This window comes from Capricornis sumatraensis, chromosome 23, assembly GCF_032405125.1.
Source record: "Capricornis sumatraensis isolate serow.1 chromosome 23, serow.2, whole genome shotgun sequence".
Lineage (NCBI taxonomy): Eukaryota > Metazoa > Chordata > Mammalia > Artiodactyla > Bovidae > Capricornis > Capricornis sumatraensis.
The window spans coordinates 6,696,465-6,840,643 of NC_091091.1; positions in this window are offsets into that span (position 1 = coordinate 6,696,465).

Consider the following 144,179-nt stretch of genomic DNA (forward strand, 5'->3'; position numbering starts at 1 on the left):
TCCTTAAAACATATAATTTATTTTTCAATCCTGTTCTCTTATATTAAAATTATTCTGTTTATGACTCCTAAAAAGGCATTATTCCATGGGTTGATCATCATTATTATTACTATTCCACAAAGAGACTCAGTTGAATGCAGCTTCAAGTCTTGTTACAACTAGTTTAATGTTCTTGAACCATTTCCTCAGAGACCTTCTGGGTATTCACTGTTTGGCATTTATATCATTTGTTTATGAAATTATGACATAAGATTATGTTTCCAATGAAGTGTGAAACTAAAAGTAAAAAACAGTTCCTTCCTTAGGAAATGTCTTTTGTTGAATTGAAATGTAACTTTTAACCACTGGTTCAACTCTTGTTATGGGAATAGCACAGTAGAGAACCATTTTTTTTTTTTTTTTTTACATGTCAGTTATGCATGTATTCGGGTCTCCTTGATGGCTCAGATGGTAAAGAATCTGCCTGCAATGCTGGAGACCTGGGTTCATTTCCTGGGTTGGGAAGATCCCCTGAAGAAGGGAAGGACTACCAACTCCAGTACTCTGGCATGGAGAATTCAATGGACAGAGGAGACTGAAATGTATTTAATTACTCTTCTGCTTTCCTTGAGATGTCTTTACAAGAACTGACTTCAGGAATCTTCCTTTCTTTGGTCCACATATTTTGGAGTTATCTTTGTTGATTTTCTTTTTTATTTTTTTATAGTGTATCTTAGATGATAAAGATATTCCCTGGTAACTCAGCTTGAAAAGAAGCCACCTGCAATGCAGGAGACCCAGTTCAATTCCTGGATTGGGAAGATCCTGTGGAGAAGGGATAGGCTACTCACTCCAGTATTCCTGAGCTTCCCTGGTGGCTCAGATGGTAAAGAATCTGCCTTCAGTATGGGAGATCTGGATTCGATCCCTGGCTTTAGAAGATCCCCTAGAGAAGGAAATGGCAACCCAGTCCAGCACTCTTGCCTGGAAAATCCCATGGACAGAGGAGTCTGGTAGGCTACCGTCCATGGGGTTGCAAAGGGTCGGACACAACTGAGAAACTGTACTTTACTTTACTAAAGAAGGAAACAACTACCCACACTAGTAATCTTGCCTGGAGAGTTCCATAGACAGTGGAACCTGGCAGGCTACAGTGCATTGAGTTATGAAGAATTGCACACAATGGAGTGACTTTCATTTCATTTCTTAGATGATAAAAGATTGGCAAAAATAATGCTAGAATTAGAATTTTAATATGAATCACAATCTTATGAATGCCTTCTGAGGCAATTTTCATCATTTTAAAGTGGTTTGAAATGGCAATCCACTCCGGTACTCTTGCCTGGAAAATCCCATGGACGCAGAAGCCTGGTAGGCTACAGTCCATGTGGTCACAAAGGGTTGAACACTACTGAGAGACTTCACTTTTCTTTCATGCTGCTGACTAATATTAAATTATGGCAAAAAGCCATACTTTTTTTCCCATATTAGAAATTATCAAGTACTTCCCTGGCAGTCCAGTGATTGAGAATCTGCCTGCCAACGAAGGGGACAAGAGTTTGATCCTGGTCTGGGAAGATCTTATATGGCTCAGGGCAACTAAGCCTGCATACCGCAACTACTGAAGCCCATGTGCCACAACTGCTGAAGCCCATGAACCCTACAGCCTGTGCTCTGCAACAAGAGAAGCTACTTCAATATGAAACCCGTGCACCACAACAAGAGAGTAGTCCCTACTTGCTGCAAAAAAGAGAAAGCCCTGCTGCAGCAAAGAAGATTCAGCTCAGCCAAGATGAATAAATTACCCAAATAATTCATTAAATTAAAAAGTAATTATCAATTAATGGTACCTTTTTCATTTACTTGAACACTTTTCAGCCTAATTTTAAGTTTTTGTGTCAAGCAAGCGACTAGTGTTGATCACAACTGCTGAGCAATGAGAATTTACTATTGTAGAAATAAAATGATATTGTGATTAAACACTCGCACTCTGATGCCAGACTTCTTGGGTTGAACCCTTAGTCTGCCACCAGGAAGTAGTGGAAGTGTTGGGGAATTACTTATATGTGTCTTATATGTGTTCAATGAGAATGATAATAGCTGCCTCTTGGTATTGTTGCAAAGTTTACATTTTTTAAAAGCAGTTTGTCATCATCTTTTATCTTAAAAAAGGTCATGGGATTGGTTCCCATCCAAGTGAGCTTAAGAAAGAAATATATCAAATGCAGACTGTCAAATGTAAAGTATATTTGATATTTGGCCTTAAAAATACTAGCCATCATTATCTGTTGCTCTCATTGTTTCTCGCTCAACTCACCTTACAAAATAGCTAGTAATTACTTAATTTATGTTAATAGTAGACACTACTGAATGTTCTATATGTGTTACTTACTTTAAAATTCAATCTTGTAAGAAAATCATTATTCCCATTTTCTAGATAAGGACATTCAAACTTAAAAAAAAATTAAATCACCTTAAAGATGAGTTTTAAGGGACAGTTCAACAAACTCAGCATAATTTGTAAATTGTCTAGATTATCCAGAAGATCAGCTACTGATAACCTGAGACTCAGCTTGAAGATAATGAAAATTTAGCCCAGAACTGCTGGGAAAGTCAGAGAAAGCCTGTTCCAGTTTATGCTAGGGACCCTCCCAGCTCTTGATCTGGAATCTCTGTATATTGTAGGTAAATCTAGAGTGGTTAAAAAAATCTTTTTTCTATTTATCTTCAGTGATATCACTTGAAAATACTTGGGGTGAAGAAGCAGAATAAATTTTGAAAGAAATTAAAAAAAAATAAATAAAAGGAAATCTTCTTGAAAAATGCAGGTCAGATTATCCAGATAATCTTGTTGAAAAAAAAAAAGTACACATCAATAAGAAACTTTCAGATTAAAATATTATTAGGTTGTGTATCTGAATGATGGACTACTGTGGTTACTTACTATTCTCAGAGAGACCACTTGCTTTTTATTTATAGAAACTTGGCCGTCATCCCCTTTTGGAATTTACTGAATTCATTCCCCCTTCGAGTGTCAGCCTGCATCCAGTAATTGATCCATGTGGGAATACAAATTCTTGACTCTTTTCCCAATTTGAGACAGCTTTGAAGGGTTATTCCATCTTAACAATTATCCATCCGTAGCGTTAGTTCAGACTTTCCACAGGTACCTTCTCACTGCTTTACTTCATCCTCTGCCCACTCTTTCCTTCATTTCCTTTCTGCAGATGTTAATCATAAGACATTGCTAATAGATCTTTGGCACGCTAATCTTCATCTCAGAATTCATTTCCCAGGGACCCCAAGCTGACTAGAGCAAGTTTATTAGCAAAGTATATATTCTCTCTAAGCAAACCTTTCACCAAACAAGTTTTATTATCAAATATTTTACAGGCCATGAGCTAAGTGGTATAGATTTGGAGCAGTACTTCACTGAAATACTTTATTTTTGTTGTTTCATTTTGATTTTCAGTTTTTTTTTTTTTTTTTAATATATCAAACTGGCTTAATTGACTTAGAGCATTAGACTTAAAGGAGTATAATGCTCCTTTAACTTCTTGGTACACTGAAGGCTGTTTCTGCTTCTAATTTTTGCAAATTCCAGATAATCTTTATTCCTAAATTGTTTCCTTGATAATTTAGAGATTTGGAAAGACAATATTTACTATAGAAAATTTAGATATTACAAATCCAATTTAGTTTATATTTCTTTTTATTTGTAATTTCAATTATATATAAATCTAAGCCTTTTGGCAGAGGCTAAAATTCATTTCTTGCTTTTGAATTTATGTTTAGCTTTAAAAAATCCATTGTGATCTGATCTTTCCTAATTCTTAACAACTTATTCCCACTATTAAAAATATCAAGCCTCCATAAGAAGAAGAATTTGCTTTTTGCTCATTTTTTTAAAATTTCATGTTAAGAAGAAACAGAATTGGATTTTAATGACTCAACATAAGCAGAAGGCAAAGGCACAATCTTCTAATCTTCTAATATGAAGGCTAATTATGTGGAAGGTGATGGCCAGATGTCCCCTCTTCCCTTTAGGCACAGAACAAGGATAAGTAAGCTAAAGCCTAACATGAGGGAATCAAAAAATCACACTCAGAAAATCATTAAGCATCCAGGCTATTCTTAGAGATGACTGCACTGAAACTTCAGAGAAAGGAAAAAAAAAAAAAACAACAACAATCTTTTGCTGCAAACCCTTATTCAAATGAAATCCTACATTCAAGGCATGACAAATGAAAAAGAATTGGTGTATAGGAAAATGTGTGTGGGTTGCTGAGTAAAAGGGCTACTGAATTTTTCCAAGTATTGTTTATAATATATTACATTGGTTCAAATTTGAATGAATCATGTTTGTTGCATTACTATTTATTCAATTTTATACTAGGGAAAGGAATAGAAGTACTTCGGATTTTTCTGACACTGTAATGTAATGTTCAATTTCAGCGCTTATTTGAAAATCAAATAATGGAGCCTAAATTATCTTCTGTATATAAGGCAAAAGAGACTATTTTCTAGAAACTGTTTGAGAGGGCTTCCCTGGTTGCCCAGTGTTTAAGAATCCACCTTGCAATGCAAGGGACACCGATTCTATCCCTGGTCCGGGAAGATCCAGCAGGGAGTTGACCAACTAAGTCCATACTCCACACTACTGAGATGTAGCTCTAGAGCCCACGAGCTGCAATTACTGAGTCCACATGGTGCAGTGACTGAAACCCTGCACCTAGAGCCTGTGGCCTACAAGAGAAGCCACTACAATAAGAAAACCACAATGAAAAGTAGCCCCTGCTTGCCGCAACTAGAGAAAGCCTATGTGCAGTAATGAAAACCCACTACAGTCAAATAATAAAATAAATAAGTCTTCTAAAAAAGAAACCATATGAAAAAATATTGCCAGAAATGATGATTAAAGGAAATATATAACACCTAAAGGGCTAAAATCAATGATAAGCAATGAGTTTGTTTCAATATATAATCAATACAAAATACTCAGTAGAAAAATTGGCAATAAAAAAGGTAAATTACTTGAAAGATTGGTAAATTTCTAGGTAATATTAAAATGTACTTGGGAGAAAATATTTGCAAACAAAGTGACCAATGAGGGATTGCTGTTGTTCAGTCACTAAGTCATGTCTGACTCTTTGCAACCCCATGGACTGCAGCATACCATGCTCCTCTGTCCTTTACTATTTCCTGGAGTTTGCTCAAATCCATGCCCATTGAGTCCGTGATGCCATATACCTGTCTGATCCTCTGCTGTCCTTTTGCCTTTGTACTTACTCCTTTTGCCTTCAATATTTACCAACATCGGGGTTTTTTGAATGAGTCAACTCTTTTCATTAGGTGGCCAAAGTATTGGCGCTTCAGAATCAGTCCTTCCAATGAATATTCAGAGTCAATTTCCTTTAGGATTGACTGGTTTGATCTCCTTGCTGTCCAAGGGGCTTTCAAGGGTCTTCTCCAGCAGCACAATTTGAAAGCATCAATTCTTCAGTGTCCAGCCTTCTTTATGGTCCTAGTCTCATATCCATCTTTGACTATATGAACCTTTGTCAGAAAAGCAATCTTTCTGTTGACAAAGGTTTAGTCTCCAAGATATTCAAGCAGCTCAATATCAAGAAAAAAAACAACCAAATCAAAGAATAGGTTAAGACCTAAATAGACATTTCTCCAAAGAAGATGGACAAAAAGCAAAAAATACATGAAAATATGTTCAGCATCATTAATATTGTTGTTGTTCTTTAGTCACCAAGTTATGTCTGACTCAAGACCCCATGGACTGCAGCATGCCAGGCTTCCTCGTCCCCCTCCATCTCCTGGAGTTTGCCAAAGTTCATGTCTATTGAGTCAATGATGGCATCCAACCATCTGAACTTCTGTTGCCCTCTTCTTCAGCCTTCAAACTTTCCCAGCACCAGGGTATTTTCTAATGAGTCAGCTCTTCACATCAGGTGGCCAAAGTATTGGAGCTTCAACTCCAGCATTAGTCCTTCCAACGAGTATTCAGAGTTCATTTCTTTTAGGATTGACTGGTTTGATATCCTTGCAGTCCAAAGGACTCTCAAGAGTCTTCTTCAACACTACAGATCAAAAACAACAATTCTTCAAAGTTCTGCCTTGTTTATTATGTCACATCTGTGCATGACTACTGCAAAGATCATAGCCTTAATTATATGGACCTTTGTTTGGAAATGTGATGTCTTTGATTTTTAACACACTGTCTAGGTTTGTCAAGCTTTTCTGTCAAGAAGCAACTGTCTCCTAATTTCAACCCTGCAGTTGCCATCCACAGTGATTTTAGACACCAAGAAGAGGAAATTTGTCACTGCTTCCACCTTTTCCTCTTCCACTTGCCATGAAGTGATAGGACCAGATGCCATGATCTTATTTTTTTTAATATTGAGTTCTAAGCTGGCTTTTTCACTCTCCTCCTTCATTTTCATCAAGAGGCTCTTCAGTTCCTCTTTGTATTCTGCTATAAGGGGAATATCCAATGTTATTGGTATTTCTCCCAGCAATCTTGATTCCAGCTTGTAATTCATCCAGCCTGACATTTCTCATGATATACTCAGTATATAAATTAATAAACATGATGACAACATATGGCCCTGACATACTGCAGCAAGGAGACCAAACCTGTCGATCAGTCCTGAATATACATTGGAAAGACTGATGCTGAATCTGAAGCTCCAATACTTTGGCCACCTGATTCAAATAACTGACTCATTGGAAAAGACCCTGATGCTGGGAAAGATTAAAGGCAGGAGGAGAAGAGAACGATAGAGGATGAGATGGTTGGATGGCATCACTGACTCAATGGACATGAATTTGAGCAAGCTCTAGGAGTTGGTGATGGGCAGGGAAGCCTGGCATGCTTCCGTCCATTGGGTCTGAAAGAGTCAGATACTACTGAGCAACTGAACCGAACTGATCTTAAAACGTGTGGCTTCAATGGTCATTTTCAGCTGAGAAAAATAAGAAGGGGGTGTGGAGATTTGGGGCACAAGATATTTATATAGTCCAAGCTTAGAGATGGTGTATCTTCCTATTATATCAAAGTGTGTCTATGATGCAGCAGCAGTAACTGCACCTGAGGGTTTGCATAAATTCAATTGTAAAAGCGTCGATCTAGAACTACTGAATCAAAGTCTGCATTTTAATATGATCCCAATAACAGAAGCACGCCAGCTGCGACAGACAGTGCAGAAGCATGGCCAAGACGAGCTACCCCACATCAGAAGTCAGGGGTGGCAGCCAAGAGTGCCAGGCTGCAACAGCTCAGGAGTGGCGAAGAAGAGCTATGCCACATCTGAGATCAGGAGCAGCGGACGGGAGGAGCTACCCTACGTCTGAGGCCAGGGGTAGTGGCCGAGATGAGCAACCCCACGTCCAAGAAGCGGTGGCTACGCGGGTGCAGGAGGGCTGAGAGGAGCTACTCCACATTCAAGGTCAGGAGTGGCGGCTGTGAGGAGATACCCCTTGTCCAAGGCAAGGAGCAGCAGCTGCACTTTGCTAGAGCAGCCGGGAAGAAATACCCCACGTCCAAGGTAAGAGAAACCCAAGTAAGATGGTAGGTGTTGTGAGAGGGCATCAGAGGGCAGAAACACTGAAACCATACTCACAGAAAACTAACCAATCTAATCACACAGACCACAGCCTTGTCTAACTCAATGAAACTAAGCTATGCCCTGTGGGGCCACCCAATAAGAGCAGGTCATGGTGGAGTGGTCTAACAGAATGTGGTCCACTGGAGAAGGGAATGGCAAACCACTTCAGTATTCTTGCCTTGAGAACCCCATGAACAGTAGGAAAAGGCAAAATGATAGGATACTGAAAGAGGAACTCCCCAGATCAGTAGATACCCAATATGCTACTGGAGATCATTGGAGAAATAAGTCCAGAAAGAATGAAGGGATGGAGCCAAGGCAAAAACAATACACAGCTATGGATGTGACTGGTGATATAGGCAAGGTCTGATGCTGTAAAGAACAATATTGCATAGAAACCTGGAATATTAAGTCCATGAATCAAGGCAAATTGCAAGTGGTCAAACAGGAGATGGCAAGAGTGAACATCGATATTCTAGGAATCAGTGAACTAAAATGGACTGGAATGGGTGAATTTAACTCAGATGGCCATTATATCTACTTCTGTGGGCAGGAATCACTTATAAGAAATTGAGTAACCTCATGGTCAACAAAAGAGTCTGAAATGCAGTACTTGGATGTAATCTCAAAATGACAGACTAATCTCTCTTTGTTTCCAAGGCAAACCATTCAATATCACAGTAATTCAAGTCTATGCCGCAAATAGTAATGCCGAAAGAGGCAGAAATTGAATGGTTCTATGAAGACCTCCAACAACTTTTAGAACTAACACCCAAAAAAGATGTCCTTTTCATTATAGGGGACTGGAATGCAAAAGTAGGAAGTCAAGAAACACCTCGAGTAACAGGAAAATTTGGCCTTGGAATACAGAATGAGGCAGGGCAAAGGCTAGAGTTGTACCAAGAGAACTCACTGGTCATAGCAAACACCTTCTTCCAACAACACAAGAGAAGACTCTACACATGGACATCACCAGATGGTCAATACCGAAATCAGATTAATTATATTATTTGCAGCCAAAGATGGAGAAGCTCTATACAGTCAGCAAAAACAAGACTGGGAGCTGACTGTGGCTCAGATCATGAACTCCTTATTGCCAAATTCAGACTCAATTGAAGAAAGTAGGGAAAACTGCTAGACCATTCAGTTATGACCTAAATCAAATCCCTTATGATTATACAGAGAAAGTGAAAAATAGATTTCAGGGACTAGACCTGATAGATCAGAGAAGGCAATGACAACCCACTCCAGTACTCTTGCCTGGAAAACCCCATGGACAGAGGAACCTGGTAGGCTGCAGTCCATGGGGTCGCTAAGTCGGACATGACTGAGAAACTTCACTTTCACTTTTCACTTTCATGCATTGGAGAAGAAAATGGCAACCCACTTCAGTGTTCTTGCCTGGAGAATCCCAGGGATGGGGGAGCCTGGTGGGCTGCCATCTATGGGGTCGCACAGAGTCGGACACGACTGAAGTGACTTAGCAGCAGCAGCAGCACATCTGATAGACAGAGTGCCTGAAGAACTATGGACTGAGGTTCGTGACATGGTACAGGAGACAGGGATCAAGACCATCCCCATGGAAAAGAAATGCAAAAAAGCAAAATGGCTGTCTGGGGAAGCCTTACAAAAAGCTGTGAAAAGGAGAGGAGCGGAAAGCAAAGGAGAAAAAGAAAGATATAAGCATCTGAATGCAGAGTTCCAAAGAATAGCAAGGCTTCCTCAGCGATCAATGCAAAGAAATAGAGGAAAACAACAGAATGGGAAAGACTAGAGATCTCTTCAAGAAAATTAGAGATACCAAGGGAATATTTCATGCAAAGATGGGATCAATAAAGGACAGAAATGGTATGGACCTAACAGAAGCAGAAGATATTAAGAAGAGGTGGCAAGAATACACAGAAGAACTGTACAAAAAAGATCTTCATGACCAAGATAGTCACGATGGCGTGATCACTCACCTAGAGCCAGACATCCTGGAATGTGAAGTCAAGTGGGCCTTAGGTAGCATCACTACGAACAAAGCTAGTGGAGGTGATGGAATTCCAGTTGAGCTATTTCAAATCCTGAAAGATGATGCTGTGAAAGTGCTGCACTCAATATGCCAGCAAATGTGGAAAACTCAGCAGTGGCCACAGGACTGGAAAAGGTCAGTTTCATTCCAATTCCAAAGAAAAGCAATGCCAAAGAATGCTCAAACTACCACAAATTGAATTCATCTCACATGCTGGTAAAGTAATGCTCAAAATTCTCCAAGCCAGGCTTCAGCAATACATGAACCGTGAAATTCCTGATGTTCAAGCTGGTTTTAGAAAAGGCACAGGAATCAGAGATCAAATTCCCAACATTCGCTGGATCACCAAAAGAGCAAGAGAGTTCCAGAAAAACATCTATTTCTGCTTTACTGAATATGCCAAAGCCTTTGACTGTGTGGATCACAATAAACTGTGGAAAATTCTGAAAGAGATAGGAATACCAGACCACCTGACCTGCCTCTTGAGAAACCTATATGCAGGCCAGGAAGCAACAGTTAGAACTGGACATGAAATGACAGACTGGTTCCGAATAGGAAAAGGAGTACATCAAGGCTGTATATTGTCACCCTGCTTATTTAACTTCTATGCAGAGTACATCATGAGAAACGCTGGACTGGAAGAATCACAAGCTGGAATCAAGATAGCTGGGAGAAATATCAATAACCTCAGATATGCAGATGACACCACCCTTATGAGAGAAAGTGAAGAGGAACTAATAAACCTCTTGATGAAAGTAAAAGAGGAGAGTGAAAAACTTGGCTTAAAGCTCACCATTCATAAAACTAACATATGGCATCTGGTCCCATCACTTCATGAGAAATAAATGAGGAAACAATGGAAACAGTGTCAGACTTTTTTTTTTTTTTTTGTAGGACTCCAAAATCACTGCAGATGGTGATCGCAGCCATGAAATTAAAAGACCCTTACTCCTTGGAAGAGACGTTATGACCAGCTTAGATAACATTTTCAAAAGCAGAGACATTACTTTGCCAACAAAGATCCATCTAATCAAGGCTATGGTTTTTGTCATGGTTATGTATGGATGTGAGAGTTGGACTTTAAAGAAGGCTGAGCACTGAAGAATTGATGCCTTTGAACTGTGGTGTTGGAGAAGACTCTTGAGAGTCCCTTGGACTGCAAGGAGATCTAACTAGTCCATTTAAAGGAGATCAGTCCTGGGTGTTCTTTGGAAGAAATGATGGTAAAGCTGAAACTCCAATATTTTGGACACCTGATGTGAAGAGTTGACTTATTGGAAAAGACTCTGATGTTGGGAGGGATTGGGGGCAGGAGAAGAAGAGAATGACAGAGGAGGAGATGGATGGATGGCATCACGGACTCAATGGACATGAGTTTGAGAGAATTCTGGGAGTTGGTGATGGACAGGGAGGCCTGGAGTGCTGCAATTCATGGGGTCGCAAAGAGTCAGTCACGACTGAGCAACTGAACTGAACTGAACTGAACTGGAGAGTAAATTTGCTTATATGACCTCTTTAAAAGTTATGAATGTGTTGACAAATTAATGTATTCATCTTTAAATTGAACATATACACACAGATATTTTTATATATATCTTATTTTCCTATAGTTCATGGAAGTTTTGAATATCATATTTTTCCAAAGATGACCTTAGTGAAGATGGTTGATGTTTCACTATAATGATGGTTGATAAAATACCATTATGGCTGTTTGAACCAGTACATTCTTTTTGATAATGCTATCATATCTGAAGCCTTATCACATTTAAATATTAATTTTCACAACCAAATTAATAAAATGGACGTGTTTCCTAAATCCATAGGGAACAGACATAAAGCAAGACAGTATTAGACCTTCCCCTGCTGTCACGTGGCAGCTGCAGCTAATATTCATGGTCCAATAAAATTTTACAGAACCAAACAGTTGAACTCCAAGATTAATACCTGGAATAATAGTAGTCTTCTATACTTTGATTTTTAAAAATCTCCCACTTTTAGCATGTCATATATATTTTGTTGGGGTTTCCCAGGTGGCACTAGAGGTAAAGAACCCAATTGCCAATACAGGAGATATATGAAACATGGGTTTGATCCCTGGGTTGGGAAGAACCCTCCCTCCTCCCACCCCCCCACCTCCCCACCCCCACCCACCCCCCCCACCCCCCGCAAGAGAAAGGCATGGCAACACACTCTAGTATTCTTGCCTGGAGAATCCCATAGACAGAGGAAACTGGAGGGCATCAGTCCAAAGGGTTGCAAAGAGTCAGACATGACTTAAAGTGACTTAGTACACACACATGCATATATATATTTGATTAATTTTTAAAAAACATTAAATAAGGAGTATTTAAAAAAAATTACAAAGAAAAGGAAAATATTAAGCAGCTATTTTTCTAAAGTGCTTATTATTATTATCATTTTCTTTAAGTAGGACTTTTATTCCCCCTGGAAAGAATGCTTGAGAATATTTCCTGTCAAGTAGACTCCTAGGCGCTCATATCTGAAAGAGACCTGGTAGTTTAACTTTTTTAAGATCTTATTCCCATGGAAAAATCAAAGAAGAAAGCACATTCTAAAGTTAATATGGACACTTTGTAACAGAATCTGGATTAGCATCCTGGTTGATGTCCAGCCCATGGGTTGTGTTCCATTGTTGCACACTCCCTTTCCATTATTTATTAGAATGTTTAATTGGTTTGACTTAAAGTTTGCAAGCTGGAATCAAGATTGCTGGGAAAAATATCAATTACCTCAGATATGCAGATGACAGCACCCTTATGACAGAAAGTGAAGAGGAACTAAAAAGCCTCTTGATGAAAGTGAAAGAGGAGAGTGAAAAAGTTGGCTTAAAGCTCAACATTCAGAAAACTAAGATCATGGCATCTGGTCCCATCACTTCATGGGAAATAGATGGGGAAGCAGTGGAAATAGATGGGGAAACAGTGGAAACAGTGTCAGACTTTATTTTGGGGGGCTCCAAAATCACTGCAGATGGTGATTGCAGACATGAAATTAAAAGACGCTTACTCCTTGGAAGAAAAGTTATGACCAATCTAGAGAGCATATTCAAAAGCAGAGACATTACTTTGCCAACAAAGGGATGTCTAGTCAAGGCTATGGTTTTTCCAGTAGTCATGTATGGATGTGAGAGTTGGACTGTGAAAAAAGCTGAGCACTGAAGAATTGATGTTTTTGAACTGTGGTATTGGAGAAGATTCTTGAGAGTCCCTTGAACTGCAAGGAGATCCAACCAGTCCACTCTAAAGATCAGTCCTGGGTGTTCTTTGGAAGGAATGATGCTAAACCTGAAACTCCAGTACTTTGACCACTTCATGTGAAGAGTTGACTCATTGGAAAAAACTCTGATGCTAGGAGGTATTGGGAGCAGGAGGAAAAGGGTACAACAGAGCATGAGATGGCTGGATGGCATCACCAACTAGATGGACGTGAGTTTGGGTGAACTCCGGGAGTTGGTGATAGACAGGGAGGCCTGGCGTGCTGCAATTCATAGGATCGCAAAGAGTAGGACATGACTGAGCGACTGAACTGAACTGAACTGAAAGTTTGCTTACTTTTAACATTTAAAGAAAACTATTGTAACAATCATGACTCATTTATTATTTAACATACTCATATATTGTGGATATTCTTACTCAAAGGCTGGGATAATTCTACTTTTGAATATAAATCCCGTGAACCATTGTTTGCATAATAAAATTTAGTGAATTGATTTTTGGTCAAACTAAATATTTTACATAACTGCCTGGCTATTTTTGTAAGTGGTTATCCCACCAACTTGGCCATGTGTAAGAAAAAACAATGATCAATAAGTTTAGAAAATTCATACTATAAGGACTGCTCTATTTCAGTGCCCCACTTCACCCACAATTTTCTAAGGAATTCAGCTTCAAATTAGAATTGCCATCAATTTCTAAAATAATTTTAGTTGCATATGTTGACATCTGAAAAATATCTTATAAAAAATAAGTAAAAGTGATTTCCCGTAGGGAAAAAGATGAACACCATTCTTTTCTGGTCCATTTTAAATGTTTCACCATTTCTTGGAAATAATAAGGTAGTAAAACTTTACTACAGTAAGAGACTAAAGGGTATGCTATCAAAGACTTTTCACCCTCTGCCTTTGTATTGTGGTAGTTATTTGGAATCATTAGGAAAGACTCATTTTAGGATAAAGAGCATATATGTGTATATGAATCAGTCAGTAAGTGCTTTTTATTGTAAATATCCTTTCCTTATCCCAGGTTTTATGACAACATAAGGCAGTAGACTTGTAAACATAAATATTCAATTCTATCATGATATCTGGGTCTCTGAAAAGTTTTCTTTATAATAGAGGATCTATTTCAGTGGCAAAGCTTGTATGTTTACAAAGCATTTCATTAGCAATGTCAGGAAAATGGAATAGAAACTTTCTAGATGAAACTTGCATATTAAGAGTGTGATTGCATTCAAAATGATGAAGCTGACACTGTATAAGAAGCTATTCACCAACAATGAAATTATATTATCTATCAGCAAAGAAGAGAAACTGACATATCTGAAATGATTTGATGCATAATTCTTGGCCTCCTAGGAAAACACAAGTTACCTGAGAAAAAACACTAACCATGTATTTAACTCAATATTAAATAATGGAATGAAAACTTGTGTAAAGAGACTGTATTTTTTGTTCAAGAGAATCAGTTCTACTAAAGCAGGTTAGACACACAAAGAAAACTGAGGCAGTCACATTCTTTAAAAAAGAGCAAGAAGCCATTGAAAATATGCAGAAAATGACCCTAACCAAGTCTGTCAGTTGTATAAATGAAGTCGCTCAATCATGTCTGATTCTTTGCAAGACTATGGTCCGTAGCCTACCAGACTCCTCCGTCCATGGAATTTTCCAAGCAAGAGTACTGGAGTGGGTTGCCATTTCCTTCTCCAGGAGATCTTGCCAACCCAGGAACTGAACCCAGGTCTCCTGCCTTGCAGACAGACACTTTACCATCTGAGCCACCAGGGACGCCCTCAGTTATTTAATATAGAGAAAATCAAAATAGAGGACTTGCGGGATATGTTCTATGGGAAAATGTTAAAAAAAAAAAAAAAGCCAAGAATATACATCTAGAAAAATTAATTTTTAAAATTTAAATTTACTTTGAAAGATAAACCATGCATACTCTTCTTAGAGTAGCTTTCCCAGGGCTAAGACTTGTTTTTCAGTGAACTCAGGAGAAGTAAGCAAAAGAGATTCAAGCAGCTGAGAATCTTGTCTCAAGCTTCAGTTGTAATGAAGGTTTCTTGAGTCAGGATGTGTGTGTGTGTGTGTGTGTGTGTGTGTGTGTGTGTTAGTGGCTCAGTTGTGCCCAAATCTTTGGGACCCCATAAACTGCAGCTCACCAGGCTCCTTTCTACAGCGCCTTTGTTTGAGCATACTGATTAGAAGGTTATCTAGTGAAAGAAGACATTTAGAAAAGGCTGTTTTGCCAATGTTTCCAGAGTAATAAAGAGATCAAAGTGGTACAGATCTCATTGGAGATTCTATTCACTTACAACTGCTATTCTGATTTATATCTTGTCCTTAAGGGCAGAGGGGTCAAGTGAGTTTCTGAAAATTTGGTACTTAACTAAAGGTGTAAACTTATGCTAAAGCCTATTTTTTCCTTTGGATAATTAAATCTCCCTTTTCATTCCAGGGGTTTTTATCTCTGATACGGTCAAGGATGATAATTTTTATTAAAAAGTTAATCTAGAAAATCACAACTCTCAATACATAAATACATATTTTATTTTAAATTTAAACAAACATAGATATACTTAAGTACAAAAATACTATTTGATGTAATGCTAAGGCCATTACTTTGCCAACAAAGTTCCGTCTAGTCAAGGCTATGGTTTTTCCTGTGGTCATGTATGGATGTGAGAGTTGGACTGTGAAGAAGGCTGAGTGCCGAAGAATTGATGCTTCTGAACTGTGGTGTTGGAGAATATTCTTAAGAATCCTTTGGACTGCAAGGAGATCCAACCAGTCCATTCTAAAGGAGTTCAGACTTGGGTGTTTTTTGGAAGGAATGATGCTAAAGCTGAAAGTCCAGTACTTTGGCCACCTCATGCAACGAGCTGACTCATTGGAAAAGACTTTGATGCTGGGAGGGATTGGGGGCAGGAGGAGAAGGGGACGACAGAGGATGAGATGGCTGGATTTCATCACTGACTCGATGGACGTGAGTCTGAGTGAACTCCAGGAGTTGGTGATGGACAGGGAGGCCTGGCATTCTGTGGTTCACGGGTTTGTGAAGAGTCAGACATGACTGAGTGACTGAACTGAACTTAACTGAACTGAAATGAAGGCCATTCTAGGGCTGTTAAATCCCCATTTGGAATGCTACATGATTTTACATTAACTAGTGTCACTCATCATTTATAAATTAATTTTTTTAAAATGGAATGAGAAACAAAAGATTATTGCAAAGCAATCTGAGGGGAAAAAAATCATCTAAAATTTTGTTTCTTTGTCTCCAGCCTCTAATATTTTACAACAAAATCAGCCATACTTCAGTCAACAGATTTTTTTTTTCTATTTGTCTTTATTGAGTAAGCTCAAAACATTGCATTGTTTTCATAAAACAACTCTTTCCAGTGTTACATGTGTTTGATTTGCACAACAAAATCAAATTACATAATTTCAAATAGTTTGTATAACTGGCTTAGTGACCAAGATAGTTTGAATATTTATTAGTGAACATTATCTTACCTTTCCCTCCTACTGTGAGCATAGTCTGCTTCTATATTCCAGTGAGGCTGGGCTTGGCTATAGGACTGATTTGGTCAATGAGATGTTAGTGGGTGTGATTTCAGTATAGGCTTGACATATGCTGGCTCTCTTGTCCTTCTGTCATCACATCGAGAATAACATGCCTTGTGTATCTTCTGCCAAAAAAAAATGAGAAAAGATTTGAGTAGAGCCAACCTTACAAAGCCACAAATGCATAAAGAGTATAAGAAATACTACTGCTGTATACCACTGAGTTTTGAGGAGTTTGTCAGCACTAGTAGATGAAAAGTAGAGAAATAAACTCAAATGACTATAAGGAAGCATTCAATTCAGCTTGTTAAAGTATATATATATATATAAATTTGGACTTCCCACTGGCTCAGACAGTGAAAAATCTGCCTGCAATGCAAAAGGCCTCCGTCCAATCCCTGGGTCTGGAAGATCCCCTGGAGAAGGGAATGGCTACCCACCCCAGTGTTCTTGCCTGGAGAATTACATGGACAGAGAAGCCTGGAGGGCTTCAGTCCACGGAGTTGCAAAACGTCAGAAAAAAACTGAGAAATTAAGCATACATGCAAGCATGTCATGGAATTAAAAAGAAAAAAACTAAGAGAAATTATATTTCTATTTGTCTCAGGCCTTTGTGTCCTTTGCTTGCATTGTTCTTCTAATTAAAAGTAATTTGGCCAGAAGTGTTTAGTGGGTCTTTAGATTGGGTCTAAATTGTGGCTCAGCTGATAAAGAATCCGCCTGCAATGCTGGAGACCTGGGTTCGATCCCTGGGTTGTGAAGATCCCCTGGAGAAGGGAATGGCTAACCACTCCAGTATTCTGGCCTGGAGAATTCCATGGACTGTCTAGTCCATGGGGTCACAAAGAATCGTACATGACTTCAAGACTTTCACTTTCACTTTCAAAAATACAGGACACACATATGATGATATAATGTTATTTGAAAATTAATGAAAAAAACACACTTTAATTTTTTTTTTTTTTTTTTTTTGCTATGGCCATTATTGGTAAAGCCTGTCACTGGAGTTGCCTTTTCAAAATCCTAGGGAGCTTGGGATCTTTGCTGAAAATAACCCCATAATCTTTCTCTGTAAAATTTTTATAAAAGTATGTGTGAAGTGATGCAACAACTCAGATATTGTAGAAAATTATTTTAGCCTTGAGACAACACAGCATATCCATAAAGTCACAGTTTTTTTTTTCTATAGTTCATACAATGTGATATTAAGACACCATTGTACATTTTGCTTTTTCTATGGATAAGTACTAGAAAGATATAATTATTTATTATGACCAAATATTAACATTCATTGAATATGCTTATGATTCATATTAAAGTAATGTATTCATTTACTTATGGCTCTTTTGTTCAGTTTAAAGACTATTTTTTTAACTTTTTATTTTTACTTTATTTTACTTTATAATACTGTATTGGTTTTGCCATACATTGACATGAATCCACCACAGGTGTACATGCAATCCCAAACATGAACCCCCCCTCCCACCTCCCTCACCACAACATCCCTCTGGGTCATCCCTGTGCACCAGCCCCAAGCATGCTGTATCCTGCATTGGACATAGACTGGCGATTCGATTCTTACTTGATAGTATACATGTTTCAATGCCATTCTCCCAAATCATCCCACCCTCTCCCTCTCCCTCTGAGTCCAAAAGTCCGCTATACACATCTGTGTCTTTTTTGCTGTCTTGCATACAGGGTCATCATTGCCATCTTTCTAAATTCCATATATATGTGTTAGTATACTGTATTGGTGTTTTTCTTTCTGGCTTACTTCACTCTGTATAATCGGCTCCAGTTTCATCCATCTCATCAGAACTGATTCAAATGTATTCTTTTTAACGGCTGAGTAATACTCCATTGTGTATATGTACCACTGCTTTCTTATCCATTCATCTGATGGACATCTGGGTTGTTTCCATTTCCTGGCTATTATAAACAGTGCTGTGATGAACATTGGGGTACATGTGTCTCTTTCAATTCTGGTTTCCTTGGTGTGTATGCCCAGCAGTGGGATTGCTGGGTCATATGGCAGTTCTATTTGCAATTTTTTTAGGAATCTCCACACTGTTTTCCATAGTGGTTGTACTAGTTTGCATTCCCACCAACAGTGTAGGAGGGTTCCCTTTTCTCCACACCCTCTCCAGCATTTATTGCTTGCAGATTTTTGGATCACAGCCATTCTGACTGGTGTGAAGTGGTACCTCATTGTGGTTTTGATTTGCATTTCTCTAATAATGAGTGATGTTGAGCATCTTTTCATGTGTTTATTAGCCATCCGTATGTCTTCTTTGGAGAAATGTCTATTTAGTTCTTTGGCCCATTTTTTGATTGGGTCGTTTATTTTTCTGGAATTGAGGTGCATAAGTTGCTTGTATATTTTTGAGATTAGTTGTTTGTCAGTTGCTTCATTTGCTATTATTTTCTCCCATTCAGAAGGCTGTCTTTTCACCTTGCTTATATTTTCCTTTGTTGTGCAGAAGCTTTTAATTTTAATTAGATCCCATTTGTTTATTTTTGCTTTTATTTCCAGAATTCTGGGAGGTGGATCATAGAGGATCCTGCTGTGATTTATGTCGGAGAGTGTATTGCCTATGTTCTCCTCTAGGAGTTTTATAGTTTCTGGTCTTACATTTAGATCTTTAATCCATTCTGAGTTTATTTTCGTGTGCAGTGTTAGAAAGTGGTCTAGTTTCATTCTTTTACAGTGGTTGACCAGTTTTCCCAGCACCACTTGTTAAAGAGATTGTCTTTACTCCATTGTATATTCTTGCCTCCTTTGTCAAAGATAAGGTGTCCATATGTGTGTGGATTTATCTCTGGGCTTTCTATTTTGTTCCATTGATCTATATTTCTGTCTTTGTGCCAGTACCGTATTGTCTTGATGACTGTGGCTTTGTAGTAGAGCCTGAAATCAGGCAAGTTGATTCCTCCAGTTCCATTCTTCTTTCTCAAGATTGCTTTGGCTATTCGAGGTTTTTTGTATTTCCATACAAATCTTGAAATTATTTGTTCTAGTTCTGTGAAAAATATCGCTGATAGCTTGATAGGGATTGCATTGAATTTGTAAATTGCTTTGGGTAGTGTACTCATTTTCACTATATTGATTCTTCCAATCCATGAACATGGTATATTTCTCCATCTATTAGTGTCCTCTTTGATTTCTTTCATCAGTGTTTTATAATTTTCTATATATAGGTCTTTCATTTCTTTAGGTAGATATATTCCTAAGTATTTTATTATTTTCATTGCAATGGTGAATGGAATTGTTTCCTTAATTTCTTTTTCTACTTTCTCATTATTAGTGTATAGGAATGCAAGAGATTTCTGTGTGTGTGTTGATTTTATATCCTGCAACTTTACTATATTCATTGATTAGCTCTAGTAATTTTCTGGTGAAGTCTTTACGGTTTTCTATGTAGAGGATCATGTCATCTGCAAACAGTGAGAGCTTTACTTCTTCTTTTCCAATTTGGATTCCTTTTATTTCTTTTTCTGCTCTGATTGCTGTGGCCAAAACTTCCAGAAGTATGTTGAAGAGTAGCAGTGAAAGTGGGCACCCTTGTCTTGTTCCTGACTTTAGGGGAAATGCTTTCAATTTTTCACCATTGAGGATAATGTTTGCTGTGGGTTTGTCATATATAGCTTTTATTATGTTGAGGTATGTTCCTTCTATTCCTGCTTTCTGGAGAGTTTTTATCATAAATGGATGTTGAATTTTGTCAAAGGCCTTCTCTGCATCTATTGAGATAATCATATGGCTTTTATTTTTCAATTTGTTAATGTGGTGAATTACATTGATTGATTTGCAGATATTGAAGAATCCTTGCATCCCTGGGATAAAGCCCACTTGGTCATGGTGTATGATCTTTTTAATGTGTTGTTGGATTCTGATAGCTAGAATTTTATTGAGGATTTTTGCATCTATGTTCATCAGTGATATTGGCCTGTAGTTTTCTTTTTTTGTGGCGTCTTTGTCAGGTTTTGGTATTAGGGTGATGGTGGCCTCAAAGAATGAGTTTGGAAGTTGACCTTCCTCTGCAATTTTCTGGAAGAGTTTGAGTAGGATAGGTGTTAGCTCTTCTCGAAATTTTTGGTAGAATTCAGCTGTGAAGCCGTCTGGACCTGAGCTTTTGTTTGCTGGAAGATTTCTGATTACAGTTTCAATTTCTGTGCTTGTGATGGGTCTGTTAAGATTTTCTATTTCTTCCTGGTTCAGTTTTGGAAAATTGTACTTTTCTAAGAATTTGTCCATTTCTTCCAAGCTGTCCATTTTATTGGCATATAATTGCTGATAATAGTCTCTTATGATCCTTTGTATTTCTGTGTTGTCTGTTGTGATCTCTCCATTTTCATTTCTAATTTTATTGATTTGATTTTTCTCTCTTTGCTTCTTGATGAGTCTGGCTAATTGTTTGTCAATTTTATTTATCCTTTCAAAGAACCAGCTTTTGGCTTTGTTGATTTTTGCTATGGTCTATTTTGTTTCTTTTGCATTTATTTCTGCCCTAATTTTTAAGATTTCTTTCCTTCTACTAACCCTGGGGTTCTCCAATTCTTCCTTTTCTAGTTGCTTTAGGTGTAGAGTTAGGTTATTTATTAGACTTTTTTCTTGTTTTGAGGTATGCCTGTATTGCTATGAACTTTCCTCTTAGCACTGTTTTTATAGTGTCCCACAGGTTTTGGGTTGTTGTGTTTTCATTTTCATTAGTTTCTATGCATATTTTGATTTCTTTTTTGATTTCTTCTGTGATTTGTTGGTTATTCAGAAGTGTGTTGTTCAACCTCCATATGTTGGAATTTTTAATAGTTTTTCTCCTGTAATTGAGATCTAATCTTAATGCATTATGGTCAGAAAAGATGCTTGGAATGATTTCAATTTTTTTAAATTTATCAAGGTTAGGTTTATGGCCAAGGATGTGATCTATCCTGGAGTAGGTTCCATGAGCACTTGAGAAAAAGGTGAAATTCATTGTTTTGGGGTGAAATGTCCTATAGATATCAATTAGGTCTAACTGATCTAATGTATCATTTAAAGTTTGTGTTTCTTTGTTAATTTTCTGTTTAGTTGATCTGTCCATAGGTGTGAGTGGGGTATTAAACTCTCCCACTATTATTGTGTTGTTGTTAATTTCCCCTTTCATACTTGTTAGCTTTTGTCTTACATATGCAGTGCTCCTATATTGGGTGCTTATATATTTATAATTGTTATATCTTCTTCTTGGGTTGATCCTTTGACCATTATGTAGTGGCCTTCTTTATCTCTTTTCACAGCTTTTGTTTTAAAGTCTATTTTATCAGATATGAGTATTGCCACTCATGCTTTCTTTTGGTCTCTATTTGCGTGGAATATCTTTTTCCAGCCCTTCACTTTCAGTCTGTATGCGTCCCTTGTTTTGAGGTGGGTCTCTTGTAAGCAGCATATAGAGGGGTCTTGTTTTTGTATCCATTTGGCCAATCTTTTTCTTTTGGTTGGCCGCATTCAACCCATTTATGTTTAAGGTAATTATTGATAAGTATGATCCTGTTACCATTTACTTTATTGTTTTTGTGCTTCCTGTCTAGAGAATATCCTTTAGAATTTGTTGGAGAGCTGGTTTGGTGGTGCTGAATTCTCTCAGCTTTTGCTTGTCTGTAAAGCTTTTGATTTCTCCTTCGTATTTGAATGAGATCCTTGCTGGGTACAGTAATCTGGGCTGTGGGTTATTTTCTTTCATCACTTTAAGTATGTCTTGCCATTCCCTCCTGGCCTGAAGAGTTTCTATTGAAAGATCAGCTGTTATCCTTATGGGAATCCCCTGGTGTGTTATTTGTTGTTTTTCCCTTGCTGCTTTTAATATTTGTTCTTTGCGTTTGATCCTTGTTAATTTGATTAATATGTGTCTTGGGGTGTTTCGCCTTGGGTTTATCCTATTTGGAACTCTCTGTGTTTCTTGGACTTGGGTGATTATTTCCTTCCCCATTTTAGGGAAGTTTTCAACTATTATCTCCTCAAGGATTTTCTCATGGTATTTCTTTTTGTCTTCTTCTTCTGGGACTCCTATAATTTGAATGTTGGAGCGTTTCATGTTGTCCTGGAGGTCTCTGAGATTGTCCTAATTTCTTTTAATTCGTTTTTCTTGTTTCCTCTCTGATTCATTTATTTCTACCATTCTATCTTCTATTTCACTAATCCTATCTTCTGCCTCCGTTATTCTACTATTTGTTGCTTCCAGAGTGTTTCTGATCTCATTTATTGCATTATTCATTATATATTGACTCTTTTTTATTTCTTCTAGGTCCTTGTTAAACCTTTCTTGCATCTTCTCAATCCTTGTCTCTAGGCTATTTATCTGTGATTCCCTTTTGATTTCAAGATTTTGGATCATTTTCACTATCAATATTCTGAATTCTTTCTTAGGTAGATTCCCTACTTCTTCCTCTTTTGTTTGGTTTGGTGGCCATTTCTCCTGTTCCTTAACCTGCTGAGTAATCCTCTGTCTCTTCATCTTGGTTATATTGCTGCGTTTGGGGTGGCCTTTCTATATTATGGGAATTTGTGGAGTTCTCTTTATTACGGAGCTTTCTCACTGTGGGTGTGGTTGTATCTGTGGCTTGTCAAGGTTTCCTGGTTAGGGAGGCTTGTGTTGGAGTTCTGGTGGGTGGAGCTGGGTTTCTTCTCTCTGGAGTGCAGTGGAGTGACCAGTAATGGGTTATGAGATGTCAATGGTTTTGGGGTAACTTTGAGTTGCCTGTATATTGAAGCTCAGGAGTGTGTTCCTGTGTTGCTGGAGAATTTGCGTGGTATGTCTTGCTCTGGAACTTGTTGGCCTTTGGGTGGAGCTTGGTTTCACTGTAGGTATGGAGGCGTTTGATGAGCTCCTATTGCTTAATGTTCCCTGAATTCAGGAGTTCTCTGATGTTCTCAGGCTTTGAACTTAAGTCTCCTGCTTCCAGTTTTCAGTTTTATTTTTACAGTAGCCTCTAGATTTCTCCATCTATACAGCACCGATGATAAAACATCTAGGTTAAAGATGAAAAGTTTCTCCACACTGAGGGACACCCAGAGAGGTTCACTGAGTTACATGGAGAAGAGAAGAGGGAGGGGGTACTTAGAGGTGACTGGAATGAGATGCGGTGAGATCAAAAGAGGAGAAAGTAAGCTAGCCAGTAGTCACTTCCTTATGTGTGCTCCATAGTCTGGACCGCTCAGAGGTATTTACGGAGTTATACAGGGAAGAGGAGAGGGAGGAAGTAGACAGAGGTGGCCAGGAGGATAAGAGAGAGGAATGAGAAGGAGAGAGACAAATCCTGCCAGTAACCAGTTCCTTAGGTGTTCTCCACCATCTGGAACACACAGAGATTCACAGAGTTGGATAGAGAAAAGATGGGGGAGGAAAGAGACAGAGGCCACCTGGTGGAGAGAAAGGAGAGTCCAAAGGAGGAGAGAGTGGTCAAGCCAGTAATCTTGCTCTCAGGTAAAATTGGGTAGTGAAGTTTGGGTTTTTAAATGTACAAAATTGACAACAAAAACCAAAGAGCAAAGATTAAAAATCTAGAGTAGAGGTTGGATTTTCAAAAATACAATATTAAAGAAAAGAAGCAGAAGGAAAAAAGAAAAAAGAAAAAAAAAGCCACAAGAGTTATTAAAAAACCCCAACAACAACCACATAAAGACTATATATGGTGTTTGCCTTAAAAAAAATAGAGTCTTTTTTTTGAAAAGTAATAGTAGGTTATAGAAATAAAAATTAGAGGAGAAATAGAAGGCTTAACAATTAAAAAAAAAGAAAAGAAAAAATCAAGGAAAAAAAGAAAAAAAAAGAGGGGGAAAAAAAGAAAAAAAAAAAGGAATGATTATAAAAATAGTAAAGATATATCTGGCCCTTCTCTGATGTTGTGGGCAGTGTGGGGTCACTTCCAAGGCGGTTCCCTCTGTTTAACTTCTTCTGTTTACTGGTTTTTTAGGCTCAGTAGTTCAGTCGTGCTGTGGGGAGGAGGGGGGATGCTGCAAACAAATAGCACTGTCGTGTGCACACAGTGCCTCAGCCCCGCTGGACCTGTGTCTTCTCGTGGCGCACAAACCGCTCCGGTTCTACGATGCTCAGCCGGGAACCGTCTGAGGCCAGCCCAAGGCTGCGTGTACCTCCCCGGTCTAAGCTGCTCAGGTTCGGCGCTCAGGTAGCCCTCAGAGGCTCAGATTCGGTTGGGACTGCATTTTGTGCCCTTCCCAGGTCCGAGTAGCTCAGGAGTTTGGCGAGCGCGGTCGCTGCGAGTTGTCGCCTTTTCTGTCTGTGCTGCTCAGTTTTCTGGGTGTACCGCTGGTGCCCCTTGTGAGGCAGATGGTGACTGTCCAGCACCCCCAGAAGTGTTAGCAGAGAAGCCTGCTTGCAGTTTGGTAGGTAGAGTCTCTCCGGGGCTGCAATTGCCCCTTTCCACCCCTTACGTCTCTGGCTGCCTGTCCCCGGCGGGGGATGGTCTGCAGCCGGCTATTTCCGTTCTGCCCTTTGTTCTGTGCACAGTCCTGGCGGTGTCTTATGTTCGAGCTTTTTGCGTGGTAGCTATCCCACAGTCTGGTTTGCTAGCCCAAGTTAGATCATTCTGGCTACACGTGGCTCATTCCTGCCTGATTCTTACAAATCTCTGCAGCCTGCGCCTCCCGCACTTCCCTGCCGTGCCCCCACTTGCTAGTGGCGGATACAGGCATCTGTGCTGCTTTTCCACTGGGGGAGTTACTGTTGGGCTTGTAATCTGTTGGTTTTAATTATTTATTTATTTTTCCTTCCTGTTATGTTGCCCTCTGTGTTTCCAAGGCTCACCACAGACTCGGCAGGGAGAGTGTTTCCTGGTGTTTGGAAACCTCTCTTCTTAAAATTCCCTTCCCAGGACAGGCTTCCCTCCCCGGGACGGAGCTCCCTCCCCACCTCCTTTGTCTCTCTTTTCATCTTTTATATTTTTCCCTAACTGTTTCGAAGACAATGGTCTGCTTTTCTGGTTGCCTGATGTCCTCTGCCAGCATTCAGAAGTTTTTTTTGTGGAGTTTGCTCAGCATTGAAATGTTCTTTTGAGGAATTTTTGAGGGAGAAAGTGGTCTTCCCATCCTATTCCTCCGCCATCTTCCACAGCCCTCTAAAGACAATTTTAAAAGAACAATATTTTGAGGAAAATTGGAAGTCTTCATGTTTTTCTGTCTCAAATATAAATGTTAAATATATAAGAAAATACAAAATTCAGAATATTGACCTGAAACCAACTGCCAAATATTTCTCTAGAAATGACAGGTTTACTTTGGATCGAATTGCAATTTGGGGTCTGCAACCATGATGAGGCACATGCAAGTTCTCAAATAGAATGGTAAAGGAAGTTAAGAGAGACATAGCAAAGACAGAGTCCATGCCTTTTTGTTGGATGAATCCTTGCCAGGAAAGGACTGTCTTTTTCCTACTGAGCACTGTGATCCTCACAGGGCATAAGATCTCCTTCTTCTTGTCTCTCAGTTATATTTAATTGGGGTTTCTGTTTATTACATTACATTTCCACTTTTTGATCAAGATCTTTCTATGAAGTGTCACTGGTCAACAGGAATGTCAATGTCAGGAAAGATCTTTCCTGAATGTAGTGTCTCACATAGGAAGGAAATCTATTAAGTCCACATTTGAAAAATAAGGAGAGGTAAGAGGGAAACGAAGATTATGGCATCCAGTCCCATCACTTCATGGCAAATAGATGGGGAAACAGTGGAAACAGTGTCAGACTTTATTTTTGGGGGGCTCCAAAATCACTGCAGATGGTGATTGCAGCCATGAAATTAAAAGACGCATACTCCTTGGAAGAAAAATTATGACCAACCTAGATAGCATATTCATAAGCAGAGACATTACTTTGTCAACTAAGGTCCATCTAGTCAAGACTATGATTTTTCCAGTAGTCATGTATGGATGTGAGAGTTGGACTGTGAAGAAAGCTGAGTGCCGAAGAATTGATGCTTTTGAACTGTGGTGCTGGAGAAGACTCTTGAGAGTCCCTTCGACTGCAAGGAGTTCCAACTAGTCCATTCTGAAGGAGATCAGCCCTGGGATTTCTTTGGAGGAAATGATGCTGAAGCTGAAACTCCAGTACTTTGGCCACCTCATGTGAAGACATGACTCATTGGAAAAGACTGATGCTGGGAGGGATTGGAGACAGGAGGAGAAGGGGACAACAGAGGATGAGATGGCTGGATGGCATCACTGACTCGATGGACATGAGTCTGAGTGAACTCGGAGATGGTGATGGACAGGGAGGCCTGGTGTGCTGTGATTCATGGGGTCGCAAAGAGTCGGACACGACTGAGCGACTGAACTGAAGAGGGAAAACTCTCAGGTCCCTTTTATCTAAAGTTCATCTGTTATTAAGATCCTAGACACTAGAGACAGTCTGAATTGTTGTGGTATCATCAAAGTTTTGGTGACAAACTTCCAACACCCTATTTGGGATATATTGGGAGAGTTGTCTCATCAAATGTCATCTGCTTCAACTCTGGGAAATCTTTACTTTTCGGTCACTGGATAATGGACAAGTCCAGTCAGGGTTTTGTGCTTTCTTCATGTGTGTCATATAAATACAAGAGTCTATCCCTTGGAGTTTAATGTCACAAGGATTGATTAGCAGTACCCAAGAGGAGCATTTCTAGTGAGGTTAAAGAGAGTTCCTCTGGAGGGTTTTGTTTTGTTTTGTTTTGTTTTGTTTCCGCTAGAAAAAATTCTCCAAGTTGCAAACTCTGATGATTAAGGTCTTCATCTCTTGAGAGCATACAACACCAAGATTACTCTATGAAAGTAAAGTTATTTTTAATAGAAGCAATTAGACTTTTGCAATATTGGAGTATCTCACCTTTATCACCTGTGGGTCAAAAGAAGCAGGAACCAAATGCATTGGACATCCTGTGATTATCTTAAAGAGTGAAAGTTCATGAGTTCCAAAAAGGGTGGATCTGAGATTAAGAAGGATCAGGAGCAATAATTTTGGTCAAGGTATTCTGGGGACTTCTACACATTTTGCCAGGCTTCCTTGGTGGCTCATCAGTAAAGAATCCACCTGCAATGCACAAGACATGAGTTTGACCCTTGAGTCAGGAAGATCCCCTAGGGAAGGAAATTGCAGCTCACTCCAGTATTCTTGCCTGGAAAATCCCATGAACAGAGGATCCCCAAGGCCTATAGTCCATGGGGTCACAAAAGAGTAAGACACAACTAAACAACAGCACATTTTGCCAACTGAGTGTTAATAACTGAGACCTAATGATTGAGTCTTAGTGTGTCTGAGTAAATCAGAGGATTGAGGTTGGTAAACACAATGAAAGTATTGTAAAATGGCAAGACTTCTCAGTAAAACAGGATCCTCAATCACTATACAGTTTGAGAAGATTTCCCCAGTTAGAGATAATTTTTTTCCAAAACAACTTTAGCTACAATGATACAGTAGCCTGGCTACAAAGGAAGGCTTCAGTCCAGTGTGAAAATGTACAGACCACGACTAAAATATATTTATATGCTTAGATGCAGGAAGTTGTAAGGAATTTATTTGCTAGACCTTGAAATGTTCATTAGGCAAGTATCTTGTTAGAGCTTTTTAGCAACTAATCCATTTTCATCTTCAATTTCATCATATTCTTTCAACTTCATTAAGAGTGTTTTATCAATTGAATATACAACATTGGTTTATTCTACCTTATATTGGGAATATTTTCCTTAGGCAACTTATTTTTCTTTCTTTAAAAGCACAGGTATCATTGCACATGAAATGGCAAGTGGTATCCTAACAATATTTCATTGTTGTTTGTTTTCTGACAGATGAACTAAAACTATATCTTTGCGGAGAATAACTCGTCAATATTCAATAGAATTATGTACAAAGATGTGAAAGCTCAGATTGCAGTTCTAGCTAAAAAAACTTCATGCTGGCTTGTCACAGAACATCCTACCAAGTTCTATCATTTTCCCTGGATTCTGTATAAACCCAGCAACAAAACAAGGCAAAATATGCAAATAAACAAAACCTCTGGAACTGGAATCCATCAATGAAGAAAAAATTTCAATTTCAGAGGAGGGATAATTAGTTAAATAAATTCATTGAGATCTAAGTTTTAATTCCTCTTTCCAAATCTCCAACACTTCATTTTGATATGTTTCATATCTTTCAGAGTAGAAGTTTTATAGTTATTTTGTTGACTTTTAAAAAACTAATTTAGTGTAATATCAACATACATCAAGCATCTCTTGAACTTGATTACAAATGTAATTTGCAATCAATACCAATTCAAATAGCCATCTCGCCTGTAATTTTACCAATATTGAGTTAAATGTTAAGAGAGAGCAGCTATTTTGTTTCATTCACCTATTGATTGCTAATACTGAATCAGTGATGCTCTCCGTGCTCTATTCACTACGTAAAAGCTGAGAATTACTAATCATTGTAACATGACATTTTACTTTTCCTAAAGTTGAAAATCAAGCAGTTATTGTTAAGTGTTCATTCCTTTGCATAAATACAAAAATAACCCTAGTGTAGAATTTTTGTAAAATTTAAACTATTTAACAGACTGAAATATAAATGGTAACTCTGTAGTCTATTTCCAATAACCACACACACTCTTACACAGCCCTCCTGCTATCCTTCTTACAGAATCTCTTTCCTGTACTCTAGATGATGGGTGGGTAAATGTGAGAAGCTGGGTATTTGAGAGCATTTACTTTACCTACACTGAATAATTGTATCACTCAGAAATAACAGCATGTATAACTCTCAAGAAGTTTTTCCCAGGACTTCCCTGGTGATCCAGTGGTTAAACCTCTGTGTTCGGAATGCAGGGGACATGGATGCAGTCCAAGGCTGGTAAACTAAATCCTGCATGCCCCCTAGCATGGTTGAAAGAAAAGAAACAAACAAACAAAAGTGAAAAGAAAAAGTTTTCCACACTGGAGTTCAGAACAATCTCTTTTATTGACAATGCAAGTTCTTCATTCATGATCTCATTTTTTTGTCAAATTTTTTTTCAGAAAATTTCTCAGCTTTTCTACCAGGTAAAGCTACATAAGTTAGACAAGTCTATTTTCAAACCCAAAATACCACTGGAATATAGCTTTTCTCATTCTAACATTAACATTTGGAAGAGGATGTATTACCATGACTCCATGTGACCAAACACCCAGTTGACACATGAATATTTGTTTTCTTCCAGATCATACTGGCTTTCTATTTTTCAACCAGCTGGAGAAAAGTTTCCATTTTATGAGATTAGAATATATCTGAGCTTCCCTTGTGGCTCAGCTGGTAAAGAATCTGCCTGCAATGTGGGAGACCTGGGTTTGATCCATGGATTGGGCAGATCCCTTGGAGAAGGGAAAGGCTACCCACTCCAGGATTATGGCCTGGAGAATTCCATGGACTGTATAGTCCATGGAGTCGCAAAGAGTTGTACATGACTGAGTGACTTTCACTCACTTCACTTGACAGAATATATCTAGATAACCTCCCTATTTTATGGTTGTAGCATATAATCTGGGAAAGATTGAAGGTAAAAGGAGCAAGAGCCAGCAGAAGATGAAGAGGTTAGATAGCATTACTGGCTCAATGGATATGAATTTGAACAAACTCTGGGAGATAGTGGAGGTTAGAGAAGCCTGGCATACAGCAGACTATGGGGCTGCAAAGAGTAGGACACAGCTTCACGACTGAACAACAAAAAGTACTGTATAACATAGTATAACGATGGGAGTAAAATCAACATCTCTACAGACCCAGGTGTTATAAGGTACATATAATCAGGAGGAGAGAAACTTTGAGGGGCAGCCTTCAAATTCTGCATAACACAGGAATATTCACAATTAAATGATGTTATCATATGGAAATGCCTAGAAATCTTATTAAAGCAAGTACATTTCTTTGCCTTTTTGTCAAAAGTCTCCCAAACAAGCTATGATTCAGTGTTTCTAAACACAGATAATTCATTTCTTTCCAGTTTTGCAATAAACTCACTTTTTGCCATTTTCATTATCTAGAATAGTTTTCTTGCCTTTTGCTAAACTTCTGATGCTTATACACCTTAAATGGACAAACTCAGATTATGAAGCATAGAATTATGTGTCAAGTATGAGTGCAAGGGTCTTTTGGTATAGTGCATATTCCTTCAATATGTATGACTGATGAATTTTTAGTGCATTATATCTAATGACACCAGTTTTGTTTACTTGTAGTCATTAGTTATTTGCTTTGCTGTATTATATAATATTGTGGGAGAATGTCTATATATATGATTCATTGCTATTCTATTATACACATTAAATTTTGTATTCTGGAATGTTTCTGACAATGGAGTTGTGATTCCTTTTGTCTCTTAAAGCTATCAAGTTTGAAACCATAGAAAACATAGAAATATTGTGTGCTTGGGATTTGTAAAAAAATTAATAAAGGATAGATATTCCCATAGAAAGCCAGAATGATAGGTGTTAAAGAACCCATATCTTGGAATCAACAGATCTGATTTTCAGTCTTAGATCCACTACTGATTAACAGAGAGACTGGGGAAGATATTTCATGTCTTTGAATAACTTCCTTTCTGTGAAGTGGTAATGAAAATAACTCAACTCCTTTTTATGATAATTACATAATAGTATAAAACAGTGTAAAAATAACTGTGAATTCTGAAGACTTTTTTTGGTTAAATGATTGGTTAAATGTTCTACAAAATAAACATTTTTCAACATAATCCACAACAGTGCACTCCTGTATCTTTGAGAGGATAACTCATTACTTATCTCTTTATATTACCTACTTTTCTTTTGTGAAAATTTTGATTTCTCAAAGTTGTTTTTCAATTAGAATCACAGACTTGTGGCTTGCATTTATTGAATGTCTTGCATCCCATGATTAAAGTGAGCACTAGAGAGTGACAAGCACAGAAAATCTGCTCCTTATGTCGGCTCTATGTTCTGGCAGTTTACAGCACCAATGGGTGATCTCTTAGTCCTGCTTAGAAACTACTATTCATAATCCTTATCAGTTGAAGTGTTAAAAGGATCAGTATTTGTAAAACATTTTTAAAATCTCAGTCTAAAGCTATTTTATGAGTATCAACAACATAATTGCACAAGTTTAATTTGCAATTTCACTGGAAAGGATATACAAGGACTCTTTAATATTAATAAAAGTGTTAGATGATCCAGCTTAGCTTGATCTTCAGTGCCTACTGATTAATGTGAATTTCATTCTCATAATGTTTATTGATGGAGGCTTTTGCACTACACAGTGCACAGACAGAACTGGGATAATAAAACTGGACATTGAACCAGAGTGTTCAAAGCAGTGATAGACAAAGTGTTCTATAAGGATTTCTGTGAGAAATTGCAAACAGAAGTCCATTAATCCTAAAGTTAACCTTTAAAAGGGAAGTTATACCATAGCACGAGTTTATCTAGTCTTGAGACTTGAATAAAATTTCAAATGTACATACACTTGTAATGCTATATTCCCTATCATTCACACAAAGTTTTGTTCTTTTTTTTTAATTTCAATGTGATAAGCAAATACAAATCATTTTAGATGGAAAACAAAGAAGTAAATAACGGAGTAAATGAAAAGAGTAAGTGAATTGAGACGGGAGATAATATTGCAGATGTACTAAAAAGAGTGATTTTTATTTATAAAAACCAAGACTTATTTTAAATAAATCATGAAAATGAAAACTGTAGAAACACTAATTAGGCTAGAAGAGAATTTCACTATGAGCACTACAAGCCATGTGAAGTGATCAAAACCATCTCATACAGTTGGTGGTTGGAAATAAAAATTAAATTTTATGTGAAGATATTATGTAAATCGGATCAGTTCAGTTCAGTCGGTCAGTCGTGTCTGACTCTTTGCGACCCAATGAATCGTAGCACACCAGGTCACCCTGTCCATCACCAACTCCCGGAGTTCACACAGACTCACATCCATCGAGTCAGTGATGCCATCCAGCCATCTCATCCTCTGTCGTCCTCTTCTGCTCCTGCACCCAATCCCTCCCAGCATCAGAGTCTTTTCCAATGAGTCAACTCTTTGCACGAGGTGGCCAAAGTACTGGAATTTCAGCTTTAGCATTATTCCCTCCAAAGAAATCCCAGGGTTGATCTCCTTCAGAATGGACTGGTTGGATCTCCTTGTAGTCCAAGGGACTCTCAGGAGTCTTCTCCAACACCACAGTTCAAAAGCATCAATTCTTCGGTGCTCAGCTTTCTTCAAAGTCCAACTCTCACATCCATACATGACTATTGGAAAAACCATAGCCTTTGTTTGCAAAGTAATATCTCCCTTTGAATATGGTATCTAGGTTGGTCATAATTTTTCTTCCAAGGAGTAAGCGTCTTTTAATTTCATGGCTGCAGTCACCATCTGCAGTGATTTTGGAGCCCCCCAAATAAAGTCGGACACTGTTTCCACTGTTTCCCCATCTATTTCCCATGAAGTGATGGGACCAGATACCATGATCTTTGTTTTCTGAATGTTGACCTTTAAGCCAACTTTTTCACTCTCCTCTTTCACTTTCATCAAAGAGGCTTTTTAGTTCCTCTTCACTTTCTGCCATAAGGGTGGTGTCATCTGCATATCTCAGGTTATTGATATTTCTCCCAGCAATCTTGATTCCAGCTTGTGTTTCTTCCAGCCCAGCGTTTCTCATGATGTACTCTGCATAGAAGTTAAATAAGCAGGGTGACAATATACAGCCTTGATATATTCCTTTTCCTATTTGGAACCAGTCTGTTGTTCCATGTCCAGTTCTAACTGTTGCTTCCTGACCTGCATATAGGTTTTTCAAGAGGCAGGTCAGGTGATCTGGTATTTCCATCTCTTTCAGATTTTTCCACAGTTTATTGTGATCCACACAGTCAAAGGTTTTGGCATAGTCAATAAAGCAGAAATAGATGTTTTTCTGGAACTCTTGCTTTTTCGATGATCCAGCGGATGTTGGCAATTTGATCTGTGGTTCCTCTGCCTTTTCTAAAACCAGCTTGAACATCAGGAATTTCATGGTTCACATATTGCTGAAGCCTGGCTTGGAGAATTTTGAGCATTACTTTACTAGCATGTGATATGAGTGCAATTGTGCAGTAGTTTGAACATTCTTTGGCATTGCCTTTCTTTGTGATTGGAATGAAGACTGACCTTTTCCAGTCCTGTGGCCACTGCTGAGTTTTCCACATTTGCTGGCATATTGAGTGCAGCACTTTCACAGCATCATCTTTCAGGATTTGAAACAGCTCAACTGGAATTCCATCACCTCCACTAGCTTTGTACAGTGATGCTTTCTAAGGCCCACTTGACTTCACATTCCAGGATGTCTGGCTCTGGGTGGGTAATCATACCATCGTGATTACCTTGGTCATGAATATCTTTTTTGTATAGTTCTTCTGTGTATTCTTGCCACCTCTTCTTAATATCTTCTGCTTCTGTTAGGTCCGTACCATTTCTTTCCTTTATCAAGCCCATGTTTGCATGAAATATTTCCTTGGTTTCTCTAATTTTCTCAAAGAGATCTCTAGTCTTTCTCATTCTGTTGTTTTTCTCTATTTCTTTGCATTGATCACTGAAGAAGCCTTTCTTATCTCTTCTTGCTATTCTTTTGAACTCTGCAATCAGATGCTTGTATCTTTCCTTTTCTCCTTTGCTTTTCACTTCTCTTCTTTTTACAGCTATTTGTAAGGCCTCATCAGGCAGCCGTTTTGCTTTTTTTGCATTTCTTTTCCATCAGGATGGTCTTGATCCTTGTCTCCTGTACCATGTCATGAATCTCTGTTCATAGTTCATCAGGCACTCTGTCTATCAGATCTAGTCCCTTAAATCTATTTCTCATGTAAATAAGAGATAGTAAACATTATGTGAAAATATAGTCAATTTTATATTACAAAGAAGAAATTTAAAAAAAAGAATACACTGAAAAACATAAAATGTACAGTATAAAAGCAGAAGTCCCACACCGCATCCCATTACTCCTCAATCTTATCCAATGATTTACTAGATTTTGAGTGCATTATTTTGATTAAAAAATTAATTTAAAATTAAGAGACCTTAACCATTACTGCATCATGAATTTAATTCCAAGTGACCTCATGGAAAAGCATATATTTTCAGGCAAGGACAAATATGCAAAATAAACAACATAATAAAAATACCTCAGAAACAGGTGAATATAGTGAGTATTTAACTGAAAATCCATAGCTTTTTATTTAGATTCATATCTACTCATATTTTAGTGATATTTATTTTTTATTATTATTTTCTGTTTTTTGGCTTCAAAATCACTGCAGATGTTGACTGCAGCCATGAAATTAAAAGACGCTTACTTCTTGGAAGGAAAGTTATGAGCAACCTAGATAACAATTCAATACCAGAGTCATTACTTTGCCAACAAAGGTCTGTCTAGTCAAGGCTATGGTTTTTCCAGTAGTCATGTATGGATGTGAGATTTGGACTGTGAAGAAAGCTGAGGGCTGAAGAATTAATGCTTTTGAACTGTGGTGTTGGAGAAGACTCTTGAGAGTCCCTTGGACTGAAAGGAGATCCAACCAGTCCATTCTAAAGGAGATCAGTCCTGGATGTTCTTTGGAGGGAAAAATGCTAAAGCTGAAACTCCTGTACTGTGGCCACCTCATGTGAAGAGTTGACTCATTGGAAAAGATTCTGATGTTGGAAGGGATTGGGGGCAGGAGAAGAAGACGACAGAGGATGAGATGGCTGGATGGTATCACCAACTCGATGGACATGAGTTTGAGTGAAGTCCAGGAGTTGGTGATGGACAGGGAGGCCTGTCGTGCTGCAGTTCATGGGGTTGCAAAGAGTTAGATATGACTGAGCGACTGAGCTGAACTGAACTGAACTGAACTGAGACTGTTCTTTAATAGTTCAACCTCAGACTCTTTGTAGATAAAATATAAATGATAATTGCTGTATTATCTGATTAGCAGGATTTATGTGAGAATGAAATAAAATAATAGGTGGGAAATTACTTTGTAAAGAAAATAATAGATAATATTTACATGATCTAGATAAGGCTACATGATAAATTCTGTGTAGAATACATGGGAACTCTGTAGTATCTTTGTAACTTTTCTATAATTCTACATGGGTTTCTGATCATTAGATTCCATTTTATACTCAATTGATTTAGGCAGGAATTTTAGGCCAAAGAAAATATTTGAGAAATATGTTTCCTACACCCTACATGCAAACTCTTGGAAACTTTGTGGTTACTTTGTCTCTTTCTTTTCGTTTACCTGCAGGGGATTTTGTAATTTTATCCTATCAGTACATACCAACCTTTTCAATTGACTTTTTTTTTTTTTTTAATTAGGGGCAAATATAGGTCCAAGCTATTTCTCAATAGCCTCTTATTCCTATCAATCAGAGGGCAGATAAAATGAACACCAAAATAGAGAAAATTAACCAAACTAATCACATGGACCACAGCCTTGTCTAACTCAATGAAACTATGAGTCATGCCATGTAGGGCCACCCAAGATGGAAGGGTCATGGTGGAGAGTTCTGATATAACCTGTTCCAGTAGAAAAAGGAATGGCAAATCACTTCAGTATTCTTGCCTTGAAAACCCTGTGAACAGTATGAAAAGCAAAAAAGATAGGATAGTCAAACATGAACTCCCAAGGTCAGTTCAGTTCAGTTCAGTTCAGTCACTCAGTCTTGTCTGACTCTTTGCGACCCAATGAATTGCAGCACGCCAGGCCTCCCTGTCCATCACCATCTCCCGGAGTTCACTCAGAGTCACGTCCATTGAGTCAGTGATGCCATCCAGCCATCTCATCCAGGGTCGTCCCCTTCTCCTGCTGCCCCCAATCCCTCCCAGCATCAGAGTTTTCTCCAATGAGTCAACTCTTCGCATGAGGTGGCCAAAGTACTGAAGTTTCAGCTTTAGCATCATTCCTTCCAAAAAATCTCCAGGTTGATGTCCTTCAGAATGTACTGGTCGGATCTCCTTTCAGTCCAAGGGACTCTCAAGAGTCTTCTTCAACACCACACATCAAAAGCATCAATTCTTCGGCACTCAGCTTTCTTCACAGTCCAACTCTCACATCCATACATGACTACTGGAAAAACCATAGCCTTGACTAGACGGACCTTAGTCAGCAAAGTAATGTCTCTCCTTATGAATATGCTGTCTAGATTGGTCATAACTTTCCTTCCAAGGAGTAAATGTCTTTTAATTTCATGGCTGCAATCGCCATCTTCAGTGATTTTGGAGCCCGCAAAATATAAAGTCGGACACTGTTTCCACTGTTTCTCCATCTATTTCCCATGGAGTGATGGGACCGGATGCCATGATCTTTGTTTTCTGAATGTTGAGCTTTAAGCCAACTTTTTCACTCTCCTCTTTTACTTTCATCAAGAGGCTTTTTAGTTCCTCTTCACTTTCTGCCATAAGGGTGGTGTCATCTGCATATCTGAGGTTATTGATATTTCTCCTGGGAATCTTGATTGCAACTTGTGTTTCTTCCAGTCCAGCATTTCTCATGCTGTACTCTGCATATAAGCTAAATAAGCAGGGTGACAATATACAGCCTTGACATACTCCTTTTCCTATTTGGAACCAGTCTGTTGTTCCATGTGCAGTTCTAACTGTTGCTTCCTGACCTGCATACAGATTTCTCAAGAGGCAGATCAGGTGATCTGGTAGTCCCATCTCTTTCAGAATTTTCCACAGTTTATTGTGATCCACACAGTCAAAGGTTTTGGCATAGTCAATAAAGCAGAAATAGATGTTTTTCTGGAACTCTTGCTTTTTCGATGATCCAGCGGATGTTGGCAATTTGATCTGTGGTTCCTCTGCCTTTTCTAAAACCAGCTTGAACATCAGGAATTTCATGGTTCACGTATTGCTGAAGCCTGGCTTGGAGAATTTTGAGCATTACTTTACTAGCATGTGATATGAGTGCAATTGTGCAGTAGTTTGAACATTCTTTGGCATTGCCTTTCTTTGGGATTGGAATGAAAATGGAACTTTTCCAGTCCTGTGGCCACTGCTGAGTTTTCCACATTTGCTGGCATATTGAGTGCAGCACTTTCACAGCATCATCTTTCAGGATCTGAAATAGCTCAACTGGAATTCCATCACCTCCACTAGCTTGTTCATAGTGGTGTTTTCTAAGGCCCACTTGACTTCACATTCCAAGATGTCTGACTCTAGATGAGTGATCACACTGTCGTGATTATCCAGGTCATGAAGATCCTGTCTGTACAGTTCTTCTGTGTATTCTTCCCATCTCTTCTTAATATCTTCTGCTTCTGTTAGGTCCATACCATTTCTGTCCTTTATCAAGCCCATCAATGCCCAATATGCTACCAGAGATAAGTGCAGAAATAACTTCAGAACAAATGAAGAGACAGAGCCAAAACAACAACAACACCCAGTTGTGGATGTGACTGTTGATGGAAGTAAAGTCTGATGCTATAAACAGAAATATTGCATAGTAATCTGGAATGTTAGGTCCATGAATCAAGGCAAATTGGAAGTGATCAAAAAGGAGATGGCAGGAGTTCCTCAACATTTAAGGAATCAGTGAACCAAAATGGACCAGAATGGGGGATTTAATTCAGATGACCATTATATCTACTACTGTGAGAAAGAATCCCTTAGAAGAAATGGAGTAGTCATCATAGTCAACAAGAGAGTCCAAAATGCAATACTTGGATGCAATCTCTCAGAATGATCTCTGTTCCTTTCCAAGGCAAACCATTCAATATCACAGTAATCCAAGGTTATGCCCTGACCGGTAATGCTGAATAAGATGAAGTTCATTGGATCCATGAAGACCTACAAGATCTAGAACTAACACCAAAGATGTCCTTTCCATTATAGTGGACTGGAATGAAAAAGTAGAAGTCAAGAAAAACCTGGAGTAACAGGCAAATTTGGTCTTGGACAACAAAACAAGCTGGTCAAAGGCTAACAGAGTTTTGACAAGAGAACACACTGGTCATAGAGAATACTAATTTCCAACAACACAAGAGAAGACTCTACATAAGGACATCACCATATGGCCAATACTGAAATAAGATTGATTACATTCTTTGCAGCCAAAGATGGAGAAGCTCTATACAGTCAGCAAAAACAAGACTAGAAGCTGACTGTGGCTCAGATCATGAACTCCTTATTGCCAAATTCACTGAAACTGAAGAAAGTAGGGAAAACCACCAGACCATTCAGGCATGACCTAAATCAAATCCCTAAAGATTATACAGTGGAAGTGACAAATAGATTCAAGGCATTAGATCTGATAGACAGAGTGCCTAAAGAACTATGGTCGGAGGTTCGGAACTTTGCATAGGAGGCAGTATCAATATCATCCCCAGGAGAAAGAATAGAAGAGAAAAGAAAAGAAGCTAAGGCAAAAAAAAAAAAAAAAGATATACCCATTTGAATGCAGAGTTCCAAAGAATAGCAAGGGAAGAAAGCCTTCCTCAGTGATCAGTGCAAAGAAATAGAGGAAAACAATAAAATGGGAAAGACTAGAGATCTCTTCAAGAAAATTAGAGATACCAAGGGGACATTTCATAAAGATGGGCTCAGTAAAGGACAGAAATGGTACAGAACTAATAGAAGTAGAAGATATTAAGAAAAGGTGGCAAGAATACAAAGGAAAACTATGCAAAAAAGATCTCCAGTTGAGCTATTAGAAATCTTGAAAGATGATGCTGTGAAAGTTCCACAGTCAATATGCCAGCAAATTTGGAAAACTCAGCTTTGGCCACAGGACTGGAAGAGGTCAGTTTTCATTCCAATCCCAAAGAAAGGCAATGCCAAAGAATGCTCAAACTACAGGACAATTGCACTCTTCTCACACACTACTAAAGTAATGCTGAAAATTCTCCAAGCTAGACTCAACTGGAATTCTATCCACCTCCACTAGTTTTGTTCATAATGATGCTTCCTAAGGCCCACTTTGCAATCCAGGATGTCTGGCTCTAGGTGAGTGATCACACCATCACGGTTTTCTTGGTCATGGAGATCTCTTTTTGTATAGTTTTTCTGTACATTCTGTCTGTGAATCTTGGACTTCCGGATGTTAAAGCTGTATTTAGAAAAGGCAGAGGGAACAGAGATTAAATTGCCAACCTCTGTTGGATCATCAGAAAAGCAAGAGAATTCAAGAATAATATCTATTTCTGCCTTATTGACTATCCCAAAGCCTTTGACTATGTAGAACACAACAAACTGTGGAACATTTTTAGAGAGATGTGAATACCAGACCACCTGACCTGCCTCCTGAGAAATCATATGCAGGTCAGGAAGGAAGAGTTAGAACTGGGCATGGAACAACAGACTGGGAAAGGAGTATGCCAAGGCTGTATATTGTCACACTGCTTATTTAAATTATATGCAGAGTACATCATGAGAAACACTGGGGTGGATGAAACACAAGCTGGAATCAAGATTACCAGTAGAAATATGAATAATCTCATATATGCAGATAACACCACCCTTATGGCAGAAAGTGAAAAAGAACTAAAGATCTTCTTAATGAAAGTAAAAGACGAAAGTGAAAAAGTTGGGTTAAAGCTCAATATTCAGAAAACTAAGATAATGGCATCTGGTCCCATCACTTCATGGCAAGTAGATGGGGAAACAGTGGAAACAGTGACAGACTTTACTTTTTGGCTCCAAAATCACTGCAGATATTGAGTGCAGCCACAATATTAACAGATATTTGCTCCTTGGAAGAAAAGTTATGGCCAACTTTGCCAACAAAAGTACATCTAGTCAAAGCTATGGTTTTTCCAGTAGTCATGTATGGATGTGAGAGTTGGACTACGAAGAAACCTGAGTGCCAAAGAATTTTGATGTTTTTGAACTTTTTGTTGGAGAAGACTCTTGAGAGTCCTTTGGACTGCAAGGAGATCCAACCAGTCCATCCTAAAGGAAATCAGTCCTGAATGTTCATTGGAAGGACTGATGATGAAGCTGAAGTGAAGTCACTCAGTTGTGTCTGACTCTTTGTGACCCCATGGACTGTAGCCTACCGGGCTTCTCCATCCATGGGATTTTCCAGGCAAGAATACTGGAATGGGTAGCCATTTCCTTCTCCAGGGGAAATTCCCAACTCAGGGATCACATGCGGGTCTCCCGCATTAGAGGCAGACGCTTTACTGTCTGAGCCACAAGGGAAGCTTCGTGAAGCTGAAGCTCCAATAATTTGGCTACCTGATGTGAAGAACTGACTCATTGGAAAAGACCCTGATCCTTGAAAAGAATGAAGACATGAAGAGAAGGCGACCACAGAGGATGAGATTGTTGGATGGTATCACTGACTCAATGGACATAACATTGAGTAAACTCAGGGATTTGCTAATGGACAGGGAAGCCAGGCTTGCTTGAGTTCATGGGATTGCAAAGAGTCTGATACAACTGTTCAACTTAACTGAACTACTTTATTGAGTATCCCAAAGCCTTTGACTGTGTGGATCACAAAAAACTGTGGAAAATTATTCAAGAGATGGGAAACCATACCACATGACCTGTCTCCTGAGAAATCTATATGAAGGTCAAGAGGCAACAGTTATAAGTGGATATGGAAAAGCAGACTGGATTCAATCAGGAAAGGAGAACATGAAGGCTGTATATTGGCACTCTACTTATTTAACTTATATGCAAAGTACATCACTTGAAATGCCAGGGTGGATAAAACAAGCTGTAATGAAAATTGCCAGGAGAAATATCAATAACCTCAGATAGGCAGACACCACTCTTATTGCAGAAAGAGGAGAACTAAAGACACTCTTAATGAAATTGAAAGATCAGAGTGAAAATGTTGGCTTAAAACTCAACATTCAGAAAACTAAGGTCATGGAATATGGCCTCCTCACTTCATGGTAAATAGATGGGGGAAACAATGGAAACAGTGAGATACTTTATTTTCTTGGGCTCTAAAATCACTGCCAATGGTGACTGTAGCCATGAATTTAAAAGACTCTTACTCCTAGGAAGAAGAGCTATGATCAACCTAGACATCTTATTAATAAGCAGAGGCATTATTTTGCCAACAAAGATCCATCTGGTCAAAGCTATGGCTTTTCCAGTAGTCATATACAGATGTTAGATTTGGACTATAAAGAAAGCTAAGTGCTGAAGAACTGGTGCTTTTGAACTGTGGTGTTGGAGAAGACTCTTGAGAGTCCTTGGACAGCAAGGAGATCTAACCAGTCAATCCTAAAAGAAATCAGTCCTGAATATTCATTGGAAGGACAGATGCCGAAGCTGAAATTCCAATACTTTGGCCACCTGATGGGAAAAACGGACTCATTGGTAAAAACCCTGATGCTGGGAAAGATCTAAGTCAGAAGGAAAAGGGGAGGACAGAGGATGATATGGTTGAATGGCATCACTGACTCAATGGACATAAATTTGAGTAAGCTGCAGATGTTGGTGATGGACAGAGTCCTGGCGTGCTGCAGTCCATGGGATCACACAGAGTTGAACATGACTGAGTGACTGAACTGAACTGAACTGATCTGATTTCTCAGTAGTTATTTGTGGATATGTTTCTCTCTTCTTTCAATATCTCTTTGGGCTGCTCCAGATTCTTTCATCTTTTTATAAAGTAGATAGTCATTATTTGTGATTGTTCTTTCTTCTTCATATACCTCTTTTTAAAATAAACTCATTTGAATGAGATCAGGGGCACTCCTTGCAAGGTATATGAGATTATTTTCAGAACAAATATTTTAAATTTGGATTATTCTAGAGGCCAGCAGTTTACAAATGAGTAAAATAGTCTTAATTTAAAATAAATGTCAGCTTTCCTTTCATATTAAAAATTTAAAAGTCTTCATTGAATTGGAGTGTTCACCAATCCTCCTCACAATAATGCAGCCTCTAAGACTAGTTATTATTTTTCTATTAGTGATAGAGATTTTGATATAGAGAGATATATTTTTACTATAGAAATCACTGTTTAAGAAAAAACAATAAATGAAAATTGATATTTCACAGCAGCTACTGGATAGCTAATAAGGAATTCTGAAGAATGTTTTGAAGTAAAATGCACATTGCATTTTCTTAAGAGGGCAGTCTTTATTTTTTTTTTAATATGAGCATGGTTTTGCTTTCCTGAAATATAAGCCTAGTGATGCCACGCTGCCTGCTATTTCAAAAAGATAATAAATATTATTTTTAATTGACATTCAATGTGAAGAATCCAAGTGTTAAAAATATGCCCTCCACTTATTTTGAAACACCTTGAAGGCCAAGCAAAATATTCATTTGCATCAGTTCTAGCCCTTAAAGCAACAATTTTCAGCCTTTGTTATTGAATATAGATTATATGAAACAAATCACTATGCCATCACTTAACATGGGCAGTTCAACTGTGTTTAAGAAACAAGTGTTTAATAGAGTCATGAGCATAATGGTCCAGCCCATGAATTACCACTGTACACAGTTCACCAACCCACAACCAGTCAGCATTCAGCTGTATCTATGAAGAAATATATTAAATGACTCATTGGGACAATATTGTTCACAGTAAAGTTGTAAATGAAAATATTGAGTTCTTTGCAACCTGTTGCGTCTTGTTAATCTGTCCTATCACGTTACAAGTTGTTTTCTTGTCATAAATAGAAAAAAGATATTGTGCAAAATCAGTGTTTCCAATTTCATTTAAACTCATATTATATGAATATATTAAATTTAATCAGATGATGTGACTGATCCGTCCCTCTAGATTTTTTGCAAAAAACAAACAAAAAAGTAGTATCTTCCAATTAAAATAATTAAAATAATTTGTATTGAGAACCTAATTGTTTCCATACAAAAGTAAATGACTCTATTTTTCACCAAAGCTTCATATTTTAAACAATTTATTAATATGAAATATATATCAAATGGTAGAACAATTGTAACTGTACATCTTGACTTTATACCCATGTAGCCAGCATCCAGATTACCAGAGGTACAAAAGTCTTCAGTCACCTTTCTATATCCAGGAACATCTGTATCTTGATTTTAACACTTCTTATACTGCTTTTGATTATTATATTAATGGAATCATATGTTACTTATTTTAATCTTTTTGAATGATTCTAGTATTATGTAAGTAGAAGCATTGCACAGTTGTTGCTCCATATATGATCAATACATTGCATTTTCTTTTTCACATGAGCCATACTGCTGAGTTTGTAGTAACATAAAATTATAGTTTTAATTGCATTTTCCTATTCACTAGTGAAATTGGTCATCTTTCCATATGTTTATTGGACATCTGGATATCTTTTGTAAAAATGGTTCATTGTTTATTATTTTCTATTTGCATTTTTGCATTTGTATTTATATTCTTATTTTTAAATTGCATGCAATAATACTTATTTCTTTATAAAGTTATATTATTTAATTCAATGACCTAAAACACAATAATTTATTTTATTAGTAATAGTGGCCCACTCTTTACTCCCATGAAAATGGCTAGAAACCATTAGTGGTTTATTTTTCCTTTTAAAATTACAATTCTCAGAATTATTTATCCATATCTGGACTCTCTAGAAACAAAATTACGAAAAAGAGAAAACTAGAACTAGAGTATCAGTTCAGTTCAGTCACTCAGTCGTGTCCGACTCTTTGCGACCCCATGAACCACAGCACGCCAGGCCTCCCTGTCCATCACCAACTCCCGGAGTTCACCCAAATCCATATCCATCAAGTCGGTGATTCCATCCAACCATCTCATCGTCTGTCATCCCCTTCTCCTCCTGCCCTCAATCTTTCCCAGGATCAGGGTCTTTTAAAATCAGTCAGCTCTTCGCATCAGGTGGCCAAAGTATTGGAGTGTCAGCTTCAACATCAGTCCTACCAATGAACACCCAGGACTGATCTCCTTTAGGATGGACTGGTTGGATCCCCTTGCAGTCCAAGGGACTCTCAAGAGTCTTCTCCGACACCACAGTTCAAAAGCATCAATTCTTCTGTGAACTAGAGAGTAATGAAAATTAATTTATAGTTTCAATTTTAATTTATAAAATATTTGAGTGGCAATTTAAAGACAGCTTTCTAAGGATTGGGGACATAGTAATCCACACATTCTTGTCCAATCTATGAGCAGACTAAAACCAATTCACTCACCGTTAGAACTAATATTCTGTATAGAAATCAAAGAAAAATTATTAAACACTCTTCAAATATAACCCCTAATGGTATTATAAAAACAGAATCCTGAATTAATGAACTAAATGAATTGAAGTCTCTTCTGTAGCCTTTATTTTTGTCATTTGAATTTCCCATAGTCCCAAGCAATCTGTGTCCTGGAAGAGAGAGAGATAAGGTTAGGGAGGTATTGGCTGCAGTACTGCATTGATTTCCTATGGACAGATTGCTTGTGATGGTTTGTGATGATGAGTTATGTTCTGTTCAAAGAAGAAGTCCTGCTTCCCTCTAATTATTCTTGAGGGTTGATAAGTCTCCATTACTTCAGTCCCTGCACTGATTATTGAATGTCTTTTAACCTGTCTCTGGCTCAAAACTTAGGTTGTATATGAGAAGAGACAAAGTATCCAATGTGGAAAAAAAGAAAAGAAACAAAGAGTAAATGTTAGTCGCTCTTCTTTTTTACATTAAAAAGCAAGGTTAGTCACAGGTTTTCTGAGTCATTAAAAGTAATTAGTCTTGAGATAGCAACTAGCTACTTTGAGATGTGTAAAAAGAAAAAGACTACATAGAAAAAATTTTAAAAGATAATCTTACTTATACTAATGCAGATTCAGTTGTTAAAAACAATCACACTTATCTAGGATTTAGCAATCATTTCTTGTTTATGACTAGTGTTCTGTTGTTTGTTCTTTGATGATTTACCTTTTAAAAAGAATTTTCAAAAGACATTGTGTTTTCACAAGGTTTCAGAAAAATTAAAAATACAGAAATTCCCCATGCATTCCCTAACCCACACACTCATTGCCTCATCAATTATCAACCCACAAGACTGGCATATTTATCACAATTGATGACACTATACTGACGCAGTATAATCATCCAAAGGCTGTAATTCCCTTAGGATTCACTATCAGTATTATAGATGTTTAAAAACATATCCATCATTATAACATCAAACAGAATATTTTCACTAATCTAAAATCCTCTGTGCTTCACCTGTTCTTGGCAAAGAATCTTCCTGCCAACGCAGAGCAGAAGTTCTTCATTTTAACAAAATCCAGTTTATCAATTATTTCTTTCATAGGTCAGTCTTTTGGTGCTGTATTTGGAAAGTCAAACTCAAGTTCACCTAGTTTTTTTCCAGTGTAACTTTCCAGCAGTTTTAGCTTTTTGCACTTGAGGCTAAAGATCCATGATAATAACATACATATATGTTAAGTTGACTTGACACAATGAAACTTATTTGCAACATGTTATCTATGTTGTTTTATCTATTTAAAGCCCTGGAAACACCTTCAATTGTAATTTGTATTGCTGCTTGAACTTTTGAATGGTTTTCCAAATACTGTAACTAGTTGCTAGGTAGAATGTCTTCAGAAACTTTTTTACCTTCTCAATTTTTTCATTTACCTCTTTCATCTTCCCATATTACAGTTATGTGCCACTATTTATTGTAGACAGGAAGACTGTGTTTTCAAATTGGCAGTGATTTTTAAGTGAGTGTATCATTAGAAAACAAATAAGTTGTCAGTACTCATTCTGTTTAATTTTGCTGCTAAGCTGCTAAGTCACTACAGTCGTGTCCGACTCTGTGAGACCCCATAGATGGCAGCCCATGAGGCTCCTCCATCCCTGGGATTCTCCAGGCAAGAACACTGGAGTAGGTTGCCATTTCCTTCTCCAATGCATGAAAGTGAAAAAAGAAAGTGAAGTCGCTCAGTCGTGTCCAACTCTTCGCGACCCCATGGACTGCAGCCTACCAGGCTCCTCTGTCCATGGGATTTTCCAGGCAAGAGTACTGGAGTGGGTTGCCATTGCCTTCTCCGACATTTAATTTTGAACAACAGTATTTTTAATTAAAATAATTCCTATATAATGGGAGAAAATGTTTGAAAGAAAGTATTTTTGCATATTATTCATAATTCAATCTCCTTTCTTTAGTGGAGGTGGGGTAATCTCTTGTTCTGGAAGATATCCCCAATTTCCATTAGAGAATGTTAATTCCACTTCAATTTTAATAAATTGGCAAACCTGAAATGGTGTCATTCTAAGCTATTTATTAGCAATCCTTAATTGCAAACACTGTGCTACTTAATACTAATTAAAACTTTAGGTCATAGATAAAAATAAGGATTACTCAAGTGCTCTGAAATCCTTCATTATCTGTATGTAGGTAGTTTACCTTGTATCTTTGCATTATTCCATATCACAACTCCTGTGTTTAAAAATTAAGCTTTTTGTTCACTAGATTTATTAAATTGTGTTTTGCTGTTACATAAAAGACATGCACTGGAGAATATAATGATAAATACCACATTATTTTGGTTTGTGTATTTATGGTAAGAATGTCATTGTCATATCTTCTAATTGTATAGCTCTAATTGTATAGAACTTTAGGTTCTAGTAAAAGTAAGTTTTGCTTCTCCTGAGCAAGTTCCATTTTTATTTATTTATTTACTTTTTGTTTTTACACCTTGGATCTTGTAAATCAATGTGTTTATTTTTTAGAGCAGCTATGAAATACAAAGTCAAATTTTTTATGTAAAGTTGACAAGTTACAGGATTTCCTGACATGTACCTTGAGGGTTAAATTTTATTACTATCTTCACCTGAATCTGATACTCTCACCTTTACATTTTTTGTGTCTCTCAAATCTCACCTACAAATAAAATTGTTTTAGTCTTGTTTTATTTTTCTTTTGTAAAACTCACAAAAAATGTTTAAATAAGGAAGAAGGCAAAAAATAAATCTATAAACTGTATTCTTCTGTCTATTTAAAAATCAAACAAACAATCAAAAAATTGTAACTCAATCATTTCAAATCCCACCAGGAAGAGTTTTAAGTAATTTAATTACTGTTCCTTGAAATTTGTTGATATAGAGCATGGAGAACAATAGCAATCTCAGAAGTGATTTAATAGCCCATTGATGTAACCCCAGGATAAGTGGTTTTCCATGTTTTCAAATTGTTATTTCTTTGGTAGGATAGACTGAGTCACAAAGTAAAGCAGTGAGTGCTGAGTGAAGAGATTACTTCAAATTCGATTATTGTCCATATGTTTATCAAAACATACTCTGTGCTCAGTTACTCATTTGTGTCTGACTTTAGCAACCCCATGGACTGTAGCCCTCCAGGTTCCTGTCTATGCAATTATCCAAGCCAGAAGACTGGAGGGGGTTGCCATTTTCTACTCCGAAACATACTCTAATGCACCCTTATTTAGTTAATCTTAAGCAGCACTGTCAAACAGGAATGTAATGTGAACCCCAGACATAATTTTTTGGGTAGCCACATTAAAGCAAGTAAGAGTTTACATTCTTTGTCTATTTCTTCTTTTTCCCCCTTTGAGCTCTGTAAGTTTTGCTTTGTGTGTTTTTATGGTATGTTATTGGTTGTATAACATTTAAGATTGGCATATTTTCTTGGTAAATTGCTCTTTATTTATTTATTTATTTTTGTTCCTTTGTTCCTCTGCTGCTCTCTTTCATTGTGATTTGATGATTTTTAGTAGTGATATGCTTTGATTCATTTCTTTTTATATTTTGCATATCTACTATAAATTTTGCATTGTTTTTACATGAGACAAAAGCATGGTTCTTTTGATAAGCTTGTATTAAAATCTTGATTTTTCAAATTTCTATTAACTCTATCATTTTACCTAACTTGGTTTATGTTTCTTTAACATTAGAAAAAAAATGCTTTTCTTTCTTTCCTTTATTTCACAAATATGCACTGAATACTTTATATGCTCAAGGGATATTGCCTTCTCTTCATTAATATTACCTATATATTAGTTTTAACTGTATTGCATTGCTAGTGGATAGTTTGTATACTGTGCAGCAAGTTTACAGTTCATCTTTAGCCCAAGTTGAACCCTCAGCTGTTTGTTTTTTTTTGTTTGTTTGTTTGTTTTTTTAATGCTCTGTGTGCTTAGTCACTCAGTTCAGTTCAGTTCAGTTCATTTCAGTTCATTTCAGTCGCTCAGTCGTGTCCAACTCATTGTGACCCCATGAATCGCAGCATGCCAGTCCTCCCTGTCCACCACCAACTCCCGGAGTTCACTCAGACTCACATCCATCGAGTCAGTGATGCCATCAAGCCATCTTATCCTCTGTCATCCCCTTCTCCTCTTGCCCCCAATCCCTCCCAGGATCAAAGTCTTCTCCAATGAGTCAACTCTTTGCATGAGGTGGCCAAAGTACTGGAGTTTCAGCTTTAGCATCATTCCCTCCAAAGAAATCCCAGGGTTGATCTCCTTCAGAATGGAATGGTTGGAGCTCATGGCAGTCCAAGGGACTCTCAGGAGTCTTCTCCAACAGCACAGTTCAAAAGCATCAATTCTTCAGTGCTCAGCCTTCTTCACAGTCCAACTCTCACATCCATACATGACCACAGGAAAACCATAGCCTTGACTAGACGGAGCTTAGTCAGCAAAGTAATGTCTCTGCTTTTGAATATGCTATCTAGTTTGGTTGTAACTTTTCTTCCAAGGAGTAAGTGTCTTTTAATTTCATGACTGCAATCATCATCTTCAGTGACTTTGGAAACGCCCAAAATAAAGTCAGACACTGTTTCCACTGTTTCCTCATCTATTTCCCATGAAGTGATGGGACCAGATGCCATGATCTTTATTTTCTAAATGTTGATCTTTAAGCCAACTTTTTCACTCTCCTCCTTCACGTTCATCAAGAGACTTTTTAGTTCCTCTTCACTTTCTGCCATAAGGGTGGTGTCTTCTGCATATCTCAGGTTATTGTTATTTCTCCCAGCAATCTTGATTCCAGCTTGTGTTTCTTCTAGTCCAGGGTTTCTCATGTGTACTCTGCATGTAAGTTAAATAAGCAGGGTGACAATATACAGCCTTGACGTACTCCTTTTCCTATTTGGAACCAGTCTGTTGTTCCATGTCCAGTTCTAGCTGTTGCTTCCTGACCTGCATACAGATTTCTCAAGAGGGAGGTCAGGTGGTCTGGTATTCCCATCTCTCTCAGAATTTTCTACGTTTTATTGTGATCCACACAGTCAAAGGCTTTGACATAGTCAATAAAGCAGAAATAGGTGTTTTTTCTGGAACTCTCTTACATTTTCCATAATCCAGCAGATGTTGGCAATTTGATCTCTGGTTCCTCTGCCTTTTCTAAAACCAGCTTGAACATCAGGGAGTTCATGGTTCATGTATTGCTGAAGCCTGGCTTGGAGAATTTTGAGCATTACTTTACTAGCATGTGAGATGAGTGCAATTGTGCAGTAGTTTGAGCATTATTTGGCATTGCCTTTCTTTGGGATTGGAATGAAAACTGACTTTTTCCACCCCTGTGGCCACTGCTGAGTTTTCCAAATTCACTGGCATATTGAGTGCAACACTTTCACAGCATCATCTTTCAGGATTTGAAATAGCTTAACTGGAATTCCATCACCTCCACTAAGTTTGTTCATAATGATGCTTTCTAAGGCCCACTTGACTTCACATTCCAAGTGTCTGGCTTTAGATGAGTGATCATACCATCGTGGTTATCCAGGTCGTGAAGATCTTTTTTGTACAGTTCTTCATCTTTCGCTTAGTCACTCAGTCATGTCCAACTCTTTGCAACCCCATGGACTGTAGCCTGCCAGGCTCCTTGGCCTGTTGGGATTCTCTAGGCAAGAATACTGGAGTGGGTTGCCATGCCCTCCTCCAGGGTATCTTCCCAACCCAGGAATCAACCCAAGGTCTCCAGGATTGCATGTGGATTCTTTAGCAGCTGAACTGCCAGGAAAGCACTTTGTTGAAAGAAAAGGTAAGACTATCTTTAGAGGGGCTTGCTGCTGCTACTGCTAAGTTGCTTCAATTGTGTCTGACTCTGTGTGACCCCATAGACAGCAGCCCACCAGGCTCCCCCATCCCTGGGATTGTCTAGGCAAGAATACTGGAGTGGGTTGCCATTTCCTTCTCCAATGCATGAAAGTGAAAAGTCAAAGTGAAGTCGCTCAGTCATGTCCAACTCTTCGCGACCCCATGGGCTGCAGCCTACCAGGCTTCTCCATCCATGGGATTTTCCAGGCAAGAGTACTGGAGTGGGGTGCCATTGCCATTGCTTAGTAAAGCAATTAAGTCCACTATGCATTAGTCACCATAATAAAGACTCAACTTATCTGAATTTGTTCTTCAAAACATCCAATTTTAGGGTCAATATGAATGTTAACTAAGGTACAGTGTATTTGTAGGACATAGACTATGATTTTCCCTTTTTCCCAGCTTCTAAGAAAGCATACACCTAAAAGTGAAAGAAAGAACTGAAACCTTCCTAAAAGTCCATCTAAAGCCAAAGATGCTCTGTACACCATACCACATTTTGCTTCTTTGTATTTCTCAGCCCTCCTCCCTGACAATCTCAATCTTTTAGATAAACAGATTTATTGTAATTTTTGTTTCCTTTTAAAACTAATGTTCTTATTGCCTACTGTATGTGCTAAGAATTATGAACATGATAGTAAAAACCTAGGCAAAATATTTAGAAACAATGTGTAAGTCCTCTGTTCTTGGGTGTGATAGGCTTAGATGGATTTTATAACATGAACAGCAGGAATAAAGGATTTTTTTTTTTTCTCTTACATGCAGCACACCTGGAGGTTCATAACCACTGAGTGTTACAACAAACCATAAACAATTAACATTCTTCACATTGTCTATTTTCACTACTGAAATGTACTATGAAGTTACTGGATATTTCTCTATCCTCAAAGTGAAAAAAAAATGTGTATTGTAATGGTAAAACAATAATAGAATTAAAATAAAAAATATAAGACAAGTAAGAGGAGATAAATTTGCGTTTTTAAAATTTTTCCCTACAAAATGGTAGAATTTGATGCAGTCTTTTATTGTGCTTGTTTTGTTTTATTTTAGCTGATTTAATGCAATAGGACCCAGAAAGAGGATTCTCTATGTTTTGCTTGTTTAAAATGTGTCAAGAACTAACTAAGAGTTCATTAACCATCTATAATTTTTATTCTCTGCCTTGTTACCTTATGGGAAAATTTTTGATAGCACTATTCAATGATACATTCAAAGCAGTTTACCCTCATGTGGGTTTAAGTAAAATTTATGTGAACAATGTACTAAAACTTTTATAGTTACATGCCTGGAAGCAGAAATAGACATCAGATTGGTTCCTCAACATCTTTTCACATATTCCAATTGTGTTTTTTGGTGTGCCTTGTAAATTGTTTTTGATAGCTGAACATGATGTATCCAGTAGCAGGGACTGCTATAAATCAGTCTGTTTTTAATATGATAGTGACTTATAGGGTTAGGGAAAAGATTCCACAGTCTATGATTAAGTGCCACTCCTTTAGTGAGTCTATGCCTCTGAACTGTGAACTTCACAAGTGTTTCTGCTTTTACCCCTCCTTTTGTGTGACAGTATGACTAGAGTCAATAAAGAAGAAATAGATGTTTTTCTGGAACCCTCTTGATTTTTTGATGATCCAGCGGATGTTGGCAATTTGATCTCTGGTTCCTCTGCCTTTTTGAAAACCAGCTTGAATATCTGGATGGCCATGGTTCATGTATTGCTGAAGTCTGGCTTGGAGAATTTTGAGCATTACTTTACTAGCATGTGAGATGAGTGCCATTGTGCAGTAGGTTGAGCATTCTTCTTTGGGATTGGAATGAAAACTGACCTTTTCCAGTCCTGTGGCCACTGCTGAGTTTTCCAAGTTTGCTGGCATATTGAGTGCAGCACTTTAACAGCATCATCTTTCAGGATTTGAAATAGCTCAACTGGAATTCCATCACCTCCACTAGCTTTGTACAGTGATGCTTTCTAAGGCCCACTTGCCTTCACATTCCAGGATGTCTGGCTCTAGGTGAGTTATCACATCATCATGATTATCTTGGTAGTGAAGATCTTTTTTGTACAGTTCTTCTGTATATTCTTACCACCTCTAATTAATATCTTCTGCTTCTGTTAGTTCACTACCATTTTTGTCCTTTATTGAGCCCATCTTTGCATGAAGCATTCCCTTGGTATCTCTAATTTTCTTGAAGAGATCTCTAGTCTTTCCCATTCTGTTGTTTTCCTCTATTTCTTTGTATTGATCTCTGAGGAAGGCTTTCTCATCTCTCCTTGCTATTCTTCGGAACTCTGCATTCAGATGCTTATATCGTTCTTTTTCTCCATTGCTTTCCACTTCTCTTCTTTTCACAGCTATTTGTAAGGCCTCCTCAGACAGCCATTTTGCTTTTCTGCATTTCTTTTCCATGGGATGATCTTGATCTCTGTCTCCTGTACAATGTCACTAACCTTCATCCATAGTTTATCAGGTACTCTTCTCTATCAAATCTAGTCCCTTAAATCTATTTCTCACTTCCACTGTATAATATAAGGGATTTGATTTAGTTCATACCTGAATGGTTTAGTGGTTTTCCCTATTTTCTTCAATTTAAGTCTGAATTTGGCCATAAAGTGTTCATGATCTGAGCCAAGTCAGGAAGCAAAAGTTAAAACTAGATATGGAACAACAGACTGGTTCCAAATAGGAAAAGGAGTATGTCAAGGCTGTATATTGTCACTCTGCTTATTTAACTTATATGCAGAGTTCATCATGAGAAACGCTGGGCTGGAAGAAGCACAACCTGGAATCAAGATTGCTGGGACAAATATCAATAACCTTGGATATGCAGATGACACCACCCTTATGGCAGAAAGTGAAGAGGAACTAAAAAGCCTCTTGATGAAAGTGAAAGAGGAGAGTGAAAAAGTTGGCTTAAAGATCAGCATTCAGGAAACTAAGATCATGACATCTGGTCAAGTCACTTCATGTGAAATAGATTGGGAAACAGTGTCAGTCTTTATTTGGGGGGGCTCCAAAATCACTGCAGGTGGTGATTTCAGCCATCAAGTTAAAAGAAGCTTACTCCTTGGAGGAAGTTATGACCACCCTAGATAGCATATTCAAAGGCAGAGATATTACTTTGCCAACCAAAGTTCATCTAGTCGAGGCTATGGTTTTTCCAGTGATCATGTATGGATGTGAGAGTTGGATTGTGAAGAAAGCTGAGTGCCGAAGAATTGATGCTTTTGAAGTGTGGTGTTGGAGAAGACTCTTGAGAGTCCCTTGGACTGCAAGGAGATCCAACTAGTGCATCCCAAAGGAGACCAGTGCTGGATGTTCATTGGAAAAACTGCTGCTGAGGCTGAAACTGCAATACTTTGGCCACCTCATGCAAAGAGTTGACTCGTTGGAAAAGACTCTGATGCTGGGAGGGATTGGGGACAGGAGGAGAAGGGGATGACAGAGGAGGAGATGGCTGAATGGCATCACTGACTCGATGCACATGGGTTTGGCTGAATTGGGGAGTTGGTGATGGACAGGGAGGCCTGGCATGCTGCAATTCATGGGGTCACAAAGTGTCAGATACGACTGAGCAACTGAACTGAACTTATGACTAGAGTGGCTCAGAGCTGGGTATTTCCCTTCTCCCAAGTCAGTGAAGTTCATATGAACTAGTTTTCCTGAAACCAGGCCTTGTTAAGAGGAAGGAGTTCTTTGCTGTATTACCAAATGGTTCCTTTTTTCTCCTTTATCAGAAGCAGAAGGGGATTTGTGTCAAATATTTCCTATGGTAAACTGGTCAAGTTCCAGGAAGTATTTTTTACAATATTGTGGAAGTATCCATAGGACTGGATACCCTGGGAGATTTTTAACTCTCACAGTTGTTTACACTGAGTTTCCAGCAATTCATCAACAGTAGTTCAAGAGTTCCTACTCTGGCTCTGTTTTCTCCCGTGGCTCAGCTGTTCAGTCTCTGCTCAAGTAAGTCATTACTCCCTGTATTTACCTGTATGTTCCAAATCTTGAGGGCAATGGGTTGCCCTGTCTGCTGTCCTCTCTACTGGATCCAAGAAGAGTTGTTGATTTTTAAGTTTGTCTGTTCATTTTATTACTTGATGTTAGTAAGGAGTGGCAAATTCCAAGCTCCTTCAGTTCAGTTCAGTTCAATTCAGTTCAGTCGCTCAGTCATGTCCAACTCTTTGTGACCCCATGAATCACAGCATGCCAGACCTCCCTGTCCATCACCAACTCCTGGAGTTCAGTCAGACACACGTCCATTGAGTCAGTGATGCCATCCAGGCATCTCATCCTCTGTCGTCCCCTTCTCCTCCTGCCCCCATTCCCTCCCAGCATCAGAATCTTTTCCAATGAGTCAACTCTTCGCATGAGGTGGCCAAAGTACTGGAGTTTCAGCTTCAGCATCATTCCTTCCAAAGAAATCCCAGGGCTGATCTCCTTCACAATGGACTGGCTGGATCTGCTTGCAGTCCAATGGACTCTCAGGAGTCTTCTCCAACATCACAGTTCAAAAAAATCAATTCTTCGGCCCTCAGCTTTCATCAGAGTCCAACTGTCACATCCGTATATGACCACTGGAAAAAAACATAGCCTTGACTAGACGAGCCTTTGTTGTCAAAGTAATACCTCTGCTTTTCAATATGCTATCTAGGTTGGTCATAATTTTCTTCCAAGGAGCAAGAGTTTTTCAACTTCTTGGCTGCAATCACCATCTGCAGTGATTTTGGAGCCCCCAAAAATAAAGTCTGATGTGGAATAAAAAACCCTGAGTGATGTTCTTTAAATATAAAATTACAAATGTCACTCCTTGGATAAAAGACTGTATTGATTTATGAAATGTTGATGTAATTTCTTAGGAAACCACTTGTTTCTAACCTACCCAAATCACATTAATTCACATTATTGCTTCTCCTCTATCTATATTAATCTTGCTGAATAATAGCTCCTCAAATTTGTCATAAGCACATATTGCTTATCTGTGCAAATAATATGCTGTGATTGATGGAATGATGAACATGCTTTTATATTGAATTTTTAATTTTTAAAAGTTTCCTCATTATTCTAAGCATTGCAAACCTGGGTTTCAAAATTATTATATCTCCCAAGTGGTATATTTTACAATAAAATATTAATTTTTCACTTTTCTTAATGTGAGAAATAGATTTAAGGGAATAGATCTGATAGATAGAGTGCCTGATGAACTATGGATGGAGGTTTGTGACACTGTAGAGGAGACAGGGATCAAGACCATCCCCATGGAAAACAAATGCAAAAAAGCAAAATGGCTGCCTGAGGAGGCCTTACAAATAGCTGTGAAAAGAAGAGAAGCAAAAAGCAAAGGAGAAACAGAAAGATACAAGCATCTGAATGCAGAGTTCAAAAGAATAGCAAGAAGAGATACGAAAGACTTCTTTAGTGATCAATGCAAAAAATAATAGAGAAAAAGAACAGAATGGGAAAGACTAGAGATCTCTTCAAGAAAATTAGAGATACCAAGGGAACATTTCATGCAAAGATGGGCTCAACAAAGACAGAAATGGTATGGACCTAACAGAAGCAGAAGATATTAAAAAGAGGTGGCAAGAATACACAGAAGAACTGTACAAAAAAGATCTTCATGACCAAGATAATAATGACAGTGTGATCACTCACCTAGAGCCAGACATCCTGGAATGTGAAGGCAAGTGGTCCTTAGAAAGCATCACTGTACAAAGCTAGTGGAGGTGATGGAATTCCAGTTGAGCTATTTCAAATCCTGAAAGATGATGCTGTGAAAATGCTGCACTCAATATGCCAGCAAATTTGGAAAACTCAGCAGTGGCCACAGGACTGGAAAAGGTCAGTTTTCATTCCAGTCCTAAAGAAAGGCAATGTCAAAGAATGCTCAAATTACTGCACAGTTGCACTCATCTCACACGCTAGTAAAGTAATGCTCAAAATTCTCCAAGCCAGGCTTCAGCAATATGTGAACCTTGAACTTCCAGATATACAAGCTGGTTTTCGAAAAGGCAGAGGAACCAGAGATCAAATTCCCAACATCCGCTGGATCATGGGGAAAGCAAGAGAGTTCCAGAAAAACATCTATTTCTGCCTTATTGACTATGCCAAAGCCTTTGACTGTGTGGATCACAATAAACTGTGGAAAATTCTGAAAGAGGGGAATACCAAACCAACTGACCTGCCTCTTGAGAAACCTATATGCAGGTCAGGAAGCAACAGTTAGAACTGGATATTGAACAACAAACTGGTTCCAAATAGGAAAAGGCTGTATATTGTAACCTTGCTTATTTAACTTCTATGCATAGTACATTATGAGAAACGCTGGACTGGAAGAAACACAAGCTGGAATCAAGATTGCTGGGAGAAATATCAATAACCTGAGATATGCAGATGACACCACCCTTATGGCAGAAAGTGAAGAGGAACTAAAAAGTCTCTTGATGAAAGTGAAAGAGGAGAGTGAAAAAGTTGGCTTAAAGCTCAACATTCAGAAAACGATCATGGCATCTGGTCCCATCACTTCATGGCAAATAGATGAGGAAACAGTGGAAACAGTGTCTGACTTTATTTTGGGGGGCTCCAAAATCACTGCAGATGGTGACTGCAGCCATGAAATTAATAGACGCCTACTCCTTGGAAGGAAAGTTATGACCAACCTAGAGAGCATATTGAAAGGCAGAGACATTACTTTGCCAAAAAAGGTCTGTCTAGTCAAGGCTATGATTTTTCCAGTGGTCATGTATGGATGTGAGAGTTGGACTGTGAAGAAAGCTGAGGGCTGAAGAATTGATGCTTTTGAACTGTGGTGTTGGAGAAGACTCTTGAGAGTCCCTTGGACTGCAAGGAGCTCCAATCAGTCCATTCTGAAGGAGATCAGCCCTGGGGTTTCTTCGGAAGGAATGATGCTAAAGCTGAAACTCCAGTACTTTGGCCACCTCATGAGAAGAGTTGACTCATTGGAAAAGACTCTGATGCTGGGAGGGATTGGGGGCAGGAGGAGAAGTGGACGACCGAGGATGAGATGGCTGGATGGCATCACTGACTTGATGGACGTGAGTCTGAGTGAACTCCAGGAGTTGGTGATGGACAGGGAGGCCTTGCGTGCTGCGATTCACGGGGTTGCAAAGAGTTGGACGTGACTGAGCTACTGAACTGAACTGAACTGATGCTCTAAGCAAGATGGGAAGAGCTTTAGGAAAGCCAGGAGTAAAAGCTACTTTTAAGTAGGAACATTCTCTCCTACTAATAATCTCTTTCTTACATCAATAGCTTAGTTCATCCACTAACCCTTTGACTACCAGCACAATTATATCATAGTGAATCAGTGTTTTAAACTGTACATGCTAGTAACTCAGTTCATAGTGCTTTGTACAATAGTACATCAAAAATTCTCAAAAGCAAGGAATATGGAGGTAGGCAATTGGGACAAATGCAGGTGATAGAGGACATACTCCACAATCTTTTTTTTCTTCATCTTGTCATCCTCTCTATGGTATGCACGTGTGTTTGTGTGTGTGTGTAAGTCGTGCAGAAAAAAAAATCAGCTGTTGTAGCCTCAAGAATCACATCTGTAATCTAAATGATAAAAAGAAATGAGTGTCTGTTGCTTAATTCTAGGATCCTATCTATTCTCAGTGTGTTAATCAGAACTATCACTTAGACAGTGAATTCCAGGCTCAAGGCAAAATATTTTTTAATAGAGGCAAAGAATGGGGGATACGTTTATTGCCTCAAAACACTACTTCTGATGGAAACTTACTTGACATTCCTGACTAGATTAGTTCAGTTGCTCAGTCGTGTAAAACTCTTTGCGACCCCATGAACTGCAGCATGCCAGGCCTCCCTGTCCATCACCAACTCATGGAGTTCACTCAAACTTACGTCCATTGAGTCACTGATGTCATCCACCCATCCTATCCTCTGTTGTCCACTTCTCCTCCTGCCCTCAATCCTTCCCAGCATCAGAGTCTTTTCCAATGAGTCAACTCTTCTCATGAGGTGGCCAAAGTACTGGAGTTTCATCATTCCTTCCAAAGAAATCCCAGGGTTGATATCCTTCAGAATGGACTGGTTGGATCTCCTTGCAGTCCAAGGGACTCTCAAGAGTTCTCCAACACCACAGTTCAAAAGCATCAATTCTTCAGCCCTCAGCTTTCTTCACAGTCCAACTCTCACATCCATACATGACCACAGGAAAAACCACAGCCTTGACTAGATGGACCTTTGTTGGCAAAGTAATGTCTCTGCTTTTCAATATGCTCTCTAGTTTAGTCATAACTTTCCTTCCATGGAGGAAGTGTCTTTTAATTTCATGACTGCAGTCACCATCTGCAGTGATTTTAGAACCCTAAAAAATAAGTCTCACACTGTTTCCACTGTTTCCCCATCTGTTTCCCATGAAGTGATGGGGCCAGATGCCATGATCTTCGTTTTCTGAATGTTGAGCTTTAAGCCAACTTTTTCACTCTCCTCTTTCACTTTCATCAAGAGGCTTTTTAGTTCCTCTTCACTTTCTGCCATAAGGGTGGTGTCATCTGCATATCTCAAGTTATTGATATTTCTCCTGGCAATCTTGATTCCAGGTTGTGCTTCTTCCAGCCCAGCGTTTCTCATGATGTACTCTGCATAGAAGTTAAATAAGCAGGGTGACAATATACAGCCTTGATGTATTCCTTTTCCTATTTGGAACCAGTTTCTTGTCCATGTCCAGTTCTAACTGTTGCTTCCTGACCTGCATATAGGTTTCTCAAGAGGCAGGTACGGTGGTCTGCTATTCCTGTCTCTTTCAGAATTTTCCACAGTTTATTGTGATCCACACAGTCAAAGGCTTTGGCATAGTATATAAAGAAGAAATAGATGTTTTTCTGGAACTCTCTTGCTTTTTCCATGATCCAGCGGATGTTGGCAATTTGATCTCTGGTTCCTCTGCCTTTTCTAAAACCAGCTTCAACATCTGGAAGTTCAAGGTTCACGTATTGCTGAAGCCTGGCTTGGAGAATTTTGAGCATTGCTTTACTAGCGTGTGAGATGAGTTCCATTGTGCGATATTTTGAGCATTCTTTGGCATTGCCTTTCTTTGGCATTAGAATGAAAACTGATCTTTTCCAGTCCTGTGGCCACTGCTGAGTTTTCCAAATGTGCTGGCATACTGAGTGCAGCACTTTCACAGCATCATCTTTCAGGATTTGAAATAGCTCAACTGGAATGCCATCACCTCCACTAGCCTGTTTGTAGCGATGCTTTCTAAGGCCCACTTGACTTCACATTCCAGGATGTCGGCTCTAGGTGAATTATCACATCATCATGATTATCTTAGTCGTGAAGATCTTTTTTTACAGTTCTTCTGTGTATTATTGCCACCTCTTAATATCTTCCAGGTCAGCCTCCTCTATATGCTTTAACAATAGTAAATCATTGTTCTTTTTAGCATGGAATGTGTTGTAAATTAGCTATCAGTCAGTTCAGTTCAGTTGTACCATCATATCCAACTCTTTGCAACCTCATGAACCGCAGCATGCCAGGCCTCCCTTTCCATCACCAACTCCAGAGTTTACCCAAACTCATGTCCATTGAGTTGATGATGTCATCCAACAATCTCTTCCTCTGTTCTCCCCTTTTCCTCCTGCCCTCAATCTTTCCCAACATCAGGGTCTTTTCAAATGAGTCAGTTCTTCCCTTCATGTAGACAAAGTTTTGGAGTTTCAGCTTCAACATCAATCCTTTTAATGAACACCCAGGACTGATCTCCTTTAGGATGGACTGGTTGAATCTCTTTGTAGCCCAAAGAACTCTCAAGAGTCTTCTCCAACACCACAGTTCAAAAACATTCCTTCTTTGGAGTTCAGCCCTCTTTATAGTTCAACTATCACATCCAGACATAATACTGGAAAAACCACAACCTTGATTAGATGGGCCTTTGTTGACAAAACAATGTCTCTGCTTTTTAATATGCTGTCTAGGTTGGTCATAACTTTCCTTCCAAGGAGTAAGTGTCTTTTAATTTGATGGCTGCAGTCACCATCTGCAGTGATTTTGGAGCCCCTCAAAATAAAGTCAGCCACTGTTTCCACTGTTTTCCCATTTACTTGCAATGAAGTGATGGGACCAGATGCCATTATCTTAGTTTTCTGAATGTTGAGCTTTAAGCCAACATTTTCACTCTCTTCTTTCACTTTCATCAAGAGGTACTTTAATTCTTCACTTTCTGCCATCAGGGTAGTGTCATCTGCATATCGGAAGTTACTGATATTTCTCCCGGCAATCTTGATTCAAGCTTGTGCTTCTTCCAGCCCAGCTTCTTTCTCATGGGTTGCATGCTATTTTATAAAGATCTGTCCCCAATAAATTACAATCTGTAGAGGACTAGAATGTGCTTTTTTTGTTTATTTGTTTTAATCTTACTATTTTAACCATAATGTTTTCATATATATTAACATTTAATTGTTTAATTAACACGTGCTATGTTCTCCGTTGCTCATTCATGTCTGATTCTTCGGGATCTCATGTACTGTGGCCCTTCAGGCTCTGCTGTCCATAGGATTTTCCAGGCAAGAATTGCCAGGAGCCAGCATGGGAGATCCCATCTACGACAAGGTCATGCGGAGAGACATGACAGGGCAAGGCAAGTCAGGTCTCAAGGGGTCCTCTGCCTGAGCATCTACCCCGAACCAAAATCTGTCTGTTTACTGTCTGCTATACTATACTTTTCTGACTTTACAGGGGGCTATCCCCATCACCTTTCTCTGGAAAATGTTAACTTAGAGCTCCAACTAGTCTCCTGCATATGAAAGGAATGTTTCAGCTCAAATCCCTCTGATGGCTCTCTAACTTGCCTGACAGGTTCCTCTGGACTTTTACAACTTGTGATTGTTTATAGCCCCCCAACTGTGAGAGGCACGAAGCTTAAAATATCTTAAAGATATAGAGCCTTTTAGAGCTAAGAATTAGTTTGGTGAAGGGTTTCATTGTTGAGTTAATGTTTGCCACCAGGCCTCCATATCCTTTATCTTTTAGGCACCTGGGAGGATATTAATCAATGTAAATGTGATGCAGAAATAGGAATATAGTAGTTATGATGTTAGCAATACTAGACTTTTGAGTTAATGAATTTTCTCTTTGTTATAAATCACTATACTTCTCTTTCTTTGTTATAAATTGTTGTGTCCTTGCTATGTAAGAATGTAACTTTAATTGGTGCTTTCTGAGAGTGGCATCAGACTTTGGAAAGAACAACACTTTTAAGGCAAATATGTTTTCTGGTTGACAGACCTTTATCAGAAAATGGCTGTAAAGTGCTAATAGGCCTCCTGGCCAGAAGATGATGTAAATCACCTAAGACTTGTGTATACAGCTAGGTATGCATACTCTTATCGATACCAGGCTGCTGACATTGCATAATTTTGTATTATCCATTGGTCTCTATGTACAACTAAAAGTATAAAAAGCTTTCTCAGACAATAAAGAATGGACCAGTCACTGGAAAGACTGGTTTCCCCCGTGTGGTCTTTTCTCCTTCTTTTCTTTTCTGACTGAATTCTCATCTGGGGCGTGGAGGCTCTCTGAGTCTACTTACTTGCCCTGGCTTCTAAGATCCACGCAAGAGGGAGCCCAGGGTGGGGCACCCTCCACTATTCAAGCAGGCACCGGTGGCCTACGTAGATGGTGCAAACCTCTTGTCTCGAGGTTTTATTGGTTTTCCACATAAGCCAAGGAATACAGCCTCTTTCCTCCTCTAAATTTCCCACTACACTATTCTTTCCTAATCTCTTTATATTTCTAATTAAATAGTCCTTTCCCAGATGCCAACTCTGTCCCAGCTTCGAATTCCCTGGATCCAGTGGGGCTGGACCCCGACAAAGAATACTGTAGTAAGTTGCCATTTCTTTCCCTTGGGGATCTTCCCTTCCTCGGGATTGAACCTGCATCTTCTACATCTCCTTCACTGGCAAGTGGATTCTTTGCCACTGAGCCTCCTGGGAAGCCCGATTAATACATAGTATATGCTTAAAACAACCTACTGAAGAGACTGGTTAACATCTACTTCCATATCCCATTTTCTTTTGAAATTTTCATATTTTGATCATAACACAATATATTGTTTCATATTTTTTGTGCACATGCCACTTAAATTAGTCTCATATATTCAATATACTCTAAGTCATTGAAAAGTGGAATAAGACCCTGTTTCTAATAGTTTCTTACTTTTCCTATAGCTCCTCCTACCTTGCTTAGAGAATAGCAAAGAACACCTATGAAAATTCAATATTTTGTTTTAAATCATTATTTTCAGTGATATATAATAAGTTTGAATGTGAAATTTAAGATGGCCAGAATAATAAGAAAAGCTATATTAAAATACAAAAGGGAGGAAATACATGTACACCTACATGTATTTCATGTTGAGACAGAAAACTACATTTTAACAGAAACAACAAAACTCTGTAAAGCAATGATTCTTCAATTTAAAAATAAATAAATTTTTTAAAATACCATGAAAATTATGGTGATTTCCCCATAGCAAGCATATGCATATTTCTACCCATTTGAAAATGTTGCTTGGATTATTTTTCCTACATGGACATTTTGATAAATGATCACCTAATTCAGTCATACAAGAATAGCTATAGGATGGAAAATATAAATCACTAGTGAGATTGCTTATGTCCAGGTACCAGCAACAATAGATGATTAAATGTAGATTTTTAGTTTAGACTAGAATCTATGTAATAGATGAAAATCAAGATACTGCTGAGGTAATCCTTTACTACATTTGGAGGTAAATGAACTAGTTATAGAAAAATAATGAAAAAAATCTACCTAGTCTCCAATCTAAGTGGAAACTCTCCACAGATATACCTGATCCCAAATAGTATATGAGATTAAAAAACAAATTGGGTAGAGCAGAATCCAAACCTTACATTAGCGTAGTTACCAGGCCAAGGATAACACATTCAAAGTAAGAGTAATGACTGAACTTAAATTCATAGAGAAGGCCAGTAAGGAGAATGGTTTATTAATTTATTCATTCAAAATGGTTTATTTATTTATTATCTGCTACTATATTTGGTCTTAATTATACAAAGGACACCAAAATGTCTACCATCTCAGCCATAGGAAAGTTCTCATTTTAGAATAAGAGATTTTTAAATGTTACAAAAGAGAAAATTAAGATGCAAAGTTTTGGATAGCAAGGTACTGTAACTGGAAAGTTAGCAAAGTGTGAAATTAAATGGCTTATTTGAGAAGCAGTCATGGGACCATGCCATTTGTAAGATATAAGATGAAAGGTGAGGAAAAGAAAAGGCAGGCTGGGTATGGTCAGACTGTAGAGGGCTGTGAATGGCAGCCTAGATGATGTACATTTCATCTCAGGATGTTTTAAAGAAGCTTAAACAGAAAAGCATTGCCTGAATTGGGCTGTGTAAACATATCTAATTATTGTGGTGACACTGCTCAGGTGAGAATTGCTGAGAACAACAGTAAGAAGGTAGATCTGAGTAGGAATTCTATTTGAAAATGAATACCCAGAGTTCTTTTGACCTATAATGAAAAGGATCTGGGTAACTGTTTTCTAATAAGTCAGAGTAGCACCAAAATTAAATGACTCTTGTGGCCTCACATAATCTATGTTGCCTATTAAGTGTATTTTTTACTAGAGCTAGAGATATGGAGAGAAAAGGAGAGAAAGTAGGAAGAGGGAGTAAAATGAAGAGGTTCTGAAGTAAAATATATATTGTACTGAATGGTATGCAGGCCAAGTAGCAACAGTGAGTACCGGACATGGAACAATGGACTGGTTCCATGTTGGGCAAGGAGTTTGTCGAGTCCGTATATTGTCACTCTGCATATCTAACTTATATGTAGAGTACATCGTGTGAAATGCCGAGCTGGATGGAGCATAAGCTGGAAGCAAGATTGCTTGGAGAGAAATATCAACAACCTCAGATATGCAGATGGCATCACCTTTATGACATAAAGTAAAGAGGAACTAAAGGGCCTTTTGATGAAAGTGAAAGAGGAGAGTGAAAAAGTTGGCTTAAAACTCAACATTCAAAAAACGAAGATCATTGCATCCAGTCCCATCACTTCATGGCGAATACATGGGGAAACGATGGAAACAGTGAGAGACTACATTTTCATGGGCTTCAAAATCCTTGTAGACTGCAGTCATGAAATTAAAATACGTTTGCTCCATGTCCTGGCTATTATAAACAGTGCTGCGATGAACATTGGGGTACATGTGACTCTTTCAATTCTGGTTTCCTCGGTGTGTATGCCCAGCAGTGGGATTGCTGGGTCATAAGGTAGTTCTATTTGCAATTTTTTAAGGAATCTCCACACTGTTCTCCATAGTGGCTGTACTAGTTTGCATTCCCACCAACAGTGTAGGAGGGTTCCCTTTTCTCCACACCCTCTCCAGCATTTATTGCTTGCCGATTTTTGGGTCGCAGCCATTCTGACTGGTGTGAAGTGGTACCTCATCAGCAGATGAATGGATAAGAAAGCTGTGGTACATATACACAATGGAGTATTACTCAGCCGTTAAAAAGAATTCATTTGAATCAGTTCTGATGAGATGTATGAAACTGGAGCCGATTATACAGAGTGAAGTAAGCCAGAAAGAAAAACACCAATACAGTATACTAACACATATATATGGAATTTAGAAAGATGGCAATGACGACCCTGTATGCAAGACAGGAAAAAAGACACAGCTGTGTATAACGGACTTTTGGACTCAGAGGGAAAGGGAGAGGGTGGGATGATTTTGGAGAATGGCATTCTATCATGTATACTGTCATGTAAGAATTGAATTACCAGTCTATGTCTGATGCAGGATACAGCTTGCTTGGGGTTGGTGCATGGGGATGACTCACTGAGATGTTATGGGGAGGGAGGTGGGAGGGGGGTTCATGTTTGGGAACACATGTAAGAATTAAAGATTTTAAAATTAAAAAAATAAATAAATAAATAAAATAAAATTCAAAAAAATAAAATAAAATAAAATACGTTTGCTCCTTGGAAGGAAAGCTATGACCAGCTTAGACAGCATATTAAAAAGTAGAGCTATTACTTTGTTGACAAAGGTCTGTCTAGTCAAAGATATGGTTTTTCCAGTAGTCATGTATGGATTCAGAGTTGGACCATAAAGAAAGCTGAGAGCCAAAGAATTGGTGCTTTTGAACTGTGGTGTTGGAGAAGACTCTTGAGGATCCCTTGGGCTGCAAGGAGATCCAACCAATCCATCCTAAAGGAAATCAGTCCTGAATGTTCACTGGAGGGACTGATGCTGAAGCTCCAATACTTTGGCCACTTGATGGGAAGAATTCACTCTTTGGGAAAGACCCTGATGATTCGAACTATTGAAGGCAGGAAGAGAAAGGGACGACAGAGAATGGAATGGTTGGATGGCATCACCGACTCAAAGTACATGAGTTTGAGTAAGTTCAGGGAGTTGTTGATGGACAGGGAAGTCCGGCGTGCTGCAGTCCATGGCGTTACAAGTGTTGGACATGACTGAGAGACTGAACTGTACTGAATGGTATAATATTAAGGAAAACAAAACAAAACAAAACTATATAGTTCAAAGAAGTAAGGAATTATATTTTGGAAAACCAAACTCATTAAAAATGCAAATTTTGTTTCTCTCCAGAATGTTATAGGATCCATATTGATGAAAACTGAAAGATGGTATCAAATACTATTTACAAGGAATATTTTAGGAATACATTAATTCTTCACAATATTTTGAACAAAATTTCTTCTACCTTGTTATAAAATTATTAAAATTTAAGTTCTAAAATTTGTTTATTGATCTGTGCTTTCTTAAGCCCCAAAATGGTTAGGAAAAACAAATTTGGTGTTTTCTTAATTAAAGTGAAAAGTATCAGTCCTTTTCAAACCAGGAATGTTCATCTCCATTGTTCCATGTCTAGTCCTAAGATCAGGTGTATCCACACCATGGACTGTGGCCCACCAGGCTCCTCTGTCCATGGGATTTTCCAGGCAAGAGTGCTGGAGTGGGGTGCCATCGCCTTCTCCGTCTCTATTAGTAACCTAACAATAATCATCACCTTTTCAGGATGGCCCAAATTCAATGATTATTAAAAAAAAAAAAAAAAGCATCAGGAAGCAAATTGACTATTGCTTTTGCCCCTATACTTTTTTTTTTTTTTTTTTTTGCATATTTCCGTCTGAATAACCTATTGAATTTGTGAGATGAACATATTTTCTATAGCTGTGGCTCATGGGTGTACTGCTCTTGGCTGTGTGTCAATTTCAATTGTTTTGCTGATGTAACAAATCAATTCAGTTCAGTTCAGTTCAGTCACTCAGTCGTGTCCAACGCTCTGCGACCCCATGAATTGCAGCATGCCAGGCCTCCCTGTCCATCACCATCTCCCGGAGTTCACTCAGACTCACATCCATCGAGTCAGTGATGCCATCAAGCCATCTTATCCTCTGTAGTCCCCTTCTCCTCCTGCCCCCAATCCCTCCCAGCATCAGAGTCTTTTCCAATGAGTCAACTCTTCACATGAGGTGGCCAAAGTACTGGAGTTTCAGCTTTAGCATCATTCCCTCCAAAGAAATCCCAGGGCTGATCTCCTTCAGAATGGACTGGTTGGATCTCCTTGCAGTCCAAGGGACTCTCAAGAGTCTTCTCCAACACCACACTTCAAAAGTATCAATTGTTCAGTGCTCAGCCTTCTTCACAGTCCAACTCTCACATCCATACATGACTACTGGAAAAACCATAGCCTTGACTAGACGGACCTTAGTTGGCAAAGTAATGTCTCTGCTTTTGAATATACTATCTAGGTTGTTCATAACTTTTCTTCCAAGGAGTAAGGGTCTTTTAATTTCATGGCTACAATCACCATCTGCAGTGATTTTGGAGCCCCCTAAAAATAAAGTCTGACAGTGTTTCCACTGTTTTCCCATCTATTTCCCATGGAGTGATATGCAGGTGGAAATACGTATGATTTCCATTTTACCAAATAATAGAGTGTGGCATATTGATCTTGCTCAAGGTCATAATGTATATTTGGGGACAGTGCCATAAAAGTGGCTTCTCATAAAAGAATATGAGGAAAAAATAATGTAAGATACTATTTTGCCAACAGAAATGCATTGTATAAATATAAAGATGTATATTTATATTATTTGCATATAAATATATTTTCTTTATCTACATATATATTTTAACCCTATTTTTAATCAGCTTCCTCAAATTTGAATAATGAATAGGTCATTTTAACAAAACACAATTATATTTTTTCCTTTACAGTAACTTAATTATATTTATTTTAATGTTAATATTATATGAATAATTTAATGCTCATTCAACTATAAGACCAAAATAAATTAACAAAGGTATCACAAAACCAACAAAGCATGTAAAATTCTAATTAACAACAATATTTTGGCATGATGGATGATGTTTTAATTGGAAATAAATCACTGATTTTGGACATAAATTAAAAAAAATTGTACCATGTCTTATTTTATCTTTAATCATTTCTCTTTGCTTTGACTTCAGTAGTATTATATTTTATACTTTTTGCAAATGTGCTATGCCACATAAAATTAGTAACTTCAAGTCTTTGTCTGCTAGGTAAAAAGTCAAGCTTCAAACTCATCAAAACCACATTAAGAAACAATTGCCAGTTTTAAACATGTGTCCTTTGAATACACTGAAGTTGAGTTTTCTAGTAACATACCATCAGACGGTAGTGTCAATAGTAATTGAATGTCTAATCTAAATTTTGTTTTAGTAACAAAAGATCTGCCTCTTTTCCAAGGGTATATGTTTTTAAACATATGCCCAAACTAACTGCCTAGATTACTGTAGCTTTTTGAAAGTCTTGAAATTAAACTACACTTGGCTATTTCTTTTCCAAGTTGTTTTAGCTAAATTAGGTCCTTGGACTGTATACACATTGTAGATTCTACTTGTCAATTTCTACAATAATATAATTTTAGGATTTTGATTGTGATTGACGTGGATTTATGTATCATTTTGGTAGAATTAACATCTTAATAACTTTGAGTCTTCATATCTATGAATGTAGTATATCTCTGCATGTGGGTCTTTAATTTCATTCAGAGAGGTCTTATGCTTTTTAGTTTATTAGGGTACATGTATTTTGTTAAACTTTTTATAAGTAAATTAATTTATAATATACTTGATATTTTAAAACATATTTTTAGTTTTAATTTCCAACTTTTGTCACTAGAAAAAAAAATATAAAGGAGAAGTCGCTCAGTCGTGTCCAACTCTTTGCAACCCCGTGGACTGTAGCCTACCAGGCTCCTCTGTCATTGACTTCTATATGTTAATCTTTTATCCTCTGATTATACAAAACTTTCTTAGTAGTTTTAGTAATAATTTTCAAAAGGAATTATTTAATATCAGAGTAGACATAGTATCACAGAGTATTCTGTTCTCAGACAATGAATGTTCCTTTCTTTTTTTTTTTTTAATATGAATAACCTTATTTCATACAGGATACAGGATGCTTAGGGCTGGTGCCCTGGGATGACCCAGAGAGATGATATGGGGAGGGTGGTGGGAGGGGGATTCAGGGTTGGGAACTCATGTATACCTGTGGTGGATTCATGTCAACGTATGAATGTTCCTTTCTTTTCCAAAATCATATTAGTTACTTCAATGATTTTTTTTTCTTTAAATCATTTTTTTAAGATTATATATCTTCTTCAAGCACTCATTTGATGAAACAGGAATAACTATATTGGTCTCAGGACGAGGCAACAAAAATATAAAATATCTTCTCAGTGGAACATAGAAATAGAGTAGTTTTTCTTTTTAATTTAAATTTATTTATTTTAATTGGAGGCTAATTACTTTACAATATAGTATTTGTTTGGCCATACATCAACATGACTCTCTAAGGCAGGTTTCTACAGGATTACATAGGGTGAAAACTGGTCCTTTGGAAACAGTGATATAGAAATCATGTAAATAACTAAACAGAGGAAAGTTACAGTGCAAAAAACACAAATCAATTAAATGAATCTTTTCCCAGGGACCATTTTACTGTACAGGCTTTGCATTTTCAAACTTCGGGGAAAAGGCATGTAGTATTTTAGGTAGGCGAGAGAGAGGTAGCAGTTTAATAAGAACATATCACCTAAACAACATATAAAATATCCTCAATCAAAAAACATGAGCATACCAACCAAATGATTAAGAAATAGGCAATTCATAAATGTATGAATAAGTTCTAAATAACAGCTATAAATTATTAAAATAATAATCATATTAAAATTTCTACATAGCACTTAGCAACATAAAGAAATGTTTACCTCTCCATCAAAATAATCACAATTATTCTTTGGGGATCCTCAAGGCAAGCTTAATTGAATTTAATTTGACATTAAGGATATTGCTTATCATAATGACAATGGTGTAGACTCTACTATCTGAGCTCATGACCCTGAGCATCAAGTGGTGACTCTGCAATGACACACAGTACTAATAAATAAAGTGACTTCTTTGCTCCACAGTGTTCTCTTAATATGTGACACTTGGCAATGCATAATTAAACAATCATTGTACCAGTGATGTATTGAATAGAACACCAGAGAGTCTTTTCCTTTGTGATGTATTGCTCCTTCACAGGGTCTTGGAGATCTAAGAACACATTTCCAAAGCCAGTCCACGGGCCTCTTTGAAGAATAAAATTCATTTTTCCCCTAATAATTTTAAGATTGCAATAACTGCCTATGATAGCCAAAATCTCAGGCAATCTAAACTCATAAATAATTCATTTTATTTCTATTGTGTATATACATGAAAATTTAGTTAACTTTTAGAGGAAAGAAGTTTATAGTAAAGGGCAGACAGAATGAACAAGATTAAGTATGATTATGGTCCAGGAGATTTATGAATGCAATGTATATGAACATGGGAAAAATAGTTTCCATAAGAGCTCAGAACTACCATGGGGGAGAAATGACACAATGAAAGGTCTTTAACTTTAAAATAAGTTTGAAACCTCTCTGCCCAAAGCCTAAAATCTGTGGATTCAAATTCACACATTTGTCTTGAGAATGAAACTAAGGACAGCACAAAATAAATGAATGCAAGATGAATAATTTGGTGGGCTGAGCAAAACTCGATATATGTAAAGGTTGTGAATTTTGCCTGACTCCTCCTCAGTTGCTCAGATAAAACCTATATATACAGACTGGATTATTCCATGTCAATATAACCAGTTAGTATAATCAACTCAGTCAAACTCTGAATGTCATGAATAAAATGGGGACTCATCACAGTCACTATGTACAAATGTGTAGGTTGGATCATGCATGGGAACAAAAAGACAAGATCTTAGGAGGGTGATGACCAAGGTGGCAGGTGATGTTTGAAATCCAAACCACAGTCTGCTTTACAAGTCCCTGGCCAGGAGGTTCAGATGAGAAGAGGGACCTTCTTCTAGGTTTTCTAGATGAAGATTTATTCTGCTGTTTTGTTTTCTTCTGGAGTGTCTGTTTGTAATTGTAATAAAAGTATCCTATCTGCCTGTGGGGCCCTTAAATTTATATAAAAGGGAAAAGCATATTGGTTATTTGACATTCTATATGTAAAAAGCATTCAATAGATCTTAGCAGATTCAATACATCTACCTAACCTCCCTTTTCTCAGGTGCCACATTGATCAGTAATCCAAAAAAAGTCAGAACAGAATTGGTAATCCCATGCCATAACCTTAAAATTGTCTATATCTCTACATACAGTTTACTCTACATTACTTCTCACTTGATTTGTTTTAGTCTCAATGATCCTAGCACTTTTGGTCTGTATCTAAATGGGCTTAATTTCATGAATTCACCTTTATACTTGGCCTTTGATTTATGAGTCATGGTCCCCAGGTGACCTGTGTCAAGTCAACTTTATAAAGTTTACATCATTGCTTCTTGCTTTGGTGGAATCAGGAATGATATTCAAACATCTAAAATTTCAAAACAATATGAATTTGTGATAATGGCACCCTATTTAGGCTAGAGTTGGGGCCTACAGGCTCCCTGTTTCACAGGAAGCCTTGAACTGATGAGTCAAAGAGAGTCAAGAAGTTCCTACAGATAATGTAGAGAGGTTTTAGTTACAGAGGAAATTTGATAGTCGGAGAGAGGCAGTCATGTTTTTTTTTTTAAATTTTACCAAGAACACGAAAATCTTTTAATATTTTAACAACTACTATAGCTGTTCTGATGCATACTGGTAGGTTATAAACAATATGAAAGTATCCTAGTTCTTGAATACCACATCTTTCTTCTATTTATAGTTTATTTCCCTTTTTTGCAGACATTCCTTAATTTTCACTAGCATTACTCTTCCATTTTCTTATTTGGAAAAAATCTCATATATATATGAAATTTGGATAGATTTCATTTAATTTGGATTCTTGTTTTGTAATATAGAAATTCCTGGCTGGTATACCTACTTACTATGCAGGACTTCAATCTAGCAATTAGATGCATTTTTCCTTATGTATATCCAATATCTCCTTCTACATTTATTTTTGTCTTCTGTCTACTAACAAAATCAGCTTTTCTCGATCCTAAAATTTTCCTTCAGGCCTTCCAATATGTGTGGAGGTATAGAGCAGATCTGGAGCCACAGCTTGCTTCTAATGTAGAATAATTGTAAAGATATAAAGTTGAAGTCAAAATAAATGTTAGAAAACTAGAATAATAGTCCATGTGACAAATAGTATGTGTTGACCACTAGTTTACTAAGACAGTTTGTGTTAAAAACAGATATCAACAAATTATGGGATGTGAGTCACATTTGGTCCTCTGACCAAATTAAAATTTTATAAATTTATAAGTTATAAAAAAAAATTTACTGGAAGACAGTCATGCCCACTAATTTATGTCATATTCTTCATGCCATATGACACAAAATACAAGTTGAATAGTTGTGGAAGACACTGTATGGTCTTTAAATTCTCAGATACTTTCCTAGCCTTTAATATGAAGCTTGCTAATGCCTACTTTAAAATTTCTATCTGTGATTTTCAATACTGTCTATATCTACCAGTTTTGTATGTCAGCCATGAACTCTACTCTTGGTGCAGCCTTTCATATAAGATTGCTTTATTTATGATTCCTTTTAGGTGTCATGAAAGTATTTCAACCTAATATGTCCAAATAAATTTTTCATCCTTTTGTCTCCTCCTTCATTTCAAGCTGTTTCCACGATAGTCTTTTATAACTTTAAAAACTGTCATGTAAATGTAGTGCTCTCTTCTTGGAATGTTCTTTCACTATTTTCAAGACTAAGCTCACATTTCTCTTTCTCCATGGTCCTACCCTAACTCTGCATCAGCAATAAGGATTTATACTTGGTATTACCTTTTTTATTTTCTAAAGTCTTCATTATTATATGCTTCATGTTATCATTTTTGATTTTCAACTCTTTTTGTTCTTACTAGACTGTGATCTCTAGGAGTAGAAGAACTATTTAAAATACATATCCATCTTACTATAATAGGTGATATTTAATAAGTATATTGGACTTTTCTTTGGTTCAGCTGGTAAAGAATCTTTCTGCAATGAAGAAGACCTGGGTTTGATCCCTGTGTTGGGAAGACCGCCTGGAGAAAGGAAAGGCTAACCACTCTAGTATTCTGGGCTGGAGATTTCCAGAAAGATTGAAGGCAGGAAGAGAAAGGGGACAACAGAGGATGGGAAGGTTGGATAGCATCACCAACTCAATGGCCATGAATTTGAGTAAGCTCCGGAAGTTGGTGATGGACGGGAAGCCTGGCATGCTACAGTCTATGAGGTCTCAAAGAGTAGGACACAACTGAGTGACTTATCTGAACTGAATAAATATATTTGAACATATATTTAAGTATTACTCCAAAGTATCCCATCTCTTTAAAATATGGGCTTTCCTAATAGCTCAGTCGGTAAAGAATCTGCCTGGAAGCAGGATACCCCAGTTCAATTCCTGGGTCTGGAAGACCCACTGAAGAAGGGATAGGCTACCCACTCTAGTATTCTTGGGTTTCCCTGTGGTTCAGCTGTAAAGAATCTGCCTGCAATGCAAGAGACCTGGGTTTGAAGCCTGGGTTGGGAAGATGCCCTGGAGAAGAGAATTCTGCCCTGGAGAATTCCATGGACTGCATAGTCCACAAGGTCGCAAAGAGTCAGACACGACTGAGCAACTTGCACTTTCACTTCTTTAAAATACGCATTGTGGAGTGAATATGTGTATCCCTCCAAAATTATATGTTGTGGCTAGCAACCAATCTGATGATATTAGGAGGTAGTTAGGTTTAAATTAGGTCATGAGGGAAAGATCCTCATGATCAGATTAGGGCCCTTATAACCAAATGAAAAGATAGAGTTATCTCTCTCTTTCACTAAGTGACTGCGTTAAGAAATTGTTGGGTGAGCCACAGCAAGAAGGCATTGCTCTGCAAGCCAGGAGGAGGGTCTTACCAGAACCCAATCATGCTAGAACTCTGATCTCAGACTTCCAGCCTCCATAAATATGAGAAAATAAATGCTAGCCAATCCGTGGTATTTTGTATAGCAGCCTGAGCAGACTAAAACAACATGTAATCCAATAATGGTTATTTATTCACCACTGGTTTTTGAAGAGATACATTTTGAAGTGTTATGTATATTTTTACTAAAAAGCATTGTTAACTGAGACTGATAATCTATGTTTATAGTTAAAAATACTTCAGAAATCCAAGCATTAGTGACATAAAGGCATAGCAAATTACCCATATTGATGGTAAAATATCCATATTAGAACAAATTTTCTGGAGAAAATGACACAGTTCCTAAAGTTATACCCCACTTGCCACAACTAGAGAAAATCCCAAGCAGCAACAAAAACCCAGTCATCATAAATAGATTTTTTTTTAAAAATTTAGTTTTAAAATTTGGAAAACCTAAAATTTATATTTTATATGTTAAAATCACAATAACTTAGCATAATAATTAAACTCTAAGGCATGCCTCTGGATAAAATGACTTATGAACTCAACTGAGATTATTATTTCTGTATTTATAAATAAAAAAGCATATTAAGATGAAAGCAATCTTATGCAGATGACACCATCCTTATGGCAGAAAGCAAAGAAGAACTAAAGAGCCTCTTAATGAGAGTGAAAGAGGAGAGTGAAAAAGTTGGCTTAAAGCTTAACATTCAGAAAACTAAGATTATGGCTTCTGGTCCCATCACTTCACAGCAAATAGATGGAGAGAAACAATGGAAACAGTGACAGACTTTATTTTGGGGGCTCCAAAATCACTGCAGATGTTGACTGCAGCCATAAAATTAAAAGACGCTTGCTCCTTGGAAGAACAGTTATGACCAACCTAGATAGCATATTCAAAAGCAGAGACATTACTTTGCCAATAAAGAACATCTAGTCAAGGCTATGGTTTTTCCATTGGTCATGTATGGATGTGAGAGTTGGACTGTGAAGAAAGCTGAGCACCAAAGAATTGATGCTTTTGAACTGTGTTGTTGGAGAAGACTCTTGAGAGTCCCTTGGACTGCAAGGGGATCCAACCAGTCCATCTTAAAGGAAATCAGTCCTGAATATTCTTTGGAAGGACTGATGCTGAAGCTGAAATTCCAATAATTTGACCACCTGAAGGGAAGAACTGACTCATTTGAAAAGACCGTGATGCTGGGAAAGATTGAGGCAGGAGGAGAAACGGAAAAGAGAGGATGATACAGTTGGATGGTGTCACCATCTCAATGGACATGAGTTTGAGTAAGCTCTGGGATTTGGTGATGGACTGGAAGGCCTGGTGTGCTACAGTCCATGGGGTCACAAAGAGTCAGACACGACTGAGCAACTGAGATGAACTGAAGATGATACTTTTACTTCTTGCCCATGTTACATTCATGGACAAAAATGAGAAGAGAGGAGAATTTATATTTTATTATTTTTTCATTCTTGTTCTATTAGAAGTTTTGCTTTCCTAGTTAACAAAAAGGATAATTATTATAGCTAATAATGCCAACTACTTAAAAAAGGAAAATACCATTTATAATAGTGGGAAATCCTTAAAATCATACACAGTTTGACCATGACCATAGAATAAATTTACAAAAATATCCATCAGGTGAGAAAACAAATGTAGTTTTCTGAATACTGTGTTTTAATTCTACATTTTTGTTGCCTCTTTTTTTTTATTCTCAGATTACTTCAAAGAGACTATTCATGTGAAGTCGCTCAGTCATGTCCAACTCTTTGCAACCCCATGGACTGTAGCCTATCAGGCTCCTCCGTCCATGGGATTTTCCAGGCAAGAGTGCTGGAGTGGATTGCCATTTCCTTCTCCAGGGGATCTTCCCAACCCAGGACTTGAACCTGGGTCTCCCGCATTGCAGGCAGACGCTTTACCATCTGAGCCACCAGGGAAGCCCAACAAGTTTATAGTCAATGCAAATTAAGATTTTTCCAATTATTTGTTCAGGCTAATATTTCAGTGTATTAAACATCACAAATTTTAAGATAATTATTAATAATAAACATATAAAACAGAAGGAAACATATATTAGAGAGTCAATTCAGTTCAACAGCAATTTTCATCAAAATGTTATTAGAGATTTATGTGTTCTATAGTACTGAGGTAATGATTTCATCCCAAACATCCCAGTTTCCATTCAGATCATAATGTGCTGTTAATGACACTACTAAATTAACACTTTAAAGTGACACTACTTTAGCAGTGACACTAGTAAAATGACACTACTAATAAAGATTCTTTCTGGAACAGACACAAGTGAAAGGAAAGCAATTTGTTAATATTAGAAAATCTGGGCTGAAAATATCCTGATAATTCTTCCCAGTATGACTTAATAATCATTGCCTCTGCTAATTAATATAAAATTATTAAGACTCTATGAAAGTTTTGTATCTTTTTAGTTACTCTGGATAAGCAATATTCCCTCCTCGAAAGCTTATGAGCAACTTGAGGAAAGAGCTTGGCTAGGTAATTCTATGAACATCTATCCAATATGTATTGCCTCTCCCTAAAAATATCTCTAGGATGCATGCTAAACAATAATGCTTGCACATAGTTCAAAGAGACATGACATTAAAGTTTAGCATTGGAAATTTGGAAATACTGTAGTGAACATAAATATTTTGATGAAAGATGGTATTAAACATAAACAGACATTAGTTCATGAAAGCTGTGCCATCCTTAGTAGATACGCTGTTTCCTATTGTGGCAGGATAAGAAAGTATGGAAACTTTCATATTGTGGTGCTAGAGAAGACTTTTGAGAGTCCTTTGGACAGCAAGGAGGTCAAACCAATCAGTCCTAAAGGAAATCAATCCTAAATATTCATTGGAAGGACTGATACTGAAGCTGAAGCTGCAATACTTTGGCCGCCTGATTCAAAGAGCGACTCATTGGCAAAGACCCTGATGCTGGGAAAGATTGAAGCCAAGAGGAAAAGAGGGCAACAGAGGATGAAATGGATAAATAGCTTCACTGACTCAGTGGACATGTGTCTGAGCAAATTCTGGGAGATAGCAAAAGACAGAGAAGCCTGGAGTGCTGTTGTTCATGGGATCACAAGGAGTCAGATGCAACCTAGCAACCGAATAACAAAAAACAAGATATATCATTACTTTAAAGAGGTGAGATTAGAACCTCCCCTCATACCATACACAAAATAAAATGCTTTAAAGACCTAAATGTAATACCTGAAATCATAAATCTCCTATAAGGTGAATATAAGCATAACACTTTTTGATGTAACTCATAGCAATATTTTCTTGAATCAATCTCCGAGGCAAAAGAAAAGTAAAATTAAACAAAAAGGACCTAATTAAATTTAAAAGCTTTTTTACAGCAAAGGAAATCATCAACAAAAGAAAAAGACAACCTACAATATAAAATGGGATAAAATATTTGCAAATAAAGTGACAAGGGGTTAATACAAAAATATACACACATCTCATAATACTGAATATTTAAAAAATCCAATCAAAATGGGTAGAAGATCTGAATAGACATTTCTCTAAAGAAGTATAATTAGCGATTATACTTGGCTAGTGGGCATATGAAAAAATCCTCAACATCACTAATTATTAGAGAAATACAAATCAAAACCACAATGAAATGTCACCTCACATCTATAAAAATGTCTGTCATCAAAAAACCTAAAAGTAACAAAGAATACAGAGAATAGGAAATCTTTCTGCACTCTTGGTGGGAATGTAAACTGGTGAAACCATATGGAAAATAGTATGGAAGCTCCTTAAAAAAAAAAAAAAAAGAACTACTGTATGATCCAGCAATTTCACACCTGTGTATATATCTGGAAAAGTGAAAACACTAGTTCAAAAACATGCACACACCCAATGTTCATACCAGCTCTACTTACAATAGCCTAGCTATGAAAGCAACCCAAGGGCACAGTAATAAATAAGTGGACAAAAAGATGTGGAGTCTATCTATCTACGTGCTAAGTCACTTCAGTCGTGTCCGACTCTGTGCGACCCCATAGACGGCAGCCCACCAGGCTCCCCCGTCCCTGGGATTCTCCAGGTAAGAACACTGGAGTGGGTTGCCATTTCCTTCTCCAATGCATGAAGGTGAAAAGTAAAAGTGAAGTCGCTCAGTCGTGTCTGATTCTTCGCGACCCCATGGACTGAAGCCTACCAGGCTCCTCCATCCATGGGCTTTTCCAGGAAAGAGTACTGGAGTGGGTTGCCAATCTAGATATTATTGTACTTAGTGTAATAAATCAGACAGGTGAAGTGCAAAACCAGTTCACAAGTGACTTGAATTACTAGCAGTGCTAAATTATACTTAAAAAATGAAGATAACTTAAAATTCTCTTTATTTAGGTTTTTCAGTACATAAGAAAATTTAAGTGCTTCATATGAACATTTGAGCAGTTCAGATGTTTGCCTTGTTATAGAGACCATATACTCCATGATGAAATTCTTATATTCTAGATGGGAAATTATAAGAATAGTGTTATAATGTTAATTATTATAACATTTATATATAATTATAAATTATACATATAATTCTATATAATAATGTTAATAATAATAATGCTTAAAATACACATATTATTACCTATTGATTATAAAATAGAAATAGATAAGGTAGATATTTTACTATTTCATGACTTTCAATAAATCATAAGTATTTGAGAAAAATGATTACATAAGTATTTAAGAATAAATTATGTGGAACTGCACACATTATTTAACCACTTAAAGAATAGCCATAAAATTTTTCAAAGTGGTAAAACAGGTATTTGAATGAATGCCTGGTTTAGCTTTTTTTACCCCACAAATTAGAATCCCACATTTGCAATGTACATTATATAATATCAAAAATATTTAATGGTTAAGTTTATGATTGTTTACTTGTCATTAAATCATGAGACTATAACTACCCAGACAAGTGAAGAAAATAAATAGCAAAGTAACATTTAAATTCTGAAAGTAAAAATTTTTCATTACTCATCATATGATGTATATGTAATAAATTCAGAAGCAATAAATTTAAAATGATGTACCTTATTACTATGTTGTAGAATCACAATTAACTAAAATTTTCTATCTGCAGTAGTTAGTATGTATTATCACACATCTTGCTGCTAACTGCAAAACTCCTTTGACTAGAAAAAAGAAGATTATTGGATAAAGGTGACTAATGAAAGATAACCTTCTCAGCCTTATTTGAGTAATGTAACAAGATAATGGCCCTGCTACTTCACTGAACACCATAAAAAGTAAACCACTCAGTATTTCTGAAGAATGTTCCAGATTGTATTGGGAATATTTTACTGTCATAATAATGATGAAAGTTTTGAATTCAAATACCTGAAATTGAGATCTGAGAGGGCTTTTTTGGCTCTAGAAGTTTTACTGATGGGAAAATTAATTATTACGGAAACTGAATCACACATGTGCCAAAATACTGACAATAGATTTTTTAAAGTGTTTCCCTGAATCACTGCTAACAAAAAAAAAAGAAAAAGAAAAAGACATATCTAGTCCCAAATTGACTAAATAATATCCGGATTAGTTTCACTTGATAGTTAACCATGGTTCTGCTGGTGATAGGTTTCAAATCAGTGCCAAATTTAGCACCCATTTTATTTTCCAGACCTTATTATCTTTGCAAGTAATTGATTTTTTTATTCTTTGGTCTTGTCTTAATGCATTCAGCTCTGATATTACATCCATCTCCAATTAAACATCTGTGCTATGCAACTTTGTGCTAATCTATTGCAAAAAGTTCCAAAAGGATACATTAATGGTTTATGGATTAGCTACCCTACTCCCATTAAAATTAATGGGAATTACATGGCTAATTCCCTAAGGACCAGAATGAAAATTGTCCCATGCTATTCAAAAGCCAACAGTTCTCAATTCTGACCCAACATTCCAAATGCTAAGTAGATGATGCTACCTGCTTTAATTACATATTTAAATGGAAAAAAAAAATAAAGGTGCAGTAGGATTCCACTTGTCATATAGGAACTGAAACCATTTTACAGGCTGGGAATATATTTTTAAATGAATTTTATTATGAGAAAATTCCTAAAGAACATTAAATTTTAAGCAACACATAAGTCATAATACTTTTAAAATATGGGAAAGATATGCACCTTACCATGAAAGAAATGTTTGTCTTTGTTACCAACTATGACAGCCAAATATTTGATGTACTGGTTATTGAGACCAGTCCTTGTCATCTTACAGTTACTACTTGCTCCTTGACAATTTTTGAATTATTGGCCTAAAACAAATAGTGGTTGGTGGGTTAGTCATTAAGGTCTGTCCTACTCTTATGAACCTGTGGACTGTAGCCTGCCATGATACTTAGCCCATAGAATTTTCCAAGCAAGAGTACTGGAGTGGGTTGCTATTTCCTTCTCCAGGAGCTCTTCTCAACCCAGGGATTGAACTGCAGTCTTCTGCATTGCAGGCATATTCTTTACTGACTGAGTTACGAGGGAAAACAAATAGACTGCCTTTTTTTTTTTTTTTTTTTTTTCAGGAAAAAAACAGATTTATTCAAGATCAACAATGACTTGAAAATCAGGGTCTGCAACCATGGTGAGTTCCCAACAAAAGTAGACTGGAGATCTTTTTTATATAAGAGGAAATGTAAGTCAAAACGGCTATAGTCAAGGAAGAGTCTATGCCTTTGCAATGGCTAAGCTGTGACAATCTCTCATTTACTGAGTTCTTGTCAGGAAAGAAGAGGAAGCCTTTCTTCCTCTTGGGCTCTGCTATTGCAGGGCATGAGAACTCCCTGTTCAGGTCCCCTGAATCTATTTAATTGAAGTTTCTGTTTACTAGGTTTTTTTTACAGAATACAAATACATTTATATTAAATGTTAAACAAAAAGTTGGCGTGATAGTGGCATGAAATTCTCCCTTTGTCTCTTCCCTTCAAGCCATCAACAAAGGCAACTGTGCTTAACACTACCAAGACAACAGAGAATTTCATATACTGTGCATATAAAGGTGACTGGACTGGAAACAGCAGACATAGGTGGAACTCTGAAAACTGAGAAATTATACTTTAGTTAGAGCAATTTACATTTATAAGGGAAATCTCTATTTGTAAATGCGTGTCTTTCTCTATGTGTACCTGGGTGATTAAACCTCAGGAACTCTTAATCAATGGAGAAGGCAGAAACTTAAATCTGCAACATGCAATTGTTTATTATATTTTTCCTAGTTACCCAATCAAAATTGCAATGCGGGAAACCCCGGTTCCATCCATGAGCAACTAACACTTTCACTTTCACCCAAAACTGGCCTCTGTCTTCCACCCTCCACCCTCACATACCAACACTTTCTTTTGTTCTTTAGCTAAAGATGGTATTCAAAGGGTGGCTTGGGCCACTTCCAGGAGCTACTCAGTTTTCTGGGCTATCTCCCATGTATACAGGAGGTATGAAAAGTGAAAAGTGAAAGTGTAAGTCACTCTGTCCTGTCTGACTCTGTGACCACATGTACTGTAGCTCAAGGCTCCTCTGTCCATGGAATTCTCCAGGCAAGAATGCTGGAGTGGGTAACCATTTTCTTCTCGAGGTGATCTTCCCGACCCAAAATTGAACCTGGGTCTCCTGCATTGCAGGCAGACTCTTTACCATCTGAGCCACCAGAATAACCATACAGAAGGTGAACGTGTTATTTTCTCCTGTTATTCTGTCTTTTATTCTGAGAGGGTCTCAGCCAAGAACCTAAATGAGTAGAAGAAAACGTTTTTTCTTCCTACACATACCCCATATCCTTTTCAAGATAAAATATTTTCATCAACCCAGAAAATTATTTCTTATTTCTCCCCAGCCAAACCATGCCCTTCACCCAAGCAAACAATATTCCCATTTCTTTCAACATAGATTCCACATACAGAAATTATGCAATATTCCTTATATCTATTTTCAATTGTTTGGCATGTTTTTAAAATTTATTAATGTTCCATGTGCTAGTACTATTGCTGAACAATATTTAATGCATGAATATAGTGAAATTTATTTATCAATTCTATTGATACTTCATTTAAGTTTTTGACTGTTATGAATAAAACTGTAAATATGCTATACAGTTCTGAATAGACCCATGTAATCAATTGTGAATGGCAAAGTAATTATCCTTCAATTAAAAAAAAAATAAGAAAAAAATTTTGAATGGCAAATAACTAGGAGTAGAATTACTGGGTCACAAGGAAGGTGTATGTGTAACTTTATAATAAATTCCCAATAATTTTCCAAAGTGGTGCTACCATTTTACACTCTCACCAGGAAGCTATAAGAGTTGCAAATTGATTCCTAATCATTATTTGAGGTTTTCAAGCTTTTTAATTATACTGACTCTAACAGGTGTGAATTAGCATTTCCTGGTATCTTTAATTTGCACCTCTAGGTGAGTAATTATGGCAAGTACCATTTAGTATTCTTACAGACCATCTGATGTTTTCTTTTGCTAAGGAAGTGAAGTCTTTTAACTTCTTCCATTCAAGACTTTTGCCCAATTTAAATTTAGAATAAAGTATAAAAAACATTTTGGTTGATGTGCACTTAAGACTAACTTTTTATTGTTTTTGTTTTTCATTTTATTTTACATTTTAGTATTTATTTTGTATTGTATTATTGGGTGCTAAGCCCTATTAACTAGGTTGTTGATAGAATTGTTCCAATCTTCTCTATACTTCTTCTGTACTTCGCAATTTCTAATTGCATCAAATATTGAGAGAGAGGTACTGAAACATGTTCGAGATCAAGATGCCTAAACAATTATAAAAAATGAAAAATGCCGTAACTTTTCATCTGGAATCACAAAAGATAATATCTAACAGTGAGATTCCAAGACAGTAATGCAGTAGTGATGAAAATGGTTCTTTTGGAAGGAAAAGGTATTTAGTAATGAACAAAACGGAGAAGGCAATGGCAACCCACTCCAGTGTTCTTGCCTGGAGAATCCCAGGGACGAGGCAGCCTGGTGGGCTGCCGTCTATGGGGTCGCACAGGGTTGGACATGACTGAAGTGACTTAGAAATGAACAAAAATTCAAGTTGACATATGGTGGTAATATACGGGTTTCATCCCTGGGTCAGGAAGATCCTCTGGAAAAGAGCATGGTAGCCCAATCCAATATTCTTGCCTGGAGAATCCCATGGGCAGAGGAGCCTGGAGGGTTACAGTCCATAGCGTTGCAAAGAGTTGGACACAACTGAAGGGACTTAACACATGCACGTGGTGGTTAAAAAAAAAAAAAAAAACAACCTGGCTTTCTATGTTGAAGCCAAGATTTTACTTACCATCCAATGAGACCGTACATAAGTTTTGCAATGTGGCTTATAATTTCTTAAAATGAAACAAAGTTTACATCAGTTCAGTTCAGTCACTCAGTCATGTCTGACTCTGCCACCTTATGGATTGCATGCAGCACTCCAGGCCTCCCTGTCCATCACTGATTCCCAGAGCTTGCTCAAATTCAAGTTCATTTCAATAGAGTCAGTGATGCCATCCAACCAGCTCATCCTCTGTCATACCCTTCTCCTCCTGCCTTCATCTTTCCCAGCATCAGGATCTCTTCCAATGAGTCAGTTCTTCTCATCAGGTGGCCAAAGTACTGGCGCTTCAGCTCCAGCATCAGTCTTTCCAATGAATATTCAGAGCTGATTTCCTTAAGATTGACTGGTTTGATCTCCTTGCAGTACAAGGCCCTCTCAAGAATCTTCTACAACACGACAAATTAGTTTTTGAATGTTGATACTGAATCACATATTCATGAAATCTCACCATGCTGAACAAGATCCTCTGGGCTTATGCATTGCAAGTACTTTTTGAGTCACCTGTTAAGCTTGTTATATTGAGTTCAGGAGAGGAATTATAAAGTTCTCTCTGTGCTTTATTTCAGTAAGAATGGTAAGTTAGATTACTTTCTTGCACATAGCTAAGGTCTCATTCAATGCAATATAATGATGCCTCCAACTGGTATGAAAACCAAATGGATAACTGCCTGCTGAGCAAATTGAGTCCAGGATAGAGAAAGTAAGAAAGCTAACATTGTTAAATGCTAGACTTGAAAGTAGAGGCTTCTTTAAAATAATCCAAAAGATGGGTAAGCTGTGTTAAAGAATAAAGTAGTTTATGCTCCCTAGGGTTTCAAGCAGTTGAAAAAAATATCCAAAATGTTAGAAATTCTGTAATTATATGCATAATTTTACAAGCCCCAATATTCTCACTTCCTCAACCATTCACAGTTTTTAAGGTAGACAGCCCAAAGATAACTAAATGTAATGTATACTGAAAGCGTGGACCATGATGACAGAATCCAGAATCAGATATTTCATTCAGGCTCCAAGTTAGTTGTTAATAAACTGCTTTATTTTAGGGTATGGAAACATAAAATTTCTGAAAAAAAATAGGTGTTTCTGTGTACTTTCTTACATAGGAATGTTACTGACCAAGAGTAGCAATGTACTTAGGCAAATGGTTTAATAAAATTGGATTCATGTAGCAGTGCTGGGTGCTGCGTTGATGGAGAAAAAAAAGGAGAGAGGTCAAAAAAGAGGCAGGAGGACTAAGTGCCCTGAGACTAAGAAGTAGTCCAAACTGAAGCAGAAATAATTTTGTCTTTTTACTCAACGCTATTTAGTTATCAACTGAGTGACTGAACTGAACTGAACTGATGCCATTTATTTAAAAATTCATCTTTTACCACTGGTTTGAAATACATTGTTATCATTAAATTTCCAAATGTGCTTTTCACATTTTGTGTATATTTAATTACAATTGGTATATCTCCCAGCAACAAAATCTGGATTTATTTATAAAATTTTGAGTATTTCTTTTAATTAATGATACTGTTAGCCTTATTTTTCCACTATTTTCCAGTATAATGTTGTTTGTGTTTTTCTTCTAGATTAGCATGCTAGTTCTCTGATATAATTCTTGAAAAAAAGAGTTATTTGGGGATTATTTTGGGATTGTATTAAATTTACAAATGATTTTTGGGAAAAAAAGATGTGAATGTTTCTAGCCAAAAGTCATAATATGGGCTTCCACTGTGTAAATCTACTTTCATGTGCTTTGTAACTGTTTTATCATTTTTCTTGTCTAGAAAATATTATGCTAATTAGTTTTTTCTTGTTTGTAAACTGAAGAAGAACTAAAGAGCCTCTTGATGAAAGAGGAGACTGAAAAAGTTGGCTTAAAGCTCAAAATTCAGAAAACTAAGGTAATGGCATCTGGTCCCATTACTTCATGGCAAATATATGCAGAAACAGTGGAAATAGAGGCTGACTTTATTTTTCTGGGCTCCAAAATCACTGCAGATGGTGATTGCAGCCATGAAATTAAGACACTTACTCCTTGGAAGGAAAGTTATGACCAACCTAGACAGCATATTGAAAAGCAGAGACATTACTTTGTTAACAAAACTCCATCTAGTTCAAGCTATAGTTTTTCCAGTGGTAGTGTATGGATGTGAGAGTTGAACTATAAAGAAAGCTAAGTGCTGAAAAATTGATGCTTTTGAACTGTGGTGTTGGAGAAGACTCTTGAGAGTTCCTGGGACTACAAGGAGATCCAACCAGTCCATCCTAAAGGAGATCAGTCCTGGGTGCTCATTGAAAGGACTGATGCTGAAGCTGAAACTCTAATACTTTTTGGCCACCTGATGCAATGAGCTGACTCTCTTGAAAAGACCCTGATGCTGGGAAAGACTGAAGGCAGGAGGAGAGGATGACAGAGGATGAGATGGCTGGATGGCACCACCAACTCGATGGACATGAGTCTGGGTAAACTCCTGAGTTGGTGATGGACAGGGAGCTTCATGGTGTTGCAGAGTTGGACATGGCTGAGTGACTGAACTGAACTGAACAGAACGTGTGCTGTTGTTTATATTTGCTAAATAGTGGTAGAGGAGTTTCATCTTTTACATTAGTACTGCAGCTTTCTTTCTTCCTCTTACTAGGTTCTGTTTCTCTGCATCAAGTGCTTTCATAACATTCTACATCATTAAATTATATTATTGAGTGCAGCAGTGTTTCCATAGATTTTTTGTTTTCTAAATATAAAATTATATGATCTACAAAATATATAGTTGTACTTCTTTTCCATTTCTTACAAATCTAATTGCTTTTACTTGTCTAATTGAATTAGCTAATAGATCCAACATAAAGTTAAGTAATAGTGGAGAGAATGGTGATTCTTGTCTTGTTCATCATATTTTTTTAATTTTTTGACTGAGGAAAATAAATCATGCTGCAAATGCATTTGTCTATTTCTATTTCACTGGGTACATTTATATGAATGAGTGTTGAATTCCATACAGATTCTTTTTGGCATCTAAGGAGATAATTACATGACTTTTCTCTTTAGTTCTATTCTTCAAGTGGATAATCGGAATACATTACCTAAAATTGAACCACCTTTTTAGTCATAAAATAAATTCTGCTTTTTCATGGCTTATTATTTTTTTAATGTGCTGTTGGCTTGGTTTTTGATTGCTAATATAATTTTATTATTTTACATTAATATGCATGAGTGAAATTTGGCAGTAGTTTTATATTTTGATGTAAACTGCAACAGTTTTCAAGACCAATATCAATCTTTTAAAATGGAAACTGTCACTTAATGTTTTGAGTATTTAAGTCATACAGGCATTATCTGATCTTTAAAAGAAGAAAAAAACAATTTTAGCCTGGTCCTTCCTTGGTGAAGGATTATTTGGTATTCAGCAATTGTCTCCATTTATTTTTCATAGTTAATCTGTATATAATTATTTCTCTACAAAATTCAATTTTGGAAAGCTTTATTTTTTTATAGCAAAAAATGTTTCTTTCATCTAGGTTTTCAAATGTGTTCAAGATAAAAAGTTGGACAAATTGATCTATTATGATTTAATGATTTTTCTGTATCACAAAATACAGAAAATACAATAATGAGTGAACTATTCAGTTGTATTTTTTCCTAAGAACTCTTGGATTATATGATACATCTACTGTTTTTTTCCCCTTTTATTGTCATTAATATGCATTTATCTTTATGAATTACTTACTTATGCTTTCTTTTGGTTTACTTTACCTTCTTTTACTACCTCTTTTGAGCTGTATTGATCTTGACAATTTGATAAAATGAGACATTTATATTAAGAGTCTTAGTATTTGTGATTGTTTGGAATCTAGAACATCAAAGAGCTTCTACCTATTGAGGCACAAGCATTTCTATAGTTTAAACATTAGGACCAGTTTAGATCTTGGTCAACAGTTCATAGGTATATCCACTTTATCATATACCTTAATTACATCATTGCAGCATGTATTAAAATAACTTGGTCTGAGACTGTTTTTCTATTCAAGTGACCGGGGCAGAGGAAAAGTAACTAGTGTCTAGAGAAACTTTAGGCAATTCTATGTAAAAAAGGAGGACACAAGAATCACTACCCCCAAGATGTTTGTAGGAAATCAGATTAGGGGTTTGGATCACATTTATCACAAACAAAACTAACACCAAAATTTCTTCAGAAATATACCAGAACTGTTCCCTTGCATTTTAAACAGAAAGTAGAAATTAGCCTCCCTGAATTGTCCGCTATGGTGTTTGTGAAACTTCTGTTTTCCTGGATAGCCATTTTGTTTACACTTGAATCTCTGTCTCCCCACCACTATATATCACATGAACACCTCTCCTCTGTCAGCACCATCACAGTCAATTACCCAGTAAGGAGAACTCCAGCTAAGTCTGTTGAGAGTTAGGCATCAGAGCTCAGATTTGCTCGTACGCCTAAACATGTCTAACTGCTTTACTTCTTTCATCCTGATCAAGAAAATATTGAAAACTGAGGGGAAAAAAATGGATGAAAATGAAAAAGGAAAGATAACCTCCCATAAATCTTGTGTAAAGTAACATCTTGCCCCTTGAACTGAACAATCTAAAAACCACTGATCACCAAACTTTTTTCTATAATTTATGCCTTAGAGAATAAATTTTAAAAAATTTTTGAATCTGTGTTTGAATGATAGTGTTATTAACTAACATTACACAAAGAATAACAATGCCAATATTCTGTCCATATTAATATTATTAACATTACTTAAGGAAGAAGAAGCAATGAGGGGGGGAAAAGAAGGGGGGAAAATATGCAATTAAAAAAAATCAAGCAAAAGTTCTGAATATAATCCTCATCAGATGCAAACAAGCATGTGATAAGTTGCTCAAAGTTATGGTTTAGATAATTGTAAATGTAAACAACAGTGAGACACCACTAAATATAACTGGTAAAGGTAAAATTTAAAACACAACACCAAATTCTAGTGAGGATGGTGAAAATAAGAACTCCCATTCATTGCTGTGGGGGAAACAAAATGGTACAGCTACTCCAGAAGAAAGCTTGACTGTTTCTTGAAAGTTAAATCCCTTTTTACCATGGGATCCAGTAATTGTATCCTTGATCTTTATACAAGAAAGTTAACATGTCTAGTACACTGCTCAGTCCTGTACTCTGCTCAGTCAGTTGTGTCCGACTCTCTGCGACCCCGTGGATTATACAGTCCATGGAATTCTCCAGGCCAGAATGCTGGAGTGGGTAGCCATTCCCTTTTTCAGAGGATCTTCTCAACCCAGCGATGGAATCCACATCTCCCACATTGTGGGCAGATTCTTTACCTGGTGAGCCACAAAGGGACCCCAAGGATACTGGAGTGAGTAGCCTATCCCTTCTCCAGGAGATCTTCCAGGAATCCAACCCAGGTCTCCTGCATTGCAGGGGGATTATTTTACCATCTGAGCTATCAGGGAAGCCTGTCCAGTACATTGCTAGAAGTGCTTAAAGGGAAATTAATGGGTGGATCAAATATACTAGAAAAGAAAAAAATATTTAAAAGCAATAATCTAATCAAGTCTATCATAGGAAAGTAGAAAACAAGAGCAAATTAAGTCTAAAGCAAACGGAAAAGAGTAAGAAGAATTAGAGCAGAAATAGGTGAAACTAAAAACAGGAAATCACTAGAGAAAGTCAGCAAACACAAAACAAAGTTCATTGGAAAGATTCATAAAATAAGTTAGTCTCAAGCCAGGCTAACTACCAAAAAAAGAGAGAGACAATAATAATTACTAATACCAGGAAAGAAAGAGGGGACAGCATTACAGAGCCCACAGACATGAAAAGAATGATAAGGGAATACTCTGCACAACTCTGCCCAGAAATTTGACAACCCTGATGAAATGAACCAGTTCTTTTAAACACAATCTGTACAAAATCATTAAAAAGAGGTAGACAATCTGAATAAGCCTATTCTATTAAATAACTTGAATCATTAAGTAATAATCTTCCAAAACAGAAAACATTAGGTCTAGATGAGCTATAAACTAAAAGTCCATTTTAACATAAAATTTTTTTTTTTCAAATTTTATTTTTCATTCAGATTTAATAAACAAAGGCTTCTGAAGTGCAAGTGACTCACCTCCTATTCACATCTCTGACAATATTAAGGTCAAGAAGTATTTAGTCTCTATGGTGAGTTTGCAACAATGAAACTGTTTTGATATTGCTCTGAGAGACATTTTTTTTTTCTTCTATGCATAAAGCATTATCATTTGGAAATAATTATTTCCTGTTGACTGAGCATTGTTTTTTTTTTTTTCTTTTCTTTAGTCTGTATATTTATTTGATGTTTTAATTTATGGAATAAAAGAAGGTAATAAGGCAACTTCATTCAGCAGCCAAATGAAACACCACTGTTAGAAATGGAGTTTGACTAAATGGGTTACTATGATAACACCATGTTTTCACGTACATTTTAAAACTTAATATCGTGTTCATTTCCCTCACCACTCAATTGATAAAGAACCTGCCTGCAATTCAGGAGACCCTGGTTCCATTCCTGGGTCTGGAAGATCTGCTGGAGAAGACAGAGAAGGAAATGGCAAGCCACTCCAGTATTCTTGCCTAGAGAATCCTGTGGACAGAGGAGCCTGTTGGGCTGCCGTCCATGGGGTCGCACAGAGTCAGACATGACTGAAGTGATTTAGCAGCAGCAGCAGCAGCAGCTGGAAAAAGGATAGGCTACTCATTCCAATATTCTTGGGATTCCCTTGTGCCTCAGCTGGCAAATAATCCACCTGTAATGCAGGAAACCGGGTTTGATCTCCAGTATTCCGGCCTGGAGAATTCCATGGACTAGTCCACGGGTTGCGAAGAGTCGGATACGACTGAGTGACTTTCGCTTTTCAGTGTTCATTTCAAAGCAGTACTTACTCCTTGCAGTAAAGCAAGCATCTGGCAGACCATTTTTGCAGATCATATTAAAAGAGTGAGATAATTCCTTTTAGCATTGGGATTTCACTAGAAAGTACATCAATTTTCTCATACTGATGTTAATTTTTAGTATATCCCCAATTGGGTTGCCTCAGGTTCCAAAGTGGAGAAGGCAATGGCACCCCACTCTGGTACTCTTGTCTGGGAAGTCCCATGGATGGAGGAGCCTGGTGGGCTGCAGTCCATGGGGTCATGAAGAGTTGGACACGACTGAGCTACTTCACTTTCACTTTTCACTTTCATGCGTTGGAGAAGGAAATGGCAACCCACTCCAGTGTTCTTGTCTGGAGAATCCCAAGGACAGGGGAGCCTGGTGGGCTGTTCTCTATGGGGTCGCACAGAGTCGGACATGACTTAGCAGCAGCAGCAGGTTCCAAAGAGACCCCTGAGAAGATGCTTTGTCATGTGTACACTGAGCCAATAAAAAGGTAGTTGGTATTTAACTTTATGAGAGAAAAAAAAAAAAAAAAAGCTTCAACTTTATGTAGAGCTGGTTAATGCCTTTTTTTTTTTTAACCAAAAAGACACTAAACCTACTATTATCTCCCTTCCCACTGTCTGCTATTGAAATGAAAATGAAACTAGAAAAAAAGAGTAGATAAGAAACCCAAACTGAGTTTGAAGGGAAGCCAATATGGCATTTTAGCTGAATGTGCCATCACTTCTTTCATTTTTCCTCTGTGCCTTTCAAAACATATTAGGTTCAATAGGCCAGCATGAAGCATTGCTCTTTCCAAATAATATAGTGTTACATTACACAGTGTCTGTTTGACAATCTAAGATAGAAAATATTCCTGAGTTAGTTATTAAAAATACAAAGTAGCAGACTGGAAGGGAATGAGAAACAACAAAAGAGGTTCAAGGATGAAGTTGAATTTATTTTAAAAATAGTTATATCTACCATGAATAGAACTGAAATTTGTTGAATCTTCAGAACATTTGAATCCAATTGTTGTCCAACAACATAAAGGCATGATTCTACATTATATCCTTTTATCTTAGCGTTCTAGGGTGTGCAGATCCATTATTGATTTCTTATGCATGAAATCATTGCTGAAATTTAATAGAATTTTGCATATTTTATTTAATTTTGTGTTTTTGCACAAAACTAGGAGTTAATGAATTTCAAATTTATTGGGAATCTAGTAAGAAAAATATTTAATTTGCTACTATAATCACTTTGGGCTTCCCTTGTGGCTCAGCTGGTAAAGAATCCACCTGCAGTGAGGGAGACCTGGGTTTGATTCCTGAGTTGGGAAGATCTGCTGGAGAAAGGATAGGCTACCCACTCCACTATTCTTGGGTTTCCCCTGTGGCTCAGCTGGTAAAGAATCCACCTGCAATGCAGGAGACCGGGGTTCAGTCCCTGAGTTGGGAAGATCCCCTGGAGAAGGGAAAAGCTACCCACTCCAGTATCTTGGCTTGGAGAATTCCATGGACTGTATAGTCCTTGGGTCACAAAGAGTTGGACACAGACTGAGCGACTTTCACACTTCACTTATAACCACTTTGATCTGCATACCTCAAATCTACATTCAGTGAATTCATGAGTCCATTCTTTCCTCTATGTCTCAAATGCTGCCACTCAAGGCATCATCACTTATCTGATGGAGGATTATCATAGCCCCTGCATATATGCTATATGTATATATGGGCTTGCCTGGTGGCTCAGTGGTAAAGAATCTACCTGCCAATGCAGGAGATGTGGGTTCAATCCCTGGGTAAGGGAAATGACACCCTGCTCTAGTATTCTTGTCTGGGAAATCCCATGGACAGAGGAGGATGACAGGCTACAGACCACAGGGTCGCAAAGAGTTTCACATTACTTAGCAACTGCATAATAAAAACAATATGTATATATAGTATGTATACTATGTGTGCATATGCGTGCTAGTTGCTCAGTTGTGTCTGACTCTTCACAATCCTATCGACTGTAGCACACCAGGCTCCTCTGTTCATGGGATTCTCCAGGCAAGAATACTGGAGTGGGTTGCCATGCCCTCCTCCAGGGAATACATATCCTATATATGCACTACATATATGTAATATATATATATATATATTAATTACATATGCATACAAATAAAATTTTCTTTTTAGACTTCCACCTTCAATCCATTCTCCAGTAAAGTGACATACTTCTGGTTGTGTCAGGCATAGCACAAATACTTTAAAAACCTCGCAGCTGCACTAGTAACAACAATACACCGGGCTAAACAGAGCACTGTGTGTTTTCACCCTGTTTTTATCTCTATCCTAAACATGGGCAACCTCTCTACTCACCTGTCTGTGCCAGCCAGTTTATCTTTTTTCAGTTCTTCTAAAATATTATGCTGACCCCTGCTTAAAGGCCTTCTTATATTCATTTCCTCTATCAGGATTGCTCTTCCTAAAATCTTCACACTAATGTGTCCTTATCTTTCAGGTAACAGATTAGGTATCATTTTTCCCCCAAAAAAGAGAAGGCAATGGCACCCCACTCCAGTACTCTTGCCTGGAGAATCCCATGGACAGAGGCGCCTGGTAGGCTGCAGCCCATGGGGTCGGGAAGAGTCGGACACAGCTGAGTGACTTCACTTTCACTTCACTTTCCCCAAAAAGCTTTTCCTAACTGGTTCCCCATGATTAGCAACTAGAGTAGAAATGTGGTCCATTTATTTCACAAAATTTACAGTAATTTGTAATGATATCTATGCCTATTTTTCTTGACATTTTTATTTTGTGTCTCTTGACAGCAACCATTTAGCTGGGTCTGGTCTTTCTTGAGGTCTTTTTCATTTACTTGGATGCAGAAAGCCTAGGACATTGGAAGTAATTAGAAACTCAGAAATGCCTTTTATCAAGTGAAAAGATTTGAGATTAGAGGAGATAATTACTAAAAGCTTTTGATATTAAATGAATGCTTTAAAAACATAAAGAAGTTAATCATAAATCTAGTAAATTTGGCTTCATCATATTTTTGGTATTGTTTATTGCCATATCTAAGATTGTTTACAATAAAAATGGCCAATATAATATATCATTATAGGAAATCTTTGTTTTGTAAAAGTTGTTTTTATATTTTCATATTTTAATAACATTATCAATTTTTTATTAGATTTATTTAAAATTTAATTTTAAAATCTTTAATTCTTACATGTGTTCCCAAACATGAACCCCCCTCCTGAGAAACTCTGTTGAGCCAGAGTCTTGCTCCTTTCCTTATTTTCTTTTTTAAAAATATTTCAATTAATTGATTTATGGCTGTGCTGGGCCTTTGTTGCTGCACAGGCTTTACTCTAGCTGCGGTGCTCAGGCTTCTCACTGCAGCGGCTTCTCTTCTCAATGGAGCAGAGACTCTAGGGTGCAGGCTTCAGAAGTTGTGGCACATGGGCTCAACAGTTGCACCTTTGGGCTCTAGAGCACAGGCTCAATAGTTGTGGTGCAAGGATTAGTCGCTCGGCAGCATGTGGGGTCTTCCCAGATCAGGGAACAATTGAGCAACCAAGGAAGTCCCTTCTTCCTGTTTACTTTTTAAAATTCTTTTTAATTTGGCTTAGGTTAGAGTGGTTTTTGTTACTTTTTTCTTATATTTGCAACTTCTTTACATCTAAAATATAGTAAACATTGCCAGCACAGTACTGTAATTGGTCATGTCAAGGCTATCTTACTAGTTAGGGAGACTGAATATAAACACGTGGAATGCTCAGTAAGCACAAAGAAGACAGAAAACTTTGTTTCAGAAAAAAAATTGTACTCGTTTGTCGTTATTTTACTCTTTAGTACATGTCAGCGAGTTATTTCAGGTGGATGCTTTTCTTTGATAATATAACACAGATATGTTGCAATCATGCATTTTGGTAAAAGAGAATCTCAAGGCAGTTTCAATAAAATACGACAAATCTGTGAAGACAAACTTTTATGAAACACCTTTAACTATATATAGATAAACTAAATTTTAGACAATAAAAATGATTACGATGTTTATTCGAAAACCCCAGCCATAATATTAAAAAAAAAATCCCCTTTTCCATGTGTTACCATTATTTTTATTTCAAGCCATTAGTTAATCCATATGTTGCAATTCTGTCATAATTTTCAGTTTACTAATATGAAATCTTTGCTTGATTTTAAAACTGCAGGGAAAGAAGTATTTTAGGGCTAGGCGAATAGTTACTGTCTCTGTCCTTTACATGTTTTTCAAAGATAAAGAAAAGAAAAATTTGTGTTTATAAGTATACATTATAGAAATTAAATAATGTAGTCTAAAAATAATGTAAACATTTTTTAAAAGTCTGTTGTTTTTTTTTTCAGATTCTTTTTATAAGGCTATGTTAAGCATCCAGTTCTTTTTTGAGTTCAATGTAGATATTAAGCAACCAAAACCTTGAGAAGATTTTTTAAAAGTCACTGAATTTATTGGAATTTCTTTAGGTGCTCTCTGATCTCATTAATAACAATATTTTTTTAAATTTATGAATGAAAGTCTCCTTAAATATAACTAAAACAGATGAGATTTACTACTGACAGTTGTTGATATGTTTTATTACTACATTATCATTACCTTGGAGACCATGTGATTCAGCAGAGAAAATACGGCCAAAGTAAAAGAGGCTTAGAATTTTGCCTTGATTAACATTGAGACTACAGGGAAATATTTTTTCCTCTATATGTTGTATTGATAATGTTATTTTTGTTTGGATCATCATTATAAATACTCTTCATTGTATATATGAACCGCACCATATTCTGTAAAACCTATAACTTTTACAAGAAAATACAGAACAAATTTCTGGGACTTTGATTCAAACACACAAAAAAACCCACAAACCATTGAAAAGTGATAAATTCTGATAAATTGATATTCATTTAAGTTTATGAAATCTATTCTTCAAACAATACTGTTAAGAAAGTTAAGAAAGAGAAAAAGAAACTGATGTATTTTTAAAATACCTACCTGGTGAATGATATAATGTATATAAAACATATGCATTAATATAATAATATATACTAACACATCCACACACATATATATAAATACATAATTATGTGAAAAATATGTGTCAGGCATTTCACCAGAAAGGAGAAACAAATAACAATAGGAAATATGCTCAAAATAATTATCAATGAAATATGAATTAAAGTCACTATTAAATATCAAACATATCTATTAGAATGGTAAAACTAAACAAAAGCAAACAAAAACTAAACAAGGCCCAAGAAAACTCTAGCTAACAAGGTCATACTGGAGAAGATGAGGAAAACCTAGAACTGTTACTTTGCTCTACTACAAAGCTGGAAAATAGTTGGACAGTTTCTTATTAAGTTACCACGTGTTCTCAGTTCCTCAGTTGTGTCTGACTCTTTGCGACCCCATGGACTATCTATCATATAACACAACAATTCCATTGCTAGCTGTTTTCTTATGAATAGTGAAAATATATGTCCAAAAAAAGACGTGTTGGAAAAAAAAAAACAAATTTCTGTCAATTTGTAGATGGGTAAAAATATATGGCATATTCCTAAACGGAATATAACTCAGAAAAAAAAAGTAAATGAATGAATGGATGAAACTGAATAATTGACAAACTGGTTATATCTCAAAAGTATTATGCTAAATTAAAGAAGACAAAAATAGGAAAATGTATGCTCTGTAATTCCATTTATATGATGTTCTGAGGAAAAAGGCAATATTAAAAAAGAGCAATATTTGTCACAAACTGAGGGCAGAGGCAGAGGATTGACTAAAAAGGAGCATTAAGCATCTCTTTGGATTAATGGAAGTATTCTCCATTTTGATTGTGATGGTGGTTACAGCTGTAAATATTTGCCAACACTCAGAATTGTATCATTAAAAGGGTACTTTTAATAGGATGCAAAGTATACCCCAAACTCCAGGAGAAATAGTAGTGATTACGTTAGTCATATAATTTTCAGTAGCAAGAATATACATGTCTACAAACTAATAAAGTGTCATGTAACTAATGCTCAAAATTCTCCAAGCCAGGCTTCAGCAATACGTGAACCTTGAACTTCCAGATGTTCAAGCTGGTTTTAGAAAAGGCAGAGGAACTAGAGATCGAATTTCCAACTGCTGGATCATCAAAAAAGCAAGAGAGTTCCAGAAAAACATCTATTTCTGCTTTACTGACTATGCCAAAGCCTTTGACTGTGTGGATCAAAATAAACTGTGGAAAATTCTGAAAAGGATGGGAATACCAGACCACCTGAACTGCCTGTTGAGAAACCTATATTCAGGTTAGGAAGCAACACTTAGAACTGGACATGGAACAACAGACTGGTTCCAAATAGGAAAAGGAGTATGTCAAGGCTGTATATTGTCACCCTGCTTATTTAATTTCTATGCAGAGTACAGCATGAGAAACACTGGGCTGGAAGAAACACAAGCTGGAATCAAGATTACCAGGAGAAATATCAATAACCTCAGATATGCAAATGACACGACCCTTATGGTAGAAAGTGAAGAGGAACTAAAGAGCCTCTTGATGAAAGTGAAAGAGGAGAGTGAAAAAGTTGACTTAAAGCTCAACATTCAGAAAACGAAGATCATGGCATCTGGTCCCATCACTTCATGGGAAATAGATGGGGAAACAGTGGAAACAGTGTCAGACTTTATTTCTGGGGGCTCCAAAATCACTGCAGATGGTGATTGCAGCCATGAAATAAAAGACGCTTACTGCTTTGAAGGAAAGTTATGACCAACCTAGATAGCATATTATAAAGCAGAGACATTACTGTGCCAACAAAGGTCTGTCTAGTCAAGGCTATGGTTTTTCCAGTAGTCATGTATGGGTGTGAAAGCTGGGCTGTAAAGATAGCTGAGTGCTGAAGAATTGATGCTTTTGAACTGTGGTGTTGGAGAAGACTCTTGAGAGTCCATTGGACTGCAAGGAGATCCAACCAGTTCATTCTAAAGATCAGTCCTTGGTGTTCTTTGAAAGGAATGATGCTAAAGCTGAAACTCCAATACTTTGGCCACCTCATGTGAAGAGCTGACTCATTGGAAAGACTCTGATGCTGGGAGGGATTGGAGACAGGAGTAAAAGGGGACAACAGAGGATGAAATGGCTGGATGGCATCACCTACTCGATGGACATGGGTTTGGATGAACTCTGGGAGTTGGTGATGGCCAGGGAGACCTGGCGTGCTGCGATTCATGGGGTCCCAAAGAGTTGGACACGACTGAGCGACTGAACTGAACTGAACTAAAAGATGTTTATTTGCTATACTGTATGAGGAACTTTCCAATAAACCTTACTGGAAGTAATGATGGTGCTATCCTAATAGATGTGTTTCACATCTCATTGTGATTTTAGTTTGCATCTCAAGGGGAAGTGGGTAGAGTACTATGAAAAGATATGTGGGAAGAAGATGCTGTGATTTAGATTATTTCTATTATTGTGACATTTTTTATTTTTTATTTTTTTAATTATACTTTATTTTACTTTACAATACTGTATTGGTTTGCCATACATCAACATGAATCTGCCATGGGTGTACATGAGTTCCCAATCCTGAAACCCCCTCCTACCTCCCTCCCCATACCATCTCTCTGGGTCATCCCACTGCACCAGCCCCAAGCATCCTGTATCCTGCATTGAACCTAGACTGGTGATTCATTTCTTACATGATATTATAAGTGTTTCAATGCCATTCTCCCAAATCATCCCACCCTCTCCCTCTCCCACAGGGTCCAAAAGTCTGTTTTATGCATCTGTGTCTCTTTTGATGTCTCACATACAGGGTTATCATTACCATCTTTCTAAATTCCATATACATGTGTTAGTATACTGTATTTGGAGAAGGCAATGGCACACTACTCCACCACTCTTGCCTGGAAAATCCCATGGATGGAAGATCCTGGTGGGCCACAGTCCATGGGGTCGATAAGAGTCGGACGCCACTGAGCGACTTCACTTTCACTTTTCACTTTCATGCATTGGAGAATGAAATGGCAACCCACTCCAGTGCTCTTGCCTGGAGAATCCCAGGGATGTGGGAGCCTCATGGGCTGCTGTCTATGGGGTTGCACAGAGTCGGACATGACTGAAGCGACTTAGCAGCAGCAGCAGCAGCATAGTGTATTGGTGTTTTTCTTTCTGGCTTACTTCACTCTATATAATTGGCTCCAGTTTCATCCACCTCATTAGAACTGATTCAAATGTATTCTTTTTAATGGCTGAGTAATACTCCATTGTGTATATGTACCACAGCTTTCTTATCCATTCATCTGCTCATGGACATCTAGGTTGCTTCCATGTCCTGGCTATTATAAACAGTGCTGCGATGAACATTGGGGTACATGTGTCTCTTTCAATTCTGGTTTCCTCGGTGTGTATGCCCAGCAGTGGGATTGCTGGGTCAAAAGGCAGTTCTATTTCCATTTTTTTAAGGAATCTCCACACTGTTCTCCACCGTGATTGTACTAGTTTGCATTCCCACTAACAATGTAAGAGGGTTCCCTTTTCTCCACACCCTCTCCAGCATTTATTGCTTGCAGATTTTTGGATCGCAGCCATTCTGACTGGTGTGAAGTGGTACCTCATTGTGGTTTGCATTTCTCTGATAATGAGTGATGTTGAGCATCTTTTCATGTGTTTGTTAACCATCCGTATGTCTTCTCTGGAGAAATGTCTATTTAGTTCTTTGGCCCATTTTTTGATTGGGTCGTTTATTTTTCTGGAACTTAGCTGCAGGAGTTGCTTGTATATTTTTGAGATTAGTTCTTTGTCAGTTGCTTCATTTGCTATTATTTTCTCCCATTCTGAAGGCTGTCTTTTCACCTTGCTTATATTTCCTTTGTTGTGCAGAAGCTTTTAATTTTAATTAGGTCTCATTTGTTTATTTTTGCTTTTATTTCCAGTATTCTGGGAGGTGGGTCATAGAGGATCCTGCCGTGATGTATGTCGGAGAGTGCTTTGCCTATGTTCTCCTCTAGGAGTTTTATAGTTTCTGGTCTTACGTTTAGATCTTTAATCCATTTTGAGTTTATTTTTGAGTATGGTGTTAGGAAGTGTTCTAGTTTCATTCTTTTACAGTGGTTGACCAGTTTTCCCAGCACCACTTGTTAAAGAGATTGTCTTTTCTCCATTGTATATTCTTGCCTCCTTTGTCGAAGATAAGGTGTCCATAGGTGTATGGATTTATCTCTGGGCTTTCTATTTTGTTCCATTGATCTATATTTCTGTCTTTGTGCCAGTACCATTACTGTCTTGATGACTGTGGCTTTGTAGTAGAGCCTGAAGTCAGGCAGGTTGATTCCTCCAGTTCCATTTTTCTTTCTCAAGATTGCTTTGGCTATTCGAGGTTTTTTGTATTTCCATACAAATCTTGAAATTATTTGTTCTAGCTCTGTGAAAAATACCATTGGTAGCTTGATAAGGATTGCATTGAATCTGTAGATTGTGACATTTTTTAAACTTGCAAGTATTAAAGCTTGGGGAAAAGTGAAGTTGCTCAGTCATGTTCAACTCTTTGCGACCCCATGGACTGTAGCCTACCAGGTTTCACGATCCATGGGATTTTCCAGGCAAGAATGCTGAAGTGGGTTGCCATTTCCTTCTTCAGGAGATCTTCTCAACCCAGGGATTGAACCCAGGTCTTCTGCATTGTAGGCAGATGCTTTACCATCTGAGCCACCAGGGAAGTCCCTAAAGCCTGGGGAAGCTAAGGTTAAATTCACAGGAGAAGGACCTCAAATTAGTAGTGGCTTAAAATTATAGATAAAATATCTTGCCTCTATAAAGCTTCCAGATTCTACAAACCATACATCTATCAATGAGAAAATGCTCAAATAACTGAATAGCAGTTCATGTTTTCATGCTTACCAAAGCAAACAAAGCAAGGGTGAGAAAATAGGGTTTATAGAAAATGCTGGACTGTATCCTAAGACTGGTTTTCCTGGCAGCATTTAAACACAACTAGGAAACATTCCATAGCCTAGTGATGGTTCAGTAAACATCTCTGGGCAGACTCATTTCTGCTGTATCAAAACACTTCAGGCTGTGCTAATGCAGCCCTGCAAATAAGCATTGCTGAGGGAATGTCAGTGTGTGTCGTGGTACTGACAAGTTAAATGGAACTGGGCTATTTAAGGCTTTTAAATCCAGCCAACACAGGATAATACCTGATTTTTTTTTAAGTCTATTAAATATTCAGCCTGAAATGCCTTCCCTACAATTTATGTCTAGTGAAGGACACTTCCTGGGTCTCAGATATCACATACTCTCTTTGTCCCATTACCTGCTCCCTCTTTTCAATCCACAAACACCACAATTAATGACTTCTTTCAAATATCCCTGTATTAGGGCACTTAATGTGATTAATTGCATCTGATCTCCTATAATGAGTGTTATTTACTGCTGTTAATATATTAATTTTTGGCAGTTTTATTGATCATTGTAATAAGTGATTGCTATTTTTCATGCTTAATATGATAATTAACTGATATTTTTCATATTTGATGTAATTCAAATCTTATAATTTATTCTATTATTTGCTTCTAATCTAAATATTTCTACTCTTTTGATAAAAATAAAATTTTATTCTAAGAGCAAAATATAGAAGGAAAGAAATTCTCACCATTTTGACCTGTCTGAAACAAAATTGTTGCTGGAACCACATCAAGGCTCTTGCTAAAGATTTGCTGCTTATATCATTTTTATTTACAAGAAGTCAGAGTACGGTTTGAATTGAATCCTCCCAATTAATGAACTATAGCAATAAAATCAGCTTCTCTCCATCTATAGTAATATTTACTTTTCTATAAAATGGATCTTCATTTAAAGTGGGAAAAGGCAGGTGTTAGAAGAAATTGCTGTCAATTATTTGAACACATTCAGCATCATGGCACAACAGGGAGTCTAGTCCATAGTAAGGCCTCTTTGAACTGAACATTGGTGGTAGTCGTTCAGGTGCTAAGTTGTGTCCTACTCTTGCGACCCTATAGTTTGTAGTCAGTCAGGCTCCTCTGTCCATGGGACTCACCAGGCAAGAATATTGGAGTAGGTTGTCATTTCCTTCTCCAGGGGATCTTCTAGACCCAGGAACTGAACCTGTGTCTTCTGCATTGCAGGCCAACTCTTTAAAAACTGAGCTACAGGGGAAGTCCAACTGAACAATAGTACTGTTTTAATCATTTAGAAAAAAACACAGGCTTGTCTTAGAGAAAGAAAAGCCAATTAGATAGATAACCCTGATTCCTAGCCTACAGCCTGACTTACACACAGATAAATATACTACCATTTACATTATATATTTGTGAGAAATATTGAGTAGATTTTCTTTGCCCTTAACATCACTCTTGCATCTATCCTAAAACCTCACTACTACCTTGATTGTTATTCTCTGCTTTGGACCCTGAGCATCATACTATTTTAATTGCCCCGGAAGCTACACCACTATGAACTTTCTAGATCACATTTCAAGCCACATTCGGCTACATCTTACATTAGGTTGCACTCCATCTGCTTTTGAATTTCCAGTGAGGAGAGAGTACCTTAGAATATAGATAGAAGCTCTAGAAGACTATGTATTAGTATTTCACAATATACAGATGCCAATACACATGGAGACCTCATGAGAGAGAGTGGGTAAGAACATATGAGTGCAACCCTGTTGACTCCAGGCAAGCTCTTCTAGGCTCGAACAATAGACAGTATGTCAATACTTATTCTACACTGGTTCATACTGTTCTTCCTTGGGTAACATTTGAAGACTGCAGACTACTCCTTACTATTGCACTCAGCAACTGTTCATTTCCTTGTACCATATTCCAGTCACACTGAGCCAGCATCTAAAACATTGAAAGTACGAATTAACTCTAACTCAACAGTTTATTAATATAACAAATGCTTATTGAACACATGCTATGTTCCAGTTACTTGACTACGTAGTGGAGATACAAAAAGATATTCAGTTATCTACAAGAAAAGGCACCATAAAAACAAATCCTTCAGGTTGCCCAGATGATTGCACTCTTTGTAAGTTTCGGGTATGCATTCTCAAGGCCAGATCCCACACTGCTCTTATCAGCCTGCGGTAACTAAGTGTCCAGGTGAACACACGCAGTACACAGGTACTTATCTATCTAATAAAATCACTTCAGTTAACTAAAAGCTGTAGGAAATCCCAACTACACATCAGATGTGCATAGATATTTATGGATCCTCAGTTCAGTTCAGTCGCTCTGTTGTGTCTGACTCTTTGCGATCCCATGGACTGCTGCAGCACTCCAGGCTTCACTGTCCATGACCAATTCACAGAGCCCACTCAAACTCATGTCCATTGAGTCAGTGATGCCATCCAACCATCTCATCTTCTATCATCCCATTCTCCTCCCATCTTCAATCTTTACCAGCATCAGGGTATTTTCAAATGAGTCAGTTCTTCGCATCAGGTAACCAAATATTGGAGTTTCAGCATCAGCATCTTTCCTTCCAGTAAATATTCACGACTAATTTGCTTTAGGATTGACTGGCTGGATCTCCTCACAGTCCAAGGAACTCTCAATTCTGGATTCTAGAGAAAGGCAAATATTTCATGTTAAATCTCTATCTACCAGTCCCTCTGAATGTGTCTGCTTGGGCATATGTACATTTCTCTGCATAAGCAAAAAATTTATCAGAAATTTACCACAGATAGTTTTCTTGATATGAAAAATTAAATAAAAAGAAACAATTTATTAAAAGATAAAAAAAAAAAAAAACATTAACTCTGAAAAAAACTAGCAGAAAAACACTTTCTAATTCCAAAGCTCATTTGGCAGGAGCAAATTTTCCTCCCAGGCACAGATTTTTTTCTTTAAGGTAGTTGAAAAAAAGCAATTTACTTAGAAAAATTGCTATACATTGCAGTAACTATCTTCCAAACCATTAATGTTAATGTAAACATTTGTCTTGATTGTTAGTAATAGCACAATAAAATTCCACAGAAGGATGTAAATAGATTGCTTTGCATGTAATAGGAAGTAGACAATTTCCCAGAAACCATCAACAGTATTTCACTGATTACAATATTTTACAATAGGAAATCTATGAAAATCCTGTAGTTTATGTCACACTGGAGATATCAGTCATGAAAAAAAAAAAAAAAGTCCCAGAGGAAATTACTTTCCATATTATCCTTGTAATAACCTGCTATGAAATATGGTTTGTGATTAATAAAGATTCAGCTTGCTAAGATTACAATCCATGGAAGGGAAGAATTGGAAGAAAATAGACCTAAAGCTGAACTATATATAATATTTAATTCAATAAGATGGAAGAAATCTAAATAAGAGGAAAGAGAAATTATTAAGAGGATCTAAATTGAAGTAGATACTTACTGTTTGTATTTAGGAGGCTCTGTACCTATAAAGGTCCATTAAATAATTGCATATAAATTGAGTCATGTGGAAGGGGTAAAGTTTAATAATGTCCTATTTTATGCATCACAAGTATAGAGCTAACCTATCAGTCATCTGTTGTAATTGAGAGCATCCTTTGCTTCAAATGAACACAGCCCCTATGGTTCAATTTATGCTCTAATTGCTCTTAACATCTCTCCTAATGGAAACAAGCCAAATCATCTGTCATATGGAGCCAACTTCTCATATTATGATACATATTTTGATTAAAAGCCCTTTTAAAAAATAAAAACACAGTTTGCTAATAATACCAAAATACTTCACTCTTTTTTATATTTTTTTGTCATGGAAGCTCCCCCTCCAGTTACATTGTATACTGAAAAATAAAGTTAACTGACAAATGTGGAAATGCAACTATTTTTGATAGAGGAATTTTCAGCATGTAAGAGAAGGCTTTTAACATGGAATTTTTATTTCTGTCCTATATTTTTTTTTCCATCATCTCACTCTGTCCTGCCTCAGAGCAGACAGAAAATGCTACACAGTGACTTATTTATAGGGTAAGAATTGATGAATTAAAATGTGCAAGTGTCTCTTCATCTAACAATATGCACATCAGTGGCATTCTTTTTGTGATTGGTGTAGCCTTTAAGTGAAGGTTTCATCACCCCTACTGCTTATATTCCTGTCTTTGAAAGAGATTTAAGGATGGTACAGCCATTGAGGAGAATAGTATGGAGATTCTTTAAAAACTAAAGACAGAGCTACTATATGGTCCAGCAATCACACTCCTGGGTATATATCCAGAGAAAACTGTATTTAGAAAAGACACATGCACTCAAATATTCATTAATAAGAGGTGGCAAGAATACACAGAACTATACAGAACAGGTCTTAATGACATGGATAACCACAATGGTGTGATCACTCACCTAGATCCAGACATCCTGGATAACTGATTCACTTTGTTGAACAGCAGAAACTAATACAGTATTCTAAATTAACTATATTCCAATAAAAAAGGTTTCCTTCCAGTTAATAAAAATAATTAAAAGCAGAAAACAAAACAAACAAACAAAAACATGGGCTTGTATTCCCTGAGAGAGAAGACAGTGGCAGATTTGCAGCTAAAGTCTGACAAGACAAAGGCCGGTGCCTTCAAAATGAGTTTTCAGTTTAAATAAAAACACAGATTTGGTGTTTTTTTTTTTTTTTTTTTTTTTTTCTTATGGAGAAAAGTGCAGGTCTCTTTTTTTACAATTTTTTTTTTTTTTTACAAAATTATAAATCCTGTACGACAAGAGGTTTGGATTGAATTTCACTAAATGTGCATAGCTTCCATTTTCTTAACATATTCATTTCCCCCCGCCTCCTGTGTGGCATGATTTTGAGAGTCATATGAGCTAGATCAGCCCACTCCCTCCCAGGAAGTTATTCCAGCTTGTTCTAGCCTGCAAGATAAACCAAGATTATAATTGCCCTTGTACTTAACATTTAAGTTTTTTTTTTTTTTTTTTGATGCAGTCTCACTTTGCCTAAGTTTTACTGATTTGATAAAGAGGTGCGGAAGTCAGACTTTTTAAAATGATTACTCCATGTCAAGAGCTTTATACTTTTATAATAGATTATATCTTCTTGTAAAATTACTGTAATTATATCTACTGTTTCAAAAAAGGAAGTAAGAATTCAGAAAGATCATGTGAAATAGTTCAGGCCTCTGAACGAGTCTGTTTTTTGTTCACTCAAGAGCTCATGTTCTTGCAGTATGGATGCACATTGATTCTTATAAAATATAAAATTTCTATGTTTTTATTCAAGAACCTGCTAAGCCATGACACATTATTATTATTTTTTTAGAGTCATCTATCTAGACACAAACAAAGACATTTATATTTACTTTAGTCTTATTATTCTATATTTGGTTTTGATACATTCTTTCCATATATCAACATCATTAAAGTATTTGAATATCCCTACTTATTAACTAGCATTATATCTCATCCTTCTTGTTTCAGATCTCCTGAAATGTTGTACCTTGAAATACAAAACGAAGCAGGGCAAAGGCTAATAGAGTTTTGCCAAGAATGCACTGGTCAAAGCAAACACCCTCTTTCAGCAACACAAGAGATGACTCTACACACGAACATTACCAGATGGTCAATATCAAAATCAGATTGACTATATCCTTTGTGGCCGAAGATGGAGAAGCTCTATACAGTTGGCAAAAACAAGACTGGGAGCTGACTGTGGATCACACTATGAACCTTTATTGCAAAATTCAGACTTAAATTGAACAAAGTAGGGGAAACCACTAGGCCATTTGGGTATGACCTAAATCAATCCTTTTCAGTTATATGTGGAAATGACAAATAGACTCAAGGTATTGGATCTGATAGACAGAGTGCCTGAAGAATTATGGACAGAGGTTCATAACAATGTATGGGAGACTGTGATCAAAATCATTCCCAAGAAAAAGAAATGCAAAAAGGCAAAATGGTTGTCTGAGGTGGCCTTGCAAATAGCTGAGGAAAGAAGAGAAGCAAAAGGGAAAGGAGAAGACAAAAGATATATCCATCTGAATGCAGAGTCACAAAGAATAGCAAGGAGACATAAGAAAGCCTTCCTAAGTGATCAAAGAAATAGAGGAAAACAACAAATAGGAAAGACTACAGATCTTTTCAAGAAAATTAGAGATACCAAGGGAACATTTCATGTAAAGATGGCCTCAAAAGGAGAGAAATTATATGAACCTAACAAAAGCAGAAGATATTTTTAAAAAGGTGGCAAGAATACACAGAAGAACTATACAAAAAATATCTTCATGACCCAGATAACCATGATGGTGTGTTGACTCACCTAGATAGAGCTAAATATCCTGGAATGCAAAGTCAAGTGCGCCTTAGGAAGCGTGACTATGAACAAAGCTTGTGGAAGTGATGGAATTCTAGCTGAGCTATTTCAAATCCTAGAAGATGATGCGGTGAAAGTGCTGCACTCAATATGCCAGCAAATTTAGAAAACTCAGCAGTGGTCACAGGATGGGAAAGATCAGTTTTCATTCCAATCCCAAAGAAAAGCAATGCCAAATTATATTCAAACTACAGCACAATTACACCCCTCTCACACACTAGCAAAGTAATGCTCAAAATTCTCCAAGCCAGGCTTCAACAGTATGTGAATCATGAATTTTCAGATGTACAAGATGGATTTAAAAAAGGCAGAGGAAGCAGGGATCAAATTGCCAACATCTGTTGGATCATCAAAAAAGCAAGAGAGTTCCAAAAAAAATCCACTTCTGTTTCATTGACTATGCCAAAGCCTTTTACTGTTTGAATCACAACGAATTGTGGAAAATTTACCTAAAGAGTTGGGAATACCAGACCACCGTACCTGTATCCTGCAAAACCTCTATGAAGGTTAAGGAGGAACAGTTAGAACTGGACATGGAACAACAAACTGGTTCCAAATTGAGACAGGAGTACGTCAAGGCTCTATATAGACACCTTGCTTAGTTAACTTATATACAGAGTACATCATGCGAAATGCCAGGCTGGATGAAGCACAAACTGAAATTAAGATTGCTGGGAGAAATATCAATAACCTCAGATATGCAGATGACACCACCCTTATGACAGAAAGTGAAGAGGAACTAAAGAGTCTCTTGATGAAGATGAAAGAGGAGAGTGAAAAAATTGCTTAAAACTCTACATTCAAAAAACGATTATCATGGCATCAGGTCCCATCACTTCATGGCAAATAGATAGAGAAACAGTGGAAACAGTGGCGGATTTTGTTTTCTTGGGCTCCAAAATCACTACAGATGGTAACTGAATCCATGAAATTAAAAGATGCTTGCTCCTTGGAAGAAAAGTTATGACCAAACTAGACAGCATATTAAAAAGCAAAGACATAATTTTGCCAACAAAGGTCCATCTAGTCAAAGCTATGGTTTTTCTAGTAGTCATGTGTGGATGTGAGATTTGGATCATAAAGAAGGCTGAGCACAGAAGAATGAGAAGATACTTGGGAGTTTCTTGGACTGCAAGGAGATCAAACCTGTTTATCCTAAAGGAAATCAGTCCTGAATATTCTTTAGAAGAACTGATGCTGAAGTTGAAGCTCCAATATTTTGGCCACCTGATGTGAAGAACTGACTCACTGGAAAAGACCCTGCTGCTGGGAAAGTTTGAAGGAAGGAAGAGAAGCGGGCAACAGAAGATGAGATGGTTGGATGGCATCACCAACTCGATGGACACGAGTTTGAGGAAACTCTTTGAGGTGGTGATGGTCAGGGCAGCCTGGCATGCTGAAGTGCATGGGGTCATAAAGAGTTAGACACAACTGAACTGAACTGAAATGTTCAGCCAGTGATTTCTTCACATGAGTCATAATTAACATGTGGAGAGAACTTGGTCTCCCAGGTATGGATCATATGATGTGTATGTCCAAAAGTTAAGAGTCATTCTTCCAGAAGGGATAAGAAAGGAAATAAAAGTGGGACATGTGGGAGAGACTGCCAGGCTCATGTACATCACAGAGACTTCCTCAAACTTTATCTTTTCTTTTACATGTTAAGGGCAAAAAAAAAAAAGTCCTAGTCCCAAAATTTCAAAACTGTAACTTCTCTTGAATATTTTTTTATTAAAATTCCACTCTTCTCAATAAAGATGCTCTAAATTTAGTCTAAACTGTAAAGCATTTCTAAATAAGCAAGTAATAACCTCCTTCCCCAAACAACTTTTTCCTTCTCCTTGTAATGTGATATAATTTAGTGGTTAAGTTTGGGCTTTGGGAACAGAGAGTTTTTCTTTAATATTCTAGTTTTGACACTTAGCTGTTGTACAATTTCATAAAGCCTGCTACTGCTAAGTCACTTCAGTCGTGTCCAACTCTGTGTGACCCCAAGGACTGCAGCCCACCAGGCTCCTCCATTCATGGGATTTTCCAGGCAAGAGTACTGGAGTGGGGTGCCATTGCCTTCTCCTTCATAAAGCCTACTTAATCTCTAAATGCCAAAATGTTCAATAAGCAATTATTGTATATCCCAGTCATGATGGTAAGAGTAGCAGAGCATCAATGTTATTAGAACTAAATCAATGCATAAATATTGACAGTCTTCTCACTGTAATCTCGCAGATCACTTCTCAGACTGGATCCTATATTTGTTTCTTCTGATACAAGAATTCTAAATTCGAGTTGTCTCACTATAAGATTCTTTTTCACTTTTTAAAAAGATAATAGAAAGAGAAAGTAGGGAGAAAAATTAAGGTGAGAGAAAGGAAGAAGAGAAGGAGAAAGGGAAAGAAAAAGAGGAGGAGGAGAATAAGGAGGAACAGTTGACAATTTACATCTGATTTTAACATCTGTTGAATAATGACACCAGTAGCAGGGGCTACGTTATTTCTGCACAGTTGCTATTTTTATTCGCTGAATGCACTTAATTTTTGGTCTTGACATTGTTCACAGGATAATTATTTGTTAATTAGTATTCCTGACAGTAATTTTACAACTCTAGACCTCTATGAATTTCTTTCTAGTGACTTGAATGTCATTTCATATTTTGTGCATATTCCTGTTTTTCTCTGAGTTTATTAGCAAGCTCTCTGTGCAGCCATATTGCTTTCTGGAATTTGTTCTAGGGATTTCATCAAGGACAATAAGAAAATTTTTGAAATTCTTGATGAATACTTGAGAAAAAAAAATCCTCTACTTTATTTATAAGTAATGTGAATTCATCTTCCATTCCTCTGTCCTTGTTAAGAGGTCAACTGAATAAGATTTCCCAATAGTTTGTCCCTCTTTTTAGAATACTACAGACATTCAAATGAATTTCCTTTTTCAGAGTGTTAATGGCTTGTGAAATTGGACTCAGTGAGATAGCCTGCCCAGCCATATAAAATTTTCCCTCCCATACAGACTTTGTGAATGATGGACAGGTTTTCTTCTGTTTAAGAGTTGTGTGATAGTTACCAAGAGGATCTGAGAACTATATAAAGACAGGAGGAAAAATTTAAAAGTATGACTTTTATTATTTAAGTGGGAGAAGTTAGAATATTAAGCTAAAAAAATATAAATATCTGAATTATGATAACCTTAAAGAATGCACAATCACTGTAATACTGAAAATCAGCAACAACAGAATCTAGATTTTGAGTATGCTGTCTATGAAGTAGGAAAAAAAATAACTTTTAGATATTTCTTATTCCTTCAATATCAGTATAAATTGGGAAGTTGTATGTAAAAGCATTTCCATGTCATAGGAAAAAAATATGAGGCACTAGAAAATGTTCTCAAAGGAGAAAATGACATCTTAGCCTGCAACCTCCACATTAAATTGCCCTGTGCTGGAAGGAAATCTCTTAATTTGCACCACATCACACAAATCAAATGAATATGGAGTAAAGGAGCTGAGATTTGCAAGTTTTTGTACTAAATGCTGAAAGACTTAGGAAACTGAGATATGATTTTATTTGAATTAATATTTTATATAAAAACCAAATTGCTTTTTATAATGTATCTCACAAGCAAGACCCATTTTTTTGAGGGGGCAGTGTCTCTCAAGCCAGTCATTATCCCTAGTTATAAAGAGTACAGGTAGATTATCCTTAAGAATGAAAGACTCAATCAAATCTGACACTTTGGGAAAATGCAGTTATCCAATATGCTAAGCTGAAGAAGGAAGGCAGGCTGTCATTGTGACTCTTTTAATAAGGTTCTTCTACCTACCAGGTGGAAAATTTTGGGAAAAAAATGACTACATTATCTTAGTTACTATTAGTACTGTATGGGCTCTATCCCTAGATCAGTTTCGTGCTGAGCAAATTTGAATGAATTGAAAATAATTAAATAAACAAATAAATAAAATGAAAATAATTCCTCCAACCATATGATAATGTGTACTAATTCTTAGTGTTGTCTCTCATCTTCTGCATTCAGGAGACATATGGTTCTGAGTGGAACCCCAACTGAGCCTGTCATACTTGAACAGCTGATCAGTGGGAAGGCCAACACTTCTGGTAATCATGCCATGAGTCCTGGCAGGAAATTAATAATAGCACTGCCTGAGATTTGCAAGTTTCTAAGTATAAATCAGCAGGAGTACATAAAATGAGGAAACTCAACTATGAAGTGTGTGAAGTGTTAGCTACTCTGTCATGTCCAACGCATGTCATGTCCTCTTTGTGACCTCATGGACTGTAGCCTGCCCATCTCTTCTGCCCATGGAATTCTCTAGGAAAAAATACTGGAGTGGGTTAGCCATTCCCTTCCTCAGGGATCTTCCCAATCCAGGGATTGAACCTGGGTTTCCTGCATTGCAGATGGATTCTTTACCATCTGAACAACCAGGGAAGCCCCCGACTATGATGCAACTGTCTATTTTCCTGGATGATGTGAACACTTTACTATCCCTGCACTTATTTGTCATGCATTGTGACTATCACAGGAAAATTACAAAAATTAATCTGCATCCTAAAATTTCCATTGGCCCATGTACTCTATTAATGACATTTATGAGCACAGTTAGGGAAAGAAAAAGAAAGGAATTGGAGGTGACAATGAAAAATACTTGCCATGATTAGAGAGTTTCTTCCCTTCAGTGAAATAGTTTCAGCTAGATGTACTTAGAAATTTTTTAACACATTTGCATCTCATTCTTCCCTGGTAATTACATGTGCCTACATACATATACACATGCGCACACACACACACACACACACACACACACACAATCTGTGATTCTTCATTAAGGAAGTATTTGGTGAAATCTTACATATTTCAGTCATTTTCCTAGGTTCTTCTGTGGGAAATAAATGAACAAGGAAAGATCATTGGTCTTCAGATGTCACAACTATGTTACCTATTACTTTATTCTACAGGTTAATTAACAGAAATGATTCATATTTGTCAAAATTAAGGCATACATTTTGTAGCATTTTTTCTTCTATGGGCTTACTTCAAATGTATTGGGATATATTTTCAACCACATTTAAACTATCCATTCTACAATAAAAGGTGTCAATAAATTTAGTTACTGGTAGCTTAAATAGAAAAAAAGTTAATAAGAAAAAAAAACCATTTAACCATTTATATGTACAAGTTCTTCAAACAGGTATTATTCATTAAATTAAGAAATACTAGCTGTTTAATAATGCAGTCAATTCTTCCTTAAACGATGAGATGACAGTGATTTTACAGAGGTAAATATTGTCATTCTATGACTCTTGAAAGATCTGACAGCTCTAGTACTCTCAGATACAAACACAAACATGATAGGCAACTGAGACATTCACTCACATTTAATCCCCTTGGGGTTTCAAGCAACATTGCCATTCTGGATATTTCAAATTATCTAATTAAAATATGTAAATCCAGTTCAACCTATACTTTATAGTAGTAAGAAACAAATTTGAGAAACATTTAAAAATAAATATAATGAATATGCTAAAAGAGTATTTGAAGGAAATGTGCATAAGTGAAATGAAAGTTGCTCCTAGACAACTTATTAAAAAGCAGAGACATCACTGTGCCAACAAAGTTTCATATAGTCAAAGCTATGGTTTTTCCAGTAGTCATGTTTGGGTGTGAGTGTTGGACCATAAAGAAAGCTGAGCACTGAATAATTGATGCTATTGAATTGTTGTACTGGAGAAGATTCCTGAGAGTTCCTTGGACTGCAAGGAGATAAAACCAGTCAATCCTAAAGGAAATCAGTCCTGAATATTCATTGGGACTGATGCTGATGCTAAAACTCCAATAATTTGGCCACCTGATTCAAAAAACTGTCTCATTGGCAAAGACCCTGTTGTTGGGAAAGATTGAAGACAGGAAGAGAAGGGGTCAACAGAGGATGAGATGGTTGGATGGCATCACCAACTCAATGGACATGAGTTTGAGTAAACTTTGGGAGTTGGTGATGGACAGGGAAGCCTGGCATGCTGCAGTCCATGGAATCACAAAGAGTGGGACATGACTGAGCAACTGAACTGAACTCAACTGAACTGAACTACCTCGACTTACCAGGTTAATCACTAGTTTGTTATGCTCTGTGCTGCCACTGGATTGATCTTTTTTTTTTCCCCCCTTCCTCGACTTTTACGTAAAAGTAAATGATTCCTACAGTATCATACACGATTTGATGGGGATGCTGTCATCCGTGTTTAGGTTTATTATCAAGGATTTAGGACATATCCTTTTAAAAAGACCCAGAATGCTTCCCTGGTGGCTCAGTTGGTAAACAGTCTGCCTGCAATGTGGATGACCTGGGTTTGATCCCTGGGTTGAGAAGATCCCCTGGAGAAGGAAACCCTGAATATTCATTGGAAGGACTAATGCTGAAGCTTCAATACTTTTGCCATCTGATACAAAGAGCCAACTCATTGGAAAAGACCTTTATGCTGGGAAAGATTGAAGGCAAAAGGAGAAGAGGGTGGTAGAGGATGAAATGGTTAAATAGCATCATTGACTCAATGGAATAAATTTTAGCAAACACCAGGAGATAGTGAAAGACCGAGGAGCCCAGAGTGATACAGTCCATGGGGTCGCAAAGAGTTGGATAGGACCCAGGGGCTGAACTACAATGGTGGTAAGTAAAGAATCTGCCTGCCAATGCAGGAGACACAGGAGATGTGGTTTTGATCCCTGGGCCAGGAAGCAGGAAATGGCAACTCGAGTAGGAAATGGCAACATGATCCAGTATTTTTGCCTCAGAAATTCCATGGTCAGAGGAGCCTGGTGGGCTACAGTCCATGGCGTTGCAAAGAGTAGGACATGACTGAGTGACTGAGAGCACACACATGCACAAAGGTGATTAGGGATGAGAAGAGAGGGAAAAATAGAGAAAGAAATATCAATTTGCATCCAGATTCATACTTAAAGAGGTAAACTCACTTGCTGATTTTCCATGGTAGGGATTAAATGGCCATGTTTATATATTACCTGCCATGACTTCATGCCTTTCTGGAATCACTTCTTAAAAGCACCCATGTGGCAGTTAATGTATTTACATTGAAGGGATGCAGGTCACAGACAAATGTTTATCAAGAGATTTGTTTATTCGTGCACCATGTATCCCTATGTGTCTGCCCTTGATCTATCAGTATGCTTCCCTCATCCTGGGATGTTTCCAGCATTGAAAAAATATATGTTTTTCTTATAAGTGTGATAACGATGCATTCCTTTTTGTCTTTGCTTTATTTTATGTTTGCTTTTTTATTCCTTGAACATTTACTGAATGTATGAATCAGTAACAATATCTGTGCCAAACGGTGGAGCAGGACTTAAACATGGGTTTGCATGGCCCTAAATGCATTCTGTTGATCATTATCTTGGAAGGTTTCACTGGAGAACAGAATGAAAAAGAGTTCTGTCACTTAATGGTGTGGCCATGTACTAATATTTTCTTTTAGGTGAATGAGGGTTAGCAGTAGTGCCTATCTGAGGGGGTTGTGGTATGTATTAGATGAATTGGTATATGTAAATCTTAAGGATTCAATATGTGCTAGGTAAGGCTTCCCTGGTAGCTTAATTGGTAAAGAACCCATCTGCAATGGAGGAGACCCAGGTTTGATTCCTGGGTCAGGAAGATCCCTTAGAGAAGGGATTGGCTACCCACTCCAGTATTGGGTTTCCCCGGTGGCTCAGATGGCAAAGAATCTGCCTGCAATGTGGGAGACCAGGGTTCAAAAATTCTTGGGTGGGAAGATCCCCTGGAGGAGGGCATGGCAACCCACTCCAGCATTCTTGCCTGGAGAATCCCCATGGACAGAGGAGCCTGGTGGGCTAGAGTCCATGGTGTCATAAAGAGTTGGACACAACTGAGCAACTAAGCACAGTACATCTGTTAGGTATTATTTTTATTACCTTATTTTCATCCTTTCATGTTCTGTAATGAAATCAGTATTATTCAAACCACAAAATAGTGGCAAAAATGTACTTTCCGGTTAAGCATTTCACAGGTATTTCTTTCTTGGAACACTGCTGAAACACATGGAAGACAAATTTGGCAAATTAGGTCACAATTCCACCTGACCCTGACAACTATCAATCAGGGGGTGATTTTCATCATCCAGATAAAAAATACTTATAACACAGATTAGAGTATAGGAGTAAAAATGGAGAAAGAAAAAAAAAAGGACAATCCAGAGAATGATTTAGAAAGAAGAAATGACATAATTTAGTGATTGTTGTGACTCTACAGGGTGAGAAACAGATCCGTTACATTAAACAGGAGGTTCAGTTCAGTTCAGTTCAGTTCAGTCACTCAGTCGTGTCTGAACTCTGCAACTCCATGGACTGCAGCATGCCAGGCCTCCCTATCCATCACCAATTTACAGAATTTACTCAAACTCAAGTCCATTGAGCCAGTGATGCCATTCAACCATCTCATCCTCTGTCATTCCCTTCTCCTCCCACCTTCAATCTTTCCAGCATCAGGGTCTTTTCCAATGAGTCAGTTCTTTGCATCAGGTGATCAAATTATTGGAGTTTCAGTGTCAGGATTAGTCTTTCCAATGAATATTCAGGACTGATTTTCCTTTAGGATGGACTGGTTGGATCTTCTTGCTGTCCAAAGGACTCTCAAGGGTCTTCTCCAACACTACACTTCAAAAGCATCGATTCTTCAGCCCTCAATTTTCTTTATGGTCCAATTCTCACATCCATACATGACTACTGGAACAACCACAGCTTTGACTAGATGGATCTTTGTTGCCTACTCAGTATATAACCTGAAAGATTAATATTAAACCAAGTAGAAATTTAAGTAATGACAGGGAACACTCCCATAAGCCATAAAACACCGCTGATATTACTAGAACATGTGTACTTGAATGTAGCAGCTTCCTAAATTATGAAGAGCATTTAAGTAAAAAAAAAAAAAAAAAAAGCTATGCCTTTGGCCATTTGGCTGAAAATTTGCATTTAATCTGCTAATTATTTGAATTTTTATATTAATTTATTTGTTTTAAGTTTGATGCTGTGGTCTGAGTTAAGATGTTTTATTCAATATTTTAAAAACTAATTTGTTCAATCATTTTGGAGTAGACGATTTTAAGAATGTATTGCTCTTATTCATGTGAAAGCTATTTCTCCTTGCACAGTAGTGTCTATGCAGTTCCCTTCCTTATGCCTGTACATTAATGCAGAAAAGAACATTTATAAATAATGCTCTGCATCTCATCCATGTTTCAGAACACAGACATACACAGAGTGCAGTGGTAAATCAAAGATTCTGTTGTTAACATTAAACAAAGGTATACAAGAGAATGAAATGATCCTTAAAAATAGAACTCTAATAAAAAGTCCAGATAAAATCTAGAACCCTGGGTTAGGAAGATCCCCTGAAGAGAGAAATGGAAACCCACTCCAGTATTCTTACCTGGAGAAGTCCATGGACAGAGGCCTCTGGCGGGCCCTGGTCAATATGGTGGCAAAGAGTCAGACATGACAGAGTGACTAACACTTCCACTCTCACTAAAAACTACTCCATTATTGTACAATAGTTTCTCATGCTCATCTAGCCCAACTAGTTCAAGAACTTTAGTTGGTGTAGAGCTTGTAGGAAGACTGTCCCTATGGGGTGAGAGGGTGAGGTTGAGGGATATACAGGAAAATCTCCTTGTTTCTCCTCTACCCTCATAGAACTATGCTTCACTTTTCAGACCAAATATGTGATTTTTCCATATCTCAAGCAATTCTGTAACAAGGATTTTTATGAGGTTTCATCATATAGGAATGATTATTCATTAACTCCATCTCTAGCCCCTGTCTCCTCTCTGGAGAATGGATAAAGGGCTAAAAGTTTCAAGCTTCTAATCATGATTTGATCTTTCTAGTGACCATCCCCCATCCAAGTGCCTGCAAGAGTCTTTTCATTAGAAAAAAAAAGATGCTCCTATCATCCAGGAAATTCTAAGAGATTTAGGAACTCTACATTAGACATTCCTATCACTCAGGAAATTACAAAGGTCAGAGAAAAATGCATATTTTTTCTGCTATTTCATATGGAGGGCATTGTTAACTATGGCAATATCATACCACTCATAATTGAGAAAATCGTTAAAAGGAACTATTGCAAGCTATAAAAGAAAAAAAAAACTGTTCTCTTAATGAGTCAAAGATGCTAGAAAAAGGAATTAAAGTTATAGGTGGTTCCAGTGTACCCAGAGAAACACTTGGCCCTACTAAAGATATAGGTGACTCACATGCTGTCTCAGTCCTTATGCACACTAGTTTCCTTTGAAAATCCTATGACTCCTGACAGTGAGGTTAGAAGCTCTTACCATGTGATCCCAAGTTCCAAGGAAGATATACTTTATCTGCTGTCACTGATTAAGTACCAGTTACCTGTGGTTGGTAATTTAGCTCCTCTATCCATGAAAGTGAAAACTTTTTCATAAGGTATAAGATTTTTTCTATTTTTGTTGTTATTTTTCTTAGCACTTCAGCCTCTCTAGTATTTAACACACCATCTAACATTTATTCACCATTGTTAATTGAAGAGAGATTTCTATCCACTCCATAAAGTATTTCCATTCCTTTTCATTGTAGTCTACATTCTCTAAATTCTCTCTTTCTAAGCCCTAGATCATCATTCACAGAAGCTCATGAGATTCACAGAGGTTTGGTTCTCCTCTGGTCTTCTACAGTTAGCTATATAAATCAAGAATGCCAAATTTCCCAAGATGGGCTTTTGTTTGAGTAAGTTCATTACTTTTATAAACAGGCAAGTTTCAGTCTGTCTGTCATATTGTCCTGCAAAAGTGACTAAAGACACTTTCACCAAGTTTGGGATAGGATACATGGTATGCACACACACACATAGAACACTTCACTCTGTAGGGACAGGGACTTCAAGATATTATTAACTCACCAAAAGAACTTGCAAGCATAGATTGTGGAAAATTGCTTCACTCAATGGTGTGCGATACACCAGGGTAATAACAGCAAAATTTCCTTATTCACAAAGGTTAATAAGTAACATAGGGGGAAATCAGGTTATTTTCACTAATGAGATTAAGAATATACAACCTATGCAAATTCTGTATTTCACAATGGGTTTTCCATCCTGGGATCATGACGGTCTAGCACAGAGCCTGGAACATTGTGAATGATTACTTATTGAATTGGTAGTATGGATCACACAGTGTACTCTTTGATTTATCTAAGTAACTGTAAGCTGTTAGCTATTATTATCCCTTCCTACAGATGAGAAAACTGAGCTTAAACTTCTTTCCCTGTAAGATACAGCTCTAAGCAAGAGAATTAGAATTTTAATCCAGGTGAATCTGTCAGTTCAGTTCATTTCAGTTGCTCAGTCATGTCCCACTCTCTGCGATCCCATGGACTGTAGCATGCCAGGCCTCCCTGTCCATCTCCAGCTCCTATAGTTTCCTCAAACTCAGGTCCATTGAGTAGGTGATGTCATCCAACCATCTCATCCTCTGTTGTTCCCTTCTCCTCCTGCCTTCAATCTTTCCGAGCATCAGGGTCTTTTCCAATGAGTCAGCTCTTTGCATCAGGTGGCCAAAATATTGGAGCTTTAGCTTCAGCATCAGTGCTTCCAAAGAATATTCAGGACTGATTTCCTGTAGGATGCAGTGCTTTGATCTCCTTGCAGTCCAAGGGATTCTCAAGAGTCTTCTCCAGCACCAAAGTTCAAAAGCATCAATCCTTCGGCACTCAGCTTTCTTTATTGTCCAGTTCTCGCGTCCATACATGATTACTGGAAAAACCATAGCTTTGACTAGACAGACTTTTGTTGGCAAAATAACGTCTCTGATTTTGAATACGCTGTCTAGCTTGATCATAACTTTTCTTCCAAGAAGCAAACGTCTTTTAATTTCATGGTGGCTGTCACCAACTGTAGTGATTTTGGAGCCCAAGAAAATAAAGTCTGTCACCATTTCCATTGTTTCCCCATCTACTTGCCATGAAGTGATGGGACCAGATGCCAAGATCTTAGTTTTCTGAATGTTGAGTTTTAAGCCAATTTTTTCACTCTTTCACTTTCATCAAGAGGCTCTTTAGTTCTTCACTTTTTGCCATAAGTGTGATGTAAACTGCATATCTGAGGTTATTGATATTTCTCCCATAATCTCAATTCCAGGTTGTGCTTCATTCATTCCAGCATTTCCCAATTTGGAACCAGTCTATTGCTTCATGTTCCACTGTAACTGTTGCTTCCTGACCTGCATATAGATTTTTCAAGAGGCAGGTCAGGTGGTCTGGTCTTCCCATCTCTTTAAGAATTTTCCAGTTTGTTGTGGTCCAAACAATCAAAGGCTTTGGCATAGTCAATAAAACAGAAATAGATGTTTTTCTGGAACTCTCTTGTTTTGATGATCCAATGGATGTTAGTCATTTGATCTCTGGTTCCTCTGCCTTTCCTAAATCCAGCTTGAGCATATGAAAGTTCATGGTTCATGCATTTTTGAAGCCTAGCTTGGAGAACTTTGAGCATTACTTTCCCAGCATGTGAGGTGAGTGCAATTGTGAGGTAGTTTGAGCATTCTTTGGCATTGTCTTTCTTTGGGATTGGAATGAAAAACTGACCTTTTCTAGTCCTGAGGCCACTGTTGAGTTTTCCAAATTTGCTGGCATATTGAGTGCACACTTCCTCAGCATCATCTTTCAGGATATGAAATAGCTCAACTGGAATGCCATCATCTCCACTAGCTTTGTTCGTAGTGATGTTTCCTAAGGCCCACTTGACTTCACATTCCAGGATGTCTTCACACTCACTCTAGGTGAGTGATCACACCATCGTGATTATCTGGGTCATGAAGATCTTTTTTGTATGTGTATTCTTGCCACTTCTTTTTAATATATTCTGCTTCTGTTAGTTCCATGCAATTTCTTTCCTTTATTGTGCCCATCTTTTCATGAAATATTGCCTTGATATCTCTAATTTTCTTGAAGAGATCTCTAGACTTTTCCATTTTATTGTTTTCCTCTATTTCTTTGTATTAATCACTGAGGAAGGCTTTCTTATCTCACCGTGCTACTCTTTGGAACTCTGCATTCAAATGGGTCTATCTTTCCTTTTCTCCTTTTCCTGTTGCTTGTCTTCTACCCAAAGCTATTTGTAAGGCCTCCTTAGAATCTAACTCAATGTCCTTTTAAAGGTAATACAATAAAGCTTTGAATTTCAATATAACTTTCAAAATCAATGAATTAACAAAAACATGTAATTATATAAAATAAAGCAGAGTAAAGGCCCATGTTTAAAATGTATGGATGCCATGGCTAGTTTTTTTTCTTTTTAAACCATTCATTTAGTAAATATTGAATATTTGCTGCTTTTTATTACTAATTTATTTTTACATCTTATCTTTTCAATTATTTTCAATGTTATTTAAAGATTTGTCTTGTTTTGTGCCTCATTATTTCACCTTCATTTTGAAAAAGAGACTTCTATGTATTCATCTTTAAACCTTTTTTGTTGATTAATTTAAACATCTTGTGAATATTTACAGTTTATAACCCTGTATGCAAGGCAACAAAAGAGACATGAATGTATAGAACAGTCTTTGGACTAAGTGGGAGAGGGAGAGGGTGGGATGATTTGGGAGAATGGCATTGAAACATGTATAATATCATATATGAAATGAATTGCCAGTCCAGGTTTGATGCATGATACTGGATGCTTGGGGCTGGTGCACTGAGATGATCCAGAGGGATGATACGGGGAGGGAGGAGGGTGGGGGTTCAGAATGGGGAACCTGTGTATACATGTGGTGGATTCATGTTGATGTATAGCAAAACCAATACAATATTGTAAAGTAATTAATCTCCAATTAAAATAAATAAATTTATATTATAAAAAATAAAAATAAATACAAATTATGTTATGGTCATAATAAAATAATTTCATAAAGAGCTGAACAATTTGAGATTTATAGTCCATGCATTTAATATACAAATTTGTAACTTCACATCTTTTTTAAGTTGTACTTTTGGCATAATACCTATAAATGACAGAACCAATTAGGAAAAGATTATTTCTTTGGCTCTGGAATTGTCACTTTAAAGTGCTTCACTGGTAAATTTTAATTTCACTGCATAATTCTATTTTGAAAACTCCTTTTAGAGGCATCATTCAATCTTAGTTTAGAGGACAAATAATCTAATAATAATTACTAGAAAATAAACTAGAGCTCAGATAGATTCAGTTCACTTCAGTTCAGTTCATTTCAGTCACTCAGTCGTGTCCGACTCTTTGCGACCCCATGAATCACAGCACGCCAGGCCTTCCTGTTCATCACCATCTCCTGGAGTTCGCTCAGATTCACGTGCCTGTCCATCACCATCTCCCGGAGTTCACTCAGACTCACGTCCATCGAGTCCGTGATGCCATCCAGTCATTTCATCCTAGGTCGTCCCCTGCTCCTCCGGCCCCCAATCCCTCCCAGCATCAGAGTCTTTTCCAATGAGTCAACTCTTCTCGTGAGGTGGCCAAAGTACTGGAGCTTCAGCTTTAGCATCATTCCATCCAAAGAAATCCCAGGGTTGATCTCCTTCAGAATGGACCGGTTGGATCTCCTTGCAGTCCAAGGGACCTTCAAGAGTCTTCTCCAACACCACAGTTCAAATGCATCAATTCTTCGGCCTTCAGCCTTCTTCACAGTCCAACTCTCACATCCATACATGACCACAGGAAAAACCATAGCCCTGAATAGGCGGACCTTAGTCGGCAAAGTAATGTCTCTGCTTTGCCTCAATTTAGAACATAAACATAACAAGTGGAGGCTCTAACATTCAACATTAGAAACTTGACTCCTAAATCCACACTCCCTATCTTTATACTACAATTGACTCATCTGAGAAATGTCAGAAGAGGGAAGACAAATATTTGGTCTTATAAAACCTTTATGTACATATGCTGTGTGACTATGAAAGTAATTTGTGAGACTTCTGATCTAACACATGTTGATCCTTCAAACAATAAAATGGGGTCTGTGGTTTAATCAAGTTGATATATATAGTCCAGCTAAGTTTACTTTTAAGCCACATTTCTATTAAATTAACTTTGAAATGATTTTTCTAATTAAAGAGATAAATGTAAAATGGATGGGTAAGCAAATCATAGAACTGAGGATGATCAGTAATGATGAAATCATTACAGGGGAGATTACAGGAAAAAGCACATACATTTGGAATTTTATAAATATGAAAGCATCATTAATTAAAGTTATAGACCATAAACAATAGTACATACAAGTTCATGTAAGTTTGGTTCAAAGTTTTTGGTGCAATATAATCTAGAGTAATGGATGAGCAATTAAATCAGGCATTGTATGTGACAATTGCCCATGATCTTTGAGTGATCTTTATGCTTGATTTTTAAATCAAAGCAAATAGATATTTTGTTCAATTGGAGAAAGCAATGTCACCTGGTCATTTCTTAATTTAGGATTGAAACAGACTTTTAAATATATTACCAAAGTTTAAAAAGTACACTGTAATTTGTCTCTCACAAAAATTATATTTTAACTTTACAGTGGTTCTGCCATTTCTAGTGTCAAAACCCAAAATCAGTGGAATAAGTCAATTAGTAAAACTAACTTATTCTTTTTGTCACAGGCAAAGATAGGAATTAAGCAATTGTTTAAGAGTATTTACAGATGGGGTTTGTCTGAAATTGTACATGCTTTTGAATGGAAAATCCATAACACACATATGAAATTCAGTTCAGTTCAGTTCAGTTCAGTCGCTCAGTCGTGTCTGACTCTTTGTGACCCCATGAATCGCAGCACGCCAGGCCTCCCTGTCCATCATCAACTCCTGGAGTTCACTCAGACTCATGCCCATCGAGTCAGTGATGCCATCAGCCATCTCATCCTTTGTCATCCCCTTCTCCTCTTGTCCCCAATCCCTCCCAGCATCAGAGTCTTCCAATGAGTCAACTCTTCGCATGAGTTGGCCAAAGTACTGGAGCTTCAGCTTTAGCATCATTCCTTCCAAAGAAATCCCAGGGTTGATCTCCTTCAGAATGGACTGGTTGGATCTCCTTGCAGACCAAGGGACTCTCAAGAGTCTTCTCCAACACCACAGTTCAAAAGCATCAATTCTTTGGCCCTCAGCCTTCTTCACAGTCCAACTCTCACATCCATACATGACCACTGGAAAAACCATAGCTTTGATGAGACAGACCTTAGTCGGCAAAGTAACGTCTCTGCTTTTGAATATATTATCTAGGTTGGTCATAACTTTTCTTCCAAGGAGTAAGTGTCTCTTAATTTCATTGCTAAGAACAGAAAGGAGAAAATAACCCAATAAACTCAAAGTTGTGAGTCTTTAATGTCTTATTTATTCATCCATGCAGAGTACTTTCCTGTTAAGTCAAAGAAACTTGACAGACACTGATCAATTTAAGTTTTTTTTTCCAACAAAAATAGTTAAAGAAGTGTATGGATATTAAAGCTACTTAACATTTATGGGCCCCACTCCAGTACTCTTCCTGGAAAATCCCATGGATGGAGGAGCCTGTTGGGCTTCAATCTATTGGGTCACCAAGAGTTGGATGCGACTGAGTGACTTCAATTTTCATTTTATGCGTTTGAGAAGGAAATGGCAACCCACTCAAGTGTTCTTGCCTGGGGAATCCCAGGGATGGGGAAGCCTGGTGGGCTGCCATCTATGGGGTTGCATAGAGTTGGACACGACTGAAGTGACTTAGCAGCAGCAGCAACACTTATGGGAGTCTCCTTTGAAAATCACATGACTATGGTGAAAAATAAGTAGACATAATTAAATAAATGTGCATTTACTTTTTATACACATTGAAATTAAGAGAAAATTTATAATTCATTTGATTTCCCTTAATCATGATAAATAGTACTTCAAAGATTGATTAATGTGCTTTCCAAACAAACTTAATACAAATTAACATTGCCAGCAGTTTCCCTTTCCTTCTTTCTTTTTTCTTTTTTTTTTTTTTTTATAATTTAGACAATTCCTTGGCCTAATGCATAATCCCTGAATTGTTTTATAAATTCTGTAACTGCCACCAGAGGGGAGATGGAAACTGACTGCTTGATGACTCGACTGTAGTTATGACATAAACTGCTCCATATTGAGCAATATTGAGTCTATGGCTAACCCAGTTCCAAGGGCTGATAAAAGAATAGGATTAACACTGCTGCTCATAATAATCTATATCTTTGTGGCCATCCAAATAACTATAGCTTGTTCTGCCCACATATGTAAATAAGTAACTACAACTGTCAGCCAAGAAATGCTACAGACCCATGTGGACATCTTCCACTCTAAAAATATGACACCCTATGTCAGCATGAAGAAGTTACAGAAGATGGAATTTTGTCCATGATCTCATAGAAATGGAATAAATGTTCTTAGTTATTATAATTGGGAATTATAAGAAGCTTTGGGCAGGAAAGAGCACTTTGCAAGAAAGAGCTCTCTGCATGAGTCCCCTTTTGTTTTGTCACTAACCGTAAACCAAGCATCCCCATGCTCTACTTCTCTCCAGCCCTAGCACATCTTTCACATATTTTTATCACATAATACCTTGCATATCTTATTGGTTCAGTCCATAAATTAAAGAAGTAGAAATAAAGAATAAATAATTAACAGATGACCAGATCTATTTCCTATTTTCCCTTTTGGTAATCTCACAAATAACCAGTATGAACAACATACCATCAAAAGAAAAATCACAAGAAGTCCACTAGCCTGCACAGAAGCCTGCACACAGTGATGGATGGCTATGACTCTGACCTCCTATCTAAGGGATTTGCTGAGATTACGTCCCTTTTTTTCCTTTAAAAGCTTTCATGACAGAGCAGAATCTTCAGAGGTGATTTCTGGAGGCACTTGAATCCACTGTCTCCCCAGATTGTGGGTGTTATGATTCAAAGAAACTTTCCTTTCTACCAACAACTGCTTCTTTGGTATTGATATTTGAGTGGCAAGCAGCCAGACCTGATTAGGTAATAGGTCTGGGATCATTTTCAGGTGAAACTGTCAAAAACTTATTGGAAATGATGTATATGCAAATTATTTCTTAAAAACTCATTCTGATAACTTCTTATGTAGTATGGTAATATAGGCATTAGTTCATAGAGGAGCCAGATTGGGAAATAAATACATTTTCAATAAGTCAGAAAGACATATGTAAGGAAGAATGGCAGTAGTAAGCTTGCAGTTTATTCATAACAATTAAGACACCATTATATGTAAAATAAGCTGATAAAGCAATATTAAACTGTGAACTCCTGACTCTCACAATATAATATTTCCTGTGCACAGATGGTAAGCTCAGAATGACTGCCAAGATGAAACTAAGGTCAGTTCACCCAGCAAATGAAAACAAAATATGCTTTGGCTACATTAGCTATTGTCCTTATCTTCCCCAAGGCCAGGTGATTGGAACAGAACTACAGTGTCACTGGCGAGCTCACTATGTTACTATAAAATTAATCAATTAAAAACACAACCAAAAATTTCTCTCCTCATTATTTTGTTTCAAAAACTTAACTACAAGGGAAATTTAATGTCTTGCAAAACCAAACCACTTCAGTATTCTTAACTGGAGAACCTCAAGAACAGTATGAAAAGTCAAAATGATAGGATACTGAAAGAGGAACTACCCAGGTCAGTAGGTGCCCAATATACTACTGGAGATCAGTGGAGAAATAACTCCAGGAAGAATAAATGGATGGAGCCAAAGCAAAAACAATAACCAGCTGTGGATGGATCTGGTGATAGATGCAAGGTCTGTTGCTGTAAAGAGCAATATTGCATAGGAATATTAGGTCCATGAATCAAGTCAAATTGGAAGTGGTCAAACAGGAGATGGCAAGATTGAATGGTGACATTCTAGGAATCAGCAAACTAAAATGGACTGGAATGGATGAATTTAACTCAGATGACCATTATATCTACTACTGAGGGCAGGAATCCCTGAGAAGAAATGGAGTAGCCATAATGCTCAACAAGAGAGTCTGAAATGCAGTATTTGGATGCAATCTCAAAAATGACAGAATGATCTCTGTTTCCAAGGCAAACAATTCAATATCACAGTAATCCAAGTTTATGCACCAACTAGTAACGCTGAAGAAGCTGAAGTTGCATAGTTCTATGAAGACTTACAAGACCTTTTAGAACGAACAGCCAAAAAAGATGTCCTTTTCATTATAGAGGACTGGAATGCAAAAATAGGAAGTCAAGAAACACCTTGGAGTATCAGGCAAATTTGGCCTTGGAATACAGAATGAAGCAGGACAAAGGCTAATAGAGTTCTGCCAAGAAAACACACTGGTCATAGCAAACACCCTCTTCCAACAACACAAGAGAAGACTCTACACATGGACTTCACCAGATGGTCAACACCGAAATCCGATTGATTATATTCTTTGCAGACAAAGATGGAGAAGCTGTATACAGTCAGCAAAAACAAGACTGGGAGCTGACTGTGACTCAGATCATGAACTCTTTATGGCCAAATTCAGACTGAAATGGAAGAAAATAGGGAAAACCACTAAACCATTCATGTATGACCTAAATCAAATCCCTTATTATTATATAGTAGAAGTGAGGAATAGATTTAAGGGACTAGATCTGCTGGACAGAGTGCCTGATGAACTCTGGACAGAGGTTCATGACATTGTACAGGAGGCAAGGATCAAGACTATTCCCATGGAAAGGAAATGCAAAAAAGCAAAATGGCTGTCTGAGGAAACTTTACAAATAGCTGTGAAAAGAAAAGAGAAAAGCAAAGGAGAAAAGAAAAGATATAAGCATCTGACTGCAGAGTTCAAAAGAATAGCAAGGAGAGATAAGGAAGCCTTCTTCAGTGATCAATGCAAAGAAATAGAGGAAAAGAACAGAATGGGAAAGACTAGAGATCTTTTCAAGAAAATAAGAGATATCAAGGGAACATTTCATGCAAAGATGTGCTCGATAAAGGACAGAAATGGTATGGACCTAAGAGAAGCAGAAGATATTAAGAAGAGGTGGCAAGAATACACAGAAGAACTATACAAAAAGGATCTCCATGATCCAGATAATCACGATGGTGTGATCACTCACCTAGAGCCAGACATCCTGGAATGTGAAGTCAAGTGGGCCTTAGGAAGCATCACTACGAACAAAGCTAGTGGAGGTGATGGAATTCCAGTTGAGCTATTTCAAATCCTGAAAGATGATGCTGTCAAAGTACTGCACTCAATATGCCAGCAAATTTGGAAAACTCAGCAGTGGCCACAGGACTGGAAAAGGTCAGTTTCCATTTCAATTTCAAAAAAAGACAGTGCCAAAGTATGATCAAATTAATGCACAATTGCACTCATCTCACATGCTAGTAAAGTAATGCTCAAAATTCTCCAAGCCAGGCTTCAGCAATAGGTGAACCGTGAACTTCCAGATGTTCAAGCTGGTTTTAGAGAAGGCAGAGGAGCCAGAAATCAAATTGACAACACCTGCTGGATCATCGAAAAACCAAGAGAGTTGCAGTAGGGCATCTATTTCTGCCTTATTGACTATGCCAAAGCCTTTGACTGTGTGGATCACAATAAAGTGTGGAAAATTCTGAAAGAGATGGGAATACCAGACCACCTGAACTGCCTCTTGAGAAATCTGTATGCAGATCAAGAAGCAACAGTTACAATTGGACATGGAATGACAGACTGGTTCCAAATAGGAAAAGGAGTACATCAAGGCTGTATATTGTTGCCCTGCTTATTTCGCTTATATGCAGAGTACATCATGAGAAATGCTGGGCTGGAAGAAATACAAGCTGGAATCAAGATTGCCAGGAGAAATAGTAATAACCTCAGATATGCAGATGACACTACCCTTATGGCAGAAAGTGAAGAGGAACTAAAAAGCCTCTTGATGAAAGTGAAAGAGGAGAGTGAAAAAGTTGGCTTAAAGCTCAAAATTCAGAAAACTAACTGGTCCCATCACTTATGGGAAACAGATGCGGAAACAGTGTCAGACTTTATTTTGGGGGGCTCCAAAATCATTGCAGATGGCGATTACAGCCATGAAATTAAAAGACTCTGACTCCTTGTAAGGAACGTTATGAGCAACCTAGATAGCATATTCAAAAGCAGAGACGTTGCTTTGCTGACTAAGTTCCGTCTAGTCAAGTCTATGGTTTTTCCAGTGGTCATGTATGGATGTGAAAGTTGGACTGTGAAGAAAGCTGAGCACTGAATATTTGATGCTTTTGAACTGTGGTGTTGAAGAAGACTCTTGAGAGTCCCTTGGACTGCAAGGAGATCCAACCAGTCCATTCTGAAGGAGATCAGTCCGGGTATTCATTGGAAGTACTGATGCTAAAGCTGAAACTCCAATACTTGGCCACCTCATGCAAAGAGTTGACTCATTGAAAAAGACCCTGAGGCTGGGAAGAATTGGGGGCAGGAGGAGAAGGGGATGACAGAGGATGAGATGGCTGGATGGCATCACTGACTCGATGGGCATGAGTTTGTGTGAACTCCTGGAGTTGGTGATGGACAGGGAGACCTGGTGTGCTGCCTTTCATGGGGTCGCAAAGAGTCGGACATGACTGAGTGACTGAACTGGACTGAACTGAACTGAAAACCTAGAAAACAATTTTCAAAACTTCTCCCACAACTCTAGTGTAAGGAAATCCAGAGATGTCCAGACTTTTGTAAAGTCCTCCCTAGTGGATCTCAATCCTCTTAGTGCTTTAAATACACTGTAATAGACTCTTGGTTCAACATATACTGTTTTTGTTTTTGTTTTTTTTTTTAATTTAGTATTGTACTCTGACACCCAAATAAAGTTGCACCGTCTCTGTGATTTCATGCCAAATCACTTGTGAGGCTGAGAAACTTTACTGAGGTCTTGGGAAGAAAAAGAAAATGTTCTCTAATAAAAACTATCACCAAACAGTGAAACATTCACCTTTTAAAAAATCTCCTTCAGCTAGACCATTACAAACTTTGGTATTATAGGATCCATGGCAGTGAAATCTCAGGTCTTAACCATTGATTTGTCAGGGATTTTCTTGAGTTTCTCTTTACTGTTTCTAACTTTGCTCCACTTTTTTTCCTTTATTAATTTTCCTGTTTTCCATTTCACTGATGAGTTTGTTTCATCTGTGCTCTTCACCCTTTTTTAAAATTTGGGGGGACATTTGAAGCAATTCATTGTAATTCTATTTTTGTTATTTATCCTTATGTATATTTAATTTAAAAGTCTAAATTGTTTAACAGCTTATCTTCCTCCCAATAAGAAAAGAAGTTGTAAATTTATTTACTTAGTTATTTAGCATTCATTTCCCAAGCCTTCTCCACATACTTCATTACTATTAAAAAATTTACATTTTTTTCTAATAGCCAATTTTATCAGCATTGCTATGGATCCCTTCATTCCACTGTGTCTTTGGGGTTCAATTCTACTTACTAAAGTTAATCATTTAATACTTTTTTCCAAAGAAGTTCTGTGTGTATTTCATTTGATGTTTTAAGTATATATCAAAATGCTTTTAATTTTGCTTTTATTCTAGTCTACTATCCTCCCAGGTTATAAATTCTATTACACTTTAGCCCTTTCGCTTGATCAGTGTTTCCTGGAAACTAATAATGCTGATGATGAGAAATCTAAAGTCATTCAAATTGTTTTAATATCGTCTTCACTGTGATAATATTCACAATGATGTCCTGCAGTTTCAATTCATTATGAGTCTGGGTGTATTTATTATGCTTTTTTATTGACTGGTAATTGGACAATTATTATTTTTATTGAAATTATTATATTTTATTAGATTTGCAATGTTTTCCATATTCATCTCCATACTATTTCTTTATTATCTTTTAATCTTTGTTTGATTTTATTATTATATTTTTCATGGCTTTTTAAATTTACTTCAGAGACTCTGCATATCGATTTTAAATTTATTTTCAAATTTCACTATTATTTTCATGTTGTTCTGAGTAAATAAATATCCAGAATATTATTTTATATGAGTTTGCTATTCTTCATCTCCTTATGCATTTTGGATCTTTTACCTCTTGATTTCTGTAACTAGTCTTCCCTCTATGTGAGCTAAGTCACTTCAGTTGTGTCCAGCTCTTTGCAACCCCATGAACTGTAGCCCACCAGGCTCTTCTGTCCATGGGATTCTCCAGGGAAGAATACTAGAATGTGCTGCCATGCCCGCTTCCAGGGGATCTTCCCAACTCAGGAATAGAGCCCTTGTCTCTCGTGTCTCCTACAATGGCAGGTTGGTTCTTTATCACTAGCGCCACTTGGGGAGCCCCAGCCTTCCCTATCTAGTACTTATGTTGCAACTTCCAGGTGTCGCTAGTGGTAAAGAGCCTGCCTGCCAATGCAGGAGACGTGAAACAAGGGTTAGATTCCTTTGTCAGGAAGATCACTTGGAGGAGGGCATGGTAACCCACTCCATTGTTCTTGCCTGGAGAATTCCATGGATGGAGGAGCCTGGTTGGCTACAATTGCACAGAGTCAGACACTACTGAAGCAACTTAGCATGCACACAGGCACTGTCCTCTAGGATCCTTGGTTTACTGGCCTAGTAAGCCTATTACAAGGCAATACTAGGACAATGTCAGATCGAGTATTTGAGTTAACAATTTTATCCCAAACTTAGGCTGCTAATCTATGTCAGCTTTCTAATGCTGCCTTAAGTAGGAGACTTTGTCAAAACATTAACCTTCTGTTAGTGGATTTATCTCACTTTCAAAAAGTGACTCAGGATTTTTGTTTGCTTCAGATGGGTCATTTTCTTTAAACAAGACCCTGTATCTGCTCTTTGGACTCAAAGTACAAGACACCAGTTGCCAATTCTCACATTTGGTGATTAATTTGTTTATTTCTACATTCTTCATTTTTATGCTTGTTTTCTATCACTGCAATCCACTTGGACAAATGGAGTGAGTAAAATTCTTTAAACATTAATATTAATTACCAAAGTTAAAAAACACATTTTTGATAAATTCATTTAATAAAACATATATGAAGTATCATCTCTTCTATATTTCATATCTCCATTCTAAAATAATCAATTATTCCAAAAAGGAAAAAAATTATCAGTTCAAGTTTCCAGAGCTTGAACTGCTTCAATTTCCCTCACTTGGACATGTTTAGTGATTGAAAAGAACTCCTCTACTATTGCCTGTATCCAGTTAAACAAATCCTTCCTATCAGAGGCTCGCCAAACATAAAACATTATATTCATTCTTTGCCAGGTCTGTTTAATCTAAATTTACACTGCTGTCTAAACCAAAAATATTTGGTTTGTTTTAGGAATTCTTTTGTTCTTAATTCTATCTCTTGTCAGCAAAAGATGATGCTGTGTGTTAGCAGAAGCTGTTCACCTTCAGACACTAAGTGATTAAGAAGCATCCTACGATGCAAATAAAACAGAAAAATGAGTGCAAGTAAACTTATCAAATATTACTTTATTTACTATTTCCATTCAAGTTTTGCTGACTTTAGCAGTCACCAGACCCTGATAACTGCAGTCTTTTCTAATTACTCTGTATCCATGAACAGTTCCAGGGCTATGCCTAAAATAATTTATTGCCTGGTTACAGAAGGACTATTGTTGACAAATCCCTTTGTTCCACACCTCCTGGCAGATTGTCTCATCAAACCTATACTTTTATAGACTTTAGTAAAGCCTCCTGTGTTTAGAGCTGGTGTCTCACCTGTCATTTCATCATTTAAATTGCCTGCAAAACCATATCTCTAATATGGCCACGTGCCTGATGTTAATTAGTACAGATCAGAAACAGCAGGGTATTTTTATTTTCCAACCAAGAAATTCAACTGCCACTCTAACTGCCACTCTAGTATCCATATCCTGGATACTCTGTCACATTAACTCAAGGAAGTATCCATTGTTTTCAACTTTGCTTTGTCTCCTGTGTTTGAGCTCGAGTTCTATGACTTAACCCTGTCTTTCCATTGCTGTGACAGGCTTTCCTTTCCAAACTGATTATTTTCCATGCTAGTAAATGTAAATGAATTATCCACATGTGAATATTAGCTCCTGCTCTTCTTCAGTAAGCATAAGAATAAATGTGTGTCCTAATCCAGGGGAAAAGTGCAATATCTATTATATATCTTCAATTCAATATTGTTTTTTATAATATACCACATATTATTGCTTCATAGTCATTAGGATTTAATTCACAGTATAGAACAAAAGATACATGGAAAGTCAACAAATAAAAAAGCAAGATACTTCCATACATAAACTTATGTATTAGCTATGAATAAAAAGTGTTGCCTGCCCTATCAGGAAACAAAGGATTTGAAGCCATAAAGCCACTACAGCTACTCCTACCAGGAGCCTTGAGGGAAATCCTGACAGAAACAAACAGGATGCCCTCCACCAATACCTCAGCCACTGCAACCATTTCCAAAGGTACACCTTGAAGGGACTCAGGATGGTAAAGAACAGAATACTGGCTCTAGATAGCTAAAGTTCATATAAACAGGAAGATTTCAATGAACTCTGACACTGTCCTAAACTTAGGAAAGTGCTAAATTCATTAACTTGAGATAGCTGGTTTTCTTTAAACAATAATCTTTTGATGGCTACCTTGTCTTTATTGCAAAAATTCCTGTCCATAGTGGCTCTTACCTCTTCAGAACAGTCCCTCAGAGCTATCTGAAAGACTGTCTTCCAGGCTTGGAAGTTCTCAGAAAGACCATTGAGTGAAACATAATTCTCAACTTTTATGTTTCTCATATTTTTTTGCAGATATGGCCCTTTCAATTTATGATGCTTTAATTTTGTATTCAAATAACTGAATATATTTGCATTTATCATTTGAGTTTCAAGTTATATTTTTTCTTCCAGTTTTATTGAGCTATAAATGACATACAGTACTATAAAGGTTTAAGGTGTATGGCATAATAGTTTTAACATATATATTATAATGTTATTACCACAGTAAGTTTAGTGAATACCCATGATCTCATGTAAATACAACATTAAAGAAAAATAAAAAATATATATATTTTTCTTGTGATAAAAAATTTCACGATCTACTCTCTTAACAACTTTCATACATATATGGTGATAGTGGTTTAGTTGTTAAGTCGTATCTGATACTTTTGCGATCCCCTGAACTGTAGCCTGCCAGGCTCCTCAGTTCATGGGATTTCCCAGGTAAGAATACTGGAGTAGATTGTCATTTCCATCTCCAGGGAGTTTTCCCCACCCAGGAATTGGACCCAGTCTCCTGTATTGTAGACTGTCTTCTGCATTGCAGGTGGATTCTTTATTGACTAAGCCAACAGACACTCTATATAACATATACTAGTGCTAATGATGTGAAATATCAGGCTGGATGAAGCACAAGCTGGAGTCAAAGTTGCAGAGAGACATATCAATAACCTTAGATATGCAGATGACATAATCCTTATGGTAAAAACCAAAGAGGAACTAAAGGGTCTCCTGAAAAAGTGGGAGAGTGAAAAAGCTGACTTAAAACTCAACATTAAAACTATGAAGATCGTGGCATCTAGCCCCATCACTTCTTGGCCAATAGATGGGGAAACCATGGAAACAATGATAGTCTTTATTTTCTTAGGCTCCAAAATCACTGCAGATGGTGACTGCAGCCATGAAATTAAAAGACGTTTGTTTTTTGGAAGAAAAGCTATGACCAACCTAGACCACATATTGAAAAGCAGAGACATTACTTTGCCGATGAAGGTCCATCTAGTCAAAGCTATGGTTTTTCAAATAGTAATGTATGGATATGAGAGTTGGACTATAAAGAAAGCTGAGTGCAGAAGAATTGATGCTTTTGAACTGTGATGTTGGAGAAGACTCTTGAGAGTCCCTTGGACTGCAAGGAGATCCAACCAGTCCATCCTAAAGGAAATCAGTCCTGAATATTCATTGGAAGCATTGATGCTGAGCTGAAGCTCCAATGCTTTGGCCACTTGATGTGAAGAACTGACTCGCTGGAAAAGATCCTGATGCTGGGAAATATTGAAGGCAGGAGGAGAAGGGGACAACAGAGAATGAGACGGTTGGAGGGATGACCAACTGGATGGACATGAATTTGAGTAAGCTCCAGGATTTGGTGATGGACAGGGAGGCCTGGCTTACTGCAGTCCATGGGGTGAGAAAGAGTTGGACATGACTGAGTGACTGAACTGAATGTTAACTATATTTATCATATTGTACTTTATATCTCTAGTACCTAATTATCTTATAATTGAAAGTTTGTGAAACTGAGCCAGGACCCTGAGGGGTCCTCTTGGGCACAAAAGCCTTTCTGCTTCACCAATTACTTGATTTTAGGAAATAGGCTTCTTTTAGCCTTCTGCACTTTCCCTGCATTTCACAGTGCAGATTCAAACAGTTGCTAATCAGGGAATGGAGAAACAGGGGAAGAGCAGTCAAGAAAATATAGTGCTGCCTTGAGGTACGGTCCTGGTTTCTCCTCAAGAAATATGTTGTACATAACAGTGTCTTGAGTTCTTCTGGAGGAACTAAGGCTCCCACCCACATGGAGGATAGTTAATTTCATGAAGACCACCAGATTCATGGAGCTTTTCCGTTACCTCACCATCAATCAATCAAAACATACACTGCAGCCCTCACCCCAAATTTTGCCTATAAAAATTTTTCTCTGAATACTCATTGGAGAGTTCCAGATTTTTTAGCATGAACCACCTGTTCTCCTTGTTTTGCCTTGCAATAAACCTTTCTCTGTTCCAAATTCTGATGCCTGGATTTGTTTGGCTTCGCTGTGTCAGGCACACAAACTCGTGTTAGGTAACATTTGTACTTTTTAATTGCATTCATCCAATTCTCCCTCTGAAAGACCCAGCCTCTGGTAACCACATATCTGATCTCTTTTTCTACTAGTTTGTTCTTTATAGGTTTCCTTACTTATAAAATAAGGATAATATTACCTATTTTACTCTATTGATATAATAATTGAATGAAGGAATGTGTCAAAGTTTATTAAACTTTAGTCTGCTGAAAAAATTACATGTTAAAATGCAGAATTGGTACTAGCCCATACATTGTCAAGCAGGATACCTGGGATACCTATAAGAAAATGAATTTTTTGTGAGTCATTGTGATTTTAATGTATGTAGCTAGAGGGAAATTTTAAAATCATTAATAAGTGTAATAAATTACCACAATGTCTCACATATTAAGGATTCTATAGATGCTGATTAATAGGCTTATTTTTAATAAGTACCATGGTGTTGGAACTCTCTACATATAACATATATATAATATTATATATTATAACTATAACTATAATATTAAATAGCTGGTGATATCTATGAGTCTTCCATCACCAGACAAGCTCTCCACAAAAGTGGATTTGAAGTGACCCTTGCACCTAGTTATTGTCCTGTCCATTTATGAGTCATAATCCCTGTGGTGAGTGTCTAATCATGTTCTCTAATTGAGAATCTTAAATTCTTCTTGTGTTAATGTTGATATGCTCAATACAAAAGTCTCAGTCTATTCACAGTTTCCCGAAATTACATCCTTAAACATTTAATTAGATTTGGACAACACAGAATTCTGCAACTGAATGTGCATTTTTCTGCTATTTGTGTTTTTAAATGTTTGGAGTAAGTTTGAATGGCTTTGGAAGTGAATCAAGTGTTCCTCTCTTGACTGTCTCACTTTGATTTTTTAAATGCCTGAGAATGGCCTCTTATTCTTTCCCTTGTCACTCCATTTTGGTTTTCTACTACAGCTCCATTGATAAAGAAAGTTCTTTCACTGGGAATAAAATAAAGGTAGCCTGTTTAATCTAAGTAGTGGCCTGATATATGCTCAGTTTTCATGCAAATATTTTTATCATATTAAAATAGCTAGAAAAGCATACTTGGTAGAAAAATCATTGTTTATTACATAAATTAGTATCCTATAGACTTGATTTCCTATTAACTAGAAGGTAATTAATAGAATCATGGAATATATTGATTTCAAAAACTTTAATAGAACCACTCAAAAGTATAAGTAGAATTCGATATAACCAAAATTATGTGATTTCTGGGAATTATTCACAGATCATTCTTCATGTGACATTAAACATCCATGTATAGGTGATGATTTCCTTGATTGAAGACACAGCAATTAGATGAACCGCTTATTGAAAGCAGAGTACTATAACAAGTCATCCCCTTAGAAAAATATGTCTGAAAGTTTGTCTTAAGGCAATTGTTTATTCACAGAAAAGAGTATAGGTGGGTGTGGCTCCTAGCCACTGACTGAGCCGCTCAGCATGGCATGGACAGAGTTGTCTCGTGGCATCATGCGCCTTAAAGGAGGGGATAAGGAGCCAGAGGTAAGGGGATGAGCATTGGAAGAAGAGTTGACTAGCTTCAGAAAGCAGGCTTATTACTTAACAGTTGTGTCCAGGTTTTTCTCTGCTCCTAAATAATCTTAAGCAACACATTCAACTGTGAGCTATGCCCAAGAGCTGGTTAGTAGAATTATACCTACCCTCTGGCCCTATCCACTGGGTAGAAAACATTAGAACAACTAAAAATGAAATTAATGTGCTTTGAAATTGATTTTAGCAAGAGGAGAAATTTAATTATTTGCTAATGTTAAATTTTAAAGAATCATTTATTGATACCTTTATTTTTTAAACTTTTAAGTTGAGATGATCAAAAGAATATTTTAGAAATCATAAATCTAAACCAAGTTGAAAAACTGACACAGCTACTTATATTCTGTCTAGTATCTCCTATATCATGATATTGATAAATGGCCTTCAAAAATAATTGTTATTTATTTGACACCCCCATTTATAGATAGAGACATGATGGATTTGATATCTGAAACATATTCATACAAGTTGACTGTAATGGAATGAGAGAACATGAGGAGAGCTGAAATTGGACAAGACCAAGAACTGATTTAGGGTCTAGGCTAGGGGAACTGATGGAAGAATAACACTGTACCCTTCAGAAAAAATTCTTACTTGAATTTCAAAACCATAATAATTGGACATACTCTCATCTAATCTGGGTTGATATATACAACTAAAGGGTCAGATCTTTTAGTTCAGTACACTATACTACATTCAGTTCAGTCCAGTTCAGCTCAGTCGCTCAGTCGTGTCCGACTCTTTGCGACCCTATGATTCATAGCACGCCAGGCCTCCCTGTCCATCACCATCTCCCAGAGTTCACTCAGACTCACGTCCATCGAGTCAGTGATGCCATCCAGCCATCTCATCCTCTGCCGTACCCTTCTCCTACTGCCCCCAATCCCTCCTAGCATCAGAGTCTTTTCCAATGAGTCAACTCTTCTCATTAAGTGGCCAAAGTACTGGAGTTTCAGCTTTAGCCTCATTCCTTCCGAAGAAATCGCAGGGTTGATCTCCTTCAGAATGGACTGGTTGGATTTCCTTGCAGTCCAAGGCACTCTCAAGAGCCTTCTCCAACACCACAGTTCAAACGCATAAATTCTTCGGCACTCAGCCTTCTTCACAGTCCAACTCTCACATCCATACATGACCACAGGAAAAACCATAGCCTTGACTAGACGGACCTTAGTAGGCAAAGTAATGTCTCTACTTTTGAATATGCTATCTAGGTTGGTCATAACTTTTCTTCCAAGGAGTAAGCGTCTTTTAATTTCATGGCTGCAGTCACCATCTGTAGTGATTCTGGAGCCCAAAAAATAAAGTCTGACACTCTTTCCACTGTTTCCCCATCTATTTCCCATGAAGTGATGGGACCAGATGCCATGATCTTTGTTTTCTGAATGTTGAGCTTTAAACCAACTTTTTTGCTCTCCTCTTTCACTTTCATCAAGAGGCTTTTTAGCTCCTCTTCACGTTCTGCCATAAGGGTGGTGTCATCTGCATATCTGAGGTTACTGATATTTCTCCCGGCAATCTTGATTCCAGCTTCTGTTTCTTCCAGTCCAGTGTTTCTCATAATGTACTCTGCATATAAGTTCAATAAGCAGGGTGACAATATACAGCCTTGACATACTCCTTTTCCTATTTGGAACCAATCTGCTGTTCCATGTCTAGTTCTAACTGTTGCTTCCTGACCTGCATACAGATTTCTCAAGAGTCAGGTTAGGTGGTCTGGTATTCCCATCTCCTTCAGAATTTTCCACAGTTTATTGTGATCCACACAGTCAAAGGCTTTGGCATAGTCAATAAAGCAGAAATAGATTTTTTCTGGAACTCTCTTGCTTTCTCCATGATCCAGCGGATGTTGGCAATTTGACCTCTGGTTCCTCTGTCTTTTTTAAAAACCAGCTTGAACATCAGGGAGTTCATGGTTCATATATTGCTGAAGCCTGGCTTGGAGAATTTTGAGCATTACTTTACTAGCACGTGAGATGAGTGCAATTGTGCTGTAGTTTGAGCATTCTTTTGCATTGCCTTTCTTTGGAATTGGTATGAAAACTGACCTTTTCCAGTCCTGTGGCCACTGCTGAGTTTTCCAAATTTGCTGGCATATTGAGTGCAGCACTTTCACAGCATCATCTTTCAGGATTTGAAATAGCTTAACTGGAATTCCATCACCTCCACTAGCTTTGTTCGTAATGATGCTTACTAAGGCCCACTTGACTTCACTTCCAAGATGTCTGTCTCTAGATTAGTGATCACATCATCATGATTGCCTAATATTTGTAATTAGAAAAGTAGCCCAGGCCTGTTTCTTGGAATGTGAACCTAGTATGAAGTATGCATTCCCAGGCAACTGGAACAGGAGAAGCCTAAAGTCTTTGTGAGATTAAATACTACAAAAGAATTTTGCTTTGAATTATTTTAGCTTGTGACTTTCAAATCCTACAAAATATAACCACATTCTAGTTATAAGATAAATGTCCCCTTAGCCAAGTTTAGCCAATGAGGATATCCAGTCTTTAACTAAGGCCTTTATCTGAGCCCCAGAAATTCATCTTCTTCTTTCAAATATGCAGAAAAAAATAGTATAGGTACAATTTACTGAATCTTCAAATTTCATAAAAAAAGAAAAATAATTTATGTATTTCAAAAAGAAAGGGGGACTATAGAGGATGAATTTATTCTATCTATTGAAGTAATATTGTGTCTGCACCTCAGCTGTTGAGCCAATATCTATTATTATTGGCTTCAGTTTTTGTATGAGCTTCAACAAATGTTTCATTCTATTAGATCTCACTTTTTCACATTTTAAAATATAGATTTTATTCTCCTTTCTTTTCAAGCTATATTCATGAAGAGATGATGAATGACTTGACTTGATGGGGAACAATCTGTCATTGTCCCTAACAAGAGATAATGCCTTGATCAAATTATTTTAGTGTTCAGATTTCATCCACAAGAAAAGCTGTATTAACAGCTGGTTGAAGTATAGTAGATAATCCTAAGATATGCTTAATAGAGAAGTAGCATCCCCTCTGTAGTTAATACTTAAAAACAAAACGTGCCATAGAGAGAAGTGTAAATTAGGAAAAGTCATCAATTTGTGTGTCAAGGTGAATGGTGCAAACAGAAGCACAGCTAGAAAACACATTGGGTAAGAGACAGGTTGGAGGGATTGTGGAAAGTATAATATGGAAAAATGAAAGCAACTCTGAAAATATCTGAAGATATTTCTATGAATGTTGAATCTCCTCCAAAATGTTTTATATAGAGGTAAGAAGACTCCCCTTCTTTGGAGGTGAACTCTTTAAAGAGGTGTAAAGGGCTAGACAGATAATATCTCAGGGTGCTCTTTAACATGTGAATCCAGTAGCCTTCCTGGCTTGGAGGGCTATTTCAAGGGGAAGGTTATCAGCTTCACAGAAGACTTTTAGTTTAATCTGACTTTCTGAAAGAATGCAGCTGTCTGCTGTAAGCATACCACAAAAATACTTTTGGGAGAGAGTAACTTCTTCATTGGAATTTGATTTGGACAAGCCTTCTTGAAAAACTATTTGTTTCCAGTATTTGCAATATTTGCAGTTGTCTGAGGGCGTAATGACTCAGTGAAATAATTCTAAAGTTTTTAAATAGCTGTATTTATATCCTAAGTAAATATTGTCTTCAAAATTATATACCATTTAAAAAAACAAGCAACAAGTACCCAGGGCACAGGGATTGTACTATACTAATCCAAAAGAAAATCTATGGCCAACTTAAAAAGCATTTTTAAAAGTAGAGATGTTACTTTGCTGACAAAGGTCCATCTGGTCAAAGCAATGTTTTTTCCAGTAGTCATGTATGGATGTGAGAGTTGGACCATCAATAAAGCTGAGAACTGAAGAACTGATGCTTTTGAACTGTGGTTTTGGAGAAGACTCTTGAGAGTCCCTTGGACTGCAAGGAGATCAAACCAGTTAATCCTAAAGGAAATCCATCTTGAATATTCATTGGAAGGACTGATACTGAAGCTGAAGTTCTAATTCTTTGGCCACCTGATGTGAAGAACTGACTCATTGGAAAAGACCCTGATGCTGGGAAAGGTTGAAGGCAGGAGGAGAAATGGATGACAGAGGATGAGATGATTGGACGGCATCACCAAGTCGATGGACATGAGTTTGAGCAAGCTCCAGGAGTTAGTGATGGACAAGTAATCCTGGTGTGCTGCAATCTATGGTGCCACAGAGTTGGACATAACTGAGCAACTGAACTGAATCCAGAAATGCTATTCCTCTCTTAAGGGTCAAATTCTGCAAGGATGAGTGGTTAGAATGAAAAATACAGCAAATATAATAATGATGATATTTCTGATGAAGTTATTAGTCAATATTTTATATGAATATCACTTTATGAATGTTATCTAATAATATCTGTCAAATATACTTATGAAAATATTATATTATCTTAATTATACAAAATAAAAATAGAAGTAAAACATCTATTAACTTTAGCAAATGTAAGTTTGGTCAAGGATGGAATTGTCTAAATGTAGTTGTAACTATAATCATAAAGTGAAGTTGTTCAGTCATGTCCGACTCTTTGTGATCCCATGGACACCAGGGTCTTCCGCCTATGGGATTTTCTAGGAAAGAATACTGGAGTTGGTTGCCATTTCCTTCTCCAGGGAACTTCCCAACCCAGGGATCAAACCTAGGTCTCCCACATTGTAGACAGATGCTTTACCGTCTGAGCCACCAGGGAAGTCACTAACTATAATCATATACTTAAAGAAATAGAATGTCACAATTTCTATTGTCAAAGTACTATATGGAGTACTGAACATGGGACAATTATTTATAAACTTGTAAGTACCTAATACAATAGAATATTTCAAAATGTATTTTATTCTATATCAATAAACTTGTCAGAAATGTCATATATAAATTTGAGCTAACATATACTCCAGTAAAGTGGTACCAGAGTGTTGAAAGACAGAAAGGCTGTCCTATTTTATTTTTTGTATTGACCAGTTCAAAATTCATGGCTATTCATACTTTAGGTGCTATAGCTAATATGAAATAGTAATAATGAAGACAAATGTTTCCCTTTATAAAATAACCCAAGAATGTTACTACTGTTAGTTACAAATGCTCACTTTTTGTTTTGTTTTGGTATTTGCAACTTATTTTGAATATTACACTGGAGCTACTTGATATTCAAAAATTTTAGAAGGTAATATTCCAAAGAAACATACACATTACTATATGTAACGTAGATAGCAAGTAGGGGGTTGCTGTATGACAAAGGAAACCCAAAGCCCTCTGTGACAATCTAAGGGGGTGAGAGGGGGAGGGGGAGCTACTGGGTTACCAGAGGGAGGGGATATATATATATAGATACCTATGACTGATTCATGTTGATGCATGGCCAAAGCATCATTGTAAAGTAATTATCCTACAATTAAAAATAAAATATAATTTTTAAAAAAGCTAATATTCCAAGAGCAATTAAATTTAGTCATTCTATGTTGCTGATGAAAATAGTGATCTAAATATTTTATAACAATTTTGTGTTTACTTTTTGCCTCATGATTATGAGCTCCATTTATTCAGCCACACTGGAAATCGACAAGTGCGGCTGTTGTTAGAAAGTAGCACTGCAGATATCATTTTTCTCTCTTGACCCTTCAAAAATCAAATAGTGTTCATTAATGTGTTCATTCATTTTCAAGCCACTATCTAATGATTACTATGTACCATACCTCATTTTCAACACAGAAATGAAGTAATGAATATGCCATTCATTCAATAAGCAGTTACTGAAATTTGTCTGGAACTGTAATGTCCTAAACAAAAAAGAAAGGGCCCAACAGATAACAGCTTCTGATTAAGTAACTATTGATTCAGTAACTCCCAAAAGAAATGCCAAATGCCTGGTCAAACATTACAAAGCTTACAATTTACCAGTACATACAAAAGCTCCTTTTAAAAGAAAGAAAGTTAGTCACTCAGTCGGGTCCGACTCTTTGTGACCCCATGGACTGCAGCAGGCCAGGCTTCCCTGTCCATCACCAATTCCCAGAGTTTACTCAAACTCATGTCCATTGAGTCGGTGATGCCATCCAACCATCTCATCCTCTGTTGACCCCTTCTCCTCTTGCCTTCAATCTTTCCCAGCATTAGGGTCTCTTCCAATGAGTCAGTTCATCACATCGGGTGGACAAAGTATTGGAGTTTTAGCATCAGCAGCAGTCCTTCCAATGAATATTCAGGGCTGATTTCCTTTAGGATAGACTGGTTTGATCTCCTTTCAGTCCAAGGGACTCTCAAGAGTCTTTTCCAACACCACAGTTCAAAAGGATCAGTTTTTCAGTTCTCAACTTTCTTTGTCTGAGAAGGCAATGGCAACCCACTAGAGTATTCTTGCCTGGCAAATCCCATGGACAGAGGAGCCTGGTAGGCTGTAGTCCGTGGAGTCGCTAGGAGTCGGTCATGACTGAGCGACTTCACTTTCACTTTTCACTTTCATGCATTGGAGAAAAAAATGGCAACCCACTCCAGTGTTCTTGCCTGGAGAATCCCAGGGATGGGGGAGCCTGGTGGGCTGCCGTCTCTGGGGTCGCACAGAGTTGGACACGACTGAAGCGACTTAGCAGTAGCAGCAGCAACTTTCTTTGTGGCCCAACTCTCATATCCATACATGACTACTCGAAAACCCATAGCTTTGATTAGATGGACCTTTGTTGGCAAAGTAATGTTTCTGCAGAGGTAAGGAAGATATAATAGCCATTTCATACATATGGGAGTAAGTTTTAAACTTATTTTGTAAAGGCAATACTTGACAGAATTTCTTGTACCAAATTTAATTTAAAAATTCTTTGGAATTACAGATTTGCAGGTCAACATATTCAATAATTCCAACAGAGCCAGTTTTATTTGTTTGTTTTGTGTGTGCAGAACTGACCTAATTAAGCTTCCTTCATCTGAGTAGCAAATGAAATTATTAAACAATGTCGAAGCTATGCTAGACTTGGAAATTGACTGTAATTCCATTACGTATAAATATAGATGTAATTACTTATATAATGAGAGAAGAGTATAAACAAAGATGAATTGTGAAAAAACAAGAGTTATGATAACAACCTCATACTCCATAGAAATATTCATTGGGTATAGTTGTGAATGTAGTTGATATACCATTTCTTTGATTTTTATTTCCTTTCCTTTTGTTTTCTCTTTTTGGTTAAGGGTATTTTTGAAAGTCATAGCTCAGAATGTAGCTGTTTCAGAGTTGGGTAAAAATCATAATCATTTCTTTTAACTCAGAACAAAGAAGAATAGATCAGGAAGTGTGAAGAAGTAAACCACATATGGTGTGGAAGCATAATGACAAAACAGTTTCAAAAACAGAAAAAAAAAGACTGTTATATTAATAAATATCAAAGTCCACCATGAAACATGCTGCTAAGTCGCTTCAGTCATATCCGACTCTGTGCGACCCCATCAACGGCAGCCCACCAGGCTCCTCCATCCATGGGATTTTTCAGGTAAGAGTACTGGAGTGGGGTGCCGTTGCCTTCTCCAACCATTAAACATAGATAGTACTTAATTGTTACAGAATAGGTTCAAACAGGGGAATAAAGGGCAGTTCATAAATATCCGAGTACAATAGCAATCATAGATCTGAATACAAAGATGGATTAATTAACTGAATAAAGTTCAGAGCAGTGGGTTTTAAAATATTATTTCCTGTTCTTAAAATTATTTCTAATATTAACCTGTACTTTAAAATTACTTTAAATTGCATTATAAAGTAGTAGTATTTCTTCTAGTTATTTTATTAAGGTAGTGGTATAAAAGCAGTTAGATTCTGACTTCATTTTTGGTAAGCATATATTCCATTCCTTCAAAACTAGTTTTTCAGATATGAAATTATTTTAAGCTGAAGAAACTTTTTACACAGAAATACTGAGTTCAGGATTAGGTAATTAGCTTGTGACACACAGGACCACATGATGATGCCTATGTGATGGCCTACATGGCCAATATGATGCCTTTCTAGTAATTTGTAAAAGGTATGAACTCCTCAAGACAGAAGCAGTTCCAGTCAGGGTACATGACCTAGAGAATGGTATGCTAGCTGGATTTCAAACCCCTCATCACTCTCATCTGGGCTCTGTGGCGTTACTGTTAGTAGCTCAGTCATTTCTGACTCTTTGTGACCCCATGAACTGTAGTCCTCCAGATTTCTTGGTCCTTGGAATTCCCCAGGCAAGAATACTGGAGTGGGTAGCCAGTACCTTCTC